Source organism: Convolutriloba macropyga, chromosome 10, assembly GCF_964194025.1.
Source record: "Convolutriloba macropyga chromosome 10, txConMacr16.3, whole genome shotgun sequence".
NCBI classification, from domain to species: Eukaryota; Metazoa; Xenacoelomorpha; order Acoela; family Convolutidae; genus Convolutriloba; species Convolutriloba macropyga.
The window spans coordinates 7,492,960-7,637,138 of record NC_134477.1 but is presented as its reverse complement, the minus strand read 5'-3'; the positions used below and the strand labels follow the sequence as shown (position 1 = coordinate 7,637,138).

General features: G+C 34.6%; 5 protein-coding genes across 14 annotated transcripts; 4 read left to right on the top strand and 1 right to left on the bottom strand.

The window, feature by feature from the left end:
• Window positions 1–10,898: 10,898 nt before the first annotated feature.
• On the bottom strand, window positions 10,899–15,001 carry LOC142348541 (uncharacterized). Its single transcript, XM_075399920.1, has 2 exons — window positions 11,653–15,001; window positions 10,899–11,494 (listed from the first exon to the last, which is right to left on the bottom strand). Exons 1-2 carry the CDS (start codon window positions 14,999–15,001, stop codon window positions 10,899–10,901), a joined length of 3,945 nt encoding a protein of 1,314 aa, XP_075256035.1.
• Window positions 15,002–35,664: 20,663 nt separating this feature from the next.
• On the top strand, window positions 35,665–39,914 carry LOC142348461 (uncharacterized). Its single transcript, XM_075399833.1, has 2 exons — window positions 35,665–35,865; window positions 39,147–39,914. The coding sequence occupies exon 2, from the start codon at window positions 39,156–39,158 to the stop codon at window positions 39,909–39,911; it is 756 nt and encodes a 251-aa protein (XP_075255948.1). The 5' UTR covers window positions 35,665–35,865; window positions 39,147–39,155; the 3' UTR covers window positions 39,912–39,914.
• A 541-nt stretch (window positions 39,915–40,455) lies between these two features.
• On the top strand, window positions 40,456–48,680 carry LOC142348462 (uncharacterized). The gene is made up of 4 exons (XM_075399834.1): window positions 40,456–40,688; window positions 44,920–45,118; window positions 47,812–47,930; window positions 48,317–48,680. The coding sequence occupies exons 1-4, from the start codon at window positions 40,467–40,469 to the stop codon at window positions 48,455–48,457; spliced, it is 681 nt and encodes a 226-aa protein (XP_075255949.1). The 5' UTR covers window positions 40,456–40,466; the 3' UTR covers window positions 48,458–48,680.
• Window positions 48,681–50,025: 1,345 nt separating this feature from the next.
• On the top strand, window positions 50,026–106,712 carry LOC142348460 (uncharacterized). Of its 10 annotated transcripts, XM_075399831.1 has the most exons (26): window positions 50,028–51,348; window positions 51,975–52,109; window positions 52,660–52,792; window positions 53,861–54,366; window positions 55,680–56,218; window positions 63,292–63,471; window positions 69,079–69,321; window positions 69,756–69,982; window positions 70,413–70,556; window positions 70,943–71,056; window positions 78,268–78,428; window positions 78,971–79,120; window positions 82,285–82,338; window positions 82,769–83,008; window positions 83,387–83,518; window positions 83,840–83,952; window positions 86,462–86,676; window positions 87,065–87,343; window positions 92,296–92,457; window positions 94,182–94,403; window positions 94,742–94,856; window positions 95,841–95,981; window positions 99,166–99,462; window positions 103,571–103,978; window positions 104,344–104,465; window positions 105,399–105,543. In XM_075399831.1, exons 1-26 carry the CDS (start codon window positions 51,226–51,228, stop codon window positions 105,413–105,415), a joined length of 5,172 nt encoding a protein of 1,723 aa, XP_075255946.1. In that variant the 5' UTR covers window positions 50,028–51,225; the 3' UTR covers window positions 105,416–105,543. The 10 variants fall into 10 exon arrangements, with proteins under 10 accessions (XP_075255947.1, XP_075255946.1, XP_075255938.1 ...); XM_075399832.1 differs by lacking the exons at window positions 104,344–104,465; window positions 105,399–105,543 and adding an exon at window positions 99,954–99,969 and having other exon boundaries at window positions 50,026–51,348; window positions 103,571–103,710; XM_075399823.1 differs by lacking the exon at window positions 104,344–104,465 and having other exon boundaries at window positions 50,031–51,348; window positions 82,288–82,338; window positions 105,399–106,712.
• Window positions 106,713–110,041: 3,329 nt separating this feature from the next.
• LOC142348222 (purine nucleoside phosphorylase 1-like) lies at window positions 110,042–124,925 on the top strand. The gene is made up of 4 exons (XM_075399499.1): window positions 110,042–110,265; window positions 117,880–118,101; window positions 123,589–123,813; window positions 124,315–124,925. The coding sequence occupies exons 1-4, from the start codon at window positions 110,046–110,048 to the stop codon at window positions 124,527–124,529; spliced, it is 882 nt and encodes a 293-aa protein (XP_075255614.1). The 5' UTR covers window positions 110,042–110,045; the 3' UTR covers window positions 124,530–124,925.
• Window positions 124,926–144,179: the final 19,254 nt, after the last annotated feature.

Genomic DNA, 144,179 nt, shown 5'->3' with positions numbered 1-144,179 from the left:
TTTGATGCAAATGTGAACGCACTTAAAATTTTTTTAAGAAAAACTGATTTTTGAATTGAGCAAAAGAAGAGCCATTATTCTCCAATGAAAGGAACACAAATATCAAAAGCAGATTCGATCTAAAAGCTCTTTCAGTTTGCTATTATAAAAAAACAATTTAAAGGAAACATTAGGGTACATTTCTTAATTGCTTCTTCTCAGCAAAGAAGTTGTCTTTGTGTTACTGTTTTTATGTCTGAAACGTTTATGGTTATATACACAGGTTTAGACCTCGACTTGTGAAAAGATTTTATGCTTCTACTATAAATCCAATATTGACACGGTCTAGCTCCAGTTTAAAGTCCAGGTAAAGTCCTTTCATGAGGACTTTTCAGAACAAATTAAAGTCGAGCATGGTTTTTTTAAAAGTTCGAGCATGTTCTTTTCATGAGTCGAGGATTGCACTATTGTGGTATTAATAATAAATAACATTTCTTTTCTTCTTTTTCTTCTTTTTGTAGATTTGTAACATCTACCAGCGACACCAACAGACAGTCCACCTTCGAAAAACAGGCGGAATTTTGACAAAAAATCTTAAGAAATGTTGAATTTTTAAGCTAAATTAGTTTTCACAAGTAATTTATATTGCGAATTTGATCGGCTGATTTTAAATAATTAGGAGAACCCTAAAAATCGACTCTTCATCAGCAATGAGTTTAGTGTGTTATAATATTGTTCATTTGATCATTTGATTCTAAAATTCGTTTTTTTAAAATATATTTATAATGGAACAGTTCTTTTTTTTCTATAAAAATGAGAAGCACTTAAAAACTTTAACGGTCAAACCCGTTGACTACGTTTTAAGCACTAGCCAAATTTCAGCGCGAATATACATTTTTTGGTCAAGCGTGAACGTTTTAGGTCAAGCTTTAGTCGATCATCAAATTTGGGTCGAGCTAAAAACCAGCAACAAAAAATTTGGGACGAACCAAAGTCTAGTCGAACGACTTGGTTCAATTAAGGCCTCTTCATGTGCTGTTTGAGTTAAACATGGTCTTTCCATACCACTTTTTGGTCGAGAATGGTTTTTCATAAGTCGAGTTCCGATGCTGGGTAATCTAAATTTAAAATAAAAGTCATGTTTCTTAAATATCTAACTTCCCCGCTCGTATAATATTTATATGAATACAATTTCCTGCTTAAAACGAATTACTACTCTAATCAGCCTAAGGGCTCCAAAAACCTAAATCACAATGCAAATACCTTCATATGCGTTTTTTTTATTTCGAAAGTACAAATTTCTCAACCACTTGCTTGTACGCATCTCACAAGGAAAGTATAGCAGTTTAAATCCTGAGCTAAAAATCTCAGAATTGTTTATGACTAAAAATACTAAATCTTGAAATAATTAGGAAAAGATTTGGAAAAAAAAACATGACAAAAACTGGAAGCAATTACAAAAACAAATCAAATCACCGCACGTGATGGAAGAAAAAAAACAAACGAGAAGGGGAAATTTCGTCCAAACACCGTTTTCCCACTCTCTGTAAAAATAAGAGAATTTCAAGCCACAATGTCACTATTTTTGCTCCATTTTGTGTTTCGGAGCGATCAATATCACTCCAACTTGACTACAAAGATCACTGAAGCTGGTGAATAGATGTGTTTAGAAAGATATCCCCAGTTCTCAGAGTTGCTTTTGATTTTCCCACAGCATCCTATTTGTTATGGGAAAATAATTCAATTGATGAAAATTAACTGTAATGTTATCGTCACACCTGAGGCCAATATTGAATGAGGAATGAGGAAAAAAAGACACGAGGAACAAGAACAATACAACTTGATTACATGAATTAATTCTCATCATAAACTTCCGGTCCAATATTAACCAACATAATTAAACTTGATATACCATTCTTCTGTAGACATTGCTCTGTGAAACGATAATGTAAAAAACATTTAAAAAAAGGACAAACAAAGAAGGAGCGAAAACTTTAAAAACATTACTAAAAAAGTAGACAAAAATTGTCCGAATTTCAGCACATTTCTTGAAACAGGCATGATAAATTTAATCTAAATTTATTGGAGTTGTCAATAATTGAGAGAGAGAAAGAATTAGGGTTCAGAGTAATTAATTAACACCCACTCGTATGACTTAAAAAGTGAAAAAAAGTGAAATTTCCCTAACAATATCTGCAACACCAAAGTGGCAGAAAATTCAAAGTTGGGCAAAAAACTTTTAACAAGATTCATTCAAAATTTTGAGATACCTTCTAGCTTATTATTATATACTAAAACATCAAGTTAGTCAGAAAAAGTTGAATCACAATTTTGAAAAACTTTAAGAAATACGCTTGGGGAAAAAAGCTCGCTCGCATAGCAAAAACTCTTTGACACTAATTTTTCTCTGCTCCTAAAGAATATATGAACAAAACAAACACTTTTTTTAAAGAAATAGTGCTGATGAAAAAAGAAACAGATGATTAGTACAAAGGCAGATGATCAGTAGTTTGGATTGGAAAAAAGTCAGTGCCGCAGTACAACTCAAAAATTTTTTGAAAGATATATGTAAGTTAAGAACAAGTATAATCTTTTGGTTAAATAAATACATACATGCTTAAAAATATCAAACAACAATTAACGAGTCAAATCATGAGTTAATTATTATATACTCAATATAACCCAGATTGAGGTGCCAGACGGAGGCAAGTACGTCCAGACCGTTCCAGACGGAACGTGCTTTTGTCCAGACCGTACCAGATGGAAATTGATCTTATTTTCAGACTTTCGTGTGTTCACCAATCTTTCGTCCGTTCACGTTCAGACCTCCGTTCAGACCTCCGTCCCCCCCCCCCCCCCCCCCCCTCGTGCTCGTGCGTTCATTCATCATCTTCGTTCTGAACATACTTTCTTCCGTCTGGGAACTCAACCTGGGAAATTTTCAGCTGCGGCCGATCGTATATTCTCTTGTGTATGAAAATAATGTTATAAAGGTCATATTTTCGTCAACCCTTCAATACTGATAGAAAAAATACCTACCTCAGGCATTTCTATGTTCAGCTCAGACTGTGCCTGTTGGCGTCTGTCTTCGAATTGGAATTTGTATTGGTCAAAGAACAGTAACTTTGGTTTTTCAATAACACACCCGTGATAGACAGGATAGCAATAATAGTCATAATAGTCAGTATCATAATCATAATCATATGTATCTCAGATGGTAAGGTGGCTGTTGCAAAAATTATGATCATTGGAAAAAATTGAAGAACATATAATATCTATTATACCTTTTCTGAGGCTTATTTGGTCTGAAACAAATGAAAACCCGGGTAGAGATTTCGATAAAAAATAGTTAAAGAAATGTGAACGCGCTGAAGATAGTGTTTTTTTTCTTTAAAAACCTATTTTTTAGCGGTGGAAAAGGCTTTTAAGATCAAAAGTTTGGATTACTTGATGTTAAACACAATATAAATACGAGCGCCTTACGATCATCTTCGTAGGCGATATAACTTTTTTCATTCACAATAAAAAACAATAAAAACTGTGCATCGAAAATGTTGTGGTCGGCCAATGTTGTGAAAACCTGATCATGATAAATTTATTGTTCCGACCCCTCTTGAGGGGGGGGGGAGGAACTATATACTCAAATGGGTTTTTTTACAATTCAAAGAATTTGAATTGTATTGGTGCGCTGTGTTTTTTTTACGATGTGTTCACACATTTTTCAATGACTTTGATCTTTCTAGTAGTCCTTCAAGTGCTTATAGTGGTGCAGCTGCTGGGATGGCCTTAATTTAAGGTTAAAAGGTCATTTTTAGGAGTTTTTGGGCTCAAAATGGTGCAATTTTTCATGTTTTTTGTGATTTTTTTAAGTTTTTTAATTAGTCTTAGGTTGAAATTTTTAAAAGTTGATGAAAGCTTTTTGCGAGACAAAAATTGATGGTTATGATCATTTTATGAGCTATATGTTTTGGTACTACAAACACAAACACGCAAAATGATACTATTTTTCGCAATTTTTTTCAGGTTTTTTGAAAATTTTTGTCATATTTTGAGTTTTTTAGCTCTAGGTGTCAAGAAGCCTCATCTAGGGTTTGATAAGGGATTTGATGATAGATTACTGCTTGGTTTATAGTGGTAATGGAATGTTTTTCAACTTTTTGCCATCATGAATTTTAGCATTTTTTGACAAAACTTGCAATTTTTTCATATTTTTTGACATTTTTTGTCATTATTCAAGTTGTTTGAGTCCCAGGGGCAAGAAAACTTCATCAGTGGTTGGATAATAAGTTACTTAAAAATTTTTAGTTGTCATGGAATAGGTTTCAATTTTTGAATACTACAACTTTTAGCGATTTTTTTTTTGATAAAATTCGCATTTTTTCAGGTTTTTGAAAATTTTCGTTATTTTTCAGTTTTTCCAGCTTCAGGGACTAGGCAATCCCTTTGGAGGTTTGTTAATAGGGCACTGTATAGTTTCTAGTAAGAATGGAATGGTTTTCAACATTTTGATGTCTCGAATTTTATCATTTTTTTGATAAAATCTGCATTTTTTTAAGGTTTCCTAAAGTTTTTGTCAGTTTTTGATATTCGTCTATTCTCAAGTGCGAGAAAACATATTCCACGTTCTAATAAAAAATTACTGCAGGGTATTCAGTTTCAATGGATTTGTTTTGAACAATTTAACCTTTCGACTTTTAGAAGTATTTTGATAAAATTTGCAATTTTTTCAAGTTTTTTCAAAATATTTGTTTTATTTATTTTTTCTTGCCTCAGTAGCCAGGTAATTTCATCCAGGGTTTGATAGTATGTTATTAAATAGTCGGGCAGTAGATGCTAGGCGGGCAATTGAATGGCTTTCATCCTTTTAGTAGAACGAATTTCTATTTTTTGAATTTTGAAATTTTAAAAATTATTGTCTATCGATCTATGAGTTTTTAAAGTTTAGAATTGGGATACTGGATAGCCTCTAGAGACACAGAATTGATTCTGAAGATATTTATATCACGATTCTCAGCAACATTTCCTTAAAATTTGCAATTTATTTATTTTTTGTCATTTTTTTGTCATTTTAGAATTAATCGATCTTCAAGGGCAATGATTATTTTTCAGGTCTTGCTGATGTAATACTGGACTGATTTAGGAAGCAGAAATTGGTTGTTAACAAGTTTTTGAAATGTGTGTTTTTAAAGGGAAAAAAATTGCCTGAGGTTTAAAAGCTTCAACAGTTTTAGCAATTAGTATATTTTTGTTTAGGTTTGATTCTTTGTATCTCCATTTTATGAAAGGATTTTGTTTGTGTTCTGGCTGAAATTGTTCAATTGATCTGCTGGTCGGGTAGAGTACCTCTGAGTTTTTCATTCAATTATTTGAATTGTATTTCAGGACTTGTCCTGCTATGTTTTTTTTCTTCAGTCAATTTGGGCCGATCGATATATTCATCTTAGAGAAATGAGACTGGTATCATTAGAAAGCTTGTCCAGCGTAGAATATGGAATTAAAAAGATTTTTTTTGATTTTCGTTTTTGGGGAGATATCGAGGTTTAAACTTTCGAAAAAATAGAGTGAATTCCGCTGATTTCATTCACCTTTTTTCGGAATTTTCGACGAAAATTTCGCCAATTTTGATAAAATTTAATAAAATTTTTCGAGAAAATGTTGTTGATTTTACGTTTAAAAACAAAATATATTGTAGGCTATTTTCATTGAACTTTTTTTGTCACAAATTCCGGCTAAATATTTCATAAATTCAGACTTTTTCATCAAAAACAGCACGAAATAAGTTTTTTAGTCCACTCTGATTAAATTTTCAGGACGTGCACACTCAAACACCACTAACACAATCTTTTTACACTGAAAAAGGGGCTAATTCCACCTCAACTTCCGTTGAGAGTGCTCTATAAAAAAAACTTTGCCGTTTTTTGCTAACTTTATTTGTTGATTATCAAAAACGCAGCATTTATTTTTGATCTTTTAACTAACAAAATATCTATATCAATGACATTCCAAAAAATTATTCCTAATTAACAATCAACATTAGCAGGAATAGTTATGTACCAATCTTGGACCGTTACAATCCAAAAATAATTCGGATTGTTGTCAGTCGGTTTTTAATGAAAGAAATTCGATCTTTTTTATGTTAATTAAAAAACAGAACATTTCAAATCAAAGCTCACTAGTGGTAGGTCCTATTGGCTTCCTAATTAGCTCCAAATTATTCTATCTAGTTGATTGCTTGAAAGCTTAGGGTCGTTTTGACTTTTAAAATCTTTAAATTTTAAATAAAAAATGGCCTACTGAATTTTGCCTCCATTTTTCTCTTACTTTGGTCAACTTGTACCTTCGTGTCAGCAATGAGCAAAGAGTGCTCCCTCTTTCTATTGAAGACAAATTTAGTCTTTATTGCAGTTTTACGCCTTAAGTTATGGTGTTCTGGCTTTGATACTACTAGATTTCACAATTTTTTTTTAATTTTTCGTTATTTGCCCATTTTTCATGTTTTCTTGTTTTGTCAAATTTTCACGTTATTGTCAATTCATATGACACATTTTTCGCGTTCAAAATAAAACCTTATTGATAATATTTAAATCCTTGAAGATATAGATTGTGGTTCTTTACCACTTCGACAGTACTTTCTCGAAGAATTTAATTGAATTTTTAATGTTGTCTTTAACTGTCGTTTTTGCTTTGTCTTTTTAGTCGGATTTAATTTCCTGTACATTCATCCGGTTTGATTGGCTTTTCCTGGAAAAGTAGATGAGCCGATGTTCTGATATTAGGAGATAGATAATGGCTTTCAAGACTTTGAAAACAATTGTTTTCCTAAGTGAAAAAAAAACATTTCAATTTCGCAATTTTGTTCCTTTTATTGTCTGTTTGTTGCCGGGTCACGTTAATTAAAGTTTTAATATGACATCATTTTTGTCAAGAGAAGGTGTCAAAATGGATATGTGTCAAAAAATGTTTTTAAAGAATTCGTTATGACTTTATTGGCTTCGACAAGGGTTTTTCACAAAAAAAGTAAATTAATTTTTGAGTTTTGTCATTTTTGACGTTCTTTTTGTAGACGTAAGACTTGTTCTAGATAATTGCAGGTCTTGAGAGCTTCCTTTGGAAGAATAAACGAACCATTTCATTTTTTTCATTATGTAATTAATGGCTTTGGAGATAAATTTTTTCGATAAAAACAAGTATTACAAAACCTTGCTTTTTTTCTTTTTGATCTAATTGTTACCTAGTTTCATTAATGAGAGGTCACATAATACATTTCAAGGGAACGTTTCAAAAGGGATTGGTGTCACAAAATCTAATGTTTTAAGAGATTTCGTCTTAAGGGTTTCCTTTTGAAGAATGGACGAACCTATTCAAATTTTTCATTTTGTAATTAATGACTTTTATGTCTTTGGAAATAAATTTTTTTCGAAAAAAAACAAGTATTACATAATTTTGCCTTTTTTCATTTTTGTCTAATTGTTGCATATTTTTGATAATAAGCGGCCACATAATACATTATCGGTGATCGACGAAGGTGCAATGAAACATATTTTTTGGGGCCAAAATATGGCTTTACGGCTTCCAAAGCATTTTCTGGCAAGTTTTAATTGATTTTTAGTTTGATGTCTATTTGCTGTTCTTTTTGTAACTGCAAAAAAATTGTCCTTAATTCCCTTCTATAGAAGCATTGGTAATTGTAAACCAATGGTATATTTTAGTTGATTCCTAATGGTTTTCATTACTTTGAAATTAATTGTTTTTTTAAAAAAATTCAGCGATTTTTCTAACTTTAAAGTTTTGGTTCTTTTTTGTCTAATTGTTACCAAGTTTTATTATGAACTGGTGAATAAGCATTTTTTGGTGAATTAAAAGTTATTTTGTTTTTTTTTTTCATTTTTATTTTTGACGCTATTTTGGCTTCTTTATTGAGTTTTGTTTTTTAGAACGGACATAAATTTTTTGATGTAATTATTGTTTGTTGTTGTTGTTTGATTTTGCCGTTCGTCTTCGCTCGCTTTCTTAATATCGGCATATCTCATCAATCTAAAGCATCATTTCTATTCCACTGAAACATTTGATTTGGAGGCTATCTTTTCGTTCATACACCAGTTTTTTTGTAAAATACTTGAATTTTTTGTGTTTTTCTATCTGTTCCTCATTTGGTAGACAATTATGCCAACATTGTGAATGAGCGGGGTCGGAACCTTATGTGCGATCGCACATTACCGAGCCGCCTTGTCTCATATATGGTTAAATACTGTATCTGAAATGTTGCCACCTTACCATAAGCACAAAAGTAGTAATCAATGTAACTCATTGTTATGGAAATAGTTGTTAAGTGAGCTTATCGTTTTCCTGTCAAAGATAACTGTCACGGTGTGCCGCCTTTTCACCACCTATGAACTTCTTCCCCATATGAATTAACCCCAATTTTAATTATATATAGCTCGTACAATGAACCTTCACCATTAGAGATATATAGGATTTTGGGGAAGGATAATTAGGGTGAAATGCTTGTTGATTCAAATGGTACAGGGGCGATGTGTGATGTTAAAAAATGGGGTTGAACGTATCAAGGTGAAAAGACGTAGAACAAATTCTCGCCAGTTTGAATAGAAGCAATTAAACATGAAATGTATTGCTAATATTCGGTTTCAGCAAAAGAAAATTGGCAGATTTTGCTTCGGTATCCAGCCTGCGTGAATTGTAGCGATGAAATTGCTCAGACTAGAATTGAAGCGCTATAAAATTTTTCAATAAAAATATTAAGTTTTAGCTTTTCATCGAATTTTGTCTTAGACATAATACAGGTATATATACAAAATCCAAAATACTTGCCATGTACACAATTGAATGGCAATTGAAGTCTAAGATAAGAGCTCCTGAAAGAAGTTGCGCAAAATTCTTATCGTCAAAATGGTGCCGCTTTTTGTCAACAAGATTGTATCCGATTTTTCTTCAACAGTGAAGCTCAGTAAATGGAAAAGTTGTTTGTCAGGATTCAGATTGGAGCGTAGTGGTTTTAAAAACAAAAAGACCGCTTAAAAATCTTACAATTTTTCAATTTTTTTCACATTTTTCCGATAGAAAACTGATTTTTTCACAGTTTTTCGAAACAAAACTATGATTACTCTGACTTTTACTGCGTCACAGAGTATCTAAGAACACTAAACCTTAGCTTAAATTAGCCGAACTGCGACGTGAGCGCTAAGAAACGCAAAAATATGAAAAAATGTACTGAAAGAGTTTAACCCAGACGGACTCAAGTATGCACAGACCGAAGAAGAACGCACGAGGGGGTTTCGTGCGTTCAAAACTACTCCGAAAACATCAAAACGCACAAAAGTCTGGATATGAACTCTCTAAATTTTTTGAGCCTTGTTAAAAGATCAGTAGTTAGCATTTGTTAGATTAGCGTTGAACGCGTTCGTATTACATAATTGAGCGTTTGTGTCAACAAATTGACAAATTGACAAACTTTGTTAATAGATATTATTACAGCTGAATTTGCAACGATGATCTGAGATAATTTAGCGTCTTTTAGCGTTGGTCTTACAAAATTTATTGGTTTGTCTGTGTAGATATAACGCATTTTAACGTTTAATCTAGCGTTGATGATAAGTAATTTTAATCGACGATTCATAGCAATTTCATAAAAAGGCATCAAAATGAATCATTGGTGGTCCGCTGCCACTTTTTCTCTGATCTTACTGAAGAAATGTATCTCATTTTCCCTGCATTATAGAAAATCTATGAAAACTAAATCCTAGCCTAAGTAAGCTGGGCAGAGACATAAGAAACGCCAAAATATGTAAGAATGTCATGAAAACGTTCAACTTATTTTTGACAGGCAGTGAATGCATTCATCTTACTCAAGATAACGTCTACTTTAGCGTTGATATTACATATAAAACTCTTACGGCTTAGTTCTTGTAGTTGATCTTTGATAATATAACGTTTTTTAGCGCGTTGATCTGAAAAGATTTATCTGTTTTAAAGCGTACTTTCAGCGTATTTTTAACTTCTAATGTAGCATTCATCTGACGGTTCTACTTCATTTCACCCCTATTCATTTAACCCCCTATCATTTAACCCCGATTTATTCACCCCTCTATCATTTCATCCCGCCAATTAGCAGTCGACATTAAAGACATAATTTACTGTCTATATCAGCATCGATTTTAAACAATTTAGTGTGTCATAGGGCGTTCTGATATAATTAAGAGCTAATCTTAGCGCTGTTCTTAGATGAATTATTTTTTGTGAGCTATTATTAAGGTCAGGATGCACTAAAATTAAGTTAAAATGGGTTCGAGGGAGTGGGAATTATTGAGTCTGGAGGAGGTGCGAGATTGGGGTTAAAATTTTTGTGCAAATCAAAAAACTCATTTTGTCACAATTTTCCGTATTAAACGTATTCAACACCACGCGATTTAAAAGTGACCTCTTGCGATGTCTGAATCTGTTTTTTAATGATGTACAACGAATTTTTTGGTGTGTGGAAAAGGAAGCTAGCAAGCATCACTGCCAGTTGTCCAACAAAGGGACTTATGAGCCGATATTTTGAAGATCGGTGCTTACTAGCGTAGTATATAATACCTACGTAAAGAAAGGGGGGGTTATCATTCGACTCTTAACCATAGGATAATAGGTAGTGGCGGTTAAGTGGGAATAGGATAGGCGGGATAAAATCTTTCCCTCTCCTATTCAATCATGCCGCTGTTTATATCCCTCTCCTATTCAATCATTCCCTTTTGAGTCTTGCCGCTTTTGTTTCCCTTTAACTTTGCCTTCTGTCTCGCCGCTTGCTTTTGATTTCAAAACACTCAAACAAATTAAATTAAAACCAAATATCACACTGCATGCAAAATCAATACTGGTTCAGTTTTGCGTGTCTCTCTCTGGGCAATTAAATTTAATTATGCACACTAATATCGCCTTGCAGTTTTGCACACTGGGCCCTCTGACTCGCTTTCACTTGCTTCTTCTGCCTCAAAATTAATGAACGGATTATCGGGCGTAGAGTTTTCTTCAAAACTGGCATCGAAATCAACGATATCGCTACTTTCAATATCCGAATCATTTATATTCTGAGCAGCGACAAAACCGGGGTCTGGTGATTGCCATGTGTTGGAGCTTTGGGTGGTATCCGGAGAGGAATGTGGTACAACAAAACTGTTATCCCAATCTGGGCTAGAGCTCAAAAGTAAGTCGCTAAAATCGTCATAATCCCATTCCACATCGTCGTTATTCCAATCAATTTCATCGATAGCATAATCGACAATTTCATAATGGCCAAACGGGAGGGTTTTTGTGCCATCGGGTAGTATATAGCGCTTGTTGTTAAAAGCTGACAGACAAATTTTGTTTGTAGTAACTGTCTGCAGCCTGTGGTGGTCGGACACAATCCTGGTGTTCTCTGAGCGCAGGTGGTTTCCAGTGCTGAGAGTGTTTAGGAAGTCAACGTGGCGAAGATGTTGTTGTGCGGCCCTCGTCACCCCTTTTGCTGAAAGTTTTCGACAACCTAAAAGAAAGAAAGAAATGAGAAAAATTAGGTGCTATTATAATTACTAACCCCCTATGTAAATATAATACGATTTAACACCTTCCAGATGCCTATTAACCCAATACGAATTTTTATACAACAACTAACAATTTTGTTTTATGAGAGAATAAACTTACTTTTTGACAGGATGGAGTACAGCTTCGGCTTCAAACAGATAAAGTCAGTAATATAGTCGCCGGCGAATTCGTCCTTGTATTTGAGGACGACTCTTTTGTTAGTGGTATCGTAAAGAAAGTGATTGGGTGGGTAATTTGAGAAATCAAAATGACTTAATACTGACTGAGGCTTCTGCGATAACTCTGTATAAAAATCGTCGCTTTTTATCGCATAAAGGAGACTATCTGTATCGCTGTAAAGAAGGCGACAATTAAAGTTGGGTCGCATGACATTGTAATGGAATGAGTACATGTGGAATTTTGCAAGATCTAATATAGTCGCTCCCACAATAGTGGGAGTGTTCCAATAAATGGACTTTGGTCGTGTGGTCAAGGCTGCTAAATTCTCCCCAAAGATCATATAGCGATCAAACTCAAATCTGGATATTATCTTCAGCGCATGCTCGGCATCTCGTGAGATTGTTATTTTATTTCTGCGTCTTTTCGATTCGCAGTTTTTACCATAAACTGCATTATTCATCAGTTTATAAAAGTTCTCTTCAAACTTGTTTGACGCAACTTGCCGCTTTTCACTATTTAGTGTAATGTATGGCGACAGCCAGTTTTCTTGTCGAAATTGAAGCACTCTGTGAACTTTCCTGATTACCAAGCCGAGTTGGACATAAAGTTTCAGCAGTTTGTAGTGGACCACGTATCTCTCTTTATCAAAGAACGTTTGCAGGAGTTTCTTTACTTTGGAAGATGGGAGATTGTGTTGTTCTTTTAATTCGATCTGGTAATCGCTCAACCACTCATCTTCAACCATGTCTTTTGTGGGTGCCAACGGAAAATCGCGATGCTCATCATGAAGGCTCGGCGGATAAGAGATATCGACCTCTACAAAGTATCCAATGCTAGCGTCATCGGCGGTGTCCAAAATCTCTTGAAGTTGAATATCTGTGTTGAACGCAAATTCGGCGAGCGGTAGTTTCTCTAATTGCATTACGCCACCATAAAGGTTATTAGCGTCGACACAGAATCCAAAACAGGATTCCTCCGTGCTATCATGGTTAGGAATATAGGAGTTATTTGCAGTGAAGCGCCGACTTTCAAAGACAGATGTGACTCCACCGCGAATTGCGGGTTCAATCATGTCCAAGTGGTCGCGCTCAGTCAGTAACTCGACATTGGCTTTGCAGATTCTAAGTGATGCTTCCTTAGCCATATTGGGTAGGGTGAAGAAGTGCATACAGTCCAGTTTATACGTATCGAAACTCAACTGTCGATGGAATTCGCAAACACATGCGAGTAGTGCACAGTCGAGCTTCAAGTATGAGTCATGATAGTCCTGCAGTGTTCCACATTCCAGAATTTCCCACATCCTGCGTGCATGTTGTAAATTAGTCTCCGTTACCTTCACTGCCCCTCCGTCCAGAGTGTTACCCCACTTGTTCAGTGGCGGTAGACTGGTGTCACTGAACTTGGACCGACTAGTCACATAAGAGTAAGGGTAGTAGCCTTTCTGTTTAAGTAGCTGAAGGTTAGCATCAGATAATGTAGAAAACATTGCCCCCATTATTTCGAAACGGTCATCGGGTAAAATTTCAACAAGTTTCTCTAAAGAACTGTTCATCATCTTGAAGGAGTCTATGAATCGAAGATATTCGTAAACTTTCACTGTTTTTCCCTTTTCCGTTACGAAAGTGTCAATAAGCACACCAAATGTCATTGATATGTATTTTTCGTCGGTGGCTGGTATGACGCTGATGGTTGTGGTTGGCTCGCAGTTATTCAGTGCCAAGCAAATGTGATGTAAGTCATAATTTTGAATATTATGACCCACAACAGGGGTGAAATTGATATTTCGTCTCAAGCGATTGCATTTCTCATGTGCCCATCCCAAGAATTTACCACTGTAGTGGCAATGGTCCAGGTCAATTGTGTTCTCTGGATCTTCCGTTTCTGAAAACGATTTTTCACAAATCCAACAGTGCGTAGCGTTAGACTTTCCCAAGTTTCGTCTATCGCCTTTGAAGAAAGGGTGCTTCCTTTTCTGCTGATGAATATCTCTGGCTAGTTTGTGAAGCATTTTGACAAAATTTGTCATGCAAGCAGGAGAACTGTCTACATGATGAAAGATTGGCCTTGATGAGTGGTGATCTATCACTGTTAGCGCAAAGCCACACGGTTCATGTATCTCCTTGACCTGTGTAAAGGCTTTATCACTTGGTCCCTTGCAAGAAGACACGGGTCGTAAGAAAGACTCGAAGTCAAAATAGATAACAAGAGGGACAAACCATGTAGCAGCCAAGTTCGTGAATTTGTATGAGTTGTTCTCACTTGAAGGCATATGAATAACAGCAGGCGCATTTTTGCAACAGTTATTGAGATGTAGGTTGTAACCTTCAAGTCCTTCTCGACAAATCAAAAACCAGTTTCGACAAATTTTGTAGGAGAATCTGTAATCAAATCCTCGCACGTAGCAAACAACCTTCACCAGGTTTGTAATCAGGACGTAGTGATGACGGTCACAGTCGTACAGCAAAAGTAAATCCATTACAAAATCTGAGCTGTATGACGAAATTTTTAGAGGGAAAAACTGGCCGTTATCGTATCCAAACACGTTTACCTGAACGTTGTTGAGTTTTTCAAATTGAGGAATGTCTGCAAAGCCCATGGGCATAGTAAAATCGCCCAGAGGTTGATGCAGTCCTGGTTGATTGTATGTAGTTGGTGAAGTTTTGTCGGTTTGATAGTTACGATCAATTCTATCTAAACTTATCTGATGATACATGTGATAAGCGGCCACAAAACAATACCTGAAGCAATCTCGATCTTCGTGGTTCCTAACGTTGAGCAATCCTCTGCAGTTGGCAATTTCTGACGGCAACGCGATGTATGATGAACCAAGAATTGGTCTGAAACGTGCGAATTTGACGTCAACTTTGAGAACTTTTTCGAGTGTCCAACCACTCCCCAAAGAGTTGAATGTTGTCAATACGCTCATCATCTTCTCCACCATTTGCCAATACGCTTCATCCGACAGTCCGTTTGCATAGACAGGAGTCATCAAAGAGTTTGCGTATATTTCAATACGGTCATCTTCTGGCGTATCTGGCTCATCATACATAACTTTGACAAGCCGCAATTTTGCACACAGTTGAACTTTTTGAGGACCCTGGGTCAACTGCTCACTTATTAGAGTGTCTATTTTGGGTTTTTGTATCCGCATAAAGTTTTCGAGATCGTTGGACTCTTCGGCCGCTGTTGACTCGAACGATCTCAGTACTCCATGGAATGCACTTTCCAACGGAGTGTCTCGAGGCTGAAATTGTTCACCTAGAACGGGTAAGTGATGAACGGAAGTCATATGCTGTACGTAAAGATGGCAATCGTTGAATCCGAGTAGGCAGCTTTGACAGCAATTGGTGAATCGTTGGTGTGCAGTTTTCATGTGTTCTTCGAGCAAAGAAATCTTCCGACAAGTAAACTCACATAATGAGCATTGATATACGGGTAAACCAATCTCATCAGGATGGAATTTATGCTCATGCCTGGAGCGATTTCCTTTTGTACTCAGAATAGAATCACAATAACGACACTGGAAACCCATTTTTGAATTGTCTAACTTTAGTAAGAACGAATTGTTAAACTCGAGTACGAACAGTAGAAACGAATGAACAAGAAATGGTTTCTCGGGTTTACAGTATTAGAGACTACAGTACTGCATAGGCGCCAAATTCGAAGTTTTGAAATGCTGTTTTCTGATTGGTCGGTTTTGGCGCATACCTTTATTTCGAAATTTTGTTACTTTTGAGAGAAAAAGATGTGTTTTCAACTCTCCATTGCAATCGTATGCCAAAATATACCACCACAGGGAACCCTACCGAGTATTGCTGATCATCGTTTGTGTCAAAAAACTTTTTTTGAGAACCTGGAAAAACATGCTAATATTCAAAATTGTAATAAAAAGCGCTATTTTATGCATTTTCAATTACGGATGGTTAGAGTTGTCCTACGTTCTTAAGTGTGATGAGCAAAATTGCTCCCCGTGCCGAAAAACATAGGACCCATATAAAAAAATTGCTCAAAAATAAACAGAAAAAAAGTTTGTTTTTCTGTCAATCAAGTCATTAATTAACAATTACATGACAGTTACATGACACAAACATGTGTCTTTTTTCTGAGGCCTTTTTTGATGACAGCTGTTATGAGATAAATTTACACTGAGGGCCCAATAAGTCCAAAAATTTAAAGAAAACCGATCTAACATCTTTCCTTAGGGTACTTCATATGCTAATTAATGCCAGATGTTAATGTGACATTAATTGCCAGATGTTTCGAAAATCGGTGAAGGAGCCGTTTTTTGATGATGATCCTTATGAGCAATAATGTCGGGCATCAAGCAGTGAGTACAAAACCGTTGCAAAATTTTGAATTTTTTTTCAGTAATTAGTAATTAGGTTAATTAACCCTTAATTAGTCGTTAATTAGAGGCTAATTATCTCCATAACGGACGAGTAAAATTTGACGAGTGTGATGAGATGTTTTGTACTTTAGAGTATGCTGAGTCTTACTGAACAATCAGTTTCATCCCAAGTATTTTTTGGAACCCTCTTTTTTGGGGTCAAAGGTCAGAGGTCATGTGTTAAAAAAATTTTTTTTTTTGAGTTTTTTTCTTTTTTTTTCAAACTAACATGCTCTTTTTTTTCAATTGATCCCCAAGTAACAAATGAGAGTTGATTCTAGTGTAAGCTGAAGAGGGCATCTACTGAATTAAGTGTCAAAATTTGACGTTTGAAATGCATTTTTTCGAAATATTTTCTTTGATTATTTTTTATTTTTTGAACAGTTCTTCGACTTATGAATTGAATTTGGAATTCAATCCATGCTACAGCTGTGGCATGGAGTTAACATGTTATTAGCGTCAATACCGCATACTCTCATATATGGCTATATCTCTAAACTTTATGTTTAATGTATATAATAATAACAAAAGTTTTGCAGATTGGGAAAAGTATTTCTGGATATAATATTGAAAAATCTCACCACGTCATAGTAGTTGTAATAATTGAGTGTTTGTTAGGAAACAAATGTTTACGTTATAATGAAAGTCTTTTCTGAACATGTTCGAACTTGATCAGTAGCAATGTTTTAATTTCTTTGACTCAGCAGATTTAAAGCTATAAAACAGATTTAAAAAGTTAAATTCAGCTTTTAAAAAGTTGAAATCACACATTCTTGAAACAAAATCAAGTTAGCATCTCACTACATAAAAGTTTTGTGGTGCTCCATTAAGTTTAGTTTTCAAGTTAATCAAATAAGTCCATTAAAGTATTCTCAGGTAGCCGTTTCTTTGGTGCATTGCAAATCTTTGGCGTGTCTGTGACACCAAAAACACGTGCTGGTTCTGGTGTTTGAAATTGTGTAGCTGACAGTAACTTTGTATCAAACTGGTTGTCACTGAACAGAGCCGTAGAATTGTTCTTGTGAATTCCCGCAAAGAGAGATGGACTAGATGTCGGTGTCAAACTGGGACTCGGATCAACTGCTGGTGTTACTGGCAAGCTGGCTGAATCCAATTGGGATTGATTTTCTGGGGAGCAAGGTGATGACTTTATGCCCCACATGTCAGCTAAGTTTTCGCAAGCCTGATAAGCCCCTAGCTGGTTTTCAAACAGAGGCACACAGTCGCAATCGTAACGAAACAAAATTCGTTTAACGTCGTCAGGTAATGACTCCATGCCAAGATGTTGAAATGTTGGCAAAGTTTTTGGAGGTAAATGTCCTCCTGATGTAATAACACTGCAATCTGCTGGTTCTGTCTTCTCTGGTAACGAAGCAATTGCGTTAATGAAAAGCTTGGGTATCAAGCAGTGCTGGTAAGTTTGCCAAACATCGCCTTGTCTCTTCTGTTGAATAAGCACAACAAAGTTTTCGAACACTGTCTGATAAACCAATGTTCGCTCCAAGGAAATTACAGATTCAGCAAGTATTTGAACGGACATAATTTTTGTACAAATTTTGAGAAAGAAACTAAAACCAATTTGATAGAAGACTGTTGGTAGTTGTTTGTCTGGTAACGAACTGTTGAAAGAAAGCAAAGTGCACTGAACGCAAGGTTTAAAGAAAATGAATAACTATTTTTAAAGTAATATTGCACAACGTGTAATTCAACAAATTATATCTGGGGTCAAATATGGTTTTAATTTTGGTAGTGTATGTGCTCTGATATATGCTCTAAATTTTGTTATTATACATGGGTCGATACACTTTATAGTGTGTACTAACTCAGTTCTTATCCAGAGCGTATTTTATTATTAGCATTTCATTGTACGCTGGTGCATGTTTATTCTTATCAGAATTTCCTTACTGCTGTAGGTTCACTTGTGCTTCTAATTATATCACACACCCAGGGTCACATCTGTTCCAAGTTATAAACATATGGTCCGCATATAATTCCATTAAACAGTGTACACTTCACTGCTGGTCCAAATACACACCTAGGGTCACATCTGTTTTCTCTATAGAACCAAAACATGTGGTCCGCATATAATATCAATAAACAGTGTACACTGCACTGCTTGTTCAAATGCCCAACCAGGGTGGCTCACATTTGTGTTCTCAAAACATATGGTACGCATATAATTCCAATAAAAAGTGTACAGTGCACTGCTGGTCCAAGTACACACCTAGGTTCACATATGTTTTTTGTCTTATCTAAGGTCACAGCTGAAATTAATTATGCAATATGTGAACAACAGACAGACTCAAGTACGCCATAGGCGTACTTGAGCCTGTATTCACAAATCATTTGGATTTAATTAGGCAGTTTGACGACACTTGTTTAAACCCAACTTGCCGCCCCATTGAGTTGGAGTTTTACACATTATAACACTTGAAAATAATAAAACAAGTTGCACACTATGCCTTTCACGTCCACTAAAGACACAGAGTTTGGAGATTGTTATTTCGATATTTCCAAAACTGATAAGCGCTTAATCAGAGCAACGCTGAAAACCTATGAAAGGACAGGGACATATGTATTTCTGAAATTGTTCAAAAAAGCAACAGACGATTACGAGTTTGAACAGAGAATTTCTCTAACTCTTGGAGAGTTTGAAAATTTGGTCAGCTCAGCTAGCAAAATACAGAACTCAGTGGCTGACCAGCTGTCAACAACAAAACCACCACTAGCGAAGAAACCAAAAATTCAAAAAGAAGTTGCCAACAACGATGGTTGAGGCGATGTTTGAGCGTTCTCCAAATTACTTTAAACAATTTCAGAAACAGTTCAAATTTCTCATTCTTGAAGAAAAACCTAGCTTTTCTATTGGAAATTTTTATGCAGTGTGTGCACATTTTGATTCCGAATTTTGCAATTTAGTAAACAGTCATTATCACGTTCTGATTGATACAACTACTTTTGAAAACGAAACAGTGAAACGATATCAGAGCTTTCCTGTGCCTTGTGTTTATACAGCTTTCAAATTCTTGTTTTGGACTGCACCAAACTTGGAGACTAATGGAGACGTTTTTACAAAACTCAAATTGGCAATCGAATTCAACGGTTCGGGAGAAAAAACCGATTCACAGTCAGTGCGCAAACGACTGCCAGCTTTTGCTAACCACAACAATTTATCGAAAAGCAGCTCTGCAAAACAAACAAATGTCAATCTCAAACCGAGTGCCAAGATGCCAGTAGTTGCTCAAAAAACTATCTACAATGCCCGGCCTCCATCGAAACAAGTTCAAACTGATTTTGTTAATAGTGAAACTTTACGAAGAGTTGAAACAATTTTGTATGGTCCTCATTCTGGCGCTTTTTGTCAAATTATGGATATTTTTATGAGTGGATATGGAAAATTGAATATTGATTCTGATTTATTGAGTGTTCGCTTTGTGTATGAAGAAAAAGTAAAGTTTTGAAAAAAAAATAAATTTCTCAAGTTAGTAAGGTTAGAACATCATATGAAAAGCGAAACGAATCAATTCATTATCGCTAATATTTACAAGTTTTTGAGCATTGAAAACAAAATGAGCAATATAAATACAAAAAAGTCCACAAAGTTTAGAGTTTGCTCTTTGAATTGGTTGAATCTCCAAGAGTTGATAGATGTTGTGATTGCTGCCAACGGAAACAATTCTTTGATATAGGTGTTTGTACGATGAAATGGGCTGACCAAGGGGATCGGCAAACAAAAGTTGATTGTTTTTTCTGCATAATAAAAACCAGTGGCTGCCAATATTTTCAGCAGTCGCTGCATTAACAATAAGGAAGCTGTTTCTGTTCATTTTATCCGGAAAGTTGTTGGCCGCAAACACACCATGGAATTTATATTTAAGAGTTTTGCAACCTTGGATTAAACCATTAATATCATCTTCATCCATTATTAATTTGTCAGAATGTGATTCTTTGATACCCTTCTTGCACTATCAACAAATATTGTGCTAGCTTTTTCGCCAATAATGAATATTTCTATATTGTTCGGTAAGGCCGCAGAAAATTTCAACTCAATAGAAATTGACGAATTTGTGAGCTCAGGATGAATAAAATCGTGGGATGCTTGTTGGGTGCTGGTCAAATCAAAAACCATTATGAAATGATTTGGGTAATCTGTCAAACTTATTCCATGACCATTGTCGATGTAAGCTAAATCGGATATTGTGTTAAAGTAAAGACGTTTGTCATCACTTGTTGATATCGGACTGTCTGCCACAGGTAAACCGTTTCGATAAATATAAATCTGCTCAAGGTTGAATTTGCGGAAATTAAATGGATTTTGTCTGTTGTTACCAAGAAACGCTTCGTTAGTGTTCAGACAAATTGCTAGTCTACGAATCGGTTCTCTGGCAAAAATATCTTCTTGTTTCCAACTGTGGAGACCCGTTGACGCCAGAAACGTTTTTGTTAGAGTCTCCAGGTAGGGATACGAAGCTGGACTTGTTAATAAAGTTTTTTCAATAGCCGATACAACATCATCGTTCAATGTCATCTTGCGCACATACAAATTAGCTTCGACAATTTTTACTTTGTAGTGCTTGGCAGCATCGTCAGACATTATAACAAAATCATCTATTGACCGTCTAAATGCAATGCGAAGTGTCACACCACTTAGCAAATGTCTGTCACAGGTGAAAAAGTCGACTGCAACTTTACCGTAGAATGTGCACTCAGCTGATTGCCTCACTAAGGCTTTCCTTCTGTTCACTTCCGCAGTTGACAGCGCTCCTGGATTTTCTTCGTAGGAGTAACCCTGACATGCCAACCAGGTGTTTTTTGCATCTTTGTTATGTGAAAATTCTGTTTCAATAAAACTTTTATGTGCATAGTTTCCGTTAGCGTTTGAAATTTTTAGTCCATTAGCAGACACTGTACAGTCAGAGAAGAGTGAATGTAACACATTATTGCAAAAATAGGGAGCATCTGTCTTCGTAACATCTGTTGCTGCTCCTGCGTCATATCTCAAATCAGCTTCTGATGACTGGACAATTTTACATTTTACTTCCAAGAAAATTTTCTGTAAGTCAATAAAATTATTTCGGTCACCGGCGACTTCAAATTCTAACATGGGTCCATTTGGACTGTAGACTGGGCCCAACTTTTCACAAAAACTACCATCGAAAGTTATTAAAAGAGAAGGTTTTTCGAATAAATCCAAAGAACTGTGAGTTGCTTCTGATGGTAACAAATTAGCGATCATCGTTCACTCTGGCAAAAAAATCTGACCGACTTCTTTTTGGAGCTCTGTGCGTTGAAATGGTTTTTTTTGCGTTTGTTGATCGCTTTCTGTGGCTTGACTCGACTTGACTTCCTCCGACGTGAAGTATTTCGTCGAGATCCCCCAGTCTGTTTTTTAACAGTTTTTGCGATTGTATTTTTAAACGCCTGTTTAGGAGATTTTTTGCTTCCGACTACATCCAAAATCTCTGGAACACTTTGTTTCAAAAGCTCTTTCCCGATACGCTTCGCTGTAGGCAAAATGAAACGACGTGCTAAAGGCAGCGCAACACGTCCAATGCCTGCAGCTAGGGCTCCAAAACCACTTCCTCTTTGACGATAATGTCCAGAGAAGTGAGGCAAAGACGTTGCTTGATTCGCATAATAAGAATCCATTTTAGGAGGAAAATTTTTTGAATTGTAGTGTTAGAATAACTTTTCCAGTTCCCGAAAAGGGAACTAATTGTCCTGTTTCCGTTCTCAGTTCAATTGAAATCGATTGAATTGTGTTGGTTAGGAGCTTCTTATAGTCTAAATTTGTAAAAACTATCCGATGAGTTGGCTCAAGCTCACAAACACTACCATTTTTCAGACGTTGTTTTGAATCAATGACTCGGAAAAGAGGAGCCTTAGTGTCACCAACGTATTGATATTCAATTATGTTAGTGTAGATGAAAATTAGATGCTTTCCAGCACAAAGATCAGCTGGGAACTCCCCATAATAAGCTTTCGTATCATCACTTTTCATAAACCTGTTCGCATTGGGAATCATTTTGTACCCAATATGTATTCCATTACCGTCAGGAATACCCTTAAATCCAATAATGCTCGGAATTTCCTCGCTGGGAAATGTAATTCCCTCATATTTGCCAAATAAAATTTCATATTTTCCAGAGCTCTTCAACTCTCTGAAAGAAAAATTGGGCAGTCCAATTGTTCGCTTAATTGTAGCAAGAAGTTGTGCCACTGTATCAAAGGTTCCTGGCATAAAACTAAATTGTTGTCCACTATAAGGTCTAGAAATAACATTAGCTCCCGAAGACATCTTTTGGGAATCTTCATAGTCTTTTAAGTTGTACACAATTAGATCTCCGTTTACTATGTTTTCTATTTTTGTTGGGAATATGATTTCACTTAACGCCACTCTCCAATCACCTGCAAGTTGAATTTCGTCATTAAAAAAATTTCGAAATGATGCAAGTGTGTTTGAATCAAATATTTCCATTGAAGCGGATGAAACAACGTGAACTGTAAACTCGTCTTCAAACCGGTTGTTGGACATTTTCAACGAGAGGGAGCCTGACAACTTGTAATTCTGGTTGATAAAATTTTCCTTGAATTGGTTCTTTGTCTGTGTCGACTAAGGAGTATGTTGGTGGGCTTAATGTCGGTATTCCCGTTATTTCAAAGACTTCGTCTGTGAACGATTGCTTGTAACTTTTCCTGAATGCTTTATCTTTTTTAACTATTCTCACAAAGTCTCCAATGTAAAACTTGGGCTTCTGATTTGAGCTTGTTTGGACTGTCAATGAAACTAGTCGTGGCACATCTTTTTTTGTAACTTTGTTGGGAGCAATTTTAGTTACTCGATTGACTCTTGAATTGATTGTTTTCACAAATTGATCTAATTGGTCAATGTAGCTATAGGTCCACTTTTCTTCGAGATACCGATGAATTATCTTTTTGAGAGATCTAATGTTCCTCTCTGCAAAAGCTGACTTTTTTTCACTGAAAGTACTATATAACTGAATTCCGCGTTTGTTGCACAATTGTTTGAATTCTCCCAGAAATTCTGTGCCATCGTCAACCCATACTTTTTCGGGCTGTTTGTTTTTGATCATCTTTTTGAATGCTTCAGCTGCTTCTGTTGCGTACTTTGTTTTTAAAGGTTCCACTCGTAAATATCTTGACAAACAATCAACCGCTACTAGGAGATACTTGATGTTGCGGTTATACTTTGCTAATTTATCAACGTAAATATCTTGACAAACAATCAACCGCTACTAGGAGATACTTGATGTTGCGGTTATAATTTGCTAATTTATCAACGTGTGCCAAATCTAGAGACCAAATTTCGTTAATGTCTTTTACAAAAACTTTAAGCCTAGGAAATTTTAATCGAATTGAACGGTACTTTGTGAAAGACGGCTTTGTCTCCAAATAGGACAGGACTTTGCCTATAGGGAGCTTGCTTTGAGTCTGTAGTCGTTTTATGCTTCCATACGAAGCTGGTCCTTTTAAATACAACTGATCCAATTTTTTTACTTCAGGAAAAGAAAGACCACATCTTCTGACTGGTCTCTTCTTTGTCTGGCGTTTGGTCCGTTTCTTCTTTATATTTTTTTCGGGTTGGTTTTGAGCCACTGAGTCGTTCTCCAGTAGAGGAGAACTCTTGTTGACTGGGTTGTTCTCTACTTGGGAAAAATTCTTGTTCACTTTCAGACGAGGCTTCCAAGATTTGCTTGGCATGTGTATTTGCAACAAGATGAGGTGAGATATTAAGAGCAAATAAAATTTTTGAGTATTTTTCAATGTCAATTTTTTTAGTTGGTTGCTGTAGATTGTACAAAAATGTTAAAGCTTTGATGCCCAGTGTTTCTTTATTAACGTGAAGAACGTCGTTCGACTCTATGGTGACTGTTTCAGATTGGTTAATCAAGTCAAGTATGATTTTTGATCTTTTGATTTGGTTTTTATTCATAACTTCTAGCTCTATCATTATAGAGGTGAAATCGTCGCTTTTTCTTTGTTTTTTCACTACCGGTTCAATCTCGCTGTCTTCGCTCATGGGTTCTGTTTTCTCCTCTTCTGCTGTTTCAATCATCAGTTTGTTTGCAGTCTCAACTGGTTCAAATGCTTTCTCTGGTTTTTCCATTGAGTTGGACTGGTTTCTTTGCAAAAGAGACAGCTGTGCAGCTTTCTGTTTATAAAGGGGATTGTCCAAAACTTCTTTTTTTACCGGTTGATGTGAAGCAAACATTCGTTTTGGAATTAAAATGAATTCTTCGGTGCGCATTATGATTTTGTCAAATATCGATAACAAGCGAAACCAACAATTTTGACCAAATCTGTTTCTCTAGCAAAAATCTGCCTCTTTTCTTTCAAACTTGTTTGTCTAGACAATAGCTTTCTGAATGATTTTTCATAACCTTCTACAACACTTTTTCTTATTGGAACATTACCATTGACAATGTTGAGCAAACATTCGCAAAGGAATTTAATGAATTTATTTGGAGCTCTCTCGATCTTCTCTTTTAGTTTTGTATCCGATATGTCTAGCAGCCGCCCCAGCATACAAACTTCTTTCTCTCTCATCGCTCAAATTTGTGATAACGGCTTTAGCTGATGGCAGATAAAAAATTGATGGTCCTGGAGGAACAATATTTGAACAGTAGCGCAAGACGTCTGATGTTTTTGGATCCAAATCAACTAATAAATGACCAAACGGTTCTTTGGTTGCGAGCTCATAGCTTTCTTTTAAAAATTGTGCATTATTCAACTGTCGACCAATAAAACTAATCTGTTGTGTGTCACGGGGTGATTTGAACAATATGATATGTGTTGTGTTTAGATCAATTGTTCTGGACCATCTGCTTTGCTGGAACAAATTGTGTTTAACATAAATTACACTGATGTTTCTATGTCGCCCTGCGGTTGCTAATTTGGAAAATTCTTTGTCATTAAAAATTTCTTCACATGAATCATCGAACACAAGAAGGCAGTTCTCTAACTCTGAAATGAGCTCAAAATTGGAGAATTTTTTAAAATGTATGTTCAGTTTCTTCTCTAACGATTGGAATTTTGGCTGATCATGCTGATAAAAATAATAAATTGTTTGAAACTCTGGGAAAAATGTGCCAACTAATAACATTTTGAAAATGAGCTCAGTTTTTCCGCTGCAAGACGGCCCAAACAGCCATGAACAACCGGTCATTGGTAGAAATAACTTTATTCATAACTTTGGATTTGGAAGAGCGTATCCAACTGTACAAGAAAGAAGTGAAAACCAAAATGTGGATTCTTCACAGTCAAGACTGAAAAAAACCAACTTGGTGAGAGATACAGTTATAAGAAAAATTATTATAATGATTTGTGTAAAGTATACAACCTCTGATCGAGGCAATCTCGAATTGCAAAACCTCCAAGATTGTCTTTCTTGGTGCTCGGCGTCAAAAACCAAGTCGTTTATGCCTGCACCCGAATCTAATTGATCTTCGGTTTGACTCATTGTGAAATAAAATTGTTCAAAAAAATGAATTGCTTTCCAGGAATTTTTACATAATTATTTAAATATAAAAAATTCATAAGAAACATATCCAGAGTCTTCGTCTCCTTGTTTGTAAGTGATTGTATAGTTTGCATTCATCGAATCTTGTTTATCTCTAAAAACAATTGACTCTACATTGTTCTCTTTAATCAGCTGCTTGATGTCATCGGGAAGAGTCTCATCGTCCAGAGACATCAGAACTGGTACTGCACGCTTGGGCGTACGTAAAGGGGTTAGTTTCAACCTTTTCATTTTCTCTTGTAAAGACATGGTACAATTGAAAGTACTCCAGTAGAGAAAGATACTTCTTGAAAGCTTCTATTTCAACTTCAACGGCCGCAACATCAACGCAATATCCAAATCAAGATCCGGATCCAAATGCAAACAAGTGGCTAAAAAGTATAAAAATCGTTTACCGTATTGTGAATATTCTTTTTCGATTTCCTTGTAAGTTTCGTGAATACTTTTCAAATCAAGCGTTGCTATAGTTGCCATTTGATCTATGCACACATTCTCCCAATAATGATCAATTTTTGCTAACAACTGACCAAAACCACTTAATCACACGTCTAAATATCACATAATAAGCCCCTCCCCTCTTTTAGGGCAATGAGACTACTTTTTACATGTAGCGTTAAATTCAAACGACCAGAAAGAACTAGCAAGAACGGCGGAATAGAACAATCCAAACGGCAATAAACAGCGGCGGAAAGATTTTATCCCGCCTATCCTATTCCCACTTAACCGCCACTACCTATTATCCTGTGGTTAAGAGTCGAATGATAACCCCCCTTTCTTTACGTAGGTATTATATACTACTCTTATGAGCCGATATTTTGAAGATCGGTGCTTACTAGCGTTCTGATGTTGGATTTTTTAACGGTAAAAATCCTTGCATAATTTGGCTGTGATTGCATTGAATTTGGTGACAAATCTACCTCAGTTCAACACTTTCAACGCGTTCACAGCAAAAAAATTATTCAAGAATTTTGCGTCCCAAATTTTAACTTTAAAAGCCAATTACGGCCGGCCTGTCTTGGTTAAGTTTGCGCCCCGGATGTAAGTCACCCATTGTCCCGTATCATCTTGTATTAATAACAGGTAATAACAGTGAAAGTTCGTCTCTAATTTCTTCTGAAACTCCTCTACTTTTAACAAAAAGACTGACAATGAGCCACAAAAATATCGAAATTCTCTGTCGCCGACATGGTTCTGTTGAGCTAACAGTTCACGTCCCGCTAATCCTGCGCACGGATTGAGTCTGAGTTACTCATGGTATGCTGAAGATTTTCAATGGTCAAAAGTTTGAATAGTTTTCACTCATAGCACATTCACCAGAAAAGTAAAATCTATGGCCGTAAGACACTGGCACCAAAATTTTTTATCTACAATTCATCCAAGCATTCGTTAGTTTTTTTTAAACAAAATTTTAGGAAACCTTCATTAGAAAAAAAGGAATCAATCAGCCTAGTTTTTAAAATTTTCCAATTCATCCTGAACAAAGACGTTACGGTACGAGGAGTTATACTTCAAGCATTAGAAGATCTCTAGCTTGGTTATATTTCTTGCAAAGGAAACAAACTGTCTCCTCATTTAATTAGCCGAATCAGACGTCTTATTTTTCGTCTTATAGGAATTGAAGACAAAATCCAGTAGAAAACAAGAGCCATAGAGCACGTAGATTAAAGAAACTTTCCTTCGTTTTTAAATACTTTGATATCTTATCAGCTAAACTGAACAAGTAACAGGGGCCCTACAATATAGATTATAGTTCATTTGACCATCCCATAAAGCTTTCTAATCAAATTCAATTTTAACATTCCTAAATTGTGTATGTTTTTCAAACGTATAGTTTTCTTTATTTTTAAAACAGCTATTTCATCATGGTTGTTTTATCATCGAATTGGTTCGTTTTTTGCCTTTAGAGTAAACTGTTCCTTTGTATATAAATTGTTGCTTCAGTGAAAAAACTCCGTACCTTTTCCGGTTCAACTATTTCCTGTCCCATTACATCTAAGCCAAGTATCATCTGAAAATTGTACAATGTTGAGGCTCAAGCTTTAATATTTCAATGGCTCTTAATTTGGCTTGTTCTGCAGGCTTTGACTTCTAACTTTAGCTCATATGTTTCCATGCTAACATACCACTAAAACCAAATTGTGTGAATTCACTGTTGCCAAATTGATCTTATAAGGAAGTTAATCAACATTGGTGACCCCGAAACAACGAACTGCAACTAAAGCATCTGATATGAAATTTAAAATCTAAAATTTTAAGTGAAGACAGTGAAAAAAAATAACGTAAAGACAAGGAGTACCTTTGTACTCCCTTTTTATTCACATAACTTAATGTTTTCTTTGTTTTAGAACAGGAACTACAACCCACCAACGAATACGCAAGAAAAGAGAGGAAAAAGTTCAAAATTCACAAAAAATGGAAGAGAACAGAAAAAGTGCGAAAACATTATAAAATAGTACAAAATTCAAAAAGAGAAGGAAAATAGTTTAGGAAAATGACAAGAAAAGGATTGTTTGCCAGCAACTGTGTGTTTTGAAGTACAACCTTTCTAACAAAGAACAAAGTAACAGAAGTAAAAAGGGTCTCAATCCGAAGTAACCTATATCTATATAAACCTAATTACCTATATTTAATTATGTAACTAATATCATATTTGTAAACAAAAAATACCTTGTACACCCGTCTTTGTTTTCATTTTATTAAAATCTATCGTGCAAGTAGGCCTAGAAAAAAAAACATCGCAACCTCTTGCAAGAAACCACTGCCTTTTAGAAAAGTCTATGAGCTGTAGATGCGTGTACAACGTTTTTTGCTTGAAAGTGGATGGTGTTCATTCGCATACACATACACAGATACATAAACAAGATAACAACACAACATTAAATTTGTTTTCATTGCAGAGAGACATCGAAGTTTCGGAATTTTCAATCTTTACAAAAGGTAAAGCAAGACAGAACAGAGGAATTATAGTCAAACACTCTCTAGTTCAGAGGCCACTTTAAAGAGTAGACAAAACTTCGTATTTAGGCTGTTGGTTGCAGAAAAGACAAAAACGTCAAGTAGTAACCGTAGAATCAAAAGATGGTTATAAAAATTTCTCAATTTGTATTTCCTTAAAAAAATGACGTTCTCCGACCATCTGCGATGTCCAACAGACTCAACAAAATTTAGGATAAAAGAAACTCAGACCATACCTTCACTAATATCACAACACCAACAGAATCCTACTCGGGTCTGAGAAATTTTTGCTCATTTAACAAAGAAAATTTCAAAATTTCTTGTGAAAAAATTAAATTAACCCTTTATCAGCATATAGGCTGACCATATCAAAAATTCTCATCCATTGCACTACACTGCATGCAGTTCAAAGCATAATATACAAATATGAGACAACGGAATTAGAAAAAGCAGCTTTTCAACCTCAAGTAACACTAAAAACTCTTGCGCGCAACAATACACGGGCTCTCTTTGATAGTGCAGTTTAATCTTGCCGAGAAATTAAAACTGTTCAAAACTGCAAACTATTGAAACAATAAGCAAAAATTATTACCAAACAGGAAAAACAGATAACCTGAACAAAACCATACAGCAATTAGACAGAAAAAAATGGCTCCAAAAACAAATAAAAGGAAAGAGACGTTGGTCCAACAAATCATGAGACGTGAGATTGAGTGTGGCTCAGTCGTCAATTTCCTTGAGGAAGATTATCGGACCGATGATGTTGACGTGCTTTAACTAACGTATGACACCCTGCTGGAATAAAAGGCATGTTTGGACAAGCATTTGGATGTCTCCGAGTTTACCCTCACAACCAACGAAATCCCCACACTTGCAGAACGCTCAGGTTAACGAACAATGACATTGCTCAAAGGAGAGAAAATTCTAAACGGTTTGACTAAATCAAAGATGAACACAGTTGATGTTTTGGGAGACAGCCACATTACAAAAACATCATTCTATGCGCCTTCATAAAATTTTTATCAAGCAGATGCACGAGACACACTAAAGGTAAAGCCCAAAATCACACAGGGATACAATTTACGCAACTGGCGTAAGTGCTATAATAAATCGAGAGAATCATCATCAGATAAATGTTTGGACAATGCAATCTCTATATCATATTAACAAGACTCATGCCCGACATTGATCGATAAAAACAATACCTGTTGTCCTGTCTCAAAAGAAATTGAACTCAAAATTGATAGATGCCAATCATTGATATTTCAAAATGATACCGACAATTTTTCATCTGACAGTCAGCTAAGGAAGTGCAGAGCTTCAGTTGCGTCAAAAACATCTTGCAAGCGTAACATCAGACAAATTTTAGAAAAAACATCAAACAACAGCGCAGGAGTTAGTCACCAATCAGTAGATTGTAACAGGAACAGTTAACAACAAAGCTCTTCTTGTACAATTGTTGAGCAGACCTCCAATAGTTAACCCAAGCAAAGGAAATGAACGACAACTTGATCTTTGCGAACGAACCCAGAATATTCAGCATAACGAGTGCATTGAAACAAATTGGCATAATCAATTTAACTAGCCATTTCAGTTTGTGAATTCCAATAAAAACAATCGAAATCCCCTAACAACATTAATACTATTTCACTCGCAAAAAGTAAAGGTCATCAGCTTCCAGACAGACAACTCAGAAACTCAAGGCAATAGCACAACAAAGTTTCACGGCCTGTCCCTCACAGGACAGCTGCCACGATAGTAACAACGATGAAGGGACAAAACAAAAAACGTCACTCTGGTGTTGAAAATTCTTTCTCTCATTCAAATTTTGTTGGACTAAGGATTCACTTTCTCTCCTTTGGAAGCGTTTCTTTACATTAAACAATTTACACTTGGGTAACAGTTTAAGACAAACTGATATACAAGGAAACCTAGAAAAATACCATATGCCTCGTTTGTCCTCAAATTTATTGTTGTAGTAAAAATCAGGTTTGTGTGAGACTCAATGAGTGAAGCAAGCATACTTTCATTTGCTTTCAGGATAGCTCAAAGATCTTTTTCTCTCATGCAGCACTAAACGTTAGTAAAAGTTCAACAGAAACAGACTGTCCACAGGGGAAATGCTCTTAGTTTATTTTTAATTTCATCTGTGATTGAAGGAACTTTAGAAAAAGCGAAAAAAAATCAGCTTTAAAATTTCACAAAAATTAAATTGCTCGAGCAAGCAAATTTTTTTCTGGTAAAATGTCACTACGTTGAGAAGCAAAATATTTTTTTTACATACAAGCACCTTTAAAATTTTTGCCTAATTTCATTCCACACGAATGGATAGATTATCAATCACAGAAAACCAAGAAAACAACTTTCCTGCTCGAAATTAACTTTGAAAGTTCAAAACATAAAATCTAACCATTGACGCCAAGTTGGAAACTTTCTTTGCATCTTCGACGAGATTCGACAACTTGGCGAGGCTTTCATTTTTCCGTTTGTGACTCTTTGGCTGCGCTTGTATTTCTGCATTGTTTTCTGATACGTCAACAAGAGAGCTACTATAGTTGAGTTACGGAGATTTGACGGCAAATTATGCTGGCTGGGTTCTTCAACAGCTTTCTGCTTGCAAAAGAACAGTTGGCGATCCACTGGGAGTCAAATAACATGGTTTTTGACTGTCATCGAAAAACAAATTAACATGCGTTAAAAGTTCCATGTTAATCTGGTCCAACATGGTATACTTCTTATCCCAGCGCTCATCAATCAGGGATAGAAGCTCAACATCTCCCTTTCGTTCTCAAACAGATACTCAAACAAATCGTTCAGAGGCATTGACACAGAAGCGCTAACAAAACCAATAGGATTAAAGAAAAAAACCTGAACCGTTTAATGCCCAAGAATTGCTTTCAAACGATAGACGGGTAGAAAAAAATGCCCCCGCTTGGGTTCCAACCAGTGACACCCAAGGCAGAACCAGAGGCACTAACCATTGCGCTAGCAGTCACTTATCTCTGCCATGCTGCAACCATTTTTTTTATTAGCAACAAGCTTTACTTCGGTGTCAGAGCAATAGAGATCACTCAAAAATCATGAACGAAAGCGTGAGAAAGTAATTTGAGAAGTCAAAGAATGTTCTAGAAGAAAACCGCAAAATAGTCAAGCAAAAAATTTCCATGAAAAAGACCAAACGTTTACAATAATTGCTAAGAACTTCGTTCAAGAGCACTTAATGACTTCTGTTGCTTATTCAATTAATTGAATACTAAAATAATGCACCAAAAATAAAGATTCTTCCCTTGAACACATCTCAAACCACCTAAATGTTGGAGCGTAATATCTTAAGGTCAGTCGCTTTACTAATTGAGCGCAGTAATTAAATGACTTGTCTCCCTTTTTGAGCACAGCATAAGTGACCTCACCGTTTGATCGTAAATTCTTAAGCTAAGATGTCTCACTAACAGAGCAGTAAATAAATGACTGTCTCCCTTTTCGGGCACAGCAGAAATTACTTCACTGCTTGAGCGTAATTTCCTAATTATATATGCCTCACAAACTGAGCGCATTGGATAAATGACTGCCTCTCTTTTTGAGCACAGCAAAAATTACCTCACTGTTTGAGCGTAATGTTCTAGGAAAAGATACCTGTCTAATAGAGCGTAGTAAATAAATGACTGCCTCCCTTTTTGAGCTTGAGCACCGCAAAAATTACCTCACTGCTTGAGCGTAATTTCCCAATAAAAGATGACTGACTAATTGAGCGACTTAGTTACATGACTTTCTCTCTTTCTAAGAAAAGCGCAGTTCCAGCACAGCAGGAAATTGCGTGTAGGTTGGTGGAGGTAGAAGGAGCTGGATGATCTCTACATTATAATGAGCTCTACTTTATATAGTTACAGCTGAAAATCAACTTCTAATAAAATAGGTGGTAAGGATTACTACCCCAGTATGAACGAGCTGCTGTCGGCGGATCCTGAGCACTTTCGAGGCTTGCAGGGGAAGTTGACCAAGGAGTGGCTTGTTTCTTCTCAAGGATACAGTGGAACACTTGAAACAAGCTGTCATCGAATTCTCTTTTTTCTTCCATCGATTTTAAACTGGATGAGGTCAAGGCCTGTTTGAGATCTTCTTCGCCCAATCAAAACAAATACACTTCGACAAAACAAATACACTTCGTCCTCCAGCTGGAGTGATGTTGTTAAAAAGTCACTGGATGAACACGACTACGATGTTGCTGCATCGCAAACTGTCGTGCTTTACAACGTGAAAGAAGGAAATCTTGACAATGCAACAGAACATGAGACATCTGAAATTTTGAACTCCATACAAATTTCCCCTAATATTGTGGTCAACTCTTCCAGACTTGGTAAAAAGAGACCCGATCCCGGAGCTAAACCGCGGCCGATTGAAATTAAATTGAACTCTGTTTACGACAAACGACTCTTGATGGCAAACGCCTATATGTTGAAAGGCACTGGCGTGTTCGTGAAACCAAAGTTGATTTGGCGTGACCGACAAAAAGAGAAAGCACTCCTTGGACTTAGATATAACCTAATCAACAAAGGCTTGGAACGAAACCTCATGCGTATCCGTAACTTGCAACTCTTCTATGATGGGAAATTACCTAAGGACCAACTTTCTGCCGATGAATTACTTAGTTCTCTCGCTAGCCATATATCTTTCAAGGCTGATTGACTAACTAACTACATGCTCCTGTTTAATATTCGCGGAATGAATACTCAAGACAAACTTGTAGATTTAGTCTACTTGTTGGATTTCTATCAAATTGATATTGCACTTATTACTGTAATATTGTTATCTCCACTATTCGATTACTATTTTTGCTACCGGTTTGCCAGCAGAACTTCGGTCGGTTTCTCAAAACTCACGACGGTTTCCCAACAAAACTTCTGAAGAGTTCACCTTATCTATTTGGTTCACTGTTGTATCCTTTGTTCTGTTCAGTTATTTTATGCCGTACGTTTCCGGCAATATGGAAGGTTGCTCGTATCACTCCGCTCTTCAAAGGTGGTTCTCGCAGCAATATCAAATTTTATCGGCCAATCAGCCTACTTCCAAAAGTATTCCTGCTATTTGAAAGAATTATATTCAATTATCTTTATTCATGCTTGAGTAAGGAGCTTCACCCACGGCAATTTGGCTTCCAGTCGCACAAAGGAGCAGTCCTGCAACTTTTGGATTACCTCGAAAAAGTTTTTAGCTGTAAATCTCAACACAAGTTTGCCATTTATTTTGACTATGAGAAGGCCTTTGATAAGGTCCCACACACTATCTTGGTTGAAAAACTTCGCCGTTTTAAGCTTGATGGAAATTTTTGCACACTTTTGGTACCAAGTATTTTCCTTGATTCCATGGTTTGATTGTTCGCAGATGACCTTAAAATGCTTTTCACCAACCTGAATTTCCATGACGATCTTTGGCGCCTTTATTCTTGGAATATCTGCAATGGAATGATCGCAAATGCATGTAAGACTAAATGTTTGCACTTTAATGGCTCAGCTAAGATTTCTACGACACAACATGAAGTACTGGCAAACGTCTCTTCACACAAGGATCTGGTTGTATACATCAGTAATGATCTGAAATGGGATTTCCACGTTACTTCTAAACTCTGTAAAGCTCGACAATGTTTCTTCAGTCTGAAAGCGAAAGTACCTTTCAATACTCCGTCTCATGTCAAGCTTCACCTTTACCGGAGCCTTGTCCTCTCCGTACTTTTATATGGGTTTCCTGCGTGGTATCCTGATGTATCCATGCTTAGAAAATTAGAGAATTTCCAGCGTTCCTGCTTCTTATGGATATTTGGACGAAAATAATCTTACCTGAAGCAACTTAAAGACAACAATTTTCTGCCACTCTGCTATCAACTCGAATATATTACTTTCTCTTTTCTATCGCAACTGATGTTAGATAAGTACAACTATGCTCACTCACAGCATGTAGAATTTCAGGAGCCTTCCCGGTGTTTGCGCGGATCATCCACAAATGTCCTGCAATTAAAGAACCACCATAAGCACGCTAGCATCTCATTCTTCGGTCGTTCAGTTTTAATTGCCAACTATTTGTTCAGACACAAAATCATTTCTGGCTTTGACAGCTACAACAAGAAAGCTCTGAAGAGCTACCTCATGCGAAAAACATTCGATCCAGAAATTACATGTACATTCTTTATTTGCTGTGTCTGTAATTCATGCAAACTTATCAAGAGTATATGCTAAAATAATAATGGTTCTCGAAAGAGAATAATCTCTCTCTCTCTCTCTCTCTCTCTCTCTCTCTCTCCCCCGAAAATTTTACACCTGGAACTTTTTAATAAAGTTGAACGCTAAGTCGACTGTAGGCAATGTTTTTATTTTTCGCTGTCCAATTATTCGTTATTTTTTTTTAAAAAAAAATGAGTATCTACTCTATCTGATAGAGGACAGTAGGTATGATATCATTAAATTGTTGGAATTTTGACCAATTTGATTCTAATAGTTCTCATTCCAATTTTTGTTTGCGTTTGGTTTCTCACTATTTTTTCCATAGGGTGGATCTCGCACCGTTTTTTGTTTATCTGAATTTAATTGGAATATATTTTCGAAACCAACTCACTCAAATGTCACAGATTGTTTTTCGACACAAATAAGGAACCCCGAGAAACACTACTTTGTCAAAAATGCATAAGATAACGTCTAATGCTGGCTTCTGAAAAGGGGCCATATAGCACGCTGAATGCTCTTTCCCTGCCGAAACATCATTTTGATCATTCCAAACAAGAGTCTCAAATAATTGCACCTGTGGTAAAATTTTCTCAGTAACGCATGCTCTGCACTGTGAAAATGTGGGTACACTCCTATGCGACTCAGCCATAATAGAGAAAGTGTGGCAAAAACTCTGGACGAAGTTTGCCATGCTGTTCAAATCGAGCCTCATTTACAGGTGCCCGAATATGAAACCTTCCCAAGTAATGCTACTGCAAATGATGATGATGCCAGAGTGAAAGGCATGATAACAGGTTCGTGATTTTTTTGGCAAAACCTACTCGCAGAGCCCTACCCGAAAAACAGATCAGATGCATCAAAGTATCACGACTCAATAAAAAAAAATACGGATAGAAGTACATACCTATATCGGGCCAAATTAAGCTTCGCTCTCTTTCGAAGCTATTTTCTCTGCCTGCAAGGATGTAGGTCGACGCAAAAAAACGAACCAACTGCAAAGCCATCCTCCGCCATTGTTCTTGAGGGACGGTTGAGCGTCTTATGTCAAGTCTGTAAACGTACGGGTAACTATATATTGCTTTTTTAATTTTCTCTTGATCTTGTTCCAGCAGACTGTACTACACTACCTGTTTTTATGCTCAATTGTTCTGTTGGTTTTGTTCTGTTTTGTGTGTTCTATTGGCGGGCAGTTTTTGTGAGATTTCAAAATTGTTGAAGTGATGTTTCTCCAAATAACGCCTTTGAGATCATTTTTTTTAAGTAGTCAGGAAGTTGTCTTGATAAAAAAGAATCTTTTCTTTTTGTAACTTGGAACAGGTAAATGAGGGAATAATTGTTGCTGTAAAAACCCGACCACAGGATTGACAATAACACAAAAAGGGAGTTTATGAGAACACAAAAGGGAGAGTAATCCACCAAAAGGACGAAAAAGAGAGCCCCCTTTGAAAATCACAGCACCTTGTATTCGCTTATTCTATTCGCTTACAGAAATATGCTAGGCTCTAGGAGCCGCGTATAAACGTTCAGTTTTTAATGTACTATATAGGTTTCAATCCTCTCATTCTCTACATCAATACTATAACATTATCGACTCCAGATGCACGTTTAGCACCACGACAGCCTCTGAGACAGATAATTGCACTGGCAAGAGTGCGAAAATTACATTAATGCATCTTCCGAATGTACATTAATGCATCCAAATTTTTGTCGTCTTTTTAATAGCCGCCCTCATCTTCTCAGCCGGCTATTATAGCGCTCCTATTTTTTTTTTTACTTCGTCGAATAAAAAAATGTTTCGCTTTACCTCATTTTGCCGCCTTTTCAACATTTTGCGTGAAATCTTTTTGACTTCTCTAGGCTAGTTTCTCTCTTCTCTCATTCTGCTAAAAGTGAATTTGAACATCAGTTGCTCAGCACAGCAATTCAAAATGAACACGGTCAGTATAAAAAATTGAAGTCAGAAGTAGAAACGGGATAAACCCATAAAGCCCAATTTTAGATGCCCGCTATTTGAACGTCGTTCCTATAAGTCTTAGTTACCATCTCTAATGCTTATTGGTATTGATAGTAGCCCCTGTTGCCTCTCTCTAAGAAACAGAAGTAAGTTCAACTACGAAATACCATCAAAATAAATCGGACTTAAAAAATGTTTTTGTACAAAAATCTTTTTTTTTCAATATCTTCTGTTATCTCAATCCCAATCATGCTTATTGGAATCAACGGCGGCTATTTTCCGGCAATCTGCCGGGTATGTTTCTTTTCTTTCCGACATTCTGCCGCTAGTTGCTTTTTATTTTTTAGTGCGTGCTAGAGATGGCCCTGCATTTCCTATGTAATAGAACGCGATCGATACAAAACTATTTATCTTCAATTCCTGAAAATTTTGCTGGTTTTTTAGTTTTTCAGCTGACCTTGTGATATTTGTTTCATTACTTGGCTTCGTTTGAGCCCTACTCGGACAATAGATCAAACACGTTTGCGTCAAAAAATGTTGTGCTAAATCTGGAACCGCAAAATCCGCTTGCTTTGATGTCACGTCGAGTGTTGTCATCAGTGCTAGTAGATTTTTGTAAGAATTTTTGCCTCATATCAACTGAAGTGATGCTCAACTTCGGCGTCATCGCATACCTCATGCTTTTTGCGCCAAAGTGTCTCTAATTTGTTTTTGCCGCATGTGGGTTCAGCCTCCCTTTTCACAGTGGAGGGCATGGATTTGTGTAACTTTTTCCCCACAAAAGGGTGGTTGTTAGGTGTTTTTTGCTTCAATGTATCGAATGAACAAAATCTCGTTGAATTCCAATACTTGTGTAATCAACAACGCACGCTTGTTGTATTCGTTGAGCCACTACCTACTTTTCGCCTGAAAATTGTAGATTTTGTTGTCAAAAAGGATCAACAGGTAAAGACCGACGGGCAAAATGTCGCTGAGCAGTCCTCTTAGAGCCCTATTTGTCTCTAAGTGAGCGATTCATCGAAAATGCTCTAAAGGCATGGTGTACATAATGTACCTATTTTTGTGGTGAAAGGGTCGGTTCTTAGACCTTAAGGCTAAGCTAAAGCTAAATCCCCCCGAGCCGCAAAGCTAGCTACTGACGAAGCCAACCACTAGCCAGGAGTTTGAGTGCAACTCGCCCGACAGCAGTAGGCTACACTCGTTGACAAAAGTAAACGCACAAAAATCAATTTTTCATGATAAAATGCCTGTTTTTAACGACAATTTCAGTGAACATATTATTGGTGGTCTTCTATGATTTTTATATCAATCGACGGATATTCATAAGAAGTTTAGTAGATCTGAACTCTCAAAAAACTTATTGGCCTCTTTACAGGAATTATCCAGACAGAAGGTGGTCAGTTTTCTGTAAACAGCAGTGAGTTGAGTTCCATGTAAAATCTGTTCAGCCTGGCCATGCCTTTTGAATCAAAGCAAAAAAATCAACAATTTTATTGGGAACTCAACTCGCTGCTTCTTACAGAGAACTGGTCAACTATTGTGATTTTTCCTGTAAGCTGTTTTTTTAGATCTGTTAAAATGAATATACAACATCGATTGATATAAAAGATTTGGAAAAATTAAATGGAATTGCAGTTATTGCCAATTAATTAATTGCACTAATTGATTGATGACCCTAATTTAATTGCAATAATTGATTGGAACGACACAATGAATTGCTCAATAATTGGAAAAAAAATAAAATCCACATTCTCCCCCTCTGGAAACCTGAAACTCCCAGATTATGATTTTCTGTCACAAATTGTGTGTAAGTTGACATCTAATGTTAAAGCCCTGTTCCTCTTATAAAGTTTCCAATTAAAATATTGAATGCTTCATAATGTAATCATTTGCGTTACTTTCTGGGTAAATCAAAGCGCAATGGTGTTAAAAACTGCGGAAAAATTATTGATAGATGGTCAAAAATATTTGATCAATAAAATAATTGATTTTTTGTTTTGCCAAATAAATTAATTCGTTGTTCCTCCTTTTGTCTGGCCATTTAATTGCAATTAATTTTTCCAAATCCCTGTATATAACCAATTGATACCACGGAGTCAAAGAGCATTAAGACTATACTTTAACAAGGAAGAGAGAAAAGCGAGATTGGCGCGTTCCAGTTAATGAGCATTTGACTACTATGAGATGACATGTATCTGCAGGTTTGAATATATGGTATCTCGGCACAACATACAAGGCTTGTTTCTAAGATCTTCATGCTAGAAGTCTCCACTACAAGACCAATATTTCATTCAAATTTCGAAAAGGAACTATTTAATAATTCAAGTTATAAGAAAAATTGTAAGTGGGAAAAATAGTTTGAGGCGCTTGCTTCTCTTATTTCAGATACAAAACATGGAATCCGATGACGACATAGTTGAGGTTTCTTCAACTAAAAGTGTTGCTACATCTAAAGTCCCGGTAATAAGCAGTCAGCAACCGAGTGTTCACGTTATTCGAACCTATCCCGTATCTATGAGCAGTTCTGTTGCTGCTCAGGTGCCGCTTGTTTCTCGTGTTGCCTCGTCGACATCTACTCCAGTTCGCGTTTTACCGTCGGGGACGGGTGTTATACGACCATCTAACAGAATTCCATCCGTAGTATCCAATACTTCTGCTGGGCAGACAGAATCCAACGATCGAAACAAAAGTCCAGTATCTATTAAATTTCCGAGTATTCCTAGAACACCTTCCAGCGTACCTACATCGACCAGTTCCTCTATTCCGGAGCCAAATTCAGATGTTGCATCTGGTATTTCTAAATCCGGTTCTAGTTCTGTAAAACCTCAAAGTGGCTCGCAAGTTTACCAAGGGGTGTTTGGAAAAGAAATCCGATGTTTAATGTACGGCCTAGGTGACAGCAAGACGCCGTACATTGAGAGTGTAGAACTAGTTGAACAATTGGTGATGAAATTTGTTGTAAATTTGCTCAACAAAGCACAGGACGTGAGTTCGAGACCGGGTGGGAAAGTTGCAATTGAGGATATTGTATTTGTGTTGAGAAAAGACAGAGCTAAGTTTGCGAGAGTGAAGGAGTTACTGACTGTAAATGACGAGTTGAAGAAAGCAAAGAAAGCTATTGCGGATTTGGATTCGGTACCTGCAACTTAACAACAAATATTAATATTATCTATACTTAACATTAATTACTTTTAGTTTGAAGTTACTGGTTGATGTCGTCGCAATTACTGGAAGTGTTACCATTCTTTCAATTTACCGTTTTATGGAAGAATTTGAAAAATTTACTATTTTTTATTACCAGCTGTGCGAACATCTCGTGTGTTTGTGTAATGGATAGAAAACTTTTTTGTTGCTGCGAGCCGACATTTTGGGACGAGTTGTTGCTCATACAACGTGACCTGCTTTCAAGTGATCATTATTTTTTGAACAAAAAGCTTATGTGAAAAGCGTGGTGAAAAGCTTATTTAAATGTTTTGTTTAGTCTATTTGCAGTAGAAGTTGATTTAACTGACAGATCAAATTCTGACAATATTCTGTTCTCTAAAAATCATTGCCATAATTGTCTAATGTAAAGCCAATATAATCTATTATTCTGATTTAAATTTTCAGCTCAGGTAATATAACTATTCGTTAATTTATTCATTTTTTGAGCTAGTATACAAAAGACGCGCTCGTGTTTGCGTGCATAGACGAAACGTATTAAATATGACTTATTATCGTAATGATTGCGTTACCACTTTCTTGTTACTTGCTGTTCTTGTTTGCCTCGCATCGGTCGTAGAATCACAGCCCAGAATCAATGCATTGAGGTTTTACGACCCCCCGGCGGCAGATCCGGATGGTTTTACTATGGGCCTGGTTCAGGCCACTTTCATGGATGGAGGGAATTTGTCAAATTGGTGGCCGATTTGTGAATTATCATATGACGTTAGTACTCCTAAGTTAATCTTTCCTGGATAGTTATTTTTGCCTGCTATCGTTTTGAAACTTTGAATTTCAAGCTCCGTTTTTGTGAGATATATATATCTCAATAGTTGACGCAGTTTTATCGCATCCAATTCTAAATGAATGCTAAGAGATAGGCAGTGTATTAGAAAGATTTTTCTGTTGTGCTATCAATTTACTCAAATTTGAACTGAGGTAACAGGGAAATTATTAAAAGACTTTGCTTCTCTGCAATTTTTGCTATTCGTTTTTTAATCTAAATTGAAGAACGGAATGTTTAATTTTGGTCAGCAGCAAACTGATTTATCTGCGCTTATTGTTCTATCATTATAGTTTTACATATTTCTTAAGTGTCACATATTTATTATTGTCCTAAGTTTCAGCAGTTTACAAGTGAACAATAAGCAAGGCAATTCATAGTAACCAGAACTTTAAACATAAAGTCCATTTTCATTAATTTTTAAACGAACATTTTGCAAGGTACAAGATAAGTACAATCATTTTAAATTGATCACGTCTGAAATATATGGATTCGTTTTACTACCTGGACGTCTTTGTTAGTAGACCACTGAGTTGGGATAAGCACGTTGATCTCAGTACTGTGAAAGCTGCAATATTTTGGACTGTAGCTAGGAAATAGATCTCTGGGGTTTAATATTTCATGAGTTTTGCGAAAATTAGAATTTTTCAACAATGCAGTCTCAATTGCAGTATAAATTTTTTACGATAAAATCTTTTGTTGGAAATTTTGAACCGCACACCATTTAATGCGGTTGAATGAAAGACATTCGGCGAACGGGCAAATACTTCATTTTAAAAAAATTAAGGGTAAGTAAGTCCTAACTCCAATGCAACTAGAAATTTCAACAATTGCAAACAGAAATGTTTAAAATTAAAAAAAAATGATCTGATTTTAATTACCTAAAACAACGCCACTATGAATTTCGTGAAAGTGTTTTTTTTTGGAATCAAACAAAACAATGCTGTGTTTCTTAACTTCATCTTTCTTTCATCATTGTCAAAAATAACCTTCAAACTGTTCTGTTCTATTATGCTTGAAGTTTTACTAATTGAAGAATAAAAGAGATGATGGTTCTCATGAAAATCGTTGCATAAATATTTTGCAGAATTTAGAAAATTGAAATGGCCGAAAATTGAAAGACAGGCCGATGTTTAAGAAAACGATTGGAGTGAATCGAAATATTTTAGCCAATCTTGTTTGGTGTTCTTAAATTCAATAAGAGAACTCCTTTTTAAACCATACTTACCTTTGAGTATTTTGGAAGGTCCGAAGATTAACTAGAAAGAAGGAAAATTTATCGTTTAAAGTTGCTTCAAAAACTAAAATTTTTTTATATTCTAATATTTTCTGATTTCCTAATTTAGTTGACCACTTGCTTTGATGGGAAAGGATGAATAAAGGTTCATATTTTTGCTCAAGGTACAGTCCAAAATTTGATGCTAATTTCGTATTATAATGGTAATTTATTTCTACAATTTGCTTTCCGTACTTTTGATTGCCAAATTGGTTTGATATACGTAAAACATCGTTTGAGTGAAATAATAAAAAAGGAGTCTGCAAAATCAGAAACAGGTGCATGTGTTTGTAAAAGTGAAAAATTTGTAAACATTTTTATTCTTGCAGCCTGGGTTCTTTTTTGATGATTTGCGCTTTTGTTCATTCTGCGCGTTTTTGGGCCCGAAAAGAGAATTTAGTCTGAATCCAAAACGAAAAAAATTTGTGAAACTATCTTCATTTTGTATCTCTGAGAATTCAATTGAATAATTCTTTTCAAAAGCACACTAAGCGAAATTTTACTCTTAAACGTCAGATGTTAACTAAGACCGAATTGTTGAAGTTTTTAAATGCTTTACAGAAAATTGAAAATAAGAGTATTTGATAAAGTTTTTCTGAAAGCGTGAGTTAGTTTGAGTAATTTCCTTAGTTTAAGTGAAATAGGAGGTGAAATATTGGAATATGACTGGTGGTATAGGGCAATATCAAGAAAAGAGAGTAAGAAAATAAACAAATGTCCCTTTTGCTTCAAAAGATCTGCATTTTTTTCGTCCTTAGTTTTCTTTTGATGAGTCCAAAATACTCCATAAGAAAATGGTTCCAGTTGATTTACGATATTTCAAAGAAATCAATTCTCTGATGGTCAAGAATGTTTTGGGCAAAGCTAGAGATGTATTTTGGAATTTTATGTGATAAGCGCTTGAGCCGTCTTATCGGTTTCCAGGCTGTTTCTATCGTTTGCTTTTGTATAAAATTAAATATGGAAAACGTTGTTTTTCCTACCGGAGACGGGCGATAGAGCGTGCAAGACGGTTGCAAGTATACTTGAGAATTGATTAGTTATACGAATCCTGTTAATTGAAAGTAATTGTTGGTTTGTTAGGTATCTAATGCGTAGCGATTACCCATAACAAATGTTTAATATTTTGAATTTTTGTAGGGATGAGAACAGACGGTCAGCTAGTTTATCCTGCTTAATTTTCAAATTTAATGTAGTATAATTTATTGCTTATTTTTCGAGTCATTTTTTAGGAGTTTTTGAGCCCAAAATGTTGCATTTTGTAGGTTTGTAAATGTTGACAAAGTTCTTTCGCAAGACGTAATTACTTTTCATTACAATTTTGAACTCCAAACTAAAGCACGCTAATTTTACATTTTTTCAAGTTTTTGAAAATTTTTGTCATTTTTTTCAGTTCTAGGTTCCAGAGGTAATGGAATGGTTTTAAACATTTTAACATCACGAATTTTAGCTGTTTTTTGATAAAACTTGCGTTTTAATTTTTTTACATTGTCATCATTTAAGTTTTTCCAGCCGCAGGGTCCAAGAAACCTCCTCTGTGGTTTTTTAAAAGGTTACTAAAAATTTTTGTTTGCCACGGATTGGTGTTTAACATGTCCCCAGGGGCCAGGGAACGTCCTAAGGTTTGATAGTAGGTTACTGCAATGTTTGTAGGGTCATTGGAATGGTGTTCTACATTTTATAAGTGTGCATTTTTGTGACAAATTTTGAAATTTTTTTCAAATGCCCTGAAAATATCATTTACCGACTTTATCGATATTTGTGGGCCAGTAAATTTTTTTTCCTGGCTTGAGCCTGGGTTACTGGATAAATTATCGAGACAATGAATGAGTCTTCCTGTTGGATTAATGGACAGATTCGAAAACCAGGCAAAAGAATTAATTTTAAAAACAATATTTTTAAGAGTATTTATAAGTGGATAATTTTGACTTTTAAGGTAAAAGCTTCAAGAGTTATATCAATGATCATATTTTTGTTTAGTTTGGTTGTCTTGGTTTCTCCAATTTTGGGACTGTTTGCCTTTTTGGCTCCCAGTGTTAATTGATACGCTTGTCAGATGCAGTAATTCTAACTTTCTCATTATTGAATTCAATTTTTTGGATTTTTTTTCAGGACTTGTGCTGTTTTTTTTAATTTGTTGTCTCCATCGATGATTCTCGCGAGCATTGACTTTTTTTTCAATTTCAGCGACTTCTACTGCTTTGCAATTAAAATTTGTGTACGTGACAACATTTGTTCTGCTTTTTCTACTTTAAATTTTATGAACATTTACTAGTTAAAGATCAATATTGTGCATCTAAGTGCCGAACGTATATGCCCTTCTTCTTGAGTATTGGATTCTTGAGTTTTTGATTTCTAATATTAATTTTGAAAAAGCTCTATTGGCGCGTTTTTTTTATAGAGCGTATGTTTCTCATAAAAATGACAGTCCGAATCTAACCCAAAAAGTCCAGTGGTCAATTAAAGGATCGGTGGTCAATCTCTATCTTATTTCTTTAGTTGTGTCAATTTCATGGAAGGCTACAAGCGTCTTTCGCGGCTATTTTTCCTGCTATCTGCCGGCTAAATTTTTTGAAATTTACGGTATGATTACGATTTAATTGTACTGTGAAACTCTCGCCTCAACTGAACAGAAATCATATGCTGCTATAATGTTTTGCAATGTGTTTCGCTAATAGTGTTTTTATTCACAATAGTGTTTTTATTCTAAAGGTCATGTATCTTGAAAGCCCCCACCCATTACAAATTTCGTGGAATTTGTCGCGTGTTAGCCTCTCGCCAGACCTGTCGAAGCATCTTTACAGTCTTGAAAAAGGGTTCAAGAAATCATTATTATTTCTGTTGGTAGCGTCTGATGGGTTCGAATGATGAAAAAGTGAGTCTAACCATTTATTAAGGTTGCAGAGAAGGCGTGTGATATGCTGCTTCCGGCTACCTACGACTTCTTTGTCGCTGGCTCCACCATCAGTGCCAGAGATATCCAAGGAGTCGCATTTTGCATGGAGATCACGTGCCAAGATAGTGACACTACGCTGAGCGAGTGTGAGATTGCGCTGACTGACAAGCAGATAATGACAAGTTACCTTGTCTGCTTAGGTATGTTCAATTATTTTTGCATTTTTATTGTGTAAACTAGATGATCGCATCATAAATTTCTGAAGCTAAATTTCTGAAATAGAATCTGAAATGCAATCCGCTGACAGGTAGAACGCCTGTAGTTTTCCCGGGTAACGGAAAAATGGTCTCAAAAACCATTTGAAAATCTGAATTTTTTTGTAGATTTGATTTTTAGACGTAGAGAGCTTAAAATTTTACCAAACATTTTTGTCCCCTGAACAAATATTGGCATTTTGTATTCAAATTCAGAATTGAACTATTGATTAGAACTGTTTAATGAAGAAAATCATAGATATTTCTCAACTTGTTTGAGCGAGGTGACTTCAAAGACCGACAGAATATATTCATAAAATTTAGCGCCCGAGCCTCAACCTAAGCGAAAATAGTATCAGAAAGTAAGTACTTTTCAGTGTTCAGAGTTCAGGTGGTTAAAAATTGGTAAACTTTGATTAAAAAGTTGAGGCTCAAACTCACTCGACTTGTGTTTTCTGTTACTCTGTGATTATTTTTAATTTGGGTAAAAGCGTCTTCCATTTGTGTTTGGTAGCGTAAAAATAGAAAAATCGTTAAATGTACCAGATTGCTTTGTTCGGCTTCGTATAAGGTTTTTGTATTGATTGCGAAAGTTGATCTCAAGATTTGTATTTTATTAGATGTAATATAATTTTAAGATATGGGCTGAAAAGTGAACCTTGTCAGTGTTTAGGGTTGATAACATTCGGTTTATATTACTTGATCAGTGTATTCTCAAAATATTAGTTCTTTTGTTTTGCTCGGTTTGTTCTCCGGTCACATATTTCCGTATTGAAGGCAAATCTCAATGGGTCTCTAGTGAAGCGTACCTGTACCTATTCAATGGTTTTGGATATCTAATGTTTCGAGCAATTTGGCACTATTTGTTTAATTGCTCTCAAACGAAGTTTGTAGCAATTATATTAGTCCTGTCGGTCTTTTTTTTATGCGATTTTTCGCTTGACCAATTTTTCGTCTGACGCTTTTGACTTTTCGTCCTCAAAAACGGGATAAACAGGTAGCGCCCAGCGGGCATTATGTGCTCTTAGAGCCTTTCAGGTCTGTTTCAGCTCAAACTGTCTTGGAGACTTATACTTATACTTATGGTGTGAGGGGCGGTTCTTAGAGGTTGACACCCCCCTCCCCTTTGTTGACCCCCCACCCCCACTATTGGCTCCCCCCACCGCGCTTTTGCCCCCCCCCCCCACCCAGTGCTGCCCCCGGTGCACCCCCCCCCCCCCCCCCCCCCCCGTGGCTAGCTACTGACCAAGCCAACCGCTCGCCGGTCGTTTGAGAGCAATTCGCCCGACGTTAGTCGGTTATGTTTTTTGTACTTTGTTCTCCTGCTATGCCTCAATAATGTTATATCTACAAGTCCCTATATTGACGCATAAATGCGTTTTTGGTCTTGTTTCTGTTTGATCAATCTGAGCATTTTTGACAATATTAGTTTTCAAAACGTACAAGTGATTATTTGAGATTCGCCTATGTTTGTTCTTTTTGTTTTTTTTTCATAATGTCTCATCAACTTTTTAAATCGGCTAAAATCATTGTTTCGGGTATTAAAAGCAGTATTGTGAACCGATATCCAAAATTTAATGGCGTCATTAATTTTTCACAAAATATTGTGTTTAGGATCTTTTTTGTTCATCTTTGTGTTTGGTATACGATTTATTGACCATCATATACTGTTTTGAGTGTGGTTGATAGTGTGGCTGTTTGTTTTTCCATTTTTTTTGGGTTGTGTCATGACTTGATCTGCTATATTTGTTTTAATTCGCCTTCTTCGAGGTTCGTACATCCATCTGATAACGTGCCAAGAAGTCAGAATAACTTTTTTGGTGTTTTTAGCCCTCAACGGCTGAAGTCTGCCCTGATTTTTAGTGCCTACAAAATTAGGTGTATCCTTGATAAAATGGTTTGATAATGATAAATTGCATTAGTGTTGATTTCATCTTTTGAACCAAACGTTCTGGTCAGTTCCATTTGTTTATTCTAGTGAAATGAAAAAAAAACTAGGGATCTGTTCTTGTTTTGGAACCCGTGCTATTTTTTTGCATAGTAATTGGGGCATAAATAATTTTTGGGGGAGGGGACAGAATACGTTAAAAAATTAGTTCACCGATCTTTGGGATAAAGGTCTGTCATCTTTTAAGAATCCGTCAAGTTTTAAGTTACGAAGCATGAACTCCTCTTATTTTGAAAGCTTCCATCTCTGGTTCATTTAGTTCACAAGTATGCTATGCCAAAAATCAGGATGAGTGGGATCGAAACATTGTGCTAACGTACATTGCCGGGCCTCCTTGTTAGGCTTACTCGTTGAGTTCAACAAAGATCTTTATTTCTTCCAATTGAATTCTGACAAAATAACAAAAAACTTTCAACAGAATAAAGTTAGATCCATATCAACCAGCCTAACGGTTCAATATGTTGTATATTGTCAAATAGGAATGCGGGCCTCCAGATGAAGTTTAGTTCTTAAGAAAATGGTATTTTAAAGTCTAGTAATGTATCCGATGCAATTGGAAATGGCCTAAAAGGCTAGTTTGAAAACCGTTGCGTAATCCGGTGAGAAAATCCGGAGAAAACATCGGAAAGAAAATAGAATGTGTCCAGAATTTTGTCAAATAGCCGAATTATTCATAATTTGAGTGTTTCAGACAAGCCCTTGAATCGAGATTGTTGGATCACAGATTCTAATATGCCCATGTACTGCATTGAGCCGAAGAGATACGACAGAATTGGAAATATCATGACATACTTGGGATTCACCCTTGCAGTAAGATGCTTCTGTGGGCTTTTTTTCCTCATTTGCCTACAGTGCAATTTCACGACATTTTCCCCGATGTCATAATATCCTATTAGCCCTTGGATCTTTACGTTCAACAGTCCGATTTCAAATTGATAGTTCGTATTTTTAACAATAAGGTAAAATATTGGGTAAATTTTGTGCACTTTGGTTCATTGGGAATCCTGCCCTGGCCGCAATATCGTTTTGCTATAATTACCGGATTAATTGAATCTCATCTTCAGTTGTAATTAGGTACCACGGGCCGTTGAGGCATGGCAGTGGCATTTTTAAATGAAAATTGTTTTATCCTAACTTGGTTGCATAGTAACTTCCTGTTCGCCTTTTTTTGCGTCATAAATCCTGTTTCGTTACAGATTGGGTCAATTTTCCTGGTGATGTTCGGATTCCTGGTCGGAGATGCTCACAGAATCATCCAGCTGAACAAAGTTGATTCCTCAGGAGGAAGAAACAGTCAGTCCCTCATAGGCATGAACAGACACCAAAGCAACAAGTGATCAATATGAACAATTATGTAGTCATCATAGTCCAAAATATCTGGCAAAATGAATAGCATAAATTTGATTGATCTTTAATGTATGCCAAATATACTCTCTCAGAGATCTTATTCGTATTTCGTGATGCATTATCTCCTGTACCTAAATAACTTTTCATTTTTGAGATTTACTGCAGGTGGGATTTTTTGAGGCTCATTTTCTTAAATTTGCACATTATGTTGAGTTAGAAAATACGGGCTGCAAACTTTTAAGGTTTTCGTTAGTTTTGAAATTTTTTTTTGATTCTCGTATTTTGATACATCAGTTTTTGAAGTGCAGCAAAAATGCAGCATGTATTATACAATTACATCTGTTAAAATTAATTTTTCTTTCGTCATTCAAAGTGCAATTGAAAAGCAGTTGAAATTTTCGCCGTGTAATTCAGACGTCTTTGTCCTTTCTGCACCTCTGCATTTATTTTTAAATGGCTTCGAAAATCGATTACCTAGATAGAACAAAACGGAAACAAGAAATTTTCCATTTCTATTGAAGCGAGTATCTCTTTGCTGGTTTACAACTGTTAAATGCTTTTATTACTCGTCTTCAAAGGTGTGTAATTAACCAGGAATTATGCAGGATTTTAGGAAAAGGTCAACGCACGCGTAAGTCAACTTAGTTCATTTCCCCTTTATTCTTGACATGGAAAAATGAGAATTAGTCTTGGAAAATATTATCCCAGAGTTTAATTATCCTAATTCCAGATAATAGATGGATAATCTCTCATATATTTTGACTGTGAGCTATATGTTAAAATGGTTGTTAATTAACTGCGAGCTAAATTTACTGAAATGTAAAAGTGGCTAATAATAATTGACTAGTTAATATTGTTGCGTGCTCAAATTTGTTTGTACATATTTGCTAAAATTTAATAAATATTTTAACTATATTCTCTGATACAAAATAAAACATCTCGTTAGCTTCTCTGCGCTATTCTCTTTGAAATCACTTGAATAATTTTATAGTAGTAATAATACGTGAAGCTATCCAGACTTTTACGAGCCAGATGTCCGGAAATGTTCTATTATATTCTTCAGGTAAAAATCAGGACCTTCTGTCTATCTGTGCAGATTAATCCGGCTTTGCTTTTGTTATGCTTAAACGTGTATTAAATCACGTCTATCAGAACAATTAGAACAACTATACGACCCCTAGTTCAATATAAATTGAAATTTTAATAGCCAACATGTTAAATATTAAAGCGAAAGGTTTTAGAATTTTACAATTTATTGAGCGAATTTCGACGTGTTTTGAATTTTGCGCGTTACTAAAACAAACGTAAATTTTGAATATTTTTGATGTCCAGGTATTTTTTTCACAAAATTTGATCGCCGCAAAATTGTGAAAAGCGATATTAATTATTTATGCACACGGACGGTCCGCGCGCGCTTTTTCTAGTTTTTTGAGCGGATGCTTAAAAATTTTGCGTCTTTGAAAAATATGTGTTTGCTAAGCCAGGTTTAAATCGCCGTTAGATCGAAATATTTGTACAGCTGTAATAAAATCGCTTTGTTTCAAATTTGTCAAAATTTGATGCCTGATTTAACCAAATTCATTCGGTATTCAGAAGAGGTTGTCTATTTTACCGAGTGTCTTTGTTAATGACTGTGTTTTTATCTTGTTTGTAATATTTTAAGCCGTACATTCAAATTTATTCCCGTTCTTTTCGTTTCAGAATTTGGATGGAATTTTAAATTTGCAATGAATTATTAGATTAGTGAGTTATTTTATTTTTTATTACAAAGCCGCTTATAATTTTCCACTGCTTCTTGGCTGTTCCATAATTTATATCTGTATATATGGTTCTCTGATTTTGTTCAGCCATTTATTAAAACTAAGCCAACCATATTTAGTTATAAGCATAAATATCCTGTTGATCGTTTGAGAACCTTCTTTAACCAATTTGTTATGAATGGAAATAGGGAAGCAGAAAAAGTGATTTATTATAAAATCATAATTCGATTATAATTTTACGCTTCTTTGCGCAAGTGGGATATTCTGTTTACCTTTTCAAACCGTTGTCACATTTATTGTTTATGATTGGTTTATAGCCAACGGTTATAACCAGGCTGAAAGGTCAACAAACGTTAGGTTTTATTCAAAGTGGACATTTCTTGGTTTGTAAATTTTGAATTCTCTGATAACATTCCCTAGAACGGAATTACTATTGTGCTGTAGTAAGTATGGTTAAATATACTTTGGTTTCTAAACTTCGGTCTTCTATTGGCCGAAAGAAACATTACCAACTTTTGTGAAAATTGAATTTGTGGACTAATTTCATTCACATTTACTGAACAAATATCATTTACCTGTCGATCTGCACAGAACTGTTGTTGACTTACTTTTATCAATTTTGATCTTCTGTTAAATTTGGACTCTTGGACAAGAGTGAGAATAATTTCTATTGTCTGTATGACGAAAACTGCCTATTGCGACATATCGTTTGACACTTCGTCAGTCTTTTATTGTATTATTAGTTCATTTTTATTCTTTTGACTGTTGTGCGCTAAATTTCTGACTTGATTTTTATCCAATTTTTGGTGGAGGCTGGCTTATTTTATCGGGACTGTGATTATGCTTTTGCTGATGAAAAATGAAGTCACTTGCAAAAGAGTGCATTAAAACAGTCATGCGTTAACTAGCGATCATCTTTAAATTAATATTATCATTGACTTTACTTAACTATCTTGGTTATCCAATACATATCATTATACGAAAGGTATCTTGCCATTATGAAGGTGTCTGTTGCGTTTGGGGAGAAAAGGGTTGTGGTGCCGTGTCGAGATGGAACCCTGACCATTCGGGAACTGGTCGAGGAGGCATCCAGAAGATACAGAAAGGCTAACTCAATGAAAGTTAGTAAATTTTTGTTCAAAAATACTGAATTCTTAGTTTGAGCAATAAATAATGAATTGCTCTCAAAAAATTGTAGCAATTATTTTTTGGGTTACTGATAATCATTTCTATAGTAAGTATACGTAAGTATATCATAAGTTTGCGGTTCACCAAAAGCGGCTGAGGAGTGATAATTTCCTGATTTGAAGCACAACTTTGGGAAATTTGGACCCACATCTTATGCTCTGACCCCCCGTCCGGTTTTTTGATAGGATTGAAACCTGACCTGCAACGGATTCGAACCTGCATCTGTAATTTCAAGCCTTAATGCGTACCCCATGACTATATCAAGTGGTCTGAAGGTATTGATCTTAGAAGTCTTTTATGAGCTTGTTAGGTGTGTTAGTTGGTGGCAGTATACAACAAAATCGAATCAAACATTTTCCCCAACTTTTGATAATCGTCGATTTTCAATTTGTTCCGGTTTTGGTGCATCTTTTTGGATGTACATTTGCTCAGTAGTCAATTAGATTGCCGTGGTTTTAAATCCATATTGTTGCAAGATATAATCCTAATCTGAAAAAAAAATGAAAACTATTAGCAATAGTCAAGTGCAACAGCTGTTATTATGAATTATTTTGTTTAGCCTGATGTCTCTTCACCCTTTAGTGGACTCCTTGTGGAGACAGGAGACATTACAGTGTACAGATTAGAGTCAAGGGAGGGCGCCATATTTGACATGGACGACAGGGTGTGCGACGTAGCAGATGACAAGGAAACGGTTAGATTATTTTAACATAATTGTTAGAATTAAATAATATAAATTGTTCGTAGTGCCGTTATCATAAATTAGTAGCAAGAAAATACATACATTGTACAAATACGATCTATTACAATTTGCGACACTACAAGGTTGCCATTAAACCTATGTGGTTTGTTTTCAGGTGCCTCACGGAAGAGTTGTGCAAATTTAGTTGAAATAATGAAAAAAATGTTTAAAAATGAAAAGTTAGCCTTTCTAGTAGAGGTTAACTATTGTAGAAATTGTGTTTATATTTCGAGTGTTTCCTTGTGTTTCTAATGTAGAAGTGCGCGAGCTTCTCTTCACGTTTGCGCACTAACTTTGTTCGAAAAAAGGCAAAAAAGGGGTACTAGTCAGTTTTTCTTTCACTTATAAAAGTCTCGAAAACTGAGTAAAAAAAAGTATCAAAATATTTGTCTTATTTTGCTTTTTAAAAAATTGAGTTTTCATAAACAAAGAAAGGGTAATTGCCTTCAAGAATGAATCTTATGGAGAGATTTTCTGATTGAATGTAACTGGTTTTTTTCAGCTGATAGCCGTGTTTCACGAAGGACCCCACAGTGGTCTCAGTGGAGGGGGAGTGGGTGGGGGTGGAGATTGTGCCAGCTCAGGGGATGGTGGAAATAGTAGTGAACACTTCACCACCCACGATACTCATTCAGGTCAGCTATAAAAAGGAGGTTTGTTAAGGTGCGTTCGCACATAATGTTCCGACCTCATCCGCATTCTTGGCTTAAATGTCTACCTAATCAAGCAGAGATAGAAAAGGTAAAAATAGAAAAGGTAGACCATGCTTTGTAATTTAAATCTTGTATATTCTCAAAATGGGAGTAAGTTTTGAAAAGCCATTCATTTTATTCTTGAAATCAAATTGTTTAAAGTTGCTCTAAGAAGAAAAGATGTAGACAGAATTATCTTGAAAATAGCAATAATTTTAACTTATTCGAATTACTTAGTTAAATTTTAGAGCTGTTTTCATTAAATCTCTACGACCTTAAGCAGAAAATAGATCGATTGGAGCAAAAAATTGATGAATTGAATTGCCTTGAAACGCCATTCTCTAACTGAATTTTCTTCTATCAAATCCGAGAAGACGACGATTGCTAGACTCCCGTTTTATTTTTGAAGCATTGCTTCCATTGCATTGTGGAACCAAAGTACAATACATACACTTGTTTTAAACTCACGGGAACATTGTTTAAATTGGATTCCTGGCGCTTTAAACAAAAGGTATTAACTTTAATCTGAATCTGAACAGCAGTTTTGCTTTGGAAATTTTACACAAATACAAAAGGCACCAGTGGGAACTATATCAAGCAATATTTAAGTTTATAAATACATCAGTTGCTATTTAGATCAAATTCGATTCATTAGTTTTGTATATTTTTATGGTCGCGACGACGTGTGATCAAAAACTTCAAAAATGCGTGATATCTTGAGCTACAGCTCTTTGTGATAAATTTACTTTACGTTGAAGGTCTCACAAAATTGAAAGTTATCGTTTCTCCGTTCAAAGTTTCAGCTCATAAAATTATTTTGTCATTTAACTAATTTGGTAAATACTTTTGGCTTTTATATTAACGATTCAAATTATGGTTTGCTGTGTCACTCTTTTTAATCACAAAGTATTTAAATTTTTATTAGCGCGCTTGTTTTTGTAACATTCTTGTGATCTTCTTGTTTAAATTTGAGCTAGTTATAATACTTACAGCTAAATTTAACTATTTCAGATATTCAACCTCATCATCATCTTAACTCCGAAGTTTCACGAGCTAAAAGCGAAGAGTTTTTGAGTCGTTCTTCAGTTCCGTTATTGGACGAAATTGAAAGCTCCCTCGGTGCTAAAAACAATTACAACTACAATTATTCAAACTACAGAAACAGTGCAAAAACGTCCTCGCCTAAATTTAAACCCAATTCCTCGTATGAACACGGTTACCCGGGTCCAGGCTTAAACATGGGTTCATCGTCACCGGATTTACTGACCGGTAATACTAACGATTTAAACAGCGATAAGCCGGTTATGAAAAGTGCTGATTTTGTGGATACAGAAAGCAATCGAAGTTCCTCGCCAGAGAATTTTGAAAAGTCCAGTCGACAAAGTTCAGTTCGAGAGAAGGCGAAGGGAGGAATAGCGAATTCAAGGTCACACACAGATGGTGATTTGAAGCTACTTAGTGGAAACGGTGAAACATATCAAAGCAGTGCTGATGGAAGAAATAGTAGGCCACCAAAGGTCAGATTTTTTCATAATTCTATTTTATAATTACTTTTATTATTTTTGCACATGCCAAGCTATGTCTGAGCTAAGCTGCTGACAGATCGTTCAAATAGTGAACACAAACCCAATATTCGTTTTTAAGTGCTCTCGTAGAGAAGCATTTATTGTTAACTTGTGTGTCTTTTTTATGCAAAATCTTTGCATGACCGTTTTGACTTCTCGAGTGACTTTTACGCCGTTGACTTTTTGCGTTTTGCGTGATCTAAAATTCCCTCTCAATCACAATTTCAAGCAGCTGAACTCAATTGGCGGCAATTTAATACTCAAAGTCAAATGAAAAGTGCGCTGAAACTGGTGTCATTTTTTACTTTAAATCTTAATAGTGGTATATGTTAACCTCTAATGTGGTTATTTGAGCCCACTATTGAACTTCTTAGTCCCATTTAGGCTCCCCTCCCCCCACCCGACTGAAGCAGGCTGTAATTGATTAGAGCTCCCACTAGTCGTTCGAGAGCAATTCTTCCGACGTTTAGTCGGTTATGTTCGGTTTTGTCGAACCTATCTGATTTTTTGGCATGGATAAGTTCCCACGATATTGCAAAACATAATTTTCTATTAGTTTTTTAACCGAAAATTAAGTAGATGAAACGTTCGAACTAAGCCCAATTTTGAAATTAGCTTTTTTTCTTCTTATTAAATCTTGAATAGATCTACAATTTTTTTGCAGTAATAAGAGAAAATGAGGTAGTTTTGGTGAGAGTAAACTCTATTTCCCTATCCATATCGCTAAAATTGAGTACTAAAAACATGCATCTCCTCAATCATGTTTTTTTTTCAGAGACCAATTTTAAGAGGACGAAATGGGATTAAAGGTCCTGTTTTTTTTCGATGTCCTGCGAAAACTCGTAGAACTATTCTACTGTAAAATAGTAGGTCGCTTAACGATGGTAAACAAATATGCGATTCTACTGACACATCGTTTTTGGCTGTGTTTTACCAAAATAAGTTTTTGACTGAGAAGCAAAAAGTAATGATGATAGAATGGAAAACATCAGGAAACATTGTGACAGACCCTCCCTAAAATTGGGAGAGAATATTGACTTTCACTATTAATTTGAAGCGAGTGTATGTAAACCAGCAGATGTAGTTGGCTTTGTAGTTGAATCTAAACTGAAAACAGCGAAGTTGAAAGACGTAAGTTTAAAGATGTAAAGCGGTATTTTATCTCAATTTTTTTCAACTTGGAACTTTTTTAGATTAAACATAATCCGTTTTGACGTATTATTTCTGTATTCTCTCGGCATATTGAGTAAAAAAGAGTTTTTCAGCCACAGCAGCAAATGTTCAGACGGGGAACATTCGGGACTGAGGCCTCACCCAGACAAACAGCCAGTTCCAACTCAGAAATGATAGACCGGTGGATGACGAAACACATTATGAAACAGAACCTAGACGACTCAACCGACCCTCGAAACCCGAAACGACCCGAGTCGCCCCCATTTGTGTCCCCACAACTAAATTTAAGCTATTATTCATCAACTGCCGCTGACATCACCAAACAGAAAGAGCAAGACATTCGGAGTAAATCTCAAAATAATTCCAAAAGCACAAGCAATAACAACGCTAATAGTTCGAAATTGTCAGAAAAAGAGCTATCAGAAGCTTCCGAGAGCGGTAATGCTCAGTCGTCAGAACAGAGCGAAGAGAAAAAGTTGCAGCAGAAAGTTTTCACATCGCCGGCAACTGTTTCAAATTCTGCTAATGGCAATGTGGGTCAACGATTCGTGTCAATTGTCAATGATGAGTCTCCGCTGGGCATCCAAGTGGTGGCTCAGTATGAAAAGAAACGTCAACTTCCAGTTAATAAGTAAGATTTATACTTTTAACTGACTTTCCTTTTCTGGAGCAACAATTTGTATGATTAATAGCCGCCCTCATCTTCTCAGCCGGCTATTATTGCGCTCGTATTTTTTTATTACAATTCAAAGAATTTGAATTGTATTGGGGCGCTGTCTTTTTTTACGACTCGAAGAGGAGTATTGGTTTTCTCTCGGTTTTAACGACTCGAAGAGGAGTATTGGTTTTCTTAAGGTTTTTACGACTCGAAGAGGAGTATTGGTTTTCTTAAGGTTTTTTTTTTTTTTTTACCGGAAGTACTATTCGTTCAGACGATGTTTTGACCTAAAAGCGAAAGCGAGTAAAATTGCAGTGTGAACTAATTTTTTCTGAGCGAGAGAAGTTTTTTGATCATGCGCTGCGTTTAGTGAATGACTTTTTGACATTGAAAAGTAGTTTTTGACTGAATGGCACATGTAGATAACCGTTTTTAGCCGTTTTTTCGTCTAAGTGGCCTAGTTTTTTTGCTTGTAATTTGATTTTTTGTAGAAATAATTTTTAATCGATGCTATGTTGAAATGTAAACCCCGGAAATTGATAACACAGTATTTTGCATAGCCTGAAATTGCGTTTCAAATGCAAAATTGGCACATATTTCTTGATTTTGTAGTTAATTTTTGGCTTTTTTTTCTATTAATTTCTTCATTTTTGGATCTTTTAGCTGTTTTTTGTCAAAAATCAGTTAATATGGCAACTTCCCTTTGATAATTCATATACTCAATGCCTCTTTCTACCTCGATGTAATTTTTTTTCATAAAATTGTACATTTGCTAATCCGATTTTCGTAGTTTTTTGCAATTTTTTTTCCAGTTTTTTTGTTTGTATTTTGCTTTTAATTACTAGAAATAGAATTTTGGGGAAGATGAGGGACTTTAATTTCGTTTCAATAAAAATTCAATCATTTTTTGGTGTTAAGTTTTTGAAAAAACAGATAATTTTTTTTCATAAATGCAGTCTTAAATATTTTTTGACCACTTTTTTGCAAAATGTTTCATTGTTTCGTATGTCTGAATTCTGCTTTTTCTTGTTTTATTCTGTTCAGCAAGCTGGATTTTTGTCTCGAATGACTCGTTGTCTTTTCTATGTCTCGAATGCTGATCAATGAAATGTACTCGTTTTTCTTGATTATTTTAAATTTGATTTTTAACTTTCAAAAATCAAGAATTGGTCTTTTTGTTACGGTGTTCCTAACATTGTGTCCATATTCTTCACATTCTCGTTTGTATCATTTTAGTTTTGTCCTGGCACCTACTTTTGTTTTCGTTATATTGATTTTTTCAGTTGTTAAAAAATTGAATGAATTCAGCTTTTTCTTAGATCTTGGTTTCTTCGGTTTGCAATTGATTTAATTCAAAATAAGGCAGTACTGGGAGTTTGCTAGGAAGTCTTTTCCAACATTTCGACTTATTACTATTCATTGCAATTTTATTCCGGGCTGGGTATTGTTTTTGGACGATTGTTTGCCTTTGAATATTATTTTGTTGCTTTTGTTTTTCTATGATTAATTTAATTTTTGAATTAGTATGAAATCTTGTTGTCTAGCATATATACAACAAGGAAGAATCATGTATTATTTTTGTCTTAATTGCCGTGATTAGAAATCTAATTGTAGTGGTTCTCTGATTCTTAAGTTTGAGCACTCTTTTTTGAATAATTTTGACTTTCCTGTTTTTTTTGAAAAGTTTTTATCTGCCGTTTGCTTTCGCGATCTTTTTGAGATTAGAATCATTAATTATCTGAGGGCAATTGATGGCCCTGTCAGCTTTGTCAGGCTTTCAGTTTTTTGACCATCCTAAAAATTTCAGACTTTTTCAACGTTAACAAACGTTTTCAATAATAAAATTTTGCTGCATTTTCTTTCTCTTGGTGACAGTGGTTTAAATTTCACCGGTTTTTAGATCAGACCCGCTGAGGTAATGAGTTAATGGTTTAATACGAAAGGTAATGGCTTCAGCTTTTCGTGAGGTTTTGGTGCTTCGAGTCGCTTCCGGAATTCTTCCGGCTATGTTTTTTTTTACCGGAAGTACTATTCGTTCAGACGCTGTTTTGACCTAAAAGCGAAAGTAAGAAAAATTGCGATGTGAACTAACTTTTTCTGAGCGAGAGAAGTTTTTTGATCATGCGCTGCGTTTAGTGAATGACTTTTTGACTTTGAAAAGTAGTTTTTGACTGAATGGCACATATAGATAACCGTTTTTAGCCGTTTTTTTGTCTAAGTGGCCCAAATTTTTTGCTTTTAATTTGGTTTCTTGTAGAAATAAAGTTTATTCGATACTATATTGAAATGTAAATCTTGGAAATTAATAGCACAGTGTTTTGCAGAGCCTGAAAACGCGTTTCAAGTTAAAAATTGGCATAAATTTCTTGGTTTTTTAATTAATTTTTGACTTTTTTCCTATTATTTTTTTCATTTTTGGATCTTTTATCCGTCTTTTTGTCAAAAATCAGTCAATATGACAACTTCCCGTTGACAATCCATATACTCGATGCCTCTTTTTACCTCGATGTAATTTTGTTTTATAAAATTGTACATATGCTGATCCGATTTTGGTAGTTTTTTCCCTATTTTTCTCAGTTTTTTGTCTGTATTATGGTTTTTATTACTAGAAATATTCTTTTTGTGCAACATGAGGGGCTTTAATTTCGTTTCGTCAATAAATTTTTAGCAGTAAATTTTTGAAAATTAGTTAAATTTTTTTTATAAATGCAGTCCTAAAATTTTTACCTTTTTTTGCAAAAAGTTTCAATGTTTCGTATGTTTGATTTCTGCTTTTTCTTTTTTTTGATCTGTTCAGGAGGATAGATTTTTGTCTGGGATGTATCGTTGTATTTTCTATGTCTCGAATACTGAAAAATGAAATGGTGTTAGTTTTGTTTTTTTAAATTTGATTTTTAAACTTTCAAAATTTTAAAATTTGATTTGAACTTTCAAAAATCAAGAATTCGTCTTTGTTACGGTGTTCCTTACATTGTGTCCATATTTTTCACAATCTAGCTTGTATCATTCTAGCTCTGTCCTGGCACCTACATTTATACTGGTTTTATTGATTTTTTCAGTTATTAACAAATTGAGTGATTTCGGCTTTTTCTTAGATTTTCGTCATTTCTTTGGGTTGCAATTGATTTCATTCAACATCAGGCAGTACTAAGAGTTTACTAGAAAGCCTTTTCCAGAATTGCTACTTATTACTTTTTATTGTATTTTTTTCCGACCTTGGTATTGTTCTCAAACATTTTTTTGCCTTTAAATATTACGCGGTTGCTTTTCTATGATTAATTTAATTTTTGAATTAGTTTGAAATGATGTTGTCTGGCATATATACAAGAAGAAAAAAGTATATGTTGTTTTTGTCTTAATTGCAGTGATGAGAAATCGAACTGTAGTAATTTTCTGATTCTTATCTTTGAGCATTATTTTTTGAAAAATTTAATTTAGTTTCTAAGTTATTATTATCTGCCGTTTGCTTTAGCGATCTTTTTGAGATTAGAATCATGAATTATTTGAGGGCAGTTGATAGCCCTGTCAGTTTTTGAGACTATCAGTGTTTTGACTATCCTAATTATTTTGCACTTATCCTTACCAAACGTTTTCAGTAATAAATATTTTTGTGGCATTTTGTTTCTCTTGGTGACAGTGGTTTAAATTTGTTTCTCTTGGTGACAGAGTTTTTGGTTTTTTAAAAAAGGTAATGGTTTCAGCTGCAATTAGGGTTTTGTCAAGTTTTTACGCTTCGAGTCGCTTCCGGAATTCTTCCGGCTATGTTTTTTTTTACAGGAAGTAGATTTGTTCACGCGGCATTTTGACCTAAAAGCAAAAGTGAGAAAAGCTGTTTTGGTGAACAGATTTTCGCTAAGCGAGAGAAGTTTTTTGATCATGCGCTGCGTTTTGTGAATGACTTTTTGACTTTGAAAAGTACTTTTTGACTGAATTGCACATATAGATAACCGTTTTTAGCCGTTTTTTCGTCTAAGTGGCCCAATTTTTTTGCTTTTAATTTTGTTTCTTGTAGAAATAAATTTTATTCGATACTATATTGAAATTTCAACATCGGAAATTGATACCGCAGTGTTCTGCAGAGCCTGAAAATGCGTTTCAAATTGAAAATTAGCACATAATTTTTTTGATTTTTTAGTTAGTTTTTGGCATTTTTTATATTAATTTCTTCATTTTTGGATCTTTTAACCGTCTTTTTGTCAAAAATCAGTTGATATGGCAACTTCTCTTTGATAATTTCTATACTCAACGCCTCTCTCTACCTCGATGTAATTTTGTTTCATAAAATTGTACATATGCTAATCCGAGTTTGGTAGTTTTTTTCCGATTTTCGTCAGTTTTTCGTTTGTATTTTGGTTGTAATAGCTAGAAATATTTTTTTTTGCAACATGAGGGACTTTAATTTCATTTCAATAAAATTTCAATCATTTTTTGGCGTTAAGTTTTGAAAAAACAGTTAAAACTTTTTTCATAAATGCAGTCTTAACTTAAAATTTCTTTGACCATTTTTTTTGCAAAATGTTTCAATGTTTCGTATTTACGAATTCTGCTTTTTCCTATTTTTTTTGTTTTCTTCAGGAAGATAGATCTTTGTATCGGATAACTAGTTATATTTTCTATGTCTCGAATGCTGAACTATGAAATGTATTCGTTTTTCTTGAATTTTTTAAATTGATTTCTAACTTTCAAAAATCAAGAATGTCTTTTTGTTACGTTGTTCATTCCATTGTGCCCATGTTAACATTCTAGTTAGTATCATTCTAGCTTTGTCCTGGCACCTACACTTATTTTCGGTATATTGATTTTTTCAGTTGTAAAAAATGAATGATTTCAGCTTTTTCTTAGATTTTCGTCATTTCTTTGGTTTGCAATTGATTTCATTCAACATAAGACGGTACTGAGAGTTTGATAGCAACCTTTTTCAAAATTTTTCACCTATGGCTTATTAATACAGCTTTCTTCTGGCCTTGGCATTAACTTAAACGATCGTTTGCCTTTGAATATTCTTCTGTTGCTTATGTCTTTTCTATGATCAATTTTATTTTTGATTTAGTATGAAATCATGTTGTTTAGCTTATATACAACAAGGAACAGGTGTGTGTTGTTTTTTGTCTTAATCGCAGTGATTAGCAGTGTAATTAAGGTGTTTTCTGATTCTTAAATTTGAGCTTTCTTTTTTGAAAAGATTTAACTTAGTTTCTAATATTATTATCTGCCGTTTGCTTTTGCGATCTTTTTCAGATTAGAATCATGAATTATTTGAGGACTATTCATAACCTTTTTAGCTTTTTCAGACTATCAGGTTTTTGACCACCCCTTAATTATTTTGGACTTTTAACGTTACCAAACGTTTTCATTAATATAAAATTTTTCATTTTGTTTCTCTTGTTGACAGTAGTTTTAGTTTCACCAATTCTTAGAGCAGTTCTGGAGAGGTAGTGAGTTAATGGTTTAATACAAAAGCTGGTGGCTTCCGTTGCGTTAATTACGGTTTTGTTAGTGAAGTTCTGACGCTTCGAGTCGCTTCCGGAATTCTTCCGGCTATGTTTTTTAAGATCTGTTCACACATTTTCATGATTTTTGAAGTCAAATTGGAGTAGTGATTTTGGTCACGCCGAAACAGGAAATGGAGCGAAAAAGCGAGTGGTTTTGCGGCGTGAATATTTTTCGCTCTAATTTTAAAGTAGAGTGAGAAATGGTGTTTGAACAAAAATTTGGTTTCTCGGTAGTGGTTTTTTTTCACATGCGGCAATTTCACTCTGATTTTTACTGTTTTTTCAATTTTTTGGATCAGATTTTTTCTAATTGGTTTTTCCAATCCATTCATAGTCCGTTCTAGGTCTAGTTTTCTGTTTAGTCAATGAAAATTCTTTGAATTGTACGTCAGGACTTGTCCTGCTATGTTTTTTTACTTCGTCAAACTTTTTTTCGCTTTACCATTTTGCCGCTTTTTCGACATTTTGCGCGAAATCTTTTTGACTTCTCTAGGCTAGTTTCTCTTCTCTCATTCTGCTAAAAGTGAATTTGAACATCAGTTGCTAAGCAAAGCAATTCAAAATGAAAAGAGTCGGTATAAAAAATTGAAGTCAGAAATAGAAACGGGATAAACCCATAAAGCCCAATTTTAGATGCCCGCTACTTGAACGTCGTTCCTATAAGTCTTAGTTACCACCTCTAATGCTTATTGGTGTTGATATTAGCCCCTGTAGCCTCTCTCTAAGAAACAGAAGTATGTTCAACTACGAAATGCCATCAAAATAAGTCGGACTTAAAAAATATTTTTGTACAAAAATGTTTTTTTTTTCAATATATTCTATTCGTTCAATCCCAATCATGCTTATTGGAATCAACGGCGGCTATTTTCCGGCAATCTGCCGGGCATGTTTATTATAACAAATTGTTCTTCAGAATATAAGGACATTTTATGAAATAAATACAAAAACATTAGAGATCTGACAGTTTATCAATAGTCTTTTTAAAAGAAGCCTTGATAACTAATTCCTTGAAGCGGTTTAAAGAAAGAGTCTTTGTCAAGAACGCTTTATTCAAACTTAGCCATTCATCAATTTTCGATGAAAAGACCATTCATCAATTTTCACCAAAGACCATCAATGGCTTCACGGTGTTCATGTAGGTTCTAGTACGGTGTCTACGGTCTAAATCTGGTCAAAAAGACTGATGATACCGATGTTGATAAAAGCATGTACTATTAAGAAGACGTTTTGTATTATTTGTTTTTAGAGCGCATCTAGGGATGGTTAAATTATGACCTTTTCAGCTTTCAATCTGACTCAAATTTGGAAAAGTTGCATGTTTAATTAATTTGTGATTAATTAAATTAGTTAATCAAAATGATAAATTTGTGATTTTAGTTGTAACTAATGTTTTCATTGTCTAGAATAGTTGCATGTAATATATTACAAATCAATCGTTATGTTTTGATCTTTCATTGGTGCCGATTTAAATGTTGATTCAGAAGTCGAGAAGTTTCTGATCGTCGGTGAAAGTCTTTATTTGAATGCTTGAACTAATTGAATGGGATTTTTCAGGTCTGGTGTGGTTACAAATCAAGAGGTGCGCTCTGCAGCTGCAGGTGAGAATGTGGCAGTTGGTCTGCTTGTGAGACAAGTGAACGAAGGAGGAAAGGCACATGCACAGTCCATTTTATCATCTGGAGATCTCATCACTGAGATCAACGGCGCATCTCTCTATGGTCTCACATTTGAAGCGTGAGTACGAGTTAAAATCGTTCTATAACGATTTCTTTCCTTGGTCTTTTGACCTTGCGGATCTATTCTGTTTTCTCTATTTCTGGGTGTTTGGATTGTACCCCCCTCCCCCACCAGTAACTTATGCATCCCGCCCAGTTACACTTATCATGCGTCATTACTTGGTAATTCATGTAAGAATATCGCACGGGCGCTTGGGGGTTGCATATAATATGCGCGCACTAAGCGGGGGGCACAAACGAGAAAAGATCTATAGCTCTATATTTTAAAGTGATCCAAGAACTGGTATTATCACTAAATGGTGATTAACATTGACTTAACAGATTTTTTATCATAGGAAATTCACCCCTTTATGCATAATTAACTTCTCGCCAGGGATAATAGATTTGTTCAACCCACCCTTATTGCTTGTTTTTCTTTGCAAGTTTATGACTGTTGTTGATATTACCTCTATACCACCCATACAAATGATTACTTTTTTCTAGTCTAAAATTAGAAGCTATTGCGATAGAAGCTATTTAATGCCCCGGATAAGGATATCAAGTTTATTTATCCAAAACTTCAAATCTAGGGTTTGAAATTGTGGGAAAAGTACCTCTTTCCCGCGGTCTAATTAGGCGCCTTCATTACATATCGCTCCATTTACTCTTGAATAACTATTACCTAGAATTCAAAGTTATACATTTTGATAGAGGATCCTGCAATGATTCAGAAACAGTTTTAATTTAAACTATGAAGTTGAGTCAAGGACTAGCATAGTGTAAAAGTTCTACGATTCCTGGAAAATATAATTAGCAATGTTTGAGTGCTTCAATTTTGGGTGACTAGTCAAAATGACGATACTGCTTACAGTTTTTAGTCATAACGAATAAGGTCATTTAACGCGAAAAGTTTAAGTCAACTATCGCTCTTTTCTGTAGGAGTTGACAATTATCATTATTCTCTTTTTATTGCATCTGCGAAAAATTATTGTCCATAAATCTAGACGCCGGGTTTAATTTGTTAAGAAAAAGTTAGTTTCGTCAACTAACTTTTTAAAATGACAAAAGATTTTTAAAATGACAAAAGATTTTCGAGATAGTTTAAAATGACAAAATAGTTTAAAATGACAAAAGATTTTCTAGATAGTTTAAAATGACAAAATAGTTTAAAATGACTAAAGATTTTCGCTTAAAGATTTCGCCTTTTATCCGAATTCAGTAGACACATGAATGCATTGAAACACCACCATTTATTTGGATGCATACATGCTTCTCCAGCGTGTGAAATAAAGTTTTTTAAAAATTCAGTCGAAGATCTGTTTGTCCAATTCCTTTTTTTTTAAAGATCTGTGAACTTTTTTTTGGAGCGAACAAGTGGGTATTTTTCCATGAAGGCTCTAAAAACTACGACTTATGATGTCCCTCATTAATTGCTGACCATACTCTCTGATTTGAATGGTGACTTCTACTTGCTTGATACGAAATGTAATTAACAAAAATACCGTAATTTTTGGGCTGAATTTGTAGGTACGACTTATGTACAAACGGTTTGTTAATGAGCGTTCCTCCTGAATACATCTTTTGCAACTGTTTTATAAAAAAAAGTTGTTGTCAAATTAGGCCCTCAGGATTTCGTGCTATCGTATTGACCATCGTATCAATTGCAAGCGATCTGCTGAATATTAATTGCTCTCGAATGAGAATTATTGTGTGAATTTGTCTTTTTTATGCAAATTTTTCACTTTTTTTGCGCGTTTCTTCTAGAAAAATCTTTGACTTCTGAACTGACTTTTTCACGCACGTCTTCTTGATTTTTGAGTGATTTCAATTGCTCTCCCTCCGAAATAAAGTTTGTTGTTCAAACAAAAGCGATTGTTAGAGACTCGATGTCAAGGCCCTGATAGCCCAATCTTACCTCCGTCGAGGACTCAGGAGTTCGGGGTTCGAAACCTACCGTCGCTGATGTTTTAGCAACCATAAAGAAAAATCTATCGAGGCCACGGCCCCTGAAATTGCGCTGCCTGTCATTCGAGAGCAATTTTTCCGTTGTTAGTTGGTTTTTAATAGCCGCCGTCAGGCTCTCAACGGCTATTATTTATGCGTTTTTTTAAAAAATTCGCTTTACCTTTTGATCACGTTTTTCGTATTACATAAGTCACGATTTTTACGTTTGACTTTTGACTTACTTCTGTTTCACCTGAATGGATTTTGTGGTGAATATTGTCAGTCAAAGTCTCTTCTTTTTTGCTGTTTCAATACCAATGTGCATTAACTGCGTCAACGGCGGCTATTTTTGGGCAATGCGCCGGCTGTGTTTTTTAATGGTAAACGTCTTGAAAAGTTTAAATAAAAAATATGTGGCTACTCAATTGGCTACTGTATATACACTGGGCGTTTGACAACCCATCATTTTTGAGTTTTTTAAGATTTTATTAGTTTATTGAAGCCATTTGGGATATTTTCTCATTTTATACGTTTAATGGCATTTTAGGTGTTTAATAGCTGCACAGCGATAGCTGGGGTTATTATTGGCCTTCTCTTGGTTTTTTTTTAATTTCGCGATTTTTGTTACGACCATATGACGTCACAACCACTTTTTGTTCATTCATTCATGCAATTTCAACTGAATTGCGTGCGGGACGTCGTTTTTCGCTCTCATTGGATGTAGTTTGTTCATTCGCGTGATTAAATTTTTGATCACACTTGAGTTACTCACTCTCAAAAATGACTTCCTCACTTCGAAATTGACTTTTGTTTACTTCAATTCAAAGAGATAAGGTCAAATGGGTGTTTGTCACTCTAAGTGAAGGTTTTTTGAGAGCAGCTAATAGGGGCAGCAAAAAGAGATTTTTAATCAAAAAATAATATATCAGCCTTCAATGAAAAGACGATTTTTTTGGTCTGTCTTTACTGTTTGTTGAGACTGCAGATCTACAAAGCTTTTGTGGCTATTTTCTGGCAATCTGCCAGCTAATTTACATCTGTTGCAGTCTACGGGATCTTTCTGGGTTGTGCGTTACAATATTTTTTCTCAGAATTTCAAAACTTATGACTTTGGGCTCTATATGACTTTGGGCTCTATTTTGAAGTGTTCTTCATAATTTCTTCTTTGTTTTTCGGTCAGTCTTTTTTATGCAATTTTTCGCTTGTCCAATTTTTCGTCTGACCCATTTGACTTTTCATCCTCAAAAATGGAATAAACAGATAGCGCCCAGCGGGCATTAAGTGCTTGTAGAGCCCTTCAGCTCACTAGTCTCCAAGTATGCGATTCACACAGAAACTGTTTTCTGAGACATTCTTATGGTGTGAAGGACAGTTCTTAGAGGTTGAAACCCCCACCCCCACTGTTGCCCCCTCGCTTTTGCCCCCGCCCCCCACCCCACTGTTGCCCCAGTCCCCCCGGTGACCCCCGCTGTATGGCTAGCTGCTGACGAAGCCAACTGCTCGCCGGTCGTTTGAGCTATTCACCCGACGTTACGGTCATGTTCTAAATAATTCGCTGGTAAGGGAAATTACTTTTGATGGGCTGGTCTTTCTGAAATTAGTACATTTGGTACGCTTTTGATGACCATCATTAAAAACAAATTTAAAAATTTTTCGAATATTTTGGGACAGCTTTAAAAAATAATTTAAAAAGTTAACATTCTTAGTTAATTTTTTTTCTGGAACTCATTGTTTGAAGATGTATTGCGTAAAGAACTTCCCTAGAAATGTTAGCAGATTTTACTATTTTTTTCTGATCGTTTGTTTTTGTAATCTATTTCCTTATTGAAGCCAATAATGGACTTAATTGGGAAGCTGCCTTGGCTTTGATGTAGGTTACATTTTACTTCAATTTGATTTAGGTGTTTTTGATATAAATTTTCGTTCACGTCTTCTGTTGCACAGTTCCTGATTTTTTTTGTTGATTTCGCATTTACCTCACTCACTCTTTGAGCTAAACGGTGTTCAGAAATTATTCAACAAATGTACGCAATTGTATGGATACTGTTAAGATCAAAAGGTAGACGATTATCGGTAAAGCACGGTTTTGTTAGTGGTCAAACTATGATGCATTAGGTTATCAAATGGAAGCGATTGCTATCTAGTATAAGTATTAAGAATATTAGACTTCAGTTGAGAAGCTGAGTTATGTATAATTGTTTTGTCTAACTTGAATTGCATTCCACATTTGAATACTTTTTACAATGAAAAGAGGCCGTCAATTTGTATCGTTAATTGCTTTGGAACGAAGTTTGAAGCAATTATTGTAAATGTGTGTCTTTTTTTTTCAAAATTAACTTGCCCGCGCCTGTCGTTCAAGAGCAATTCATCCGACGTTAGTCGGTTTTTGTTTTTAATTGCTGTTGAACAAAGTTCATAACAATTATTGTAAACGTGTGTCTTTTTATGCAAAATTTTCGCTCGACAATTTTGACTTTTCGATTGACTTTTACGCCCTAGACTTTGCGTTTCGCATGATCTAAAATTCTATCTCAATCGCAATTTCAAGCAGCTGAATTCAATTGGCGGAAATTTAATACTAAAAGTCAAATGAAAAGTGCGCCGAAAGTTGTGCCATTTTTTACTTTAAATCTTAATGGTGGTATATATTAACTTCTAATGTGGTTTTTTGAAGCCCACTATTGAACTTCTTAGTCCCATTTAGGCTCCCCTCCCCCCGACTGAAGCAGGTTGCAATTGATTAGAGCTACCACTAGTTGTTCGAGAGCGATTCTTCCGACGTTTAATCGGTTATGTTCATTTTCTGTCATCCCACTGAACGTCAAAGAAATGAAGAGCGGCTGATCCCTGGCAATCTACGGGCTATTTGCCGTATTCGGTGACTGCGAAAGTGTACGGGGAACAGTTTTTAAGCTGTAAGTTTGGAATAATTTGAAAAAATTAGCGTAAAATTTGTCCAAATTCAACAAAACTAGAATACGTTTTGTTGCCAATTTTAAACGAAAAATGAAAACTGAGGTTTTTAGACCTTTACCAATGCCTCTGTTTTCTGTATAAAGTTTTCCGATGCAAAAAATATAGTCTGAACAAAAAAAAATTTGAGTCATGTTGATTAAATTGAAACTATTTACAGCGTTTATTTACACTATTGAAACTATTTACACAAATGACGCCTGGGAGTAACTGTTGTCAGTTCGTTCATTTTCTTGAAAAGTTTTGATCGGCAAGTTTTTACAGATGTCGCTAGTCTCGTAATGGATGAAAAAGCTCTAAATTCGAGTGTTTGTATAAAGTGACGTCTTTGCTGGCGGCTATTTTACTGAAGTGACCTAGTACTTAGCCTAATTGTCCGCCGTTGGTAAATATGTCAATGTTTGGGACATTTCGTTGTTCTGACAGCAGAGTTGTGTTATATTTGGTCTTTTTCATTACTGTAAGCATATAATTGGTTTTGAGAAGAGAAAACGAAAGTTTTAAGTGATTACCTCGATGGAGTTAAGTGGTTCTGTCTCAGAATTTGAACAGTTAAAGTAAGTGTTCTCTATTGCTGTTTCTTATAAAGTCTTTTCTAAAGTTAGAGAACATTTAAACCTAAGAACTTCAACCCTTTTGACATTATATTAGTCTCTATGGAGCTTTCGCGAAACAGAATTTACAAAACCGAATTGATTTTCCATTTAAGGGCCCAAAACGTATTCAAGAATGCGCTGCAAACACCCTCCTTAACCCTAAGAATCGTTACAAATCAGACCGTGACAACTACTGGCAGTTCGAGCAATTCGCTGTCGGTTCCAAACAGGTCCTCCCTTCTGAATAACCCTCTTTCGCCCGCCAATTTGTCATCAACGTCTATATCGATCACACCTATGAGTAGCAGTACTGAGCCTCCTGTGACGGGTGATGGTGACGTCAGAGGTCAAAACAGGTGAGTCCTGCTTAGTTCCTATGTTCTGTTCTCCCATTCTCGCTAATTTTGTTTACAGAAGCTAATGATGTGAAGAAATTAATATGTGTTCATTATGCAGTAACAATGATTGGTGTAGCCTAGCAGTAGACATGACTAGCCAGTATTTTTAAATAGATCATTCGAGGGGTGTAAATTGTCATTTATGATGGATATGTACAGTTGGAATGAAGCAGTTCGAATGGGCGTAATTTCCATCGAAGTAATGATATTTTGAACAGATATGATATTAATGTCATTGCCAAATGACATTAATGGGGGTGCAAACTCAACTAATCAGGAAATGACATCTTTTATACATACAACTATCGGTCCGAGCTGCTTATAGATTGCTTTTCAAAAAACCAAGTTGTTTGTGCGAAATGAGAAACAAATTCGGTTTTGACCTTTTTCAGATACTTCTTTCCTTCACCAGATAGAAGACAGCTGCAGGGTAATGACAGCACTGCTCACACATCTCTACAGCAACCAGCACTTAAAGGGAACAGTAGTAATCCAAGCCTACCTCAAAGCAACAGTGGCTACAATTTGTCAGCTGGTCCTGTTTCCTCTTCAACCCTCCCGCGATCATCACAACACAACAGAAGAAAACAACAGCAACAGTTGAATGCATCTGAAGCAGGTTGGGTGCGCTTTAATTTTTTGATTTATTATCTATTGGTATTCGAACTCTAATTTTTAAAGAAGAAAGCTGCATCACAAAGAAAATCTGGACGTTTAAGGCTTATTACTGTATTTCTAAAAGCTGGCAACTGGCAGTCGTTCGAATTGCTTTTCAATTTTCTTAAAAAAACGTTGAAGTTAGTTGCAAAGGTTTTCGGCCTTCAAAATTGGGTTGCAGCAGAATGCAAAAATTTCCTGAGTTAAACGCCCTTTAGATCTATTCTCGTGCAATTTGCTCGTTGTAATTATGATGCTTCGTAAGTCATTATGTAAAAATTAATGTTCTATCGAAGGATGGAAATAATAAGGGGGCGCAAACAAAAAGGGGAAGATTTGATGATTGTTCAAATTTCCTTGACAACTGCTCCTACTGGACGTTTCCTCTGTAGGTGGTGTAGCCAGACAAGATGTTTCAACTCCTCCCGCGGACTCTGGTGGAAATCGAACATTCAACTTCGACAGTCCCCTCTCTCTCATGGGCAGGGCTAACACTAAGAAGATCGGCCGAAAGATCAAAGTGCAATTAAACAAAGGTCAGTTACATAATCGCGAATAGATTAAGTTTTGCAGTCAAGGGAACAATTAAGTCTTGAATGAGAAAAAGCAGCTGAAAAGTTTGATTAGCGCGCTGGGTACGTTTTTGATCTTAAACGCTGCTCACCCCAAAAAAAGTTTATATGCGCCAGTATATTAAAAGAAAGCGACCATTTTATAGAAATTCTAATCAAGACAGCTGTGATTGAATGAGTCTAAATTTCTCTCGGAAATTTCACCCACAGTCAAGTCACGTTCTGATTGTGGTTAAGAAGGTGACTTAACTGTGGGAAATTAAATAATTAAGTAGAGATGTTGTTCTCTCATTTTTTAGACACTTTTAAGTGTGTTTGGTCTCTAATTTAATGGACTTTTCTTTTTGCAGGTCCTGATGGTCTTGGCTTTAGTCTAACGGAGCGAGACAACTCTGGACCCAGCAATGCCAATTCCCCAGTCTACATTAAGAGCATTCTGGCTAAAGGAGCTGCAATCAAAGACGGTAACAACATTTTCTAGACACAATGTAACCTTTGCACTCTGTTCTTAGTTGCTCTCATACGACGTTTTTAGCAACAATATTAGTCTTGCTGGCCTTAGTTTTGTTTCGTCTGACAATTTGACTTCTCGTCCTCAAAAAGGGGACAAACTCTAAGTAAAGGTAAAACTCTAAGTCTCTTAGAGATTTAGTAGTCTGTAAAATTACAAATGACCGAAGCTGCTGATAAACAATAGTGCTTTCGCCTTCCCCTTTCTCAGTTAACCTCAAGGTAGCCTCTCGAAGCACCATCTAGCTACTTACGAAGCCAGCTGCTCGCCATTCGTTTGAGAGCACTTCGCCCGGCTTTAGTCGGTTATTTTTAATTGATCTTGAGGCAATGACTGTAAACGTGTCTTTTTGTGAGCGAAATTTTTGTTTGACCGTTTTTGCGCTTCTGTTCTAGAACATTCTTTGACTTCTTGGGCGACTTTTTCATACTTCAGTTCTTCATTTTTGAGTGATCCAATTTGTTCTCCTGAAATAAAATCCGTTGGTGAAAGCGTTTGCGAGCGAAAGGAAATGAAAGCTATTGTAGCTGAGTGTTACCGCCAATCTGGAGGTGCTTGGTTCGAAACCCTGTGGACCCCTTTTCTTTGTACCCATTAAAAATGTCTAAACCCCGCCCCCTCTAAATTAAATTACCCCGTCTATCGTTTCAGAACAATTCATCCGACGTTAGTCGGTTAATGTTTATAGCCCTCTCTCATAAGGAATGAGAGAGGACTATAAACATTAACTGACTAACGTCGGATGAATTGTTCTGAAACGATAGACGGGGAAATTTAATTTAGAGAGGGAATCTAATTGCTCTTGAACAATTTTTGAAGCAGTTATTGTAAGCGTGTGTGTTTAATATTTAATTTAGAGGGTGAATCCAATTGCTTTTGAACAAATTTTGAAGCAGTTATTGTAATCGTGTGTGTTTAATAGCCGCCTTGAGCTTCTCAGCAGGCTTTTATGGCCGTCTTTTTTTTAAAATTTGTCGAATAAAGATTTGTTTTGCTTTACCATATTTTGCCGCTTTTTCGACATTTCGCGTGAAATCTTTTTCAGTTCTTCAGGCTAGTTTCTTTCTTCGCTAATTCCGCTCATAGAGCTTTTAAACAGCAGTTGCTAGGCAAAGAAATCTAAAATGAACGAATGAACGGAAAATGAATAAAAAAAATAAAATCGAAAATGGAAAGGGAATAAAAACCCATAAAGCCCATTTTTAGATGCCCACTACTTACATTTTGTTCTCATTGCTTACAGTTATCATCTCCAATGCCTATTGGTATTAACACTAGCCCTTGTATCCTCTCACAAAGTAGCAGGAGTATGTCTAACAACGAAATCAATTCAAAATGGTTCACGCTTTAAAAAAGATTGCTTACATCAATCAGTTTTGTCCATTTTTTTTCTGTTCTTTCAATTCCAAATGGCGATATGGTATTCAAGGAAGGTTTTTTTCCCGGCAATCTGCCGGGAATGATTTTTAATGATAGATTGTCGCCAGATCATTTGTGCTCTTTCGTTCAAGAACATTTCTGACTTCTCAAGTGACTTTATAAGTTGCATCAGTAATTAACTTAATTATGTACATGCCACCTTTGCTTCAAGTCTGTTTCTCAACTTTTTCGGCAATCTGTTGGCGTTTTTCTGCTAGGTTTAAGGTAGTAAAAGTTTTTGAAGCGTTGAGTTTATCGTAGTAGATATTAGTTGCTTTCGAACAAAATTTGTAGCAGAAATTTTAGTCCTGGTGGTATTTTCTATGCGATTTATCGGTTGTTCGTCTGGCTATTTGGCTTTTGAAGTGAACTTTTCTCCCTTGAATTTTTGGTGATCTAGATTGCTGTCATTCAGAATTTAAGGCACTGTCTTATTTAGCGACAGTTTACTACGAATCTATATATTATTTCTAACTCGAATGCTGTACCACCATGTTTAAGCTCCAATCCTCACATATTTTAACGGTCCTTAAACATGCAGCCTAGCGTAATGGTTGCGTTTTGAGACATGCTATTTTGCCATGTTTCAGCTCCTGATTTGATCATTTTTTGCACGCATAAAGCATGCCGCATAGCAAAAACAAGAATTCCAAATAGGCTCTAACCAAAAATTTGCTCATTAGAAAGGCCAATAGCGGTATGCAATAGGCATCGTTAGCGGAGAGGATAGTACCAATGACTGCCAAAAGAGGGACAGGGGTTCGAGTCTAATTAAAGACAGAAAAACGCATAATTTATTGGACCACAACTTTGGAGAAGTTGGTTTTCTCTTTCGTTCCTCTTATTTCGTTTATTTTCACTTTTTATTTTCTTTCCGATCTTTTTATTTTCTCAAATTTTAGCTCCTAGTCTGCTCATATTTTGCGCCTATTTAGCTTGCCAAACCAGGCGAGACATTAAAGCCCTTGACCAAGTTTTTGCTGATTCAGAAATGGGAATAGACAAACGCAACACGCATCAGTGGCGTAAGCGAGGGGGTTTGGGATCGAGATCGAGTAGGTGCCGAAAATGGCTTCTTTTGGCTCAAAAATGGTGATTGATGTTTTTCATCCCCTAATGTGTTACCTTCTTGCTCCCTCTTTATTTTCCTTCATGTTATATTTTTTCTATATCTATATACTAATTCTAACTCAAATTCTGTACAACCATGTTTAAGCTCCAATCCTCACATGTTTTAGCGGTCCTTAAACATGCAGCCTAGCTTAATGATGCGTTTTGAGACATGCTTTTTTGCCATATTTGAGCTCCTAGTTTGATTTTTTTTGCACGCATAAAGCATGCCGCATAGCAAAAACAAGCATACCAAATAGCCTCTAACCAAAAATTTGCTCATTAGAAAGGCCAATAGTCGTATGCAATAGGCATCGTTAGCGGAGAGGATAATACCAATGACTGCCAAGCGAGGGACAGGGGTTCGAGTCTAATTAAAGACAGAAAAAGACTCATAATTTCTTGGACCACAACTTTGGAGAAGTTGGTTTTCTCTTTCGTTCCTCTTATTTCGTTTCTTTTCACTTTTTATTTTCTTTCCGATCTTTTTATTTTCTCAAATTTTAGCTCCTAGTCTGCTCAAATTTTGCGCCTATTTAGCTTGCCAAACCAGGCGAGACATTAAAGCCCTTGACCAAGTTTTTGCTGATTCAGAAATGGGAATAGACAAATGCAACACGCATCAGTAGCGTAAGCGAGGGGTTTGGGATCGAGACCGAGTAGGTGCCAACAATGGCTTCTTTTGGCTCAAAAATGGTGAATGATGTTTTTCATCCACTAATGTGTTAGCTTCTTGCTCCCTCTTAATTTCCTTCATGTTATATTTTTTCTATATCTATATACTAGTTCTAACTCAAATGCTGTACAACCATGTTTAAGCTCCAATCCTCACATGTTTTAGCGGTCCTTAAACATGCAGCCTAGCGTAATGATGCGTTTTGAGACATGCTATTTTGCCATATTTCAGCTCCTAATTTGATCATTTTTTGCACGCATAAAGCATGCCGCATAGCAAAAAGAAGCATACCAAATAGCCTCTAACCAAAAATTTGCTCATTAGAAAGGTCAATAGCCGTATGCAATAGGCATCGTTAACGGAGAGGATAATACCAATGACTGCCAAGCGAAAGACAGGGGTTGGAGTCTAATTAAAGACAGAAAAAGACGCATAATTTCTGGGACCACAACTTTGGAGAAGTTCGTTTTCTCTTTCGTTCCTCTTAGTTCGTTTATTTTCACTTTTTATTTTCTTTCCGATCTTTTTATTTTCTCAAATTTTAGCTCCTAGTCTGCTCAAATTTTGCGCCTATTTAGCTTGCCAAACCAGGCGAGACATTAAAGCCCTTGACCAAGTTTTTGCTGATTCAGAAATGGGAATAGACAAATGCAACACGCATCAGTAGCGTAAGCGAGGGGTTTGGGATCGAGACCGAGTAGGTGCCAACAATGGCTTCTTTTGGCTCAAAAATGGTGAATGATGTTTTTCATCCACTAATGTGTTAGCTTCTTGCTCCCTCTTAATTTCCTTCATGTTATATTTTTTCTATATCTATATACTAGTTCTAACTCAAATGCTGTACAACCATGTTTAAGCTCCAATCCTCACATGTTTTAGCGGTCCTTAAGCATGCAGCCTAGCGTAATGATGCGTTTTGAGACATGTTATTTTGCCATATTTCAGCTCCTAATTTGATCATTTTTTGCACGCATAAAGCATGCCGCATAGCAAAAACAAGCATACCAAATAGCCTCTAACCAAAAATTTGCTCATTAGAAAGGCCAATAGCCGTATGCAATAGGCATCGTTAGCGGAGAGGATAATACCAATGACTGCCAAGCGAGGGACAGGGGTTCGAGTCTAATTAAAGACAGAAAAAGACTCATAATTTCTTGGACCACAACTTTGGAGAAGTTGGTTTTCTCTTTCGTGCCTCTTATTTCGTTTATTTTCACTTTTTATTTTCTTTCCGATCTTTTTATGTTCTCAAATTTTAGCTCCTAGTCTGCTCATATTTTGCGCCTATTTAGCTTGCCAAACCAGGCGAGACATTAAAGCCCTTGACCAAGTTTTTGCTGATTCAGAAATGGGAATAGACAAATGCAACACGCATCAGTAGCGTAAGCGAGGGGTTTGGGATCGAGACCGAGTAGGTGCCAACAATGGCTTCTTTTGGCTCAAAAATTGTGAATAATGTTTTTCATCCACTAATGTGTTAGCTTCTTGCTCCCTCTTAATTTCCTTCATGTTATTTTTTTTCTATATCTATATACTAGTTCTAACTCAAATGCTGTACAACCATGTTTAAGCTCCAATCCTCACATGTTTTAGCGGTCCTTAAACATGCAGCCTAGCGTAATGATGCGTTTTGAGACATGCTATTTTGCCATATTTCAGCTCCTAATTTGATCATTTTTTGCACGCATAAAGCATGCCGCATAGCAAAAACAAGCATACCAAATAGCCTCTAACCAAAAATTTGCTCATTAGAAAGGTCAATAGCCGTATGCAATAGGCATCGTTAACGGAGAGGATAATACCAATGACTGCCAAGCGAGAGACAGGGGTTGGAGTCTAATTAAAGACAGAAAAAGACGCATAATTTCTGGGACCACAACTTTGGAGAAGTTCGTTTTCTCTTTCGTTCCTCTTAGTTCGTTTATTTTCATTTTTTATTTTCTTTCCGATCTTTTTATTTTCTCAGATTTTAGCTCCTTGTCTGCTCATATTTTGCGCCTATTTAGCTTGCCAAACCAGGCGAGACATTAAAGCCATTGACCTAGTTGTTGCTGATTCAGAAATGGGAATAGACAAATGCAACACGCATCAGTAGCCTAAGCGAGGGGTTTGGGTTCGAGACAGTAAGTGCTAAAAATGGCTTCTTTTGGCTCAAAAATGTTGAATGATGTTTTTCATCCACAGATGTGTTACCTTCTTGCTTCCTATTTATTTTCCTTCATGTTATATTTTTTCTATATCTATACTAATTCTAACACAAATGCTGTACCACCATGTTGAAGCTCCAATCCTCATGTTTTAACGGTCCTTAAACATGCGGCCTAGCGTAATGCATGCGTTTTGAGACCAGCTATTTTGCCATATTCATGCTCCTAATTTGATCATTTTTCGCACGCATAAATCATGCCGCATAGTAAAAACAAGCATAGTCCTTAACCAAAAATTTGCTCATTAGATAGGCCAATAGCCGTATGCAAGCTATAGGCATCGTTAGCGGAGAGTATAAGACTAATGACTGCCAAGCCGAGCAGGAGTTCGTGTCTAAATAAAGGACGAAAAAGACGCATGGTTTACTGGACCACAGCTTCTGAGAAGTTCTTTTTCTTTCGTTCCTTTCATTTCGTTTCTTTTCGTTTTTTCTTTTATTTGTTTCCAATCATTCTCTTTTGACATATTTTGGCTCCTAGTCTGCTCATATTTTGCGCTCAATAAGCTTGTCAAAGCAGGCGAGCCTTTGAAGCCATTGACCAAAATTTTGGTTATCCAGAAATACGAATAGACAATTGCGACACGCATCGGTAGCGTAAGCAAGGGGTGCGGGTTCGAGCCCGAGTCGGTGCCAAAATTGGCCTGTTTTTTGGCTCCAAAATGGTGAATGTTGTTTTTCGTCTGCTACTGTGTTTTCTTCTTGCTGCCGTCTTTATTTCCCTTCTTGTTATGTTTTCTATGTTTTTATAATAATTTGAGTGCAATGTCACCATGTTTAAGCCCCTAATCTTTGCATGTTTTAAGGTTCTTTTTTTGCAGCCTAACGTAGTATTTAAGTTTTAAAACTCGCTTTGCCACCATGTATAGAATCGTTATCTGCACAAGTTTTAGCGCTACCTAAACTTGAATTTTAGCAAAACCAAAAATGTCGCTTACGAGAAAGTTTCTGCTACATAGGGTAATAGACGCAAAAATATGCGTCGGTAAGGTAGGCTTTTAAAACTATGACTGGTAAATGAGGGGCATATTGGTTTGAGCCGGAGTTGGCACGAAACAGAAATCTTAATTTCTTTTGTCTTCTATTCCGTTAAAAGATTTTTCTTGTGATGCGTTTGCGGGCCTGCTACTTTAAAATCGAAAGCATGGCAAAATTGGTTAAGTTTTCATTTGAAAGGATTTTATTGGTCTAAGATAGCCTCTTATACCATAGTTGTATGGTACAATAGTACAATCATTTAAAACAGCAATGATCCGTATTTTTATATCATCAGATAAATTCAATGCTTGAAATCGACTCGAATAGCGTCGAAAATTTGGACCTTTCATAGACAGCTCTACGTTTTAGCTCTACTCCATTTTTTCAGCTATCAGAAATTTTTGTTATAGTCAATCAGGTCGTGGTCTATTGTTCTGTTGCATCCGAAAGATTTAACTATTGCTCTAATATATATTGTACAGCAACTACTGTGTCGCTGTTGTATTCAGTGACCTATTTGACTTCTTGAACAAAACTGAGTGTTCTTAATCAATTGACATAATTTGTGTTTTTATTATACTTAGTATAATGAAGTCGAACTTAGTATAGTTCGGTCACAATCAATGCAGGCCCTCCACGCATTTAGTTTAAAGAATTTCATCCGGCTGCCCTCGAAATGCTCCGTGGTGCTTTTTTTTGCCGAGTTTTCTTTTTTTAACTGATTGCCAATCTGCTTTTGAAATTAAGGCACACAAAAATATGGACTCATATGTAGGTCGTCTACAAGAGGGAGACAGAATACTGGAGGTGAATGGGACAGCAGTGGGAGGAATGAGTCAATCACAGGTGGTGTCTCTGTTGAGGGCCATTCCACAGGGACACATGGCTGACATTCTGGTGTCCAGGCAAGAGTCAGAGGACATGCCTCGCGAAATTGTAAGTGGTGGTCTTTCCTTCTAGAGCTCCCATAGAAATATGGGGTGGAGGAGGGGCTATACATTGTATGCTTACAAAGCGTTGGCTATGTCTTTCATGTCATGGGAAATACCCTTAAGTGGATTAATTTTCATTAACTCTTGATATCTCTTCGGAGATAGGGATCAAATATTTGGGGACGTCCTGCTAAGTGAGCAAATGATTTTCTATGAAATCCGAGCAAAATGGGAATTAACAATTACCTATTAACCAGAGCTGACGACATTGTTGTCAATAGTAATTGATTTGACATTGACGAAGTCTTTATTTGACTTTATTTTACAGGGAAGTTGTGAAATTGAAAAATGAAAAATTGAGAAACGAGCTGTCAGTTACAGGCGGTTTTGATTGCAATTTTAATTCAAAGCAAATTTGATTTTCAATTTTGTTTAAGGCTAGATCTAACCCATTTTAAAATCAGATTATCTCATTAATATTGCTTTGATTCTTGGGTTTATTCGTAGTCTCCGAATAAGTTAGTGTTGAGTAAACCGACTTTTTAGGGCATATCGTCTGATAGCGAAGGCGAAAACAATATCAGCAGTTCGTCGTCTGCATTTGTTTACTCCCGAGCATACCCTGCTGTCTTTCGGCCAATTATCCCTCAGAGCTCTTTTCATTCTGACTCTGAAAAGGGAGAGTTTTACAACGAGGTTTGCAAAATGAATCCATTCCAGCACTGTGAAACTGTTGTCATTGCTTTGTATGTCTCTTGTTTTTCGATGGAAAAGCGCAAGTGGATTGCCCACAGACAAGTGTTTAGAAAATGTTTGTGGTGTTTGTTTTTTGGGTTTTTAAAGTTATTTTTGACTGATCTGCGTGAAATTGCAACCCAGATAAGTTGTACTTAAGATTACCTGGAAATAGTGAAATATTCAATAGTAACAAATATTTTTCTCCTCGGTTTTCAAGCACAAACAATTAAGTTTTGCTGTTGTGAATGTGTTGTCTGTCCTATGTTATGGAATGAAATGCTTTTGTGTAAATGAAAATTTTAATAATGGACGGACAGCTCACAATACAACATTTTTTTTCAAGCACCTAATCATAGTTATTAATAGTTGAACTGTCTATGCATTATAAGAGTTGGACACGAACAGGAAACGGTCCACTTTTTTCTCGACCTTTCTGCCTTTTCCTATATCGATTTAATTTCTTATTTTTTGTACTGAACAATCATTGTGTGAGATAAAATCTCATTACAAAAACAGAACGTCCCCTATCATTGGGTGACATGATTTATTTAAAAGTATAGCTCCTCTCGGGTTTAACTCAATTATCTCTTGAGACTGAGTTTGTTGCTTTAACTTTGCATTTTGCTAATCTGTGAAATGCGTCTTGCTCCACAAATTCAGGCTTTCAAACGTTACGTGTATAATGGAGTGCCAATTTACCAAATTCATTTTTCTAAGAATTTGTCATTTTTATTTTTCAAATTTCAATTGCTCTCAAACGAAGTATGTAGCAATTATATTACTGTTGGTCTTTTTATGAGATATTTTGTCTGAGTTCTTTCTTTTCATCTTTTTACTGAGCAGGTCTGGTGCTATAATAGTCTCTAAAAATATGAATGACCGGAGGTGTTGGGAAGAAATAGAGCCAGTGTATTCTTCTTTTCCGTTCCTCTTAACCGAAGTCTATCTAGCTACATGCGAAGCGAGCTGCTCGCCATTCATTTGAGAACAGTTCGCCCGGCAGTAGTCCGTTATGCTAGGAATTGGGTGGGTCGCAAAGCAGGTCCACGTATGATCACCGCCGAAACTCAATCACTCAATGTCTCATGAAAAGTATGTGCACTTCAAATTTTACTTACGACAGAACTATGCATTGTAAAGGGTTTGTCGGAGTCCCTGGCAGACCGCGCGGCAAATTCTCAGAACTTTTTGAGTACTATGAGTATATTGCATGTCATATATTTGCTCCATGGCGAATAGTCGTGCGCCATTTTTCCGCCACTTACGCGAATGATCATAATGGATCCGATGAGTGTGTTTGATTGGTTACAAGTAAAAATGGCTCATTCAAAAATCCGTTGTATTAGTTGACCGGTAAGGTTGTTGTTGTTATTTTTTCTTTATGTTAGTAGATTTATGGCAGAGCGAATGTTAAAGCTTTCAGTAAGACATGTTTTCTTCCACTTTTTAAGCATTGACCATAATGTTTTGCATACAATTTTCATTTTTGAGTGAGGGACAAAATGTTTAAGGAACAAAACGTTGGAGTTGAGATCTGCCCAAGCATTGCAACTTTTTAATTTGGGCAGCTGTATGGCTTACAAAGCATTTGTTCCTAAAAATTTTACAAAGAGCTTAACAATGCAATCAAAAATTGCAATTTACCCAATTTGACCACCTTTTTCATGTTTTGCGTGAAATCTTTAATGGGTTCTCTAGGCGAGGTTTTTTGGGCTTTTCGAGCACTTTTGAACATCAGTAATGTTTAACACCAGGTCTAATTTTTTTTGCCTGTGTTAATAATCCCTGTATTAACTAGTCAGAAACCACGAGTCTGCCTGACACCAAAATCAAATCAAATTAGCGCACATTTTTTGTCTTTTCTGGTCAAGCAATCTTTTCTGTTCTCTTTTCAATCCCCATCGGAGTCCTGGGAATCAATAGCGGCACTTTCCCGGCTATCTACCTAGTATGGTTTCTATTTGACCATTTTTTAACAATTCTTATGAGAGTTATAACTTGTTATAGCTGCGAAGCTGTAAGCTGAGAGGAGCTATATTGCGGTGCTCTTGGTTTTTTGTTTCGTCGTCTGACGCTCTTTTTTCGTTTTACATTTGTTCACACAGCAAAGCTGAAAAAGTCAAATTTTCTGAATGACTTCTTCCTCTCACTAACGGCATTTGCCCGCGTGACGTTATTTCTCACTCGCTTTAGCGAAAATTTTTAAAGTTATTTGCGTGATTAGATTTTGATCATACGTGACTTACCTCACTCAATAAAATGACTTTTGCACTTTAAAACTTAATTTAATTTGAATTTGTTTAAGGTCAAAGGAACTCATATGCGCAGTAAAGGTCCCTAATAGGAGGCTTCTGTGGAATAAAATTAAACAAGCTTTATTAATTTATCGCTGAATGTTTTTTACCTAGATTTTTGAGCGGCGTCGATTTTTTTTCAATTTAGATCTGTATCTGTTTCTATCTCTATTAGATGGCACGCAGGTCTATTCTTTCGCAGCTATACCGGCAATCTGGCGGCTATGTTTTTTGAAATAAATGCACGTCAATTTTATCAAAGTAAAGACCTTTTTTTTTGAAATAAAATCGTGATTAAATAAACTGAGAAGCTGAATGTTTTTATTGAAAAAATTAGGTTTTAAAAAAACACATTGAATTACCTGAGTATTTACAGACTAATGTAAATTTCCAGGCAGTGTATTTTACGTGCATTATGTTAGATGAGTAATTATTACAATATTACCAAAATTATATATTTCGAAAGAGATAATGCTCGTTTTCAATCATTAAATAAAGAGAGAAATTACACTTACTTTAATGCCCAATACGAACAAATCCAAAATTTTTATTATAATTATTGCCTTGAATAAGTCACGAAAATTTGAAGTGTTCAAGAGTTGAGCTATGTCCTTACTGATCTTTTGGAAATGATTTTTTTTTCAAAAAGCCCGTGAACTTAATTTTCAACCTATGTTTGAAAGATGCTAACTTTTCTTGCGCTGTTTTTTTCCGATATATATTGGCAATGCTTTGACTGGTGCTTTGTTGTTGTTGTTAATGAGTCACAATGTGGTTATTACGAATGGTGCTTTTGATTGGCTTTTTTTATTATATGCATTGTTTCAGCAGCATCCTCCCGGTGAAGTGAAAAAGCCCAAACGTTATCCGTTAAATTACATGGTGGGTTTAGTGTTGCGTCATCACTGCCGTTCAACTTTGAAATCAATTCATTTCACACTGACGGTGATCATTGATTCACAGTCACATGAAATATATCATTATCATTAAAGAGCACTATCACTGTAGTTATAACTTGGAGCTAATTGCGTTGATTTGCTCTTAATTTCCTTTATTTCCTGTGGGCTTTTTTAATTCTAAGGTGTACTACAATGCACTGGCTTCAAAATTTTGTTCAGCTAGTTTAATGCTTGTGTTTTTACACATACTTACACTTTAGCACTTATTATATCGCCTAATAGTATAAAAACCAATGTTATATCTTGTGGCTCGGGGAAGAAAGTTATTCAGTCATTGATAGTGGAGTCATTCGAAAGTGCAGTTTTGAGTATCCAAACGGAAACTTTGAACTTACTCCTTTCAATTTTTGCAGACGAGCTCCGAAGGCAGAAGTTCGAGTCCCGCCCACCACCACCTCACAGAATCGTCCTTGACGGATGATCCGACTATCAAGAGGACAGTTTTGAACTTCATCATTCCATTGAACGACACTGGCTCAGCTGGTCTGGGTATCAGTGTCAAGGGCAGGGCCCAGAAGGACCTCTCAACCGGGGTGTCCAGTGACACGGGGGTGTTTGTGAAGAACGTCATCAACGGAGGTGCCGCCTGGAAGGTCTGAACAACAACATTTTATAACGGGAATTTGACCATTCTTTGATTGGATAATGATTTTTTTGTTCGGGGGGGGGGGGGGGGGGGTTAATTTAGTCTGAAATTTTGTTAATTAAAATGGGTGTAACCTATAGAGTTTCAGGATCTAGAGACATTGGATGAAGAGAATTTAATTATTAAGAGAAGTTTGAACGTTGATGTGAAATACAACACTAAAAGCGGCCCAATTTATCATCGAGATAGTAGTTTATTTTTTTTGGGGGGGGGGGTAGTAATTTATTAGTCCATTCGGGATAGTAATTTATTAGTAATTTATAATCGAGATAGTATTTTATTGGACAACTGCCATGATGATATTGAGTTTTTTTATGTGTTACAGGATGGCCGTCTGAAAGTGCACGACCAGCTGCTGAGTGTGAATGGGGAGTCACTGATGGGCATGGACAACAAAGAGGCCATCGATCTACTCAAGACGGCTCTCATACAACACGGAAAGAGTGGACAAGCTAGTGTAAGGGTCATTGAGATATTTCACAAAAAGACTTCCTACTTATTGAAGAGATTATTGACAAAACTAAAAATTGATCATAGATTCCCGACATTGATAGTCGAATGGCTTAACGTAGATTAACGTTGGTTTTTAATGTAGCCTAATTTTCACAACTGTAAGATTGCACTGTCTAGTATCAACTTTTGTGGTTTTCGAGACATTTGTAACTTAGTTTGATCTTGCGAGCGAAGTACATGTTCGAGTTTTTTCGACAAAAATTTCGTTTCGTAGGGTATGTTAGTTCAATTGATTCAATTGCCTGACTTGAATGTTGCGTTTCAGTTACGGATAACAGTTCTGCGCCTTGAGTCGACTGTGACGTCAGACTCACTGCCACCTCCTCATACACAGATGACTGAAAGTTACCCTGGAACACAGACGCATGCCACACAAAGGTGACTACTATTTATGAACAGCCGAAATAGTGATAACAAATTGAACTTTCATTGAGTAGTATTTTTCGTCTCTTGCTAGAATTTTTGTCCTAAAAACTCATATTTAGCCATAATAGAGTAATTATTTTCTATCTATCGCGTTGTGAATTGAACTGTTAACTATTACAACGAGGCTTGGCATGGTGCGGTTACATAACAGGTTTCAAATCCTATCGTATTAGGTATTCCGTCCGGATATTTCATTAGACAGGGGTCAGAAAAAAAACAGGAGTGCTCTCGTAATTCTGTTCCGGGAGAAAACGGAATTAAACCATCAAGCGCAATTTCTGGATCTATTGTTAGCTTAGAACCGCGTTTTTCTGTCAACAAGAAGCAACATTTTATCTAAACTACATAGCTAAGTTGTTTTAACCTTTTTTTTAAGCAAAGTTAATCTATTGTGTCGCAAGAATTGGGCAAAACTCTGAGCAAACTTCTTGGAAAAATCCTTAGACGTCATAAGGCAAGCTTCGTCGAAAAAGTCTTGGAAGTTATTTCATAACGCAATAAATTTCAATTCGGCGCATGTTTTGTAAAATCTCCGCTTAGTAAGATTTGAACACCTTAACTAACCCTACTAAATGAATTGCATGAGTATTTCGTAATTGTGTTTAATTGAATCACCAAGTTCGTGGATTGAATTACACTATGCAAACAGAGGTAAGATTGTATTTCGATTGCTTTTTCAGAATCATAGTGAACCCATTTTTTCAACATTTTACCTTCACGTGCTTCAAGAAATAGAACAATTGCGGTTCCTTAGGCTTCCTAGAACTATATTGTAGTATGTGGTTAAACAGTGTTTGAACTTAATGTCTGGTGCTTAAACTTAGAATGAATTCTTAGGTACCTGGCCTAATGTTAATTGGTATTGGTACTAATCCCTTATGCTCTCATTGAAAACAAAAAAAATCCTAGCTACCGAGTCTAGTAAAATTAAACCGACTGATGATCTTTTTGGCTTTGTACAAATTTAATCTGTTCTACCTCGTTTTTTTCTCCGCCTTTTCAATTCGGTGTTATGAGAATCAGTATCTTTTTTTGGCAATATTCTGGGTATATTAATGGAGCCAGGATTCCCAGGCATACTTCTAGTTGTTTTCGCTGTGAAATATCTTAGTGAAATTATAATCATCTCGCAGTGAAATTATAATTCGTATTTATTTTGTCGTGTCATGCTCGTTTATATTATAGCTCTATGAGCTAAGAGTAGCTATTTGCAGTGTTCATGTTTTTTTTGTGTCGTCGGACGTTTTTTTCGTTTTTTCAATTGTTCACACAGCAAAGCTGAAAAGTCAAGTTTTCTGAATGACTTCTTCTTTTCTTCCTCTAAATGGTGGAGTTGGCGCGTGTGACGTCTTTTTTTACGCTGTATAGCTAAAGTTTTTAGGCCATTTGGATGAGTAAATTTCGAGTATACATGACTTACCTCACTCTATAAAATGTCTTTTTGACTTTAAAATTTACGTTTAATGTGAATAATCTTGAGGTCAAAGGAACTCTTGTGTGCATTAGTTGCTCGCGAACTAACTTAAAGCAATTTTTGTAAACTTGTGTACCTTTTTTGTGCGAAATTTTTGCTTGACGCTTTTGTTCGAGAATGTTCTTTCACTTCTTGATTGAATTTTCACAAATTAGTTTTTCATTTTTTAGTGATCTAAGTTGTTCTCGTTCTGAAATGAAGCTTGTTGCTTAACGGGATTGAAAGCTAAAGACGATCAGAGGCTTTGTAGCTTAGTGGTCAAGTTACCAGCCTGGAGGTCAGAGTTCTAACCACTAGTGGGAAGGCTTTTTTGCACCCTTAAGCTTGTTCTAAGCCACGCTCCCTCAAAATTAAATTGCACCCGTTTTTTGTTCGAGAGCAATTTATCGGACGTTGGTCGATTTATATCTAAGATACCTAATAAAAAGGCTTCTACGGAGTGAATTTTGTCAAGCCTTAATAATTTATCGCTGAATGTTTTTGTACATAGTTTTTTGAGCGGCGTCGATAACTTTTTCAACTTATATCTGCATCTTTTTCTATCTGTTTTATATGGCACGCAAATCTATTTTGCAGCTGTTCCGGCAATGTGACGGCTATTTTTTTAATTGCTCTCGAACGAAGTTTAAGGCAATTGTTGTGAACGTGTTGATCTTATGAATTTTTTTTATTTATTTTAATTATCCCCCCGGACTGAAGCAGGCTGCAATAGATTCGAGCTCCCACTAGTTGTTTGAAAGCAATTCTTTGCCGTTAGTCGTTTTTTTCATGACCTGAAAACCCTTCTCTCCTCGGCGTGATTTGTGGCTCGTTTGCGTGATTGCATTAATGTTACTTAAGCACAATAAGCAATTGACGGCGATTTGAAGCTGAAGTTGCGGTAACTTTGCTTTGATATAGATTGCTTGGTTTGCTTGCATCTATGCGTTAAAAAACAACTTAAATAGTTCGAAAAATTTTGAGCTTTAAGAGTTGATATCGTTTCAGCGTATTTGATGTCGAAGACCGCCTCAACACAAGCAACAGTGAAAGCAATAACAATTTACAAGTTGTTGACGAGGCAGATAAGTCACTAGAGGGTGCATTCTCACGGGAAGACAAGCACAGGAGATCACTATCAGAGAAAAGAACCGCAGGAGGAAAAACGAGAGATGCAAATGAGCTCGCTTTCTACAGAGAGAAAATAAAACCGCTCAAAGATGGTTAGTTTGATTTTTGAGCGTTTGTAGTTGTTAATGATTCTAGTAAATATATCTATTATGATACATTTATCAGTAAATAGATGTATATAAAAGTAGATATGATTTTTGAAGAGACCCTTTGCGCGTCCTGGCTAAAACGACATAATTACTGTGATACCAAATGTTCCTCGGTTTGCGTTGTTTTTGCTTAACTGATCTATATTATTTATTTCGTGGAATTAGCTATGAAAACTTAGGTAGACATTGTGAATGTTTGAAGCAAAAAATTGTGTTGTATATCAATGGAACAAATTTTTTGGGCATGACCCTCGATTATTATGGTCACGGATCAAGTCGGTTTAAAAGATAACCGTAGGAAGCCATGTTCGAAACACTTTGTGTCTTAAAGCAGCTACTGGATCTCAAAGTAACCTTCCTAAAAGTCGCCTTTCGCGATCAAACTCGTACGACTATCTCTCGGATCCTCTCGTTAATCCGAAAGATAGAGGTGCTATGACACTCAATCGGAAACGTAGCGCTGGCGAATTTCATCAACAGTTGTCGGTTAAAGGCGCTGGTGTTAATAATTCGGCTAATTGGACTAATTTCGCTTCATCAGGTGGTGCTAACAGAAGTGCCAAGTGGCATCATGACTTCTACAGGAATCATAACAGGATTAGATATTACAGTAGGTTTTAACTAATCAATAAACATAACAATGGAAGATTGTTAATGAGGTGATCTTGAGTATATAAATGTTGCATGATGGGGTGAAACGAAGGTCGCCGTTGTCGCGTTTATTGATGCCTTGAAACTGGATAAGGGTTGCTGTATTTAGGATAAGAAAATCAGATTTTATATTTTTTGTTAATAGCCGCCGTCAGCCTCTCAAACGGCTATTATTTACGCGCTCTCAATTTTTACATTTCAAAGAATTTGAATTGTATTGGGGCGCTGTATTTTTTTAAGATCTGTTCACACATTTTCATGATTTATGAAGTCAAATTGGAGTAGTGATTTTGGTCACGCCAAAACAGGAAATGGAGCGCGAAAAAGCGAGTGGTTTTGCGGCGTGATATTTTTTCGCTCTCATTTTAAAAAAGAGTAAGAAATGGTGTTTGAACAAAAATTCGCTTTCTCGCTAGTGGTTTTTTGTTCACATGCGGCATTTTGATATTGATTTTCTATTTTTGTTTTTTTGATCTGATGTTTTTTCTGAAATTGTTTTTCCAATTCACTCAGTCCGTTCTAGGTCTAGTTTTTTGTTCAGTTAATAAAAATTCTTTGAATTGTACGTCAGGACTTGTCCTGCTATGTTTTTTGTTTCGTCGTCTGACGCTCTTTTTTCGTTTTACATTTGCTCACACCTCAAAGCTGAAAAGTCAAATTTTCTGAATGACTTCTTCCTCTCACTAACTGCTTTTGCGCCCGTGACGTCATTTCTCACTCTCTCTAGCAAAAATTTTTTGCGTGATTAGATTTTGGTCATCAGTGACTTCTGCACTTTAAAACTTAGTTAAATTTGAATTAGTTTAAGGTCAAAGGAACTCATATGTGTAATAAGGGTCCCTAATGAAAAGACTTCTGCGCAATGAATTTTAACGAGCTTTATTAACTTATCGTTTAATTTTTCATAGCATTTCGACTGGTATCGATAACTTATATCTGTATCTGTGTCTATCTCTATTCTTTCGCAGCTATTCCGGCAATCTGCCGGCTATGTTGTTTTAAGATCTGTTCACACATTTTCATGATTTTTTAAGTCAAATTGGAGTAGTGAAGTGGAGCGAAAAAGCAAGTAATTTTGCGGCGTGAAATTATTTTGCTCTAATTTTAAAGTAGCGTGAGAAAACGGTGTTTGAACAAAAATTTCGCTTTCTCGCTAGTGGTTTTTTGTTCACATGCGGAATTTTGCCATTGAGTTTCTGTTTTTTATCTGATTTTTTTTTTCGAAATGGTTTTCCCAATTCACTCATAGTCCATTCTAGGTCTAGTTTGTTAATTAGTCATTGAAATTTCATTGTACTTCAGGACTTATCCTGCTATATCTTTTTTTCGCTTTACCTTTTGATCACATTTTTCACTTTACATAAGTATCGATTTTCACGTTTGACTTCTAACTTACTTCACTCGCTGTTTCAACTGACTGGATTTTAAATTTTTCAAGCATTGAATTACGTAATATAGTGAATACAGTCAATGTCAAAAGAGCTAAATAAAACGGGATTAACCGATAAAGCCAGGTCATTGTCTTTCTGAATTAGGTTATCAAAGTTCATTAGAGCGATTGCTAGCTGATATTAGTATTAAGCTTAACTCCCTTCAGTTTAGAAGCTGAATTCAGTATAGGTGTAGAATCTAACTGAAACTGCACACTGAATGGGAACAATTTTTGAAACTTAGAAATAAAATTTGTCAATTTCTATTTTCTTTTTCTGTTTCAATTCCGATGTGCGTCTAGCGGGTCAACAGCGGCTATTTTCCGGCAATCTCCCGGCTATATTTGAAAATTGAGTTAAAATCTAAACGGACTGTTTCCTTTTCCGTCCCGTAAAAATTAGTTTTCATCGTGGGTGCGGGACAAACTACTGGTTGTTTTTTCTATCGATAATTTTTTGCATAGGCTGCTAAAAGGTGGGACTATAGGTTACAAGTTATATCGAACATTAAAAAGGTTTAAATCATCTTTTATGGAAAGGTGAAGGAAACAAGTGCAAACAGAATTTGTTACCAGCTTTTAAAAGATATGTACATACATAAAATGGAAAACACAAATTTAAAATTTGCTCGTGATATATCACTCGATTTTTGGATGAATACTTTTGTTCTTGTGTGAGCTCTGTGTATTTGAATGTCTGTGTTCTTCGTTGCTATATAATGCTAAATGTCACTCGTTATTTTAGGTGTTTCAGTGATGTCAAGTTTTTTCACAGTGCTTTAATCATTAAGCAGAAAAAGTGCATTTGCTGGAAGAAATTTGCGCGAAATGATTAGCTTTTTTGCAACCCATATCACGGTTCACAAGAATGATTAAGTTTTTGAGTTGGGTCTCAAGTAATTACCTTAAAATCCGAGTGATAAAGGTTAAGCTAATTGTAAGCTCGATATCGTTTACCCGTGAATACAGTAGACGAAATTCTCGCTTTGTCCTTCACTTATGTGCACGAAAATATTGTCACCGTTCTCCACGAAACGCCAAAATAGCCTCAAAACACCAAAATGCAATTTTGCTATGTAATGTTTTCTAGATTGGAAGTTTCTATTTTTGGGACGAAATCTCCGTTATTTGTAGAAATGCAATGACTGAAAATGGTTTTTTGTTCCGACCCCACTTGTGGGGGGGAGGAACTATATACTCAAATGGGTTTTTTTTTGTTCCGTGAATTTTGGCCGACCGATATATTCATCGTAGAGAAATGTGCGTGGTATCATTAAAAAGCTCGTCCAGCATAGAATTCGAAATTAAAAAGATTTTTTTGAATTTCGTTTTTTTTCGAGGAGTTATCGAGGTTTAAAGTTTCATGTGAACACTGGATATTTGGGTCACTTTTGTTCACTTTTACCGTAATTTTCGTTCGAATTAACGTTTTTTCTACGAAAAATTTAATTCAAAACTAGATTTCACGTCGAAAAGTAAATCAATTTTAGGTTTTTAATAGACCAAAGGAGATAATAAAGACTAGTTCTAGTCTTAGAGGGAAGTTTAATATATAAAAAAAAATCGAATTAGGTTTGGGAGCTCTTTTTTAGAAAATTTTGCAATTTTTTTGTTTTTTCAAGTCACCTAGAGACTACTAGACACTTTTAATATTGAAATTCTGTTAATGACAAACCTCTTTTACGATCAAATGAAGCCCAATTAACAAAAAATTTGTTTCGAAGGGATCCCTCTTGTTTTTTTTTTGGACTCGTATCTCAAATTTCGTAATTTCAAATGAAATTTTGATTTATTTTTTGAGGTTTTACTAAAGTTTTATAATCCTATGGCATAAACTTATTGATTAAAGGTGCAATAGAGTTGCTAATGAGCATTAAGTGAACCTTTTTAGTGCTGTGAGTGGACAGCTAATGGCTGTTAAGACTTTGAAAATAAATTTTCGAAAGTTTTTTAAAATTAGTAAATCATGAACTTATTTTTGTGAACTGTAAGTTCGTCTCAGTAAAATTAGGATTGAACTCCTTCATACCACTGCAACATAAGTTAATCTCATTGGCGGCTTTATCAAATAAATATTGGTTATACGTCTTCAATGCCACAAGATTTCAAATTTTTTTAAAATATTTTTGGACATTTCGTTTTATTGGTTCATTTTGAAATCTTATCACTTCATCCTAATATTGATGGCTACATCTTCCTTTAGTGAAGACGTCCAAAGAATCATAGTTAAAACTTTCTGAGAAAAAAATATGGTTTAAATGGCTTCAACACTTTCTTCCATTTTTCTAAAGAAATTTTGGTTTTTGCCTGTATTTGTTGTTTTTTCTTCATAGTCATAAGACATATTGTGATGTCTTATTGATAACCTAGGCATCATAAACATCCTTGTATTCACATCGTGGCATAGCTGAGCGTATTCATTGAATTCCTATGAAAGCTTTTGAGTTTAATGGCTGTTAAGACATTAAAAATGTTTTTTTATTTTTTTTGAACATAAATCAATCTTAAGCTTATTTTCGTGGATTGTAAGTCAGTCTCGGTAATGAAAGAACCGTTTTTTTTCTACATCAGCAACAATTTATCTAGCTAGTGGTTTTGTCTTCTAACTATTGGTTTTTTTGACTTCGGTGCACGAGTTTTCATAATTTTTATAATTTTTGAATTTTTTTTAGTAATTTTGGTTCCCCTTGAAATCGTATTACATTATCCTAATATTGATAGCTCCCATTGGCTTAGTGAAGACGTTCAATGGATCGTTGAAAAAGTTTTCAGAGAAAAAGCTTATGGTTTAAATAGCTTCGACACTTTCTTCTTTCAATTTTCTATCGAACTTTGAATTTTGCCGGTTTTTGTTGTTGTTTTCATAGTCAATGACTTGTTGTAATGTCTTATTGATAAATTTTGAATAGCAAACATCCTAGTCGTCACATCATCTAGGCATAATTTAGCGTATTAAATGCCTTCCGTTGAAAGCTGTAGAATTTTTTGACTTTGATACTATGGTTTTCTCAAAAATTTCGTGGTTTTGATGTATTTTGCCATACGACTTATTGTGATGAGTTATTGATGTCACATGAATGAAACCTATGATTGCTATTTCATCGAGGCAGAATTTAGTGTGTTTAATTAACTTAAAATGTAGCATTTTTTTAAAAATTCAAACATCTATTTTTGTTATCTCTTCATTTGGTTGACAATTAAGTCAAAAATGTAGATGAGCTCGGGTCGGAACATCATGTGCGAACGCACATTAACGAGCCGCCTTGGTATATCTTATGGTCAATTATTACTGACAACTTTATAGTCGATTTAACAAGTTCTGTTGTTATTTGAATTCTAGAGTTGGGGTTATATTTTCGTGGGAAGTAATCTATTACCCAGTTTCATAAAACTGTTCAGCATGTTTTGTGTTAATGTGAGTGTTTTTGTGTCTATCGTTGCATTGAAGCTATTTTGAGAGTGATAAGAATTCATTTTTTCAGCTGCTAAGGCGACACCTACTCCCGGACAGCTCTCAAAAGCCAAGTCGGCTTCCTTAGAGAGTATGGGGAGGATTGTGCAGCAGAATCATTATCCAAACAACTACTATCGCAATCCTAACAGGGCCACAGCTGGCCACTTCAATCAACAGCAGTTCAGCCAGGGTTAGACTTCATATATTCTATCGTTTTTATAGCCGTCGTCAGCCTCTCATCGGCTATTATTTAGGTGCTCTCCTTTTTACAACTCAAACAAATTTGAATTGTATTGGGGCACTGTCTTTTTTTTAAAGATATGTTCACAATTTTCTTGATTTTTGGAGTCAAATTGGAGTGATAATTTTGGTCACGCGGAAACAGCGAAAAAGCGAAAGTGGAGCGAAAAAGCGAGTGGTTTTGCTGCGTGAAATTTTTTCGCTCTAATTTTAAAGTAGAGTGAGAAAATGGTGTTTGAACAGGAATTTGCGTTGTCGCTAGTGGTTTATTGTGCACATGCGGCATTTGGGCATTGATTTTTACAGTTTTTTCGAATTTTTTGGATGTAATTTTTTCTAAATGGTTTTCCTCCTCCAATTATTGTCCATTTTAGGTCTAGTTTTTTAGTCAATAAAAATTCTTTAAATTGTGTGTCAGGACTTGTCCTGCTATGTCTTTTTAATTCGCTTTACCTTTTGATCACGTTTTTTGTTTTTCATAAGTCACGATTTTCACGCTTGACTTCTGACTTTCTTCACTCACTGTTCAACTGAATGGATTTTGAATGCTTTCAAGCATTGAATTTGCATTGTAGTGAATACGGTCAAAGTCAAAAGATCAAAATCAGAAGGTAAAAAAACATAGAAGGACAAGTCCTGACGTACAATTCAAAGAATTTTCATTGACTAAACAGAAAAACCAGACCTAGAATGGACTAAGAGTGAATTGAGAAAACCATTTTTAAAAAATTCTGATAAAAAAATAAGAAAAAAAAACAGAAAATCAATGTGAAAATGCCGCATGTGAACAAAAAAACCACTAACGAGAAATGAAAATTTAATTCACACAAAAAAATAGGCCTAGAATGAGCTTTGAATGGATTGGGAAAACCATTTAGAAAAAAATCCGATCCAAAAAATCGAAAAAACAGTAAAAATCAGAGTGAAATTGCCGCATGTGAATAAAAAAAAACTACCGAGAAACCGAATTTTTGTTCAAACACCATTTTCTCACTCTACTTTAAAATTAGAGCGAAAAAAATTCACGCCGCAAAACCACTCGCTTTTTCGCTCCATTTCCTGTTTCGGCGTGACCAAAATCACTACTCCAATTTGACTTCAAAAATCATGAAAATGTGTGAACAGATCTTAAAAAAAAAGACAGCGCCCCAATACAATTCAAATTCTTTGAATTGTAAAAAACAGGATAAGCATTAGATTATCAAAATTCATTAAAGTGACTGCTAGCTGGCATGAGTATTATGCTTAATAGTGTTCAGCTTAAAAGCTGAAATAAGTATAATTTTAGAATCTGACCGAATATGCTGAATTTGCACACGAAATAAAAAAAATGAAATTTAGAAGAATTCTGGCAGTTTCTATCTCTTAGTTTTTTTTATTTTTTGTTTCAATCCCAATGTGCATCAAGCGGGTCAACGGTGGCTATTTTCCGGTGATTTGCCGGCTAGGTTTTTGTATGCGATGTCTGTTATTTAAATTATCAACTATTCAAACAAATGTGTAATAGGGCTCGTCTTCTTTTAGCTTACCGAGCCTTATCATCCCCATAATAACCTCTCATTTTTAGTTATGACATTTTTAGTTGTGAAATTGTTCGCGGCTAATTAATTAAAATTTCTTTATAAATGCAAATGCCTGAAAGCTGTTTTTTCGATGATAGCGTTGTTGTTGTAGGTGCAAATCAATACTACGCGAATTCCCAAGAAGTGCAAAGTTATGAACAACATCAGCAGCCGAGAAGACCCAGTGATTCTAACAACTCCACAGATAATAACTATTACAACGGAATGGGTGCATTGAACATACCTCCCCCAGTGCCTGCCAGAAGGGTCAAACCACCTTTAGGTACCGTCAGTGGTGTCCAACAGCCTTCCAATAATGACCAGACTAGAACAGGTAAAATTTATTCAATAGATTGAAACAGGACAGGAGGCACGCTGACAAGTTCTCATTGATTGGTCAAAAATCAATCGATCATGTATTTGAAAATCCGAGTTACGTTTTTGGTTACTATCGTCGAATAACTTCCTGGACAACATTCAACGGATCAATCATAACTATCTTCAACTATAACTGTTATTCGCCTTTTGTGAATAATAGCAAGTGTAGTAATCTAATTTATAAGCATCTTTCGAAAGTGAGCTCTAACAATTTTGAATTCCAAACTTTATTTGAACCATGTTTTATCTTACAAGTTTCACTGTTGTTCAATGTTCATGTGCGTTGGATTGTAGGTGCTGATGAGGGCAACGGAAGCATGGCCCGGACATTCGGGGATCCCACGATGGCCTCCAAAGAGAACAGCAAAAAGAGCAAAACTGGAACTGGCATCTTCCGAGGATTATTCAGGTATGTGCAAATACATTTATCTTTGCTCTATTTTAGTCTGAAATTTGTCTTGATAACTTAGGTCATTCACAAGTGATTATGTCCTGTGAGATGCAAACTAACAGAACTGAATATCTGTATTGAAATTCTGCTATATCTGCTTTCTTTGCCAAACTAGAACGGCAAGTATAGGTTAGGTGGCTCTGGTTGACGTCAGTAAAAACTTTTGGCGTTTTTCGAGAACAGCTTAGGGATTCGAGACGTTAAGCCAGAATATTGAAGCAACTTTTTGAGATTAACGGAACCTAAATCACGCGTGTGCACGTTTTAAAATGCCAAAAGTCGGCAGTGCCGGAAACCAAAATGCCAGAAATTCCTATATACGTTGACAGAAGTTCCATGAATTTCCATTTTAAAACCTATAATTTGCGTGTTTGAAGCAAAATTACGTGACTGGAGTTGTCATTTAGAAATTCTGGTTTAACATCTCGAACCGTTTTTAATGAGTTTTGTAAATTAGAGTTTCGTAACCTATACCGCAAGCACGCACGTTCTCGTTTGAAAATACGGAACGTTCATGGCTATGCATACAAAAAATTCTCATATATAGAAAATGTATATAACTTTTGGCTATGTATATCGAAAATTCTTGCATTTTAACTTCTGGCTAAAACTTATTGTTTTCACGACTAGGACTAATCAAATGATCCGTGCTTTGCTAATTAAAGTGAAATGCGTGTTTCTGCGAAAGTCATTACACGGCATAATGTCTAAAAAGTAAAACAATAAATGCGTTCTGTTCTATGTAATGACTGTGTGAAATAGCGTTTTTGGTTGTGGTGTTCCGGAGTTAGGTAGAAGGAAGCAGATTAATATTTATATTGATTATGTGCACATTTTAAGCACGTTTTAATGATTGTGATTTGCATATTTTTGTAGAGATTTTGAACGACACTTTTTACATAGACTTCTACTTCCATAAAAAATTTAACCATTTTGTACCAGTCCTCCGCCACCTTCCTATGACGGAGGAAGGAATGCATCCCAAAGTGGAAGCAGGGATAGGAGTGGATTAGGTGGGGGTGGTCACAGGTACAGGTCCCCGAATAGACCTAGCAGACCACCACCCACATCCGCCACTCCGAGGTAACTAAACCAATCACTTCTCCCTCTATTTGTTTCCAACTTCATGTCCCTTTCCTCAGTTGTTTTCAACACTCGCATTGAGTTGTATGTACCATTACGGTTGTTGGTGTAATTTTCTGATCTATTCCCGAGTAGTTGGTGAAAGGACCGTGGTACCGTTTGTTTGCACATGAACTTGCAATTCTTGCGAAACCAAATCCTTGCTATGGTTATTAAGAGAAAACCAGGGAACTGGTTAATTGCTCTCAAACGAAGTTTGTAGCAATTGTATAAGCCCTGATGGTCCTTTTCCATGAGATTTGCACCTGACGGTTTCTTCTGACCAAGTTTTGGAGACTTTTTGTTTTGCGAAACGGTATAAAGTCGTAAAGCCCGAGAGCATTTGGTTGCTAAGCAGTTCTCTCAGAGCACATACCAGTCTGTCCCGTACTAGCCCCCTTATTCCACCCTGCAACCAATCAAATTTGTAGGCGTAAATTCACGTTGGAGATAAGCTATTGCCAAACCAACCCCTCGGAAGTCTATTACCAAACCAACCCCTTAGTCGGTTGTTTCACGCTGTATTTTATGGCGCTGCCAAAGTTTTCAATAACCGCCAATCGATAGCTGAGGCTTTTGTTGATCTTTTATCTATCAGATTTCCTGGTGACCTTTTTAATCACATTAAGCTCAAAACACCCTTTTTCAAGATTTACACCCCGCATAATTTCGCCAAGTAATTTGTTAATAGCCGCCGTCAGCCTCTCAAGGCTCTTCTTTTTCAATTCAAAGAATTTGAATTGTATTGGGGCGCTGCCTTTTTTAAGATCTGTTTACATATTTTCATGATTTTTTTAAGTCAAATTGGAATAGTGATTTTGATCACGCCGAGACGGGAAATGGATCCAAAAAGCGAGTGGCTTTGCGTCGTCATTTACACGAAATTTAAGTAGTGAGAAAACGGTGCTTGAAAAAAATCGCTTTCTCGCTAGTGGTTTTTTGTTCACATGCGGCATTTTGACTTTGATTTTCTGTTTTTCATTTTTAATAGCCGCCCTCATCTTATCAGCCGGCTATTATAGCGCTCCTAATTTTTTCTACTTCGTCGAACTTTTTTTCGCTTTACCATTTTGCGCTTTTTCAGCATTTTGCGTGAAATCTTTTTGACTTCTCTAGGCTAGTTTCTCTCTTCTCTCATTCTGCTAAAAGTGAATTTGAACATCAGTTGCTCAGCAAAGCAATTCAAAATGAACAGAGTCAGAATAAAAAATTGAAGTCAGAGATAGAAACGGGATAAACCCATAAAGCCCAATTTTAGATGCGCGCTATTTGAAAGTCGTTCCTATAAGTTTTAGTTACCATCTCTTATGCTTATTGGTATTGATAGTAGCCGCTGTAGAAAGAAGTATGTTCAACTACGAAATGCCATCAAAATAAATCGGACTTCAAAAATGTTTTTGTACAAAAATCTTTTTTTCGATATCTTCTATTCGTTCAATCCCAATCATGCTTATTGGAATCAACGGCGGCTATTTTCCGGCAATCTGCCGGGTATGTTTTAATATGATTTTCTTCGAAATGGTTTTCCCAATTCACTCATAATCCGTTTCAGGTCTAGTTGTTTGTATAGTCAATAAAAAATTCTTTGAAATATACAGTCAGGACTTGTCCTGCTATGTTTTTAAATTCGCTTTACCTTTTGATCACGTTTTTCGTTTTAGATAAGTCACGATTTTCACGTTTGACTTCTGACTTACTTCACTCATTTTTTCAACTGAATGAATTTTAAATTCTTTCAAGCATTCAATTACGCAATGTGTGAATACCGTCAAAGTCAAAAGAGCAAAATTAAAAGAGACGGGATAAACCGATAAAGCCCGGTTATTAATTCTTTGAGAATTAGGTTATCAAAGTTCATTAGAGTGTTTACTAGCTGACATTGGTTTTAAGCTTATTAGATTTCAGTTTAGAAGCTGAATTAAATATAATTATAGAATCCAACTGAAACGGCACGCCAAATTAGAACACTTTTTGATACTGAAAAAAAAACAGAAAAAAATCGGTCAATTCTTCTTTTTTCTTCAATCCCGATGTGCATCAAGCGCGTCAACTGTGGCTATTTTCCGGCAATCTGTCGGCTATGTTTTATTTTAATGCTTTTGCGTCTCTGAATGACTTTTTACGAAAAGAAACAGTTCACTTGAGGAAGGGCTAATCCTTTCGTATCTGGAATTAAAATCGGCTGAGATAGAAAATTGAAGTTCAGTTAAGATTTACTAATTTGGAGCCGTAATTTTAGCGGGACTTAGTTATTGAGGAAATTGATTTATTAAAACTGATTTAAAAATTTATCCACAAGTTAATGTATTTTCGCTTTTCTTCCTTTTCAGGAATTTGTTGTTAATGTAGGTTCGGTTTAATAGAATGGGTTTTTTGCGGCTATTTTGTTTACCTCAAAAATTTGATTCTTGTAGTCGAATGGTATTCCAGAACATGATTGCTTGAGATCAAAGATTGTTTATTAGTTATTTGATGTGGATTAGTTTCTGGTGGGTTTCCTTCTGCTTACTTTATGCAATTGCCGTTCTTGAAATTTCTTATCCTTCTTTTTTTCCAAAAAACGTGTTACATTTACGTAAACGATTAAATGCTTCTGTTATGCATTCTGAAAGTTCCGTTGCATCTTCATGCAAGTGATCAGTTTTGAACTATTGGAATAGCAATCAATTCCTTCCTTGCGTTCTTTGTTATGTGTTACGTGTCTGTAAATACAGCTTCATTCACGCTTTACGTGTGCATTAGTGCATCATAATCCTCTGCTTGCTTTTCATAGAAAGGGGTGGATCTTTTTGCGTTCAGCCAACCACCGACCAGTGCTGGAGTCTGCCATAGTTATAGTGCGTTTTGTGTAAGATGATCTCTCGAAGATTATTCTTTCCAAGATTTAACGGCGCATTAATATTCGCGGAGAAATGATAGTTGCGTCATTATTCGTTATTGTAACCCACAATCAATTTAGTTTAGAGGAACTTAAGTAAAGCCTAATACATCCGATGATTTGTCCGAAAGATTTCAAAATTATGATTCTCTAATGATCAAATGGAAAATATTCCAATCGGCTCTTGCTACTGTTTCATGTATTCATAAATGTTCTCAATGTCCAAGTTTTGAATCGTTCGAAGATTTAAATTAGGAAGCTTTTCAGGAGCCACAAAAAGCAAGAGAAGAATTCAATGAGCGTTACTGCCTCGGGTGGTCCAGTAGTCTCTGGCAATCGGTCAGCCAGTGCTCCTTTGAGACCTCAAAGCACGATGCCATTACAAGCATACAAGATACCACCCTCTAATGCACAACAACCAATACATCATCAACAGATTGTAGATAGTACTGCTAATGCACAACAACATCAATATAGTCAACTTCATAATCGTCAGCAACAGTTTCAGCAACAGCAACAAAATCAGTTGTTTGCTCATCATAACCTCAATACTGCTACTGCAAGGTAAGATTCCATTGCACTTGTCTCTCTAGAGCATTTTGGGAAGCCATAGAATGGAATTTTTTCCCCTTCGTTTTAAAGTGACCATTTGGAAATTTTATCTAATGCCATATAATGACATAAAAATAGTTAAAATATGTTGTGGAATTTCTTGTGATAAATAAACGAGTGGCGACGAAATTGGACTGCTTATTTGACACATTATATAGAAGCAAGGTTTATTCAGAGAGCAAACGCAAAACGGATCCGAATTTTTCAAAAAATGCTGACTTAAATTGATATTCATTTTGGCATTGAAAATTTTCTGGCCTGAAATATGACACGTGGGACCTAAAGCATATGTAATGCTGTTCATGAAACTATAAAAGTGTTTATGAATTAATTATTGTTGATTTGAAGGAATGAAAATTCAGTGTTTATTGTTTACCCGACTGTACTACTTAAATTAGTCAAATTACTTTTCCATTTTACGTGACAATACTTTAATTTTACAGAATAGCGACATTCGAGGTCTGTTATTATTCTTACCCTCTTTAAATTATTATCCATGTTAATCACACAGTGCTTGCATTTTAATCTAATCAAGTCAAACATACCTTGGTTGCGTAGCTTCTTGTTTTTATGTTCAGCAAAATTGCCAAGTGGCTGTTAACCATTTGAAAGTCATCTTAACTGATTTTAGATTATGCACGGCTCGTTTAATTCTTCAATTTGGGACAGGATTTATGGTGGCTGGTAGAATTGATATACCGAAATTGTTAATTGCTCTCGAACGAAATTCGTAGCAATTATTGTGAACGTGTTGGTCTTTTTCATGCAAATTTTTCTCTTGACTGTTTTTGCGCTTTTCTTCTTCAACATTCTTTGACTTTTCCAACAAGAAGGGTCTGATAGTCGAGTGGGCAGAGCTTCTGGCGAGGGATCGGGAGGTCCATGATTCGAAGCCCAGCGTGATTAACTATTTTTGCACCCAAATAAATCTAGGCTATAGCCCCTGAATTGAATTGCCTCGCCTGTCGTTCGAGAGCAATTCTTCCGACATTAGTCGGCTTATGTTTGACAGTTTTTGACTCACAATAGCTAATATGTCTCCAAATAGATGTTTCAATGGAGCTTCACATCCTTTTCAACTGTACCTTGTTCTCGACAATTTTTAGTGAACCAAATTACATCTTTTTATAGCTGCGAAGCTGTAAGCTAAGCGGAGCTATATTGCGGTGCTCTTGGTTTTTTACAATTCAAAGAATTTGAATTGTATTGGGGCGCTGTCTTTTTTTTAAGTTCTGTTCACACATTTTCATGATTTTTGAAGTCAAATTGGAGTAGTGATTTTGGTAACGCCGAAACAGGAAATGGAGCGAAAAAGCGAGTGGTTTTGCGGCGTGAATTTTTTTCGTAGAGTGAGAAAACTGTGTTTGAACAAAAAATCGGTTTCTCGGTAGTGGTTTTTTTGTTCACATGCGGCAATTGCACTCTGATTTTTACTGTTTTTTCGATTTTTTGGATCGGATTTTTTTGTAAATGGTTTTCGCAATCCATTCACAGCTTATTCTAGGCCTAGTTTTTTGTTTGAATTAAATTTTCATTTCTCGCTAGTGTTTTTTTTTGTTCACATGCGGCATTTTGACATTGATTTTCTGTTTATTTCTTAATTTTTGTTCTGATTTTTTAATGGTTTTCCCAATTCACTCATAGTCCACTCTAGGTCTAGGTTTTCTGTTTAGTCAATGAAAATTCTTTGAATTGTACCTCAGGACTTGTCCTGCTTTGTTTTTTGTTTCGTCGTCTGACGTTCTTTTTTCGTTTTACATTTGTTCACACCTCAAAGCTGAAAAGTCAAATTTTCTGAATGACTTCTTCCTCTCACTAACTGCTTTTGCGCGCGTGACGTCATTTCTCACTCTCTCTAGCAAAATTTTTTTGCGTGATTAGATTTTGATCATAAGTGACTTACCTCACTCAATAAAATGACTTTTGCACTTTAAAATTTAAGTTTATTTTGAATTAGTTTAAGGTCAAAGGAACTCATATATGTAATAAGGGTCCCTAATGAAAAGGCTTCTGCGCAATGAATTTTAACAAGCTTTATTAATTTATCGTTTAATTTTTTTTACATAGCTTTTTAAGCGGCGTCGATAATTTTTTCAACTTATATCTGTATCTGTTTCTATCTCTATCATACGGCACGCAAGTCTATTCTTTCGCAGCTATTCTGGCAATCTGCCGGCTATGTTTCGTTACTGTCGAACAACGATTAGAGCTAATTTTTGTTTGAAGAAGTTTGCTTTTCAGTAGGGGAAAAACAAATGTGGTAAATACTAATCTCAAATTTCAGTTGAAGTGACGTACAAATTGGTATAGCTTTGTTTAGAGTACATTGAATTGAGATTTCAAAAACTTTCAAAGCAAATTCTTTTAATTGCTCTCAAACAAAGTTTGTGGCAACTATATTATTCCTGTGGTCTTTTTTATGCGACTTTTCGATTTTTCGTCTGACCTATTTGACTTTTGGTCTTCAAAAGTGGGATACCAGTTAGCGCTCGATGGGCATTATGTGGCCGAGCAGCTTTCTTTTGAGCCTAACGCCTTACTACTCTCTAAGTATGCGATTCACCGCAACTGGAGAGAAAATTTCAAGGTGCGGTTCTTAGTCTTAAAAGTTTGACCCCCCCGTTTGTAGGTCAAAAACTGGTTATTCTTTTTTGTCCGAATGGGGGTAGGAAGCCCCCAGAGCATTAGGTTGCGGAGCAGCTCTTTTAGAGCCCTATTAGTCTAAGTGTACAATTCGCTGACCCACTCTTGCTCCGCTCCTAACCACGTACGCTCGACCCCATTTCAGGTCCCCCTTTCCGCGCAATCTCGTCCCCTAATGCTAACCTCCCTAAACCCAAAGTGGCTACTTCCGAAGCAGTCGGTCGTTAAAGTGTTGTGAGCAAATATCCCGACTTCAGATTTTCATTTATCAGATTTCAGCCCATTTTTCCATAAAATTTAAGATGAAGTGTTAATGTGGAAACATGAAGATTGTAAAAAAGACGAAAGGTTGAATGGCTGTCAAAATAATCAAATTTTTAGAAAATATTTCCAAAACTTAGTCCATATGTTCCAGGCTGTTTTTGCGAGCTTTTTTGCACGTTGCGTTTTCTTTTTTGCTACGGAAACTTTGTTGTAGTAACGTCATTATAACCAAGGTTAATGACTTTGTGGTCGACCTGATTAAATTTGAGCGCGTTGTGGTCGATCTGATTAAATTTGAGCGCGTCTTCATAAAGACAGATCACAGTGGCAGGCGACAGATCTATCAATGGTTAGGGTGCGAATTACTTACATTTCCTCCTGTTGTCGGGCCACTGAAATATTCAAATTTGAATGGATAGTTTTTCTAGTTGTACTTTTGTGAAAATGCATAAAACTAAAATCATCTTGTAGCTGTCACTTTTGACTGTTTTGTGGGTTATTTTGGGTTGGCTTCATAGTAGATTTGTTTATCCCATTTGCATTGCTAGCGTTTATCCCATTGCGTTCCGATCAAAATTCTGCGTCACCAAATACACCTTGCAATTCCTCCTAAGTCCGTGAATAGTAGTTGTTCAGCTGCCTTTTTTAGTCACTGCAAATAGCCATTCTCAATCTGATATTTAACAATTGTGCTTGAAATATTAATCGAGAAGGTACGAAAAATCCTGTTCTAGAGGGACTAGACCAACCATGATGAACTACCTCAATCAGTATTGATATTATACTGTTTACCGTACCAAGAAGCAAAGTCTGGAACCGTTTCATTTGTTATCTGTCAAATTTAAGAAGCCCGTGTGGAAAAATTGGTGGAGGGTTTCGCGCTGATAAAGGTTTTTTTTATTGTATAATAAGAGCCTGTCATATCTTAATACTTCTTATTATGTACTTATAAATGCAAATCTCGAAAAGTAATATTCTCAGCGGAAAGAAAACTTTTATGAAATTAGTTTTTAACGTTCGAAAGATATCATCTCGAAATTTTAAATGAAGCAGTTTTTCATAATATTTCGTGCCTATATCCACCCCAAATTGATTTGGCTATTTGCTGCTTACTGTTAAGTCGACTTGAAGTAATCAGCTATCTTTAATTTAGTGGTGACCCTGCAATAACTCAACACCCTAACCCTGACATCTCAAATGCTGGTTACCATGACAACAAGGTCCGAATGCGACAAAAATCGCCCAACTCAATTCCACAATCTCAGAATCCAAGGAGACATTCCAGCCACCAAACGGGAGACGAACATAACTATGGTAACGTTATGCCCATGGATGTCCATAACCAGAGCAACGCGTTTTTACAGACCACTAATTCCTCAGACCATAATAATCGATACAGCGTCCATAGCGATCAGGTGAGATCTGATCCGGTCCACGAAAGGAATGACAGTAACCAGTCGTTCACATTTGACAATTTGGGAGGCGGAGTGGACCAGAGAACCTCTTCTCCTCAAATGGACAGTCGAAGTCACCACCTTCAACAGCAGAGATCAAATAACAGGTAGTTTAATTTTTCCATTTAACGCATTTTCCTGCTTTTTTTTACCGAACTGATTGTCAGGAGGTGAATTGAACAGAAACGAAGTGTCGGGGCTTTATATCAATGCTGGAGAAATCGGTCATCAGGGATCTATTAGAAACGACATAGAAACTTAACTCGATGGTTTTGCCGGTTTTGATGATAGTAGGCATGGAACCGTCCATGCTTTTTTGATTAAAGGTCGACAGAATCGATAGGTGCAATTAGGTTGGGTTCAATAAAAGTTTCTATATTAATCAGACCGCGTTATTTGCCAAGCGAAATTGTGCAGAAAACCTGTATAAATTTAAAGCTTTATCAAGTATTTAATGTTATATTTCTGGCAGCTATTCTAACACTGTTGTTCATACAGTGCGTTTTGATCCTGCGCTGGATGAAATTACTGGAAGCGGTCGAAGTAGGAATGTCAACAGCGCTGAAAAAAAGACAGTACATGGTTATAAATTTGGTATGTCACAAATCACACTTCAAGCCTTCATCTTCTGCACAGTTCAAACCTTTCACGCACGAAATCTGATATAATCATCAGCCTTCTTTATATAAATATCCATAGCGAGGCGAATAGGTATTTGCTGTGCAGAGCACAGTGAAAATTTCTATCTATGCCATCGAAACCTTAAGATTTTCAACAGATTTTTTTAGTTCGCGAAATTTTCGTTCATCATCGATTCTGTAAAATCTTTTTACAGCAGTCTTGTTCAAACTTACAGCAAAAGTAAATATGATGGTTTCGACGAGTTCCTATCTAATTTCCATTATCTAATCTCAAAATTGCGAATATGGTTATGCATATTTCGGGAGCGCAAAGTTTGGAATTCAAAAATTGCTTCAAAGAATTATTTTAGATTAATACTCGCTTTGTGTAAATTATGCAACTTTTATTTGCTAGAATAAATAGACTGCGTTAAAAACGGACTCTAATTAATTCCAAAACCTCTTAGTTCCCAATAAAAGACGCGGTAGTTGTGTGGAAATTACTTTTAAAATCTCTTTTAAAGTCTTATTATATAAGGTCGCATATATTTCCGATTAACAATACTACGGGAAAAATTTCTCTTTACATAAAATTCTCTCATACAGTTTTTTTTTAAAATGAAATCCTATCAATTCTTTCATAAAAAAATTGATTAATCATTTGCACAAATAGGTTGCTGCTTCATTAATAGACGCAACACTGCATCAGCCATTTGGCGGTTGACTATCATCTACATTCATGATAACACAAAATATCAATGATTGCTTGCAATTGATCCGAATAGAATTAAATTTACCGTCAGTTCGGCTTGAGCACGACTATCAATGCATTGGAAGCTTAACCTGTTTAATAGTTTGAACAGAAATAGGAATTTGCTGATTTTGGCGGTAATGTTTGTTTGATTAGGTCCGGTGTGGGTGTAAGTTTGACCAAAGATGCCTCTGCCCTCTATGCTGGAAGTTACGCTACCCTACCCAGCCATCCACAGATAGATTATAAACGCAGTCCCAAAAAGACGCGCCCGCCCCAATACCCAAACCAAAACCCACACGATTCACGAAAACTTCGCAATGGTCAAACTAAGCATAGCCACAAACGATCAGACAGCCCATTACTGTACGGAACCCAAAATGACATCTTCGACCATGACGAAAATACCGACCAGCGACGAATCAACATAGTCAATTTGAACCATGAACGAGTAATGCGAAATGAATTTCCACTATCTTCAACAAGCAGTGAAATGAGCAATTCACCTTCGAAGGAAAACAGTTATAACCAACATCATAGCCAGGTTATATCTGGTAAAGTTAACAGAAGCTTAAACTTCCAAGGAGTGCAACCGCATTCGAGTGACGCAAATTTAAATAGAAGTCCTTCAAAACATAATCGAAGTTTTGATAGCAGTAATGTTCACAACTCAAGTTTCGATTCCGACGTGGACTCAACGAGGCATTTCATGTACGGAACTCAAAGCTCACCGGACCCAAAAGCTCTGAGAAAGCGGGCCCTTGATTACACCTCAGAAGGAAATTATCAGGCGTTTGTTGGAGGAATTGAACTGAAGATCAAATCTGGACCGTCGAATAACGACTTAATATAAACAGACAGATTATGAAAATATTTATGCAGAAGGAATTTTTTGCTCAAAATTAGTCGCTTTAACTATGACTTGAAGCTAAGTTAACCAATAAAATTGGTCTTTTTTGTGACAAGATGACAAAACTTTGTTTCGGGTTGCTAACGTCTTAAGCAAATTCAATTTACAGCAGTGTTACAGAGTACAAACGTGAATTTTTATGAACTTAATATCAGATTTTTTATTGTGCTATTTAATAAAGTGTCTTTCCACAATTCAATATATCACTTTTTGACCAATTAATTGTCCCTCTTAAATGAATTTCAGTTGCTCTATTTTGTGTTCACGTAGCTTACAATAAATATAATGATTAGCCTTTACCTAGATTAGGAACAAAGTATTTAGTTCCTCATATTTTTATAGTATTCTTGATTCTACCCTTTCTTCATTTTGTGTTGACTATTGTTCTAATATGAAAAACATATTTTATGTTTAATTGATGTGAATTTTACCTTGTGAATTGCGTACAACTGTTGGGAATATCCTGTTGCTTGAAGCTAATCGCTCCTCTTAAATAAATGATTATTTGACTCTTTTGTCTCGAAAACAGCTTTGTTTGAATTCAAAGTTTTCAACTCATACTTTTTAATTCCAAGGAAAGATTCGTAGCAACTGATGTTTGTTTCTTTTGTATTTTATTTTTAATTGCTCTTGAACGAAGTTCATAGCAATTATTGTAAACGTGTGTGTCTTTTTTATGCAAAATTTTTGCTTGACAATTTTGACTTTTCGATCGACTTTTACGCCCTTGACTTTTTGCGTTTCGCGTGGTCTAAAATTCAATCACAATTTCAAGCTGCTGAAATCAATTGGCGGCAATTTAATACTAAAAGGCAACTTTTGGTACGCAACTCACCATGGTATAGAAACACTCCTTACCTGCACTATATTTTTCTAATTTACCTTGCGTCATACAGCATTATTAAGGTTGCTTACATGTTTTGCTCTTTTTTTCGGGTTAATATGATATAGAGGTCTACGAGGGATAGTTGAGCTGCTTTCAGGCCATGACCAGCTATCTAAACCAATCATTGCGTCACACTGTCGTTATTGTCGATGAATTGACGCTGTATAAAACAATAACCGCTTGTTTCTATTCACATTTAACAAAAAATTTTCACTTAATCTTAATAGCCGTATATGTTAACCTCTAATGCGGTTATTTGAAGCCCACTATTGAACTTCTTAGTCACATTTAGGCTCCCACCCCCCCCCCCCCCCCTGACTGAAGCAGGCTGCAATTCATTTAGAGCTGCCACTAGTCGTTCGAGAGCAATTCTTCCGACGTTTAGTCGGTTATGTGTGCTAAAGTACTCAATAAGTGAGTTGCAAATGTTTTCAATTGCTTTCGAATGAAGTTTGAAGCAATTATTGTAAACGCGCGTGTGTGCACTTTTTTTAATGAAAAATTTCTCTGATCGTGTTTGCTTTTGTTCTAGAATATTCTTTGACTTCTTCAGTAACTTTTTTACGCTTGAGTTCTTCATTTTTGAGTGTTGCTTATTAATAGCCGCCCTCATCTTCTCAGCCGGCTATTATAGCGCTCCTATTTTTTTTTACTTCGTCGAATAAAAAAATGTTTCGCTTTACCTCATTTTGCCGCCTTTTCGTGAAATCTTTTTGACTTCTCTAGGCTAGTTTCTCTCTTCTCTCATTCTGCTAAAAGTGATTTTGAACATCAGTTGCTCAGCAAAGCAATTCAAAATGAACAGAGTTAGTACAAAAATGGATGTCAGAAATAGAAACGGGATAAACCCATAAAGCCCAATTTTAGATGCCCGCTATTTGAACGTCGTTCCTATAAGTCTTATTTACCATCTCTAATGCTTATTGTTTTTGATTGTAGCCCCTGTAGCCTCTCTCTAAGAAACAGAAGTATGTTCAACTACGAAATGCCATCAAAATAAATCGGACTTAAAAAATGTTTTTGTACAAAAATCTTTTTTTTTCAATATCTTCTGTTATTTCAATCCCAATCTTGCTTATTGGAATCAACGCCGGCTATTTTCCGGCAATCTGCCGGGTATGTTTATATTTTATTGTTGCTAATATATAAGCGATTGTGAACGATTAAGAATAAAAGCTATTCTAACCTAGCTGTTAATATGTTCGACTGTTCTTTTGTTTGCTTGCTTTGGTTTTTGTACAATCCAAAGTATTTGGATTCTATTGCTACGTGTCTTTTTCTTCAATCCAAGGGAAGTTCTATTGTATTGGAGCGCTGTCTTTTTCAAAATTCATACAATTTTTTTTGTCTCTCGGCTGTAAATGAGAAGTCAAATTCGAGTAGTAGTTTTAGTCACGCCCTATTAGTGGAGTGAGTCAAATTCAGAGTACTTTAAAAGTATATATTTAAACCAATTTTAAAGTGGAGTGACAAATTCGTGTTTAAACAGATTTTCTTTTTTTGAGACCACTGTTTGTTCTTTTGCATGCTAATAAAGTGTGATTTGTGGGTTCTAATTATGTAGTTTTCAATTCAATCAATGGACAGCTACTTTGTCCCGACTTAAACTTCGGCGTTGCCCATATTTGTTATTGTTTCGGCACCTATTTGATGCAAATTTTTGCTATCTCTCTAACGATGTTTAAAGCAATTTTGTAAATGTGTTGATCTTTTTTAATGCAAAGTTTTTGCTTGACAGTTTTGGGCTTTTGTTCTAGAACATACTGTGAGCTTTTCACGCTTCACTTCCTTATTTTGAGTTCAATTGCTCTCATTCCGAAATGAAGTATGTTCCGAAATAAAAGCGTCTGTTGGCAGTTTAATCTCTGTTGGCAGTTTTTTTTCTGGGTGGTCAAGGTGGCTGACGGCTATTCTGCAGGTCTTTGGAGCGAACCCCTATGAGGTCCGGGTTTTTGTCCCATAAAAAAAAATCGAAGCTACACTCCTAAATAAATCCAGGCCTGTCGGTCGAGAGTGATTCATGCGTTAGTCGGTTTATGTTTTTCCTCTGTAGATCTGTCGTTTCGTCCTCCAAAACGAGATATACATGTAAAGCCCGGCTAGTGTTAAATCACTGATTGAGCAATTATCTTAGAGCCTCCTTACTAATTCCTAAGGATGCGACTCACCGAAACTGGAGAAGCCCGAAAGAATACTAAAACGCCCATCCTTAGGGAAATTTTTTCGTTACACTGAAAGGCTAGTCATACTAAAACTAAAAACAGTAAGTAATTAATAGCCGCCCTCATCTTCTCAGCCGGCTATTATTGCGCTCGTATTTTTTTTTTACTTCGTCAAACTTTTTTTCGCTTTACCATTTTGCCGCTTTTTCGACATTTTGCGTGAAATCTTTTTGAATTCTCTAGGCTAGTTTCTCTCTTCTCTCATTCTGCTAAAAGTGAATTTGAACATCAGTTGCTAAGCAAAGCAATTCAAAATGAACAGAGTCGGTATAAAAAATTGAAGTCAGAAATAGAAACGGGATAAACCCATGAAGCCCAATTTTAGATGCTCACTATTTGAACGTCGTTCCTATAAGTCTTAGTTACCATCTCTAATGCTTATTGGTATTGATAGTAGCCCCTGTAGCCTCTCTCTAAGAAACAGAAGTATGTTCAACTACGAAATGCCATCAAAATAAATCGGACTTAAAAATATTTTTGTACAAAAATCTTTTTTTTTCAATATATTCTATTCGTTCAATCCCAATCATGCTTATTGGAATCAACGGCGGCTATTTTCCGGCAATCTGCCGGGTATGTTTTATTTTCTGCCCACATTTGGATTTCTTCCAAACTATAAGCTGTGTTTTTTTCAATTGCCATTATAAGTTTTGGGTGCTTATAAGTTTTTTCATTTTCTTAATAAATTTTGGTTGCAATTTTTCGTACTCAAATGTACAAATCATTTCAATGTGCAAAAGTGTCGTGTGAAAGAGTGTGTAAAAGTGTATCTTTAAGGTTATAGTATGCCACCTCCCAACGAAGGTCACAATGAACCCCTCTCGTACGAGGAAGTATGTGCAATAAAAGACGATTTGCAATCCAAATTAAATGGGAAGACACCGGAGATTGGAATTGTTCTTGGATCCGGTCTTGGAGGCCTCGGAGAACACATCGAAGATGCAGTTTTTGTTGATTATAAAGATGTGAAACATTTTCCACTATCAACCGTGATTGGCCACAAAGGTAGGTTTCCCAAAGGGAGTTGTAATTGTATACAATTAAAATGCCATCTTTTGACGTAGCAGATAATGAAACGATGCAGTTAGACACGGTGAAATTACAAATGTCAAACGCAGAAATCCGCGCAGGAAACACTTTTAGATTTTCAAAACTGTTCTCTTCGATGAGAACACAGATAAAAAGTACTGACGACATTGCGTCTTCCAACGCATCCGGAAGAAGTTGAATTTTATTTGGTTCTGTTATTAAGTGCCTTTTTTGTTTTTTAATTGCTCTCAAACGAAGCTTGTAGCAATTATATTAGTGATGTCGGTCTTCTTTAGGCGATTTTTCGCTTGACCAATTTTTCGTCTGACCCATTTGACTTTTCGTCCTCAAAAACAGGATAAACAGGTAGCGCCCAGAGGGCGTTAAGTGCTCTTAGAGCCTTTCAGCTCACTAGTCTCCAAGTATGCGATTCACATAAACTGTTATAGTTTAGAGACTTATACTTATGGTGTGAAGGGCGGGTCTTAGAGGTTGAACCCCCCATGCGAGCTTCTCTAAGCAGCAGCTGTCTGATACCGAAGCCAACAGTTTGCCGGTCATTTGAGAGCAGTTCGCCCGATGTTAGTCGGTTATGTTTGCTAAATGTTCTGTGAAGTTTAGCTGCAATAGACTAGCCGAGACAGTATAAACCTCCTATCAAGCTTTTGTTTAATTAATTGCTCTCTAAAGATGTCTGTATCTATCATATTGTCCCGTTCGTCTTTTTAATGCAATCTTGTTCCACCGGTTTTTTGTTTGTCCATTTTCTGACCATCGACTGCGTGACTTTTTTTCTTGAGAAACGGAATAAGCTGTTACTGCAGAGACCACTATATGCCTTTGCAGTTCTCTAAAAGAGTAAGTGGTCGCTGAGATTACGATTTGCTGAGACGAATGGAAGACTTGAATTGACGCGATGTGTAATTTTGGGATTTTTATGCGCAGCGTTTCTGCCTCAAATAATTCTGCTTTGTAGGCGTAAATTTACAATCTAAAGGGCAATTTTAAGTGATTTTGACCCCTCGTCAATTATGCCCCTCCCTCCTTTTGCACCCTCGCATTCCCATTCCCCTCAGCCAGTCAGACTTGCTTGCCTACGTTTAAGTTTACTGTGGCAACCAAAGCCAACCCTTGCCATTTGTTTGAATGCAACTCGTCCGTCGTTATTCGACTATGTCATGTTTTTTGTACGAAACCTTTGCTCCTTATGTCCATTTTGTAACTCCCTGTTGCGGCTGCTCAAGAATCTCAGCGGAACCGATATATCACAGCCTGGATCTTGAGTTTTACGCCGGACTGGTTCTTCACAAGGTTCGATTGATTAACAATCTCGTCGAAACAATTAGTCGCTCAGACGTATTAAAGGACTGTAACTTCAATTTTGTTAGAAAATTCTTAGTGTTAATCAATGTTCAATCTCGTGCTGAAGTTTGTAAGGCTTCACCCAGTAGCTAATATTGTTGCTAACTTCTCGTCGAGTAAGCTCCACTAACGTAAAACTCGCAAGATCTTAAAATCTAGCAAAACTTAGCAAGACCAAAATTGTTAAAGATTCAAATTTTAGTCTAAACTGAGAGCCAACTGCTCTTGGTAGCAGTTTACAATGATTCTAAATACAATTCGGTTTTATTTTTCAAACAATTGGGTTAAAGTAAATAATTAAATATTGATCATTGATAGTTTAACATCATCGCTACTTGTTTCTGATTGGTTAATCAAGAAAATGGTTTAGGTCATTGTTTACATAGTAAATGTCAAATTACTGCAATATTTACTTTTATTGACGTAAACACGGACAGTTATTAGGTGGCGCTAAATGCCTCCTATAGACGGTATTTGACCTTTAATGGTCACCTAAAGTATCATAAGATAAACAACTTAGGAAGTTTAACAATAAATGACAAAATATCGAAAATTGCCTTTTTTTGCACCATATAAGTGCTAATAGCCACACTTATGGGTCTGATGCAATAACGTTCGTTGGGTACGAGTAGCTTAGAGGTAACGCTAACCGTGTGCTATAACCTCGGGTTGCTCAGGTTTTACCTTCCAAAAATCGGGGGTTGTACAAAATTTCTGTTATAACTTGTAAAAATTTTCAGTTTTGACCATTTTGAGTTTTGACGAATTCTAAGTTTTTTTCAGTTTCAAAATTTTTTTCTTGCTGTCTGATGGCTTTTGTAGCTGATTTGAAGTGGCGCCAACATCGACGGCCCTGTTTTTGATCTCGGAAACAACATCGTAGAATACTGGCGCTAACTTCACTACTGGCCGGTTCAGTTCTCAATGTGCCATTTTGACTCTCGCTGATCGCACAACCCCGTCAATACCAGTGAAGATCTCAATGATTCGCCCGTTTGTACTCCCAGAGCATCACAGAGTCATCTACTAGCCTTACTAGCTCGCCTTCTTTCAGGTTTCGCACTTGTTCTTTTGACTGCTTCGATCTCTGGTTCCATTGAGGAAGGTAATCGCGAGTCCATTTTTCCATATCATGTCCGCATATGCTTGAGCCGTTTCGAAGAATTTTTTCAGATCATGGTAGCGTTCTCTGGATGGCATGAATGGTGCACTCGCGTTCTCTCGTCCTAACAAGAAATGATTAGGTGTGATTGCCGTCAAGTCTTCAGGATTGTCACTTACTGCTCTCAGGGGTCTTGCGATGAGAGTCTGCTCTACAAGACACATTGTGGTACTGAGTACCTCGTCGGTGAAGCTTCGGTGGTCCAAGATGGCAATCATGACTTTCTTGCAACTTTAAACCGGTCTCTCCCAGATTCCACCAAAATGTGGAGCTCCAGGTGCATATTTCCAAACGATCTTTTTCTGAGCTAAGTCACTCTCAATCTTAGCATTGTCCCACTCGTGCATGAATGCTTTCATCTCATTGGCTGCTCCAACGATGTTTTTTTCATTGTCACTCATGATGGTGTTCGGGTAGCCACATCTTGCAATGATTCTTGTCACTGCAACCAGACATGACGCGGTTTCCAATGATTGTGTCACTTCGATGTGTATTGCTCTGGTTGTTAGACAAGTGATGAGGCAGCACCTTCTCCTCAAAGTACGTCGCAGCAATTTAACTTCGAAGGGTCCGAAGTATTCGACTCCGGCATGGGTGAATGGGAACACATGTTCATCAAGTCGTTCTCGGGGTAGGTCTGTCATCGGTGGGTGGATGGGGTTGGCGTTCCTGTGTCTGCATTTGATACAATTCGACTTGATTTTTCTTAATGCGTTTCGCAATCCAATAATCCAGAACTCTTGTTGAAGAATGTTTCTCACATACTCTGTGCCTTCATGTTGGTTGTCTCGATGTGCTTTCTCCAACAGAAGTTGTACAACTGGATGTTTCGCTGTTGATAATATTGGGTGTTTTGCATTTTAATCAAGGTTTGAATGCTTCAGTCGACCTGTCACTCTAGTTGTTCCATCTTCCTCTATGAAGGCGACAGTTTGGCGATGTTCAATGTTTTGGAGATCTCGTTGCTGTTTGCTCTAGACTTTGAAACATTCGGGAAGCTTTCGGTTTGAACAAATCGAAACAGTATTTGCTCTCCTTGAATTTTGTCTGCTTTAAGGGTTCCCTTCTGCTTCGTCTGGAATCTCATGCAGTAGGCAATGAAGTTTCTAATTCGGTTCAAGGTACTGTATTGTCTCCAGTCAAATAGTTGGTCTAGTTTTTAGTTTCTGTGGCTACAGTACTGGTAGCTTGCTCGGGTTCGAGTTCGTTCTCTTGACACCATGGCTTTGACCAGTTATCTTCGCTCCATTGTAGCCATGCCGGCCCGTATAACCACATAGACTCCTTGAGGCCTTCGATGGACATCCTCGGGTTTTCGGCAGGGTTTTCGACACCTTCGACGTGCCTCAATTGATCCATCGATGAGTTTTCCAGTTTCCGCTGTTCTGTTTGCAACGAACATATGTTGTCTCTTGAGTAACTTGGCCGGCCAAATTCCTGTGCCAGCTTCTTCATGAAATATCTTATTGCCACAGCACGCAATTGACATGGCGTCATCCACATTGCAAATTACTGGGATAAGTTTCTTGTTGTGAAGAATCAGTGTCTCCGCTGACTGCAAGATATGATTTCGATTTTAAGGCATGTCTTTCGAAGATGTTGTGCTCACTACCCTCATCAAATTGAGTCTTTGTTGTGACTCTGGAACCCTCTTTTGCATCTATTGAGTGATTTCCTCCGAATATTTGTTGATGTTTTTGTTGCTTTGACATTCTCATCAATCTTGTGAGGTTGAACAATATGTTTCAGTTTCCTCCACAATGTTTCTTAACTGTTCTGTTTGGCACACGGGTGCTTCATACCGCTTTCACTCTGAGAGGCTCTTCTGTTGATGAACTGTGCAGTTGACGTGGTTTGTTAACCCAATGAATCTCATGCACCAGATCCGGTTTTTCGGCCATTTCGGAGATGAGTGAGTAGTACACCTGCTCTTCGGCTATCTCAATTGTGTTATCTACTGGGTGTAGAAGCCTAATTCTGCTTAGAATCAATGCCTTCTTGAATGCACTTCGTGTGTTCGTCGAGTTCCGCAATTGCTTCATTGAGAGAGTCTAGAAGCTTGTTCCCTTTTGAACAGCTTCCAACAACTGTTTGTACCAGCTGAGTCTCATACTCCTGTGTCTGTTTGCCAAACGAAAGTGATTGCTGCTGTAGCTCCAGCAGCTCTTCCAAATTTCTGGATTTCTTTTGGAGAACTGAGATTTCCTCTGATTGTGATCTGGGGTTAGTTTGACTCAGTTTGCAAGTTGAGATTTGCTCAGCTACCGCTAGCTCTTTACTGCTCTCAGACACCGCTTTCGAGATTCTGTAATTCTTGCCTGGAAATAAGTAATTTGATGACGTTGCTCTTCTACTACTCCCTGACTGACAATTGGAGCTACTGAATTTAAAGATTTCTCCCGCTTCAGTTCTCTGCACTGGTAAGTTGCTGCATCCTTTGACTTTACTGGGGTTCCCTTGTGGACATGTTTGTAGCCTACTGAACCATTCGGAACATAGTTTTGTCTAATTGTTTCCAGCTGTACTGAAGTTGACAATGGAGAGTTCAATAACTCATATTCCTTCACCTTATCAATGATTTTCTGAAGCTCTGCTATTGTTTTCTGTTTTTTTGAAACGTTTCATACATTCTTCACATTTTTCATTTTCCGACAAACTTCGCTGTTTGGCCTCGTAAGTTTTAAAGCTTCTATGTGCTTTACTGCATAGTTGATAGATTCTTGTCTTTTTTCAATTTCACGACTGAGTTCAATTTGAAGAGTCGATATCTCTTCCTCTAGTCGGGTAGACAACTGCGCCATTTGCCAGTTTGCCTTATCTATTGTCGTTCTCACTAATTTGTATTCGTCACTGTTTCTTGCGAAGTTGTCGCTGATCTTTTTTCTGTAATACCGGTAGATGTCATCGTAAGGGTTTTCGTCCCAATGTTTTCGTTGACGTTCACGTAACACATCGTGTTTCTGGCTGACTGTTGCCAATTCTATTTCCAGACGACTTCGTTCAGTTACTAGGTTGAACATTTTGCTGTTAACAGTCATCATTTCTGTTGCGTTGATGTCCCCCATGTGTGACAAGGCAGCTGATTGAATGCAACGCTCAAGTCTTATCCACACTTTCGTTAGTTTCCTTCTTGTCAAGATTGTCCAAAATAATAGCTGTTATTATCGTCCGGGCCCTGTTGTTTGGGTTGATCCACAATGCAAATCGAACATTCGTTGCTGTCGTATCGTGGTTCTTGTTGTCCAGGTGGTGTTGCTGTTGGCCGGGTCGTGTTACTGTTGTCAGGGTCGTGTTGCTGTTGTCCGGGTCGGCGGACCAAATGTTGCGGCTGCTCAAGAACCTCAGCGGAACCGATATATCACACACTGGATCTCGAGTTTTACGCTGGCGTGGTTCTTCATAAGGATCGATTGACTTACAATCTCATCGAAACAATTGGTCGCTCGGACGTACTAAAGGACTGATACTACTAATTTTGTTGATTGATGTTTGGAAAACCCTTAGTGTTAATCAATATTCAATCTCGTGCTGAAGTTTGTAAGGCTTCAGCTAGTAGCTAGTATTGTGGCTGACTTCTCGTCGATTAAGCTGAACTAACGTAAAACTCGCAAGATCTTAATATCTAGCAAAACTTGGCAAAAAGACTAAAGTTGTTAAAGTTTCAAATTTTAGTCTAAACTGACAGCCAACTGCTCTTGGTAACAGTTTCTAATGGTTCTAAATACAATTTGTTTTTACTATTCAAACAATTGGGTGAAAGTATATTTTCAAATATTTATCATTTATAATATAACATCATCGCAGCTTGTTTCTGATTGGTTAATCAAGAAAGTGATATAGGTCATTGTTTTTATAGTAGATGTCAAATTACTGCAATATTTACTTTTATTGACATAAGCACGGATAGTTATTACGTGGCTCTAATTGCCGCGATTATACGGTATTTGACTTTTAATGGTCACCTAAAGTATCATAAGATAAACAACTTAGGAAATTTAACAATAAATGACAAAATTTTGAAAAATGCCTATTTTGCACCATATAAGTGCTAATAGACAAGTGTGGGTCTGAGGCAATAACGTTCGTCGGCTCCATGAGTAGCTTAGAGGTAACCCTAACCGTGTGCTATAACCTCGGGTTGCTCCGATTTTCCCTTCCAAAAATCGGGGGGTGTACAAAATTTCGGTCCCTGCTTGTAAAAATTCTCGGTTCTGACCATTTTTGAGTTTTGACGAATTCTAAGTTTTTTCAGTTACAAAATTTATTTCTTGCTGTCTGATGGCTTTTGTAGCTGATTTGACGTGGCGCCAACACTCCCATCAACGCAATTTTTTAATAACCCAAATGAATAGTTTAATCTCACATGAATTATCCAATTCTCATGACGGCTTGTACAAACTTGCAATAGGAATGGTAAGTACAACTGAGAATATTGAACACTTGGTACGCAACATACCATGGTATAGAAACAATCCTTACCTGCAATATATTTTTCTAAATCACCTTACGTCATATAGCCTTTAGTATATTGCTTACATGTTTTGCTTTTTTTTTCGGGCTAATTTGATACTAGAGGTCTACGAAGTAGAGCTGTTTTCAGACAATGGCCAGCTATCTAAACCAATCGTCTCGTCACACTGTCTTAATTTTTGATGAGTTGTAGTTGTATAAAACAATAACAGCTAGTTTCTATCCATATTTCGCGAAAAATTTCATAAAAAATGTTGTTTTCATAAAAGTGTTTTCGTGCATTTTTGCTGTTACATAGCTTTTAATTAATGAGTGTGAGCGGAACTGAAATAAAAATGTAGTTTTAGGATTTTAAGAGAGTAAAATTGAAAACTGCAACTACGAGTTTCTTAGTTTCTCAAAAGGTTTAGAAACATTTTCTCTTCTAAGAACAACGTAAGTCCAGAGTTGAACAAGTTTGTGTAAGTGATTACCTGATTTCTGCTGCATAGGTTTTCTAAATATAAAAATCTTTAACTGGAATCTTTAACTTTCTGCCGATAGACTTTGAATGCGGTTTTTGTGACTATTTAAAGTTGTCAACATTACCTTTTCAGGCAGATTCATCTGTGGTACATTTGCGGGGAGAGAAGTGTTGTGTATGCAAGGAAGATTTCACTGTTATGAAGGACATCCGATCCACTTAACTGTTCTGCCCATCAGAGTCATGTCTCTACTGGGAATCAATTCTCTAATTCTTACAAATGCTGCGGGCGGATTAAACGAGTCATTCCACGTTGGAGATCTGATGATTATCAAAGACCATATCAATTTAGCAGGTATGCATCACCATTCATAATTTATTCATTAGACTTGGTGAAAGGGTTGCTGAATGACAACCAGTAGACGGATCTTAGTCATTTTTCTTAGTGTGAGCAATAAATGGTATTCATTGCCACATGTGAACAAACTAAAATGTGTTTTTGAACTAATAGTTGAATGTTTAGCCTAATATGACGCAATACTGACTATTTCAATAATTAGGTAGCATCATAAGTGATTAAAAGTTAAAAGGAGCTACCTTATGAAATCATGCCAGTCTGAAAAAAAAGAGAAATCACGCCCACTTACGTTTAAAATCAAAACATTTTTTGAGGCCAATCCTTTTGTTTCTCTGTCTGCGTGGTGTACGCTTCATAAGTCCTGATCTGTGTATAATTTTGAACACGGGCAAAACACCAATTACGGATAAAACTTAACCAAAATTTGACACTAAGAAGTTTGTAAGTTAACCTTATCAGACTACTCTTTTAGTATATGTAATTAGTGATTTCACTCGGCCTACCGGCCAATCTATTGATAACTCGATACGTCGGAAAGCAGTCGTCAAAATTACTTATATGAGTTAAAAAGAAACAAGGCGGCTCGGTAATGTGCAATGGCACATAAGGTTCCGACCCCGCCCATCCACAATTTTGTGGATGGGCGACCAAATGAGGAACAGATAGAAAAACCCAAAAATTATTTTTTGCGAATCCCAAAAAAGCCCAAGTCTTTTTCAAAAAATTCTGTATGAACGATAAGATAACCTCCAAAACAAATAACTCAGTGGAGTAAAAATTGATGCATTAGATTGCTGTAATATGTCAATATTAAGAAAGCGAGTCAAAACGAACAGCAAAATCAAACAACAACAACAACAAACATTAATTATATCAAAAAATTTATGTCCCTCTTAAAAACTAAATTTAATAACAAAGTCAACATACCGTCAGATAAACCTGAAACTAAACAAAAATAACTTAAAAATCACCAGAAAACATATGCGACCAGTCCATAGAAAGGTTGGGTAACAATTATACAAAAAAGAACAAAAACAGAAAAGTAAAAAAAATTAACTTATTTTTTTGAAACAATTAACTTCAAAGTAATAAATACCATTAGGAATAAATTAATATTACCACAAATTTGCGATTACCACTGCTTCTATAGAAGGGCATTAGGACCTGACCTTATTCATTTTTTAAAGCGGCTAAAAAGAACATCAAAGAACAAACAAAATTTCAATTGAAACTTGCCAGAAAACGCTGTCAAAACCGTCAAGCCAATTTTTGGCACTAAAAATACATTTGATTGCGCCTTCTTCAAACAGCTATAATTTAGTACGTAGCTATTCATTAGTAGGACTAGGTAACAAGCAGACAAAAAAAGCGAAGTGCTAAAGTATGTAATTTTTTTTTCGAAACAAAATTACATTTAATGTCATGAAAGGCATTAATAACAAAAAGAGCTATTTAAATAGGGTTCTTTATTCAAAAAAAAAGCCCTCGAGACCTGTAATTATCCAGAATATTTCTTGCATCTACAAAAAGAACGTCAAATATGACAAAAATCAAATTAATTTAATTTTTTTTTGTGAAAAAGCGGTGTCGAAGCCAGTAAGGTCATAACAAAATCTTTAAAAAAAAGATTTTTGGACACTAATCCCTTTTATTCCCTTGACACCCATAATGTCATATTTGACCTGTAATCAACTAACGAGATTAGGTAACAAAAAGAAACATAAAAAGAACAAAATTGCGAAGTTAAAAAAGTTATTTTTTAATTTTGGAAAACGATGGGTTTGAAAGTCATAAAAGCCATCAGCTATCTGCTAATATCAGAATATCGGTTTTTCTATTCTTCCATGAAAAGCCAATGAAAGCTATCACTAAACAGGAAATTTCATACGACCGAAACGACAAAGTATAGATGACAGTTAAGACAAAATTAAAAAATTCAATTGATTTCTTCAAGAAAGAGGCGTCGAGGCCATTAAAACGATGATTTATATCTTTCAAGATTTTAATATGTTCAATTGTGTTTTAATTTGAATGCTAATAAGGTGACATGAGAACTGTCAATAATGTGATAATGTGACAAAATTAGAAAACATGAAAAACTGGCAAATATCAAAACAAACAAAAATCTAAAATCTTGTAGTATCAAAGCCAGAAAACAATAATTTCAGGCTTAAAACTGCAACCGAGAATAAATGTTAACTCAGTAGAAAGAAGAAGCAGTCTTTTTTTGCTGACACTAAGCTGGAAGTTGAACAAATTAAGAAAAAAAATAGAGGAAAAGTTAATTAAGCCATTATTTATTGAAAAGTCAATTATTTTTTAAAAAAAACGACCATAAACTTTCAATTAAAAAACTAAATGAATTAGCCTGGAGCTGTTTCGCAAGCAAATTGGTTGGACCTATCACTTCTGAGCTTTAATTTGATATGTTCTGTTCTTTATTATTAAAAAAAAGTCTTTTTTTAAAAAAAAAAGACCGACTGATTACAACCCGATTTTTTTTTGGATTTTAACAGTCCAAGAATGGCCCAAAACTACCCCTGTTAATACTTATTGTCCGTTAAGAACAATTGATTTTTCAAATGTTGTAGATATAGCTAATTTCTGAGTTGAAACTCAAAATAAATTTTGCATTTTTGATAATCAACGAGTAAAGTTAGCAAAAAACGGCAAAGTTTTAACTACAAGGCACTCTCTGCGGACTCTGAAGTAGAAATAGCCCCCCTCTGAGTCTACAAAGATTGTATGAGTGTTGTTTGGGGGTGTACTGTAGGCAAATTTAATCAAAGTGGACTAAAGTAGCTTATTTCGTGCTGTTGTTGATGAAAAAGGCTAAATTTTGAAATGTTTATCCAGATTTTTTGACCAAAAAATTAAATCAAAACAATCAAAAATGCTTGTTCGTCTTCAAAAATGAAAGCAACGACACTATTCTTAAAAATTATAACAAATTTTAGCAAAATTGACGAAAATTTAGGCAAAAATTCCGGAAAATGTGAATAAAAACAACGTGAATTCACTCTTCTTTTCTCAGAAGTTTAAGCCTCGATAACTCCCTGTAGAAAACGAAAATTAAAAAAATCTTTTTAATTCCATATTCTACGCTGGACGAGCTTTCTAATGATACCAGTCTCAGCTCTCTACGATGAATATATCGAGCGGCGAAAATTCACTGAACAAAAAAAAAAAACCCAGTTGAGTATATAGTTCCTCCCCCCTCAAGAGGGTCGGAACAACAAGGAGGCTCGATAATGTGCGTTTGTACATTATGTTCCGACCCGGCTCATCCACATTTTTGGCTTAATTGTCTACCAAAAGAAGAAGAGATGGAAAACTTTCAAAAATTTCATTGTTCAAAAAGTATTTCCTGTATGAATAAAAAATTGCTTCCAATTCAACTCACATACTAAATAAAATAATGCCACATTAGAGGGTCGATGAGACCTGCAAATATATTAAGATTATGAGACAAGACAAACAACAAAATCCATTGACAAAAGAATATTATTTCACATCGAAAACTCAATGTTTATTAATAGCCCCACAGCGATAGCTGGGGCTATTATTGGCCTTCTCTTGGTTTTTTTTTATTTCGTCATGATTTTTGTTACGACCATATGACGTCACAGCCACTTTTTGTTCATTCGTTCATGCAATTTCAACTGAATTGCATGTGTGACGTCATTTTTCGCTCTTAGTGGAGCGAGTTTTTTTTGTTCATGCGCGTGATTAAATTTTTGGTCACACTTGACTTACCTCACTCACAAAAATGACTTCCTCACTTTGAAATTGACTTTTATTTACTTTATTTCAAAGAGGTAAGGTCAAATGGGAGTGTGTCACTCTAAATGAAGTTTATTAGAGAGCAGCTAATAGAGGCAGCAATAACTTATACAGACTTTTCATCAAAATATAACAGATCAGCCTTCAATGAAAAGACGAATTTTTTTTGGCCTGTCTTTTTTACTGTTTTTAGACTGCCGATCTACGAATCTATTGCGGCTATTTTCTGGCAATCTGCCAGCTATGTTTTTTTGAAAAACCTAATATCGTAGTCAAAATAGCGTCAAATAAACCTAAACTAAACAGATTATATTGTACTTCACTAGTCATGGGATCAGTCCTTAATGAGACTCGGTAACAAGTAGACAAAAATGAGCAAAAACGGCAAAGCTAGAAATAGGTTTCTATTTTTTAAAAACAATTTTAAATTATGAAAATTATCAGATGTCAACTGAAAAAACTGAACTGAGACTAGGTCACGAGAAGAAAAAAAGAACTAAATATAAAAACATTTGTCTTTGTGGAAATTTATTTGAAATGTATTTTTGAAAGTCAAATGTAAGGTATAAACTGAAATCATTAAATAGTTATTTTATTTCTCTAAAGAACGCCGTTGAGATCTGAGCAACAAATTTAGACAAAAATCAAAAATTAAATAATTTTTTGCAAAAAAAGCGGCGTCGATGCCGTTGAAACAATAAGTAATGCCCTAAAAACTTAAAAACATATTCAATTCTTGGGCCCTTCAGCAGCACCAATAATGTGATATGAGACCTGTAATTAACACGAATAAGTAACAAGTAGACAGAAAGGAACAACAAAGTCCAAAGTTAAATAGTACGTCTTTATCTTTTCAAAACATGTGATTTCAAAGTCATGAAAAAATTTAGCTATCAACTAATATCACTAAATGAGTTCACCATAGGGTTCCTCATCCGTAGGAAGCCGATGAGACCTACATTTATCTAGCATGTTTATACGGCTACAAAAAGAACGACAAATAAAGACAAAAATAAAAAAAAGTCTTCTTCTGGAAGACGTTGTCGAAACCGTTAAAAACCATATTCTGTTCATTGAAAAAATTGATGTTCAATTGTGCGTTCTTTCTAAACACTCTCGAAGAACACTCTCAAAGGAAGCACACTAGAACTCCTCGGAGTTAACAAAGATTGTGTCAGCAGTTTTTAGGTGTATTGCTCCGGCAAATTTAAAAGTTGACTAAAGCTTATTTCTTGCCATTTTTTAATGAAAAAGGCTGAAGTTTGAAAAGTGTAGCAAAGTTAAGCCAACAGATTGCATCAAACAGTTCAGAACAGCCGTCTATTTTTAGAGGTATAACCAACAACAACACTATCGTAAACAGTTTCAACATATTGTTTAAAAAATGCGTAAAATTGCGGAAAATGTTAACAAAACCTATGAAAACTAGTCGATTGTTCACAAAACTTTAAACCTCAATTACTCCGTGGAAAAAACTTGTCAAGTTCAAAAATCTTAATTTTTTTCTATGCTGGACGTGCTTTCTAATGATACCACTTGATGAGTACGATAACATTTGATGGTACAATGAATATATAGATCGGCCAAAATTGACAAAAAGAACCCCATTTGAGTATATAGTTCCTCCCCCACTAATGTTGGCCGAAACAATTAACTTAGATTCTGTCTGCTTTGAATGTTATTTGTAACTATTTTTTTCAGGAATGGTTGGGTGTATGAACCCTTTGATTGGGCCAAATGAGCCCAGATACGGAGGAGAGAGGTTTATACCCACTAGTCAGTCTTACGATAAAGAGTACGGTCAAATGTTCAAATCAGCAGCCAACGAATTGGGACTGTCGGATGCTATCAAAGAGGGTGTCTATGTATTCTTATCTGGACCTTGTTTTGAAACCATAGCAGAAGTCAGAATGCTGAAGACTATGGGTAAGTGTAAAAACTCGAGCTTGAAACAACATGAAACTGAAAATATGAGTTTAAAAGGAAAGTATAATAATGTTGAAATCTTGGATGTCGGGATTTTTCAAGAACTACAATAATTACAATAAAAGACTAGAAAAGGCTTCCACATCGAGCTTAGCTTTACTTAAAATATTGCAAATATAATCATCGCCAAAGCATTTTTCGAGAGATTTGAAATGTAAAAATTTAGTCTTAAAAATATAAAAATTGAAGAAAGTTATTATCTGGTGTTTTGTACAATGCTTTGTTTTTGCTGTAAAATTACAAATAGTAAAATAAAAACAGTGCAAAAATTGTACTGAGGGATCTTATGTTCGCGTATGAACTTAAACAAAAATAATAAAGAGCATGTATAAGTATGGACTGTGACCTTTACTTAAAATCGATACGGATGCAAAATTCTCAAAACTCAACTGCCCTTAACATAGACGCTAATGTTTTGCTCTAATTTTGGATTTTTTCCAGGCGCGGACGCAGTTGGCATGTCTACGATACCAGAGGTCTTAGTTGCTGTTCACTGTGGAATGCGAGTATTGGGAGTGTCTCTTATCACAAACGAGGCTGTATCTTCATACGAATCAACAGCAGTAGCCAATCACGAGGAAGTGTTACAAACAGGCCGAAAGAGGGCCGAAGACATGGTTAAACTTGTTAAGGAGTTTTTGACTCAACTAAAGTAGAAAACTTATCTGATAAAAACTTGCGTTATTATGAAGCAGTATTTCACGCTGTCGAGTGTAACTCTGATGTTGACACTGGAAGTGTTCTATGTCATGGATTGAGTAATCAAGAACTAATGCTACTGAAAATTGCCAAGCAAGAAGTCAATTGGAATAAAGATGCAATAAAAATTTGAGGTATGGGATGACGACTGTATCATTTAATCTGTCTGCTGTTGTTTCTCTGCAATGAACTTTTTTTTGCTTGTGAATAATTATGTGAATATTTGATTTTCTTTGTATATGAATTTCTAATTTGTAATTGGAAGTAGTTTTGATGAGAATACAAAACTATTGACGGTGATTATATTGACAGGTAACTATTGACAGGTAATTATAAATTGACTTGGTACTGAACTTGGTTGTCTGTTTTAATTAGAATTTAGAGCTTTTCAATTGCTCTTAAACAAAGTTTATAACAATTATTCTTGTAATGTGGTCTTTTAAGTGCAATTTGTTGCTCCACCAATTTTTGTCTTACACTTTTAAATTTTCGTCCTCAGAAACGACTAAAACAGATAAAGCGCGGAGGTCAATAAGTGAGTGAGCAGCCCCTTACGCTTTACTAGACTCTAAGTATGCAATTCAACAAAACTGTTTTGAAGAGACAATTTTATGGTGTGGAAGGTGGTTGTTAATCTTAAAAGTTGGACACCCCGCAGTTAACCCCCCTCCCCCCTCCATCAACACTCCCTTGTCCACCCTTCTTCACCTGGCGATATGAACCCCCTCTCGTCCAGCCCTCCTAACACTGCCCCCATCCATCCCCTCACCTCCCCACACTCGGCTCAACCCACCCTTACCCTAATGCTAACGCCCCTAAACCCAAGCTAACTACTACAAAAGACAACCGCCCGCGGGTCGTTAGAGCAAAGCGCGCGACATCAGTCAGTTTTATTTATTTTTGATTTCATGTGGCTTATGTTTTTGTGGCACTGTTCCTCTTTCCCAATAATTCGGGAACTTGGTTATTTTTAGCGGTCCTTCACAACGCTTGGATGAAAACTTTTGTAGCAAGTTTAAGTATGATCCAAAGGCGACTACTGTCCTCCGTCAGTTTTGCCATTAATTTAACATTCGAACTTTGCTAACTTTTGTAGCAAGTTTAAGTATGATCCAAAGGCGACTACTGTCCTCCGTCAGTTTTGCCATTAATTTAACATTCGAATGCTAATTTTAATTGCTTTCGAAAAAAGATTGAAGCAATTATAGTCATGTGTCTTTTTGCGAATCAAAGAGCAGTATTGGCTTTCTACAGTTTTTTCAATCGTAGAATGTGAGTTTTGGGGTTTCAATCGTTTTTTCTTTGTTTTTTGTTCATGCGTTTGATATGAAATTGAATGGAGCTACGAATGATTTACCTCGTTGAAAAAATCACTTTTTCTGTATAATTTTTGAAATTTTTAGAGGAACAATTTCTTCATTTTACTCTTTTCAGTTATTTTTAATTAATTTATAGTTTTAAGACTTAATGACAGATAATTGATGGTTTGTTTTTCATGGTTTGATTGTTAGACAAAGTATTTGTCCCTATTGTAGCGGGTTGTGTTAATACGCTTGCCTAGACTTAATTGCGCTCGAAAAAACTCAATTCTTTTGACATTTGACTTGGAAGTAAATGAGACCCAGGAAATTCTGAAGAAACCAATCAAGTCATCATCATGGTTATCTTTCAAGTATGGAAATAATAATATTCCTCTAGAAATGTTAGTTTTTTAATAACGCTCTTAATCTTTAGTTTTTGTACGGCATTGTCAAAATATTGAAAATCATGTGGCTGGTTTCAAAAACGCGATTCACCTTACAATGAAACCATTCGCGTATAAACATTGGAAACCAAATTGAATGACACTGCCTGTCTCCGCCAATTTTTCTCATTGCCACTAGATTGACATTTTCACTTAGTAGTGCTGCCCAGTACCGGTAGTAGCACAAGACTCCAAATTATGCGCTAAAGGTTAGTTTCAAAAATAGTGCCGAGATAGATTCTGTTAAAATAATATTAATACATTTATCTCTTACGTTTTTCGAGAGAATTTTTTACGGATAGAGGCTGTCACGTTTACCTTGACCACTGCATACATTCTAGTTACATTAATACACTCAATGAGAAGATATTAAAATTACCTGAAAATATTACTGGCAGAAGTTGCGTCGTAGTTGAATACTCGAAAAGGATTGTTTTGTGAAATTACTTAGCTACTTAATAAAACAATGAATAGTTATCTTTCAAGAGAGAAATTTAAGAGAAAAGTGCTGGATGCAGAACAAGGTTAGCAACGGGACGGAAATACCAGTTTCCAGAGATATCATACGAAATCAAAGCACAGAACTTAAAAGAATGGTGCCTTCAACATTGTCAGTAGAACCAGAAGCAAGATAGTTTTTAGACCTCAATTATTTTTTCACCTGTGTTGGTGAAAAAATAATTGTTTTTTGCCATCTGAAATTATATGACTGTTCAAAGTTTACGAAGATACAATAAAAAATGGAGCCAAATTTGATGTAAAGATTCAAGCAATTCTTTTTGCTATAATTAGAAAATCATCAAACTGGGAAGAAAACAAGCACTAAAACAGTTTCAATACTTACTGAAACAATGAATTAATTCTATCAGGCAATTTTGAGATCAAACACGACGTGGCAATGACTGCTGTCACTTGAGTTTTGTTTTCATCAAAACTAAGCTCTGTATTAGCAGCATCCTAAACCTAATTTTTCAAGCGATCCGTTCAACAGAATATGTTTACTGATTATCGAAAACTTTAAAATGATGATACTACTGTAAAAAGAGGGGAACATCGATAATGTTTAACCTCGCCATCAAAATATTGACCCATATCTTTAATTACAGTTGGAAGTACAACTTTTCAAATCATATTTGCAACCAACTAAAATCCTTAGTCGAACTATTTAATGTTCTCTCAAATCAAGAATCGGGATGTCAACAGAAAAGCAAATTTTTTGAACGCGTAACATTGTTAATATAAGAAGTAAGATTGAGCATCTTAAATTGATATTTGCTCACAAAAAGCACTTAATTTTTTTGCATGTGCAGACAACAAAGTTTTACTAATGTCATACAGTAGACGAGAGTTTTTCGAAATAATTGTTCTAACTCTTGTGTATCTCAAAGTTCTATACTGATTCCCCTGCGACGCTTAAAAATATAATATATCTGAATTCGAGGCAGAAATCCTTTAACATGGTTTTTATAGCAGATGAAACTGTTGTCGAAGATTGGAAATTAGACTTAATTTCACAGAGCAAATTAAACACAGAGGAAAAAGATTTAAAATCTACGGCAGTTGGGAATAATGAAAACTGAAAGCAGGTTATATCTGAGTACATACAAAGCAAAGTTGATGGCATACTCCAGTTCCTAGAAAACGACAGACTGTTATTTTAAAATGCAAAAAAAAACAAAAGCTCTAAAGAAACTGTTTCAAATCTTTTGATATATTTAAAATAGACCGTTTAAAATGGACCAAAGTTTTATTCTTCTATGGTCTGCATGTATATGATTTCCCTCAAACGAAGTTTGTAGCAAGTAGATTAGTCATGTTGGTTTTTGTATGCAATTTTTCGCTTGACCGATTTTTCGTCTGCCTCATTTGACTTCTCGTCCTCACAAACAGGACAACAGGCAGCGCTCCGAGGGCATCAAGTTCTCTTAGAACTTTTCAGCTCACTATTCTCCAAAAAATTCGATTCACAGAAACTGTTTTGGAGACCTACTTATGGTGTGAGGGTCGATTCTGAGGTTGACCCCTCATCCCCCCCCCCCCCACACATCAGCCCCCTCACATCACCCCCCCCTCCCCTCAAATGCCGACATGTGCACCTTGCTCAGGCCGTGTAAGGGCCGTGTGTAGCCAAAGACCCCTCCCACACACACACACACACACACACACACACACACACACTGTTTCCCCCACCCCATCAGTCCCTCCCCCAGTGCAACCCCACTGCGTTCACCTTACACCCCTTCAAATAAGCTAAGGCTAGCCTCACTAAACCGTGGCTAGCTACTGACGACGTCAACCGCTCGCCGGTCGTTTGAGAACAATTCGCCCGATGTTAGTTGATTATGATTTCAATCTTTATTTTAAATCAAGTAATTAGGGTATAGAAAGGATATGTTCAGCATTTTGTGCAATAAGGTTTTATGACCCATCGAAATAACTACATTGAACAGAACAAAAATTGTTAAGCTTAAAAGGAATAGAATTATGAGAATAATTCTTTCAAAAATACAAATTCAGAGCGTTAGCCACCACTGAGAATCAAAAAGTTACCTAGCTTGAGAGCTGTTTTCAAATGAGCTGACAAAACTAACAATGAGAGTAATCAAAAAGCACGATCAGCTCTGTAAATAAACAATTAACTAGTTAATAATGCAAAGTAAAAGAAATGATCGTACAAAAACGATTACTATCAAGTGGAATTCATAAGAATATTAAGATGAGTCTGGGTGTAGCTAGAGTAATATCACTTTTCCCGATAAACATTACAGTCTTTCATATTCGATGCAGAAAAATGACCTTTATTTACTACATATGATTATACTTTAATTTTTTATATTTTTTATTCACATAATTGTATGAAAACATCTGCTATGCAATTTTACTACTTATAATTTCACTGCTGAACATTTCAATTCTATTGTTTTGTTCATTTGATTCTCATTTTCTTATTATTGATAAACTGTAAACGTACTGAAATAAAGAGTGAACACAAGCAGAACTACGTAGCTACATAACAGATCGATAAACTCCAATTTTTATGGTATCCTTTTCTTTTCCTAAGAGTCTACCTGCCAATCCAGCCCGAAGAATCATCAACCGAACGCATTCCATCAGTAGTGTATGAAAAGTGCTATCCAGTCCCTTAACTGTCACATACCATTGAGTCATTGATTAATATAACAGTAAGATGGTAGTTTACCTTGATATTAATATTTTTTCATATAACTGCAATATAATAGTTTTTACCTTATTGCTAATATTTTGATTGATATTACAATAAGATGATAGTTTACCATATTATTAACGTTTTGATTATTTATTAGAGTTTACCTTATAATTATTTTTTTGATTACTTTTATAGTTAACTTTAATATTAATGTTTTTGATTAATATTACAGTTCAACTTTAATATTAATGTTTTCATTAGTTTCTATAGTTTACCCTAATGTTAATGTTTTTGCCTAATTTTACAGTTTATTTTTTATTAAGGTTTTGATTAATATTACTATTTACCTTATTATGTTATGCTCAATAAACAGTAAGATGTTACTTTACCTTAAAATTGATTTTAATAATTTTGTTCATACTATAACAACATTGTGATTTATCTTATTATTAAATGTTTTTGGTTAATATTACAGTAAGATAATAGTTTACCTTAATAATAATTTTTTATTAAAATTGCAACAACATTCTTATTTACCCTAATAATAAAGTTGTGCTTAATATTGCAGTAAGATAATTTTTTCTCTTCATACTAATGTTTTCGTTGGTATTGCTGTAAGATAAAAGTTAACCTGAGTTTTTATTTTTTGTTAATTTTATAGCTTAAATTGTTATTATGTTTGGCTTAGTATTATAGTAAGATAGTTGTTCACTTTAATATTAATGTTTTGATTAATATTGCAGTAAGATAATAGTTTACATTAAATTTAATGTTTTGGTTAATGTTAATGTTTTTAATACAACAGTAATTAATAGTTAAAAAAAGTTTTTTTCTATTTTTTATAATTAGAACAATGTTTTTATTGTTATTGTTTTTAGTATGTTTTTAGTAGAACTGTGTATAAAATGTGCTAGGCGGAAACCCCACACAAAACCTTCCAGAAGTATAGTTATCAGCCAGTTTTGGGAAATTAACGAAAGCATTAAACTTGTCGACTGGGAAGATATGTCTTCGTTATTTAAAAAAAAAATTGTCTAAGCTTTAATTTTGCAAAAATTTTTTATGCGGTAGCTGGATAGCACTTTTTATACACTACAACCATCCCTGATAAATCTTAAAAGTCACCACTAGACTGTGTGCATGAACAGTACCAATATCAACATCAATTCTTTGTCAACTAAGTTAACAGAATGGAAATGTTGAAACAATTAAAAGCAAATCACGAGAAAGCTGCAAACCCGCTATTTTCAAATATTTTTTTTGAGTTTTTAATTTTGGAACTTGCTTAAGGTTATAGATATTCCAGAATGTCAGGCCAATATTAACTGTCACAACTTCTTAACAGTTACAATTCAAAAAGGGCAAAAAGTTGGCAAATAAATTTAAAAGAAGATCTTCATTATTATTTTGAGAAGATGGAATTCGCCACAGTTTGTTGTTTCTCAACACTCACTATTTTCCGAGGAGGGCAAAAATGAGCGCCAAGACAATTTTTCGGCTAGCATTGTACCCTAACATTTTCTTACAGAATTGAATTGAAAAGACTTTTCAATTTATAGTTTAGAGAAATGCGTGTGAGTTAACCAACGAAAACCTTTTCTTATTTAGTTCTAATAAAGAATTTACCATCGTTTAAGCATATGCTAACAAGCACAATCAGCTAAGTTTCTTATTAACGTTTTAGATTAATATTACAGTTTAACTTAATTATTATTATTTTGAGAATAAAATTACAGTAAAATATCAGTTGACCTTACTTTTAATGTTTCGCTTAATATTACTGTTTTTATTTCTAATCATAATGTTTTGATTAGTCTTATACTTTACCATAAAATTGATGATTTTGCTTAATATTACAGTTTACCTTATCATCAATGTTTTGCTTAAAGCAGTGCAATGTTAGTTTACCTTAATAATAATTTTATTATTATTGTGATTTACCCTAATATTAATGTATTGCTTTGTTTTGCAGGAAGATAATAGTTTATTTTAATACTATTGTTTTTGTTAAAATTGTCGTAAGATAATATTTTACCTGAATATGGATTTTTTGTTAATTTTATAGTTTACTTTATTATCAATGTTTTTGGTTAGGATTACAGTTTAAATTTAATATTAATGCTTTGTTGAATATTACAGTTTGTTTTTTGTATTACTGTTTCGATTAGTTTTACCTTATTATCAATGTTTTTGCTTAAAAATACAGTTTACCTTTTTATTAATGTTTTGAGTAACTTTACTGTCTACCTTATAGAATAATGTTTTGATTAGTTTTAAAGCTTACCTTAATATAAGTTTTTTGCTTAATACTACACTTTACCTTTTTATTAATGTCTTGATGAGAATTATTTTTTAACTTTTTATTAATGTTTTGATTATTATTACAGTTTAACTTTAATATTATTGTTTTGAATATTACTACAGTAAGATAGCAGTTGACCTTATATTTAATGTTTTGGTTTAATATTCCAGTTTACTTTTTTTGTTTCCCGTTAATATTATTGTTTTGATTAGTTTTATAGTGTACCTTAATTTTTTGCCCAATATTAAACCTATCGTTTTGATAGATGTTTTGATTAAAATTAATGTTTAACTTTTCATTAATGTTTTGATTAACGTTCCAATTTAACTTAAAGAATATTGTTTCGAATAATATTACAGTAGGATAACAGTTCAGTATTAATGTTTTCATTAGTTTTTTTTTAGTTTACCTTTGTATTAATATTTTTGATTAATAATACCGTTTACCTATTCATTAATGTTTTGATTAATATTACTGTTTACCTTTAATGTTAATGCTTTAATTAGTCTTATAGTGTTCCTTGAAATTAATGCTTTTGTCTAATATTGCTGCTAACGTTTTTATTATTGTTCTGATTAAAATTACTGGTTATCTTTTTTAAATATTTTGATTGCTGTTACATTTTGACAATAATAATATTGTTTTGATCATTAATACAGTAAGATAACAGTTCAAGTTTACATTACTATTAATTTTTTGCTTGATATTACAGTGTACTCTTTTATTATTGTTTTGATTAAAATTACTGTTTAACCTAATATTAGTATTGTTGCTTAATATTACACCTATTATGTTGAACCTAATTTTGAGAATTTTGCTTAAGATTACAGCTTGCGTTTTAAATATTCTTTTGATCGAAATTACTGTTTACCTTTTAATTATTGTTTTGATTGATGTTACATCTTAAATTTAATAATAATATTTTGATTAACATTACAGTAAGATGACAGTTCTGTATTAATATTTCGATTAGTTTTATAGTTTACATTAAAATTATGTTTTTGCTTGATCTTACAATGTATGCTTTTATTAATGCTTTGATTACAATTACTGTTTAACCTAATATTAATATTTTTGCTTAATAATACAACTCACGTTTTTATTAATGTTTTGATTATTATTACCGTTTACCTTTTTTATTGTTTTGATTAATGTTACTTTTTAACTGTAATATTAAGGTTTTGATTGACATTACAGTAAAATAACAATCCCATATTGCTTTGATTAGTTTTATAGTTTACCTTAATATAAATGTCTTTGCTTCATATTACAGTTTCAACTTTTTCGTAATATTTTGATTAATATTACTGTTTGCCTTTAATATAAATGTTTTGATTAGTTTTGTAATGTACCTTAATATTGATGTTTATGCCGAATATTACCGCCAACATTTTTTTAATGTTTTGAAAAAAAACTGTTTACCTTTTAAAAATTTTTTGATTATTGTTACAGTTTAACTTTAAATCTAAGGTTTTGATTAATAACAGTTCAATATTAATGTTTTGATTAGTTTTATAGTTTTCATTAATGTCAATGTCTTTTTTTGATATTACAGCTTACTATTTTATTATTGTTTTGATTAGTATTACTGTTTAATCTAAAAATATTTTTTTGCTTTGTATTACAGCTTACGTTTTTATTAAATTTTTGACTATTTTTACTGTTGACCTTTTTATTATTGTTTTGATTGATGTTACACTTTAACTTTAATATTATTGTTTTGATTAATATTACAGTAAGATAATAGCTCAACAATAATGCTTTGATTCGTTTTATAAGTTAACTTAATATTAAAGTACTGTTATTGTTTTGATTAAAGTTACAATTTAACTTTATTATTACTGTTTTGATTAATACTACAGTAAGATAACAGTTCAATATCAATGTTTTGATCAGTTATACAGCTTACTTTAATATCAATGTTTTCGTTTGATATTACAGTTTAATATTTTAATTTTGATTTGATTGATATTGATGTTTAACCTAAAATTAATTTTTTTGCTCAATATTACAGCTTAAGTTTTTATTAATTTTTTTTATTATTATTATTGTTTACATTTTTATTATTGTTTTGATTGATGTTACATGTTAACTTTAATATTAATGTTTTGATGGTTTACCTGAGTATTAATTTTGAGTTGATTTTTTAGCGTACATTATTTTTATGTTTTGCTGAGTATTATAGTAAGATAATAGTTCATTTTAATATCAATTTTTTAATTAATATTGCAGAAAGATTGTAGTTTACCTTAATTTCAATGGTTCTTTTAATTTTTATACTCAGAACAATGTTTTTATGGTTAATATTTTTAGAGAGGATGGTTATTAGCCACTTTTGGGAAATTAACCTTTTCCTTAATATTTTGATTAATGTTAGATTTTGACTCTAATATTAAAGTTTTGATAAATATTACAGTAAGACAACAGTTCAGATAAATGTTTTGATTAGTTTTATGGTTTGTTTACCTTAGTAAATTTTTTTTTGGTGAATATTACTGTTTACCTATTTATTATTATTTTGATTAATATTACTGTATACATTTTTTGTTTATGTTTTGATCAGTCTCATAGTGTACCTTAATATTAATGTTTTTGTCTAATATCACAGCTGACGTGTTTATTTTTGTTTTGATTTCATTTACTGTGTATCTTTTTTAATGTTTTGATTAATGTTACAGTTTAACTATGAAATTAATGTTTTTTATTGATAATACAGTAAGATAACAGTGCAATAATAATGTTTTGATTAGATTTTTATTTTACCTTAAAATTGCTTGATATTACAGTTTATTCTTTTAGTAATATTTTGATTGCTATTACTGTTGAACCTAATTTTGAGAATTTTGCTTAAGATTACAGCTTGCGTTTTTATTAATGTTTTGATCGAGAATACTGTTTACATTTATTTATCGTTTTAATTTATGTTACTTCTTAACTTTAATTACAATATTTTGATTTATATTACAGTAGAATGACAGTTCAATTTTATTGTTCTGATTAGTTTTATAGTTTAATTTAATATTATGTTATTGCTTGATATTACAGTTTAATCTTTTTTTAATGTTTTGACTAAAATTACTGTTTAACCTGAAAGTAATATTTTTGCTTAATATCACAGCTTTCGTTTTTTTAATGTTATGAATAAAGTTTGTTTCTCACTTTTTTATTGATGTTTTGAATAATGGTACAGTTTAACTATAAAATTACTATTTTGATTGATAGTACACTAAGATAACAGTTCCATATTAATGTTTTGATTAGTTTTATAGTGTACCTTAAAATTGATGTTTCTGCTTGATATTACAGTTTACTGTTTTAGCATTGTTTTCATTACTATTACTGTTTAACCTAATAATAGTAATTACTAGGTAGCTTACTATTGCAGCTTGAGTTGTTTTTATTAATGTTTTGATTATTAATACTGTTTACCTTTTTATTATTGTTTTGATTAATCTTACATTTTAATTTTAATATTTATGTTTTGATTAATATTACAGTAAGATAACAGTTCAATATTTATGTTTTGATTAGTTTTATAGTTCAGATTGAAATTCATGTTTTTGCATTACAGTTTACTTTTTTATTAAAGTCTTGATTGAAATTACTGTTTAACCTAATATTAACATTTATACTTTTGCTTAATAGTACAGCTTACGTTTTTATTAATGTTTTGATTATTATTACAGCTTACCTTTTTGTTATTGTTTTGATTAATGTTACACTATATTTTTAATATTAATGTTTTCAATAATAGAACGGTAAAATAGCAGTTCAATAATAATGTTTTGAATAGTTTTATATTTGTCCTTAGTTTGAAGGTTATTAATTAACATTACAGTTTACATATTTTTTAATGTTTCTATTAATATTGCTGTTTGCCGTTAAGGATAATAATTTGATTAGTTTTTTATAGTGTTGTTTTGATGTTTTTGACCAATATAACACCTATCGTTTTGATAAATGTTTTGATTAGTTTTAAAGTTTACATTACTATTAATTTTTTTTGCTTGATATTACAGTTTACTTTTTGTATTATTGTTTTTCTTAATTTTACTGTTTAACCTAAAAATAATGTTTTTGCTTAATATTACTGCTTAATTTTTTATTAATATTTTGATTATTCATACTGTTTACATGTTTTTATTGTTTTGAATAATGTTACATTTAAACTTTAATATTAATACTTCGATTAATTTTACAGTAAGATAAGAGTTCTATATTAAGGCTATGATTAATTTTATAGTTTACCTGATATAAATGTTTTTGCTTCATTTTACCAACTTTTTTGTAATGTTTTGATAAATATTGCTGATTGCCTTTAAAATTAATCTTTTGATTAGTTCTATAGTGTACCTTATTATTGATGTTTTTGCCCAAAACAAATTAACGATTTAAAAATTTTTTGATTAAATTTACTGTTTACCTTTTCTTTAATATTTTGATTAATTAATTTAACTTTGATATTACTGTTTTGACTAATACTACAGAAAGATAACAGTTCAATATTAATGTTTTGATTAGTTTTATAGTTTTCAATAATGTCAATGTCTTTGTTTGATTTTACAGTTTACTATTTTATTTTTGTATTGATTAGTATTACTGTTTAACCTAAAAATATTTTTTTGCTTTATATTACAGCTTACGTTTTTAATAACTTTTTGACTATTTTTACTGTTAACCTTTATATTATTGGATTGATTGATGTTACATTTTAACTTTAATATTATTGTTTGGATTAACATTACAGTAGGTAATAGCTCAACAATAATGCTTTGATTCGTTTTATAAGTTACCTTAATATTAAAGTACTGTTATTGTTTTGATTAAAGATACAATTTAACTTTATTATTACTGTTTTGATTAATACTACAGTAAGATAACAGTTCAATACCAATGTTTAAATCAGTTATACAGTTTACATTAAAATCAATGTTTTTGTTTGATAATACAGTTTACAATTTTATTATTGATTTGATTGATATTAATTTTTAACTCAAAATTAATATTTTTGCTTAATATTACAGCTTAAGTTTTTTTTTGACTGTTATTAGTGTTTACCTTTTTATTATGATTTTGATTGATGTTACATGTTAACTTTAATATTAATGTTTTGATAGTTTACCTGAGTATTAGTTTTGAGTTGATTTTTTAGCGTACATTATTATTATGTTTTGCTGAGTATTATAGTAAGATAATAGTTCATTTTAATATCAATTTTTTACTTAATATTGCAGAAAGATAATAGTTTACCTTAATTCCAATGGTTCTTTTTTTTTATACTCAGAACAATATTTTTATGGTTAATATTTTTAGTGGAGTCCTGCATTTTAAAGGCTATGCGGATAAACCACACAAAATGCTCCAAGAGGAAGGTTATCAGCCACTTTTGGGAAATTAACCTTTTCCTTAATATTTTGATTAATGTTAGATTTTGACTCTAATATTAAAGTTTTGAATAATATTACAGTACGATAACAGTTCAATATTAATGTTTTGATTAGTTTTATAGTTTACCTTAGTATTAATGTTTTTGCTTAACATTACAGATTACTGATTTATTAATAAGTTGATACATATTACTGTTTACCTTTATTGTTAAAGTTTTGATCAGTCTCAAAGTGTACCTTAATATTAATGTTTTTGTCTAATATCACAGCTGAAGTTTATTTAAATGTTTTGATTAATATTACTGTTTATCTTTTTAATAATTTTTTTTTATAATGTTACAGTTTAACTATAATATTAAGGTTTTGATTGATAATACAGTAAGATAACAGTTCAATATCAGTGTTTTGATTCGTTTTATAGCTTACCTTAATAATAATAATGTTTTTGCTTGATATTAGAGGGTATTCTTTTATTATTGTTTTGGTTACTATTACTGTTGAACCTAATTTTGCGAATTTTCTTAAGATTACAGCTTTTGTTTTAAATAATGTTTTGATCGAAATTACTGTTTACCTTTTATTTATTGTTTTGATTGATGTTACATCTTAAATTTAATAATAATAGTTTGATTAATTTTACAGTAAGATGACAGTTCTGTTTTAATGTTTTGATTAGTTTTATAGTTTACATTAATATTATGTTTTTGCTTGATATTACAATGTACGCTTTTATTAATGCTTTTATTAAAATTACTGTTTAACCTAATATTAATATTTTTTGCTTGATATAACAACTCACGTTTTTATTAATGTTTTGATTATTGTTACTGTTTACGTTTTTATTATTGTTTTGATTAATGTTACGCTTTAAGTTTCATATTAATGTTTTGTTCAATATTACAGTAAGATAACAATTCAATATAATGGCTTGGATTAGTTTTATGTTTTACCTTTATTTTAAAGTTTTTGAAAGATATTACGGTTTTTTGTGTAATGTTTTGATTAATATTACTGTTTGCTTCCATTATTGATGTTTTGGTTAGTTTTATAGTGTTCCTTAATATTGATGTTTTTGACCAAAATTACATTTACGTTTTTTTTTAATGTTTTGAGTAATATTACTGTTTACTCTTTCATTAATGTTTTGATCAAGGTTACAAATTTATTTTAATATGAATTTTTACACTAAGATAACAGTTAGATTTTAATGATTTGAATATGTATATTGTTTATCTTAGTATTAATGATTTTGCTTAATAATACAGTTCACCTTTTTTTAATATTTTTATTATTATTACTGTTTACATTTAAAGATAATGTTCTGATTAATCCTATGGTGTACCTTAATATTAATGATTTTGTCTAATATAACAGCTAACGTTTTTATTTATGTTGTGATTAAAATTACCGTTTATCTTTTCTTATCAAAATTTTGATTAATGTTACTTTTTGACGTCGATATTAATATTTTGATTAAAATTGCAGTAAGATAACAATTCAATAATAACTTTTTGATTAGTTTTATAGTTTACATTAATATTAATGCCGTTCAAGCTAGTATTAGAATTTTTGCCTAATATTACGGCTTCCGTTTTTAATAATATTTTGATGATTGTTACTGTGCACCCATAATTAATAATTTGATTAATATTACAGATTATCTTTAATATTAATGTTTTCACTAACAATATTTTGATTAGTTTTATAATTTACCCAAATATAATGTTTTTGCTTAATAATACAGTACAGTTTTTTATTAATGTATTGATTTACGTTACTGTTTACCTTATTATCAATGTTTTGCTTAAAAAAACCAGTAAGATGATAGCTTACCTTAAAATTAATTTTAATCATTTGTTTTGTATCATTGCAATATTGTGATTTATTTTATTAAAAAATGTTTTTTGTTAATATTAGAGTATGATTCATAAATTTAACAGAAATATTTTGATTAACATTACAGTAAGATGACAGTTCAATACTAATGTTTTGATTAGTTTTATATTTTACCTTAATATTAATGTTCTTGTTTAATATTACAGTTTTTTTGTGTATTGTTTTGATTATAATTACTGTTTGCTTCTCTTATTAATGTATTGATTAGTTTTATAGTGTACCTCAAAATTGATGTTTTTGTCCAAAATTACAGTTAACGGCTATTTTGATGTTTTTGAGTAAAAATTGCTGTTAATGTTTTGATCAAGGTTACAATTTAATTTTAAAAATAAATTTTACAGTAAGATAACAGTTAAATTTTAATGTTTTGGTTAATTTTATTGTTTATCTTATTTTTAAGGATTTTGCTTAATATTAGAGTTTAATGATGAGTATTAATGTAATTGAGTTTAATGATGAGTAATTAGAGTTTATGAGTATTAATGTTTTTATTATTATTACTGTTCACATTTAAAGTTAATGTTTTGATTAATCTTATAGTGTATCTTAATATTAATGATTTTGTCTAATATAACAGCTAACGTTTTTATTGGTGATGTGATTAAAATTACACTTTATCTTTTCTTATAAAAGTTTTGACTTATGTTACATTTTGACCTCAATATTAATGTTTTGATTAAAATTGCAGTAAGATTATAATTCAACAATAACTTTTTGATTAGTTTTACAGTTTACATTAGTATTAATGCTGTTTAAGCTAGTATTAGAATTTTTGCCTAATATTACGGCTTCCGTTTTTATTAATATTTTGATAATTATTACTCTTCACCCTTCAATTAATAATTTGATTAATATTACAGTTTAACTTTAATATTAATTTTTTTACTAATAATGTATAGATTAGTTTTATACCTTAATATAGGGTTTTTGCTTGATATTACAGTACAATTTTTTGTTAATGTTTTGATTTATGTTACTGTTTACCTTATTATCAATGTTTTGCTTAATAAAACAGTAAGATGTTAGCTTACCTTAAAATTAATTTCAATCAATTGTTTTATATCATTAGAGTATTGTAATTTACTTTATTAAAAAATGGTTTTAGTTAATATTAGAGTAAGATGATAGTCTACCGTAAAAAATATTTTAATGATATTGCAACCACAATGTGATTTACCGTAATATTATGGCTTTGTTTAAAATTGCAGTAAGATAATATTTTCTCCTAATAGTAAGTATTTTGTTTTTATTATAGTAGGATAATAGTTTCTCTGAGTATTAATTTTGATTTATTTTCATAGCGTACATTATTATTATATTTTGCTGAGTATTATACTAAGATAATAGTTCACTTTAATAACAATTTTTTTTTATTAATATTGCAGAAAGATAATAGTTTACCTTAATTTTAATGTTTGGTTAATGTTAATAAGTTTGGTTAAAATAACAGTAATTTAATAGTTAATAAAAATTTTTTTCTATTTGATATACTTAGATCAATGTTTTTGTGGTTAATTGCTTTTAGTAGAGTTCTGCATAAAAAGTGCTATGCGGATGCCCCACACAAACTGCTCCAGAAGGATAGTTATCAACCAGTTTTGGGAAATTAACCTTTTCAATAATGTTTTGATTAATGTTATAGTTTGACTTAAATATTAAAGTTTTGATTAATATAACAGTGAGAAAAGAGCTCAATATTGATGCTTTGATTAGTTTTATAAGTTATCTTACCATCAAGGTATTATTATTGTTTTGATTAATGTTACATATTAAATTTAATATAAAAGTTTTGATTAAAATTACAGTAAGATAACAATTGAATACTAATGTTTTGATTAGTTTTTTTAAGTTTACTTTAGTATTATTGTTTTTGTTTAATGTTAAATGTTACCTATTTTCTAATATTTTGATTAATTTTACTGTTTACATTTATTGTTAATGTTTTGGATTGTTTCATATTGTACATTAATGTTAATATTTTTGTCTAATATCACAGCTAACGTTTTTGATAATGGTTTGATTGAAAATACTGTTCATCTTTTCATTAAAGTTTTGATTAATGTTACAGTTTAACTATAACATTAATGTTTTGATTAATATTACAGTAAGATAACAATTCCATATTAATATTTTGATTAGTATTAAAATTGAATTTATTATTAATGTTTTTGTTTGATATTACAGTTTATTCTTTGTTAATGTTTTGATTACTATTACTGTTTAACCTAATATTCAAAATTTTACTGAAAGTTACAGCTTGCGTTTTATTAATGTTTTGATTGAAATTACTGTTTACCTTGTAATTATTGTTTTGATTGATTTTACATTTTAACAATAATAATAAAATTTTGATTAATATTGCAGTAAGATGACAGTTCATATTAATGTTTTGATTATCTTTATAGTTAAACATTAATATTAAGGTTTTGCTTGATATTACAGTTTACTCTTTCTTTAATGTTTTTATTAGTATTACTGTTTAACCTAAATTTAATATTTTTGCTTAATATTACAGCTCACGTTTTTACTAATGTTTTGATTATTATTACTGTTTACCTTTTTATTATTGTTTTGATTAATGTTAAACTTCAATTTTAATATTATTGTTTTGTTTAATTTTACAGTAAGATAACAGATCAATGTTAAAGCTTTGATTAGTTTTATAGTTTACCTTAATTTTAGCATTTTTGCTTGATATTACAATTCACTCTTTTATTAATGGCTTGATCAATATTACTGTTTAAAAAACATTAATATTTTGCTTAAATTTACAGCTTACATTTGTTCTAATGTTTTGATGATTTTTACTGTTCACACTTTTATCAAAGTTTTGATTAATATTACAGTTTACCTTTAAAATTAATCTTTTCAATATTAATGTTTTGATTAGTTTTATAATTTACCTTAACATTAATGGTTTTTCTTGATATTACAGTATACTTTTTTATTAATGTTTTGATTAATATTATTGTTTTCCTTATTACTTATTATCAATGTTTTGCTTAATAGATCAGTAAGATGTTTGCTTACCTCAATATTATTTTTATTAAATTGTTTTATATCCTTACAATATAGTGATTTTTTTTATTAATTTATGTTTTTGGTTAATATTAGAGTAAAATGATAGTCTACCTTAATATTAATATTTTAATAATAATGCAACCACAATATGATTTACCCTAGTATTATGGCTTTGCTTAAAATTGCAGAAAGATAAAATTTTCTCCTAATACTAAGGTTTTTGTTAGTATTGTAGTAGGATAAGAGTTTACCTGAGTATTAATTTTGATTTAACTTTATAGCGTACATTATTATTATGTTTTCCTGAGTATTATAGTAAGATAATAGTTCACTTTAATATCAATTTTTTTAATTAATATTGCAGAAAGATAAGGGTTTACCTTATTGTTAATGTTTTTGTTAATGTTGATAAGTTTGGTTAATATAACAGTAAGGTAATAGGTTATAAAAGAGTTTTGCTATTTTTTATAGTAAGAACAATGTTTTTATGGTTATTGTTTTTGGTAGAGTTCTGAAAAAAAAAATGCTATGCGGAAACCCCACACAAAACGTTCCAGAAGTATAGTTATCAGCCAGTTTTGGGCAATTAACAAAGGCGTAAAATCTGTCGACTGGGTAGATTACGTCTTCGTTTTTTATTAGAAAAAATGTGCCTTAAACTATAATTTTGCAAAATATTTTTATTGTATGGCTGGATAGCACTTTTTATACACTACTGCCATCCCTAATAAATTGTAAAAGTCAACATTTGACTGTGCGCTTGAACAGTACAAAAATCTACATCAATTCTGTGTCAACTAAGTTAACAGAATGGAAATGTTGAAACAATTAAAAGCAAATCACGAGAAAGCTGCAAACCCGCTATTTTCAAATATTTTTTTTTGAGTTTTTAATTTTGGAACTTGCTTAAGGTTATAGATATTCCAGAATGTCAGGCCAATATTAACTGTCACAACTTCTTAACAGTTACAATTTAAGAAGGGCGAAAAGTTAGCAAATAAATTAACAAGGAGATCTTTAATATTATTTTGAGAAGATGGATTTCGCCACAGATTGATGTTTCTCAACACTCCCTATTTTCCGAGGAGGACGAAAATGAGCGGCAAGATAGTCCATCGGTTAGCCGTGTTCCCTAACATTTTTTTTACAGAATTTGATTGAAAAGACGGGAGTTTTCTTCGATTTATATATTAAAGAAATTCGTGTGAAATAACAAATAAAACTTCTTTCTCTTATTTAGTTCTAATTAAAAAGTTGCCATCACTTTAGCATTTGCTACCGACCAATATCAGGTGAAAATATGGGCCTCCATTTGTTTGTCTTTATTATCGTGTTCCAACTAGTCCTCTTCATTAGTTATTCCGCAGTTAGCACATTTTGTTGTAATGTTTTCTATGCAGAAAAAAGCAAATCTGTGCAGTTGTATGAAAAAAGTACAAGAATATTTATCAAGGTATAATTACTAATTAGTCTCTTTCATCAATGATTGGACTTCGAGTCATCTTTAATGTTGAAAAAAAGTGATAAATGCAAAAATAGTTCCATTCCTTGAGCTTATCTGTTTTTTATATTAAAATTTACTCCTTTCGCTCCAGCTTTTTTCCAGAACGAAAAAATATTTTTATTCATTTGGAATTACCTTAATACAGTTGTCTTGTCTTTCTGATGAGACTGTACTGAGATACCATATAAAACCTGGGCCAATCTAATACCTTCTATGAAACCCAGATAATATTGCATAAAGTTGAACCGCTTAATAGCAATTTTTCTGAAAAATTCTTTCAATCAACAGCAACTCCTTCAATCAAAAACAATGTGAAAATTCAGAAGAAAAAAGTTCGAAAACAACAAAAGAATAAGTTTCATTTTCGCCTTATAAAAAAAGTTTGAAATAATTTGCGGATTATTGTTGAACAAAGTTACTCGGAAGGTTATTGGAAAAATCTAAACAATAGAAATTTTATCTTTACTTGAAGTTGAGGTTCAAAGCATTGGACACCATTAAGAAAAGATTTTAAAATGGCTCTTTCTTCAACCTCGTACAAGTTTTTCCCTCCGTAATTTGTCTTCAATGGTAAAATTCAGAGATTG

Excerpts from the sequence above, each read along its gene's own strand:
- LOC142348541 (XM_075399920.1), bottom strand. The coding sequence starts at position 15,001 with ATGACTTCCGTTCATCACTTACCCGTTCTAGGTGAACAATTTCAGCCT. Across the intron at positions 11,495-11,652 it reads GTACTCCATCCTGTCAAAAA|GTTGTCGAAAACTTTCAGCA; the intron begins GTAAGTTTATTC and ends TCTTTCTTTTAG.
- LOC142348461 (XM_075399833.1), top strand. The coding sequence starts at position 39,156 with ATGGAATCCGATGACGACATAGTTGAGGTTTCTTCAACTAAAAGTGTT.
- LOC142348462 (XM_075399834.1), top strand. The coding sequence starts at position 40,467 with ATGACTTATTATCGTAATGATTGCGTTACCACTTTCTTGTTACTTGCT. Across the intron at positions 40,689-44,919 it reads TTTGTGAATTATCATATGAC|GTTGCAGAGAAGGCGTGTGA; the intron begins GTTAGTACTCCT and ends CCATTTATTAAG. Across the intron at positions 47,931-48,316 it reads ACTTGGGATTCACCCTTGCA|ATTGGGTCAATTTTCCTGGT; the intron begins GTAAGATGCTTC and ends GTTTCGTTACAG.
- LOC142348460 (XM_075399822.1), top strand. The coding sequence starts at position 51,226 with ATGAAGGTGTCTGTTGCGTTTGGGGAGAAAAGGGTTGTGGTGCCGTGT. Across the intron at positions 56,219-63,291 it reads CGTCAACTTCCAGTTAATAA|GTCTGGTGTGGTTACAAATC; the intron begins GTAAGATTTATA and ends GGGATTTTTCAG. Across the intron at positions 71,057-78,267 it reads AGGAGCTGCAATCAAAGACG|GTCGTCTACAAGAGGGAGAC; the intron begins GTAACAACATTT and ends ACTCATATGTAG.
- LOC142348222 (XM_075399499.1), top strand. The coding sequence starts at position 110,046 with ATGCCACCTCCCAACGAAGGTCACAATGAACCCCTCTCGTACGAGGAA. Across the intron at positions 110,266-117,879 it reads AACCGTGATTGGCCACAAAG|GCAGATTCATCTGTGGTACA; the intron begins GTAGGTTTCCCA and ends TTACCTTTTCAG. Across the intron at positions 123,814-124,314 it reads CAGAATGCTGAAGACTATGG|GCGCGGACGCAGTTGGCATG; the intron begins GTAAGTGTAAAA and ends GATTTTTTCCAG.